The sequence below is a fragment of the Symsagittifera roscoffensis genome, chromosome 5 (genome assembly GCF_963678635.1).
Source record: "Symsagittifera roscoffensis chromosome 5, txSymRosc1.1, whole genome shotgun sequence".
NCBI lineage: Eukaryota > Metazoa > Xenacoelomorpha > Acoela > Convolutidae > Symsagittifera > Symsagittifera roscoffensis.
Window position 1 is genome coordinate 59,224,348 of NC_087066.1, and position 144,179 is coordinate 59,368,526.

Consider the following 144,179-nt stretch of genomic DNA (forward strand, 5'->3'; position numbering starts at 1 on the left):
CGACTATTAATGTTAGACCTTGAATTCAAATCAATTCGAAAAATTTTCCGAGTAACAATCTCATCAATCAAAAACAAAAAAAAATCAAAATCAAATCTAATTTCATTTCATGTATACAATAATTCTCCATATAAACTAACAGTACCTGCAGGTCTTTAAGATTATTGTGAAATAAACGCAACAGTTTCTCCCACAATAGAAAAAGCATATACAGTAAATAATATTTTGAAATTATTAGATATACGTCAATCAACAATTCTTATCGAAGAATTATCAATTAATAATAGAATAACTGATAGAAAATGAAACACAGATAAATTTACAAAAACACCTTATTTTCAACCAACATTTCAGATATCAAAATATACCACTGAACAACAAAAATTCCTTACACTGTTCAATTTTCAACACTCTCAAATTACTCAAAAAGAATTTGAACAACTGGCCGAACTACTACTAAAATACCCAATGGTTTAAGCTACATCTAAATTTGATGTTGAAAAAGTAAGTTCACCACTACACTTACCTCTGAAACCTGACGCAGTTTTCCAACAAACAACGAGCAAGAAAGTTCCAATTCACTAACAAGACAAAACCAATAGATAACTAGACATACACAAACAATTTGAAACTCTTTCCCAGTAAATAAAGAAGAACAATCAAAAGGAAACACATTCATAATTCACGTTATGATTTTAGCTAAAAAAGAATCATTAAAAAATATTTTAGGCCCAAGATTCTTCAATTCCCTCATTGATGAATCTAACTGTAATTGGCCCATAGCTGACATGAACAGCGCATATAACCAAATGCCACTAGATGAGTAATTACGACGTTTAACACAATTCGTTATTGGAAATCAATAATTCGAATTTATTAGACTTTTCTATGGAATCTGCTTAGGACCAGCACCCTTCTCAGCCTTTATGAGTAAAATTTTTTGACCAGACATTCTCAGTAAAAATTTCATAACATTTTAGACGATGTTTTTATGCAATCACAAGCAAAAAGCGAATTTTTTATTGTCTTAGATAAACATCATCAAATACTTTTTAAAGAAAACATGAAAGCAGCCCCAGAAACAAAACATTTTTTCCTCACCCGTGTAAAATTCCCTGGACATATTGTTGAAGGAAATACAATAACTCCATTAAAATCCCAAATAGACGCAATCATAAAACTTAAACCTCTATCAAAGAAAAAGAAAATTCAAGAAATTCGTGGAATGTCAAATTTCTTAAGTAAATACGTCTATAAAATGCAACTAAATTTAAGACCATTTTATAACATTCTCAGAGAGCAAAATAATTTTGAATGGACAACAGAACATCAGAAATGATTTGAAGAAAAAAAAACACTTCTCACTGAACAAATATTAAACACTTTCCCAGATCCAGACCAACCATTTTTTGCTATGTGCTACGTGTCAAGTTTTGGCACCGGCGCAGCAATATTACCTATACACAGGGGAACAAATAAAATGAATCGTATTTCAGCAAACTCAAGACTATTTACACAAGCTAAGCTTAGACTCTCTACACTTATGAAAAAATGGACAGCCATAATATACACACTTACAGAATACGAATTTTTAATACTTGGATCAAAACATCCAACAGTTTTATTTACAGATCATAAACCCATAATTTTCCTTTTTACACAAAAATCAAACCGAAACCATAGAGTTTATAGATTTCAACTAATTTTAATGAAGTTCCCAAATTTATATATAGATTGGACAGCAGGAAAAAGTCTCGCACTAACTAATACTCTTAGTGGAAACACGCCACTTGAATTATTAATAAGAAAAACTACAGTCGAAATACCACAGAATTTTAAGTTTTTCCTTGCACAAGATGAAATTTCACCACGAGTACAATGCAAATATGCAGTAAAAACTCTCACAGAATATGAAATTTTAATACTTGGATCAAATTATCTAACAGTTCTATTTACAGATCGTGATCCTATAATTTTTCTACTTACCCAAAATTCAAACCCGAAGCATAGAGATTATACATTTCGATTATTTAAATGAAACTCTCAAACCTACGTTTAGTTTGGACTGCAAGAAAAAATCTTGCATTGCTAGACACACTCAGGAGAAATACACCATCTGTATTATTAACAAGAAAAACAACAGTAGAAACACCACAAAAAATTAGGTTTTTCCCTGCAAAACACGAAACATCACCACGATTAGATTGCAAATATGCAGTAAAAACTGACGTTGATCATGCACAAATAAATAATTTACAACACTTTCCATTATATTTAGATTGCCAAAATAATCACTACGAAGTAAACCTATTAGGAAACTCTACATTTAAACCGATACCATATTCATCATGGATCAAAACAATACACAAAATAAACCACTCAGACAAAAAATATATAGGACAGACCTATTCCCTTTAATAGAAAAAGAAAATCTAACTGATAATATAAATGTATCAGGACCTCCAGATACCAATTCAAAATACACAATAGATTAAGTTTTTAATCTACATGACCCCCTAGATAACATATCTCTTTCAAAAAAAGAAATTGCAAGTATTTTTTGCCAAATACAGAAAAATTTATTTTTGAAATGCTACAAAAATACCAAAACCTTGACCCAATCAATAGATATTTAAAGTCTTGGCACAATTATAAAACAAAACCCATAAAAGCAGATATCACAATTCTAGGAAATAAAACACTCCTTAGATGATTTAGAAAATTCAATAAAACATCTATAAACGAGAATACAAATATTTTAAAACACCAATTACCTGAAAAAAAAAAACCTATTAACCACAAAGTACGATACTCCTAGCATTTCATATTTCACATTCTTTAAACACTAAGGGACATGCAGGATCAGAAAAACCATACTGAAACTTTACTCAAAAATTTTACTTTCCAAATGCTCCGATTTGGATCAAAGTATTATAAAACAATTGCATAACATGTCAGTTAAATAAACCATACCCACATTAAAACAAATAGCAGGGAAACAAGATTTTAAAGGACAAAAATTATATTTTAATCTCAGAATCCCATTCGATACAAAAGGACTAATATCACCCTGTTCAGAACGAAGCTCATTTACAATGGTCATAGTTGACGCATTCACACACTGTGTAGCACTCAACCCAGTACTTCATTGTAATGCCTATTATGCATATACAACATTTTATGAACACTGGATAGCAAAATTTGGATTACCAGAACTCCTTGTCATCGATAATGGTGCTGAATTTATAAACAATGAAATCATTACGTTATGTCATCTATACAACATTAAACAGAAAAACACGAATATCTCATGCTCCTTGGACTAATGGTTTAGTCAAAGGGATGAACCGTTCATTACAAGAATATCTCAGATGTATCATAAACAGAAACGATGCAAAATATACTGGATGGTCAACAGATGTAAAATTATTCCTATTGGCTTACAATTCACAAATAACAAAAACCTTAGGAATATCACCTTATGAAATGGTTTTTTATCAAAAACTACGCAAACTAATATTGTTCACAGCAAACTCCTCAAAAAACACACGAGGTTATTGCGAACCTACAAAAGAATCAATTTGTTATAATCTATCATTACATACACACAATGAATATCATTTTCATCACCCACAAATTTTAAAATTAATTTCCGGCTCACATACCAAATGGATTTTAAGCAGAGATGAAAAACAATATGAAATTTATCAAAAAATGGCCAAAAAAACTATTACAAAGACAGAATGTTCAGTTCCAAATAAATTCACGATTCACACCAGCTACAAACCTAAAAATCGGAACGTATGTCTTTATCCCAATATTTGTAACACAGAAACGAATATCTAAAAACGTACAACCAATCCGAAAAGGACCATTTCAAATCATTGACAAACCCACTAATGTAACAGATGAGCTTATTGATTCAAAGAAAAAGGAAATTGATCAACATAGAAACAATCTTTTACCCCATCACCAATCCCAAATCCATTAGATCTTTCCAGTAGTACAATTCAAAGTACCTCACCACCATTACAATCTGACTCAAAACAAAATACTCCGAACATACCATGAGATTACTTAGAATCAACCCCCACATCCGAACAAATTCGTGAAAAACATTTTAACCCCCCAACTTCAACACAAAATCTCCCACATTGAATGACACAAGCTTTCACTCAAGTTGAACCAAATTCAGTGTCATTACCGGAAACCCTATCACTCCTTGGTTATACTCAGTTATACTCAACAGGACTCAAAGTTGTCTACTCAAAAAAAAACAACTGATGCGAAGTGTTTACCACATTTGTTAGAACCAAAAAACAAAAACAAAAGACCGACAAAATCCCAAGAAATAACCAATTAACAATTACCTCAGAAACAAAGAAAAAACCAAAAATTAGACGAAAAAATTTTACCACAAGAAGTCAAAGAAAATCATCGCGACAATCAATTTTACCACAAGAAATCAAAGAAAATCATCGCGACAAACAACGAAAATCATCGCGACTCAGAAATCAACCACGAAAAGATTACAAAATTTTCAATCCACAATCTAAAATATCAGAGAAAGTTGAATTTCAAAAAATATTTTATAAATAATTAATCATTTTAAACTTTTAGAAATAGAAAAAAACATCCTTCTTTTTTCTAAAATTCAAGCTGACGCTCTTGAACAACTAGTTCAACTTAGGCCAATCAGAAACTATCTAAACATCTCCCCATCTTAACACCACTTCTTTAGCCGAGCCTTTGCAGATTTCAAACATATGTGAAACTATAACTTGAAGACCTCCAGGCCAAAAATAACCAACAAGCTCATATTTGACAACCGAAATAAACAAAATTTAATATTACAACCCTCCCCTATTAACTAGTATAAAGATCAACAATATTGTCCCAAGTTACACTCCAAATTTCCATTAGGGAAAATATTAAATTAGCCTAAAGTAAAAATGGGACATGATCATTTAACCTAAAGTACGAATAACTCCTGATCACCCCCGATTATCCTATAAATAAAAACAATTTTAGAAAGCTAATTCTTAGACACTCAGACTTCTCCTCACCAAAAATTAACTACATCCAACCCACTTGTCAAAAATCAATAAACAATCCGACCACACTCACATTTAGCCTCGAAAAAGAAAAAATAATTTGGCAAGAACTAATCGTTTCTCGAATGCATCTTTCAAAATCAGTCAAATTGCTCTTTCACTGATCAGTCAAAATCTTTCAAAATCAGTCTCTCCAGCAAGATCTTAATAGGACAAGACATCCTAGTCAAACTCAAAAAACATTCACAATAGATAGACAAATCAAACATCCAAGACGTAATAAAAAATTTACAACTCCCAGAGTTTTTTTTAATATACCCCCATCACCAATCCACAATCTTTTAGATCTTTCCAGTAGTACAATTCGAAGTACCTCACCACCATTACAATCTAACTCAAAACAAAATACTCCGAACATACCATGAGATTACTTAGGTTCAACCCCAACATCCGAACAAATTCGTGAAAAACATTTTAACCCTCTAAGTTCAACACAAAATCTCCCACATTGAATGACAGAAGCTTTCACTCAAGTTGAAACAAATTCATTGTCATTAGCGGAAACCCTATCACTACCTTCAACCCCTTCAATAAGTCAAACCCCAACAACAATATTTCCTCCAAATTTCCCTACAAATTTAGACGATAGATATAAAGAACTTTTAACCAATAATATACCCCCTACAATTAGATTGGAATACATTCGTAGCACCCATTCCATTATTTGGTCAACACCTTGACAGTAACAGACTACATAAGTGGGCACTCAACAGATAACAATATCGACACGATATTCACAAAGATATACAGGAATACAACATACAAATCCTTACACAAGACAATCTGACACTTAAATTCGAAATAACAGTAAAATTGAACAATTTAGTACACCATCCTCTCCCCCTAGCTCCGCCAAATATAACAGCTCAGCTCAATCTTTACCTCCCCATTTATCACAACAGATATTATCTATAAATACGATAGTTACACAAAAAAGACACTTGGATACATCACATTCTATAATCCTTATTCAGGACTATCCTGCACATGTAGTTTTTAATAAACCTTCTCCTTCCAACCTTCTCCCTTTTTAATTTTTCAAAACCAACAAATCATAAAAACCCTTCTCCTCGAACAGGAACTCAAGATTTACTAGTCACACACTATGATTGTGAAGAAAATGAACAAAAAACACTAGATAAATACGCCATAAACCAAGTAAATCAATGCGAATGCGAACCATAAGAAATAGAAACAACGAAAATAGTAGCGACATTTTATTCAGAAGCCCGAGCATTTTATTCCTTAACACAGCAACATTGAATTCACAGCAATGTTCTCAGAGAAAAAAGTACATTGTTCCTAAGTCTCAAATGGAAACAAAAATATAATTGACCACGAATCTTTCTATCAAAGCAATATAGAAAAACTTTTACATTTTAATCCTGCAGATTGTAAAAACAATTTTCAATGATTAAAGTTAACCACAAATACAGGCACAAACCGAAAGTTGGTATATTTTCGAGTTTTTTCAGACTCTGCACATCAAGCGGAAATTGAAAGATACCAATGTCATATAAAATTAGATGATAGATCCCCGTTCCACGGCGCACATGGACAATTAACTTATGGTCTCCATAATAAAAATTGAATAAGACACATTGGAATAAACATACCCTCTAATTGCAAAGCTGACACAAAAAACAAAGGATATCAAGAAATAATGTTTTTTGATTGGAAAATCCAATTAGAAAAAGTACAACTAACACCAGACTTAAGAGACGACACCATCATTTACCAAGGAATACAATTGCTTTGTAAAAATGACCAAGGTTATTGCGATCCAACAACAAGAACACAATCAACTATTGTTTGGTTCGCTAAGGAAACAACTACCACATTTCAAGTTGAAAGATTCCTCGCAAGAATGATAAAATTTCATCAAAATTACTTTTATGAATCCGTTCCTGATGATAAAGTAAACCCTGAAAAAACCCGACAAATTAATAATCGTTCGAATAATATCAATGGAATAGAAAACAAATTGACACCTATTCAAATCTACCCCGAAACAGAATTCGCATGCAAAAATAAGACTCCACTTTTTAAAACACAATTCTCACAACTTCTTGTCGAATACGAAAAAGGTTTCAAAATAAACTCAGGAAAACTAATATTTAACCCAAATCCAACACATTGCATTTCAAATCATGACGAAAACTCAAATCTCCCAGTAACATTTCTGAAAAACACAGGAAAGACTGGTGGAAAACTTCGACCACCAGACAAAAGCAGTACACGTCTACAAGAACTAACACTTATGAACAATACTTATTCTGGTGCAATTCACTATGACATCAACTTAGACATGAAAATGGACTATACAATAAGCAGAACTTTTCAAGAAATGTCACTATCAGAACTAGAAACGCTCTATCACTTATGTGAACTTGAACGAACACAAATTTTACAATCAATTGCACTTGCAGTATTAAAAATACCTTATGCAGGATTTTTATATTCAAAAACAAATCAAATTTTATAAACTACGAAGGAAGTAATTTATGGTATTACACAAGTATGAAAAAAGTATCACCATTATATGTATTTGAAGTTAAAAAATGTTACAAAGAATCCCCAAATTCTACAAAAATAAAGAATATTTTGTTGACACACTTTCTAGCAGAACATATTTTTGAGATACAGCAGTCGCATGTGGTTCTGATAACAACCACAGTGTTGTACAATTAAACCCAGGTGAAGATAAACACTATCTTATCACACCATATCCTACACTTATGCCACCATTAAGGAAGTTTGCACCAGGAAGTACCAGTGCTACTGCTAGAAACCCAAATATAGATTTCCAATCAATAGGTATATACTCTAGATCAGATATAAAACATCACATCCGCACACAGTAATTTCAAAAAATTCTTAAAAAAATGTATACAATACAAAGACAATCCATTGACCAAAATTTAAGAAAACTAGCAGAAACCGCTGGGTTTTCAGACATCTATACACAAGACTACAGTGGATATTTTTAAGATAAAAAAGATTAATTTTATTTAAACGGTGAAAATACCGTTCACAAGTTATTTCACTCATCAACATTTTTATTTTTGTAAAATTGAAGAATGGACTTCTCGCCTTTCTAGAATGGCCCTACTACATTTTAGAAAGATTGACTATATTATATGCAAGGTTTAATTTTTTAGGATTTCTCTTCTCTCTATTGAAAGGAATCTATGAGACATGAGCAATACACACACAAACAAGCAAACAAGCAAGTGTAGCGCGCATACTATTTGCAGGATTTTTTGGAATATTTTCAACCTCAATTAACAAAATCTTTCTAGACGCTCAAATAAATGAATACAACAAAAAACAATCAACCACAACAAATGCATCTGATAATTCACAAGACAACAAAAATAAAAGACCTACTGCGCCACAATTACACAACTTACATAATAACCATCCGTTATCTTTAGTACCACGAAATTATAGGAATACAGCCATAACAGAGCACATCACTACAAGCCATAGTTATCCACAAAGTCCAGTTACTCACATGATAGCCCAGCAACCAAATATAGAAGAAACGTATAAACCAATCATAGAACAGCCACATACCATTTTTTTCCGTTTTTAGAACAACCATCTGTTTAGCACACGATGAGCCACCAGATTGGATCCCTCAACCGTTCAATTTCTTACGCATCCAATCTCGAACGTCACTCTCCAAACATATCAATCTCTGATTTAACTCCCCATCTCGTTCCATCATACACTAATACTTCACCAAGCATGGATTCAGATGACAATTCCACAAACCCAGTTTTTCATACCATCTCAGAATTTAACAATTGAAACACCAGACGAATTCGAAAATTCCGAGCCCAGCCCGTCCACTTTTTCCCAACCCCACTACCGACCACTCCATACCCCAACTCCCGATGAACCTTCCCCAGCCCCTTCCTACTACACTGATGCAATCTCAATTTTCTCCCCAATGACTAGCGACCCACCTGACCCCCTAGCCCCCTTGATGAAGAAATCGAAAATGAACTTGAAAATTTTATAACCCTACAACAACAGCTTCAAAACACTAACACACTAACAATTCATCACCTATCGCAAACCATTACATCCTGCGGATCCTCCAACCCAGCATCCACAACTGAAGAAACCCGAGCGCACCGAGTATTTAAACGAAAACATCCCAATACTCCAATGCTTCCCAACCCCCGATCTCCTCGAATGTTTTTCGTTCACTAACAAAAAAGAATTCCTACAAATAAGTTTACAATTTCTTCCACATTACACTTACTATCAAACTACTAAAAACGATAAACGAACTTACGTTGACGAACATGCCTTGTTTCCCACACTTTCATGGACGTCAAATTACCATTTCACCAACACATTATCATTCTCATTATATAATAACCCAGAAGACAATGAATTGTGCCACACTCCATCACATCACCTAACCACAAATCTCAATATGTATTTGTCAATAACTGCATGAATAAAAACTATGATCATATTATATCCACAGCATTTCGCGACACAAAAGCCTATGATCCTTATTTTAAAAAAATTAACCAATTCTCCTTAAATTTCAAATTCCTAGCACCAAAACAACGCGACTTATACTGCTCACATCAAACAATGTTACGCACAAAACAAAATAACATATACACTTATTATAAAATTATCCAACACCACTACACAACTAATACACCATCACGAAACCCACCTTACTGATTTCAATTTATTAAGTCTAAATTTGCTTATTCCTTCTCCCTAAATTTCACATATTGTATAAAAGACACTAGTATGCAAGGTATCATCCAAAATTACGACCCCATAAGACAAATGTACATATTCGGCCTACTAAACAGAATTTTTAACGTTGATGAATCCCGCCCACTAATTGTCCCCTACGAATATATACAGCCGGTCGAAGTCCCAATCCTAAAACATATTCAAAACACTAATTATAACCATAAGCTTTATAATTTAATCCAAAAAACAACGCACGAACTCTCACCAAGTACTGAAGACCAAAAAATTATCAGAGCACTTGAACTCCTATGGTCTCTCCGACAAACTAAATACATCACCCGCTTGCTTGCTAAACTCATAACTTCATCGGACACTATTCACAATCATTTCACAAACGGATTTTTTGCCAAAAATGACCCTCAGTGAGTAAAATTAGTTGTTTTTAATTAATAAACTTCAAACACAACTAACCATTTTTTTTATAAATGTTTCAGTTTATTTTTTTGATTTCATCACGCAATCATCTCAAACAAATCATAATAAATAAACAACTAGAAACTGTTTTCAAGAACTTTTACAAAATTCATTTTAACAAATTACAGTATATAATCACAAGCAGTAGGGTTTACCTACATATAGCAGTAAATTCATAAGATTAGTCCCCCAAAGGCGTAAAATTTCTTCTACCAAGCAGTAAAGTCTCAAATTAAGTTTCCCAAAGAAGTAAAATTAATATTTCAAAGTAGTAAATTCAAAAAAATTGTAGATACATTAAAGAGTACTAAGTTTTTTACAAGACGCTTCTTTCAAAAATTTGAATCACTTTCTCGCCTATAAACCACACACTCTTTCCACAATCGCACAGCTCGCCCACAAAGAATTGTTTATTTGATGAGTTTTAAGTTTCAACTTTCACTGATAACAACTCTAACTAGTTTTCACACGTTTAAAATTTTCCTTTAACCCAGTTGGAAGGAATTATATAGTAAACTGAAATGACCAACACAGCCTACTAATGACACAAAACCACAAACTAATAGCATGAATAAGAAAGAAAAACCCACGTTTTACAAACCAGATTTCGAGCCCAGCCCGTCCACTTTTTCCCAACCCCCCTTCCGACCACTCCATACCCCAACTCCCGATGAACCTTCCCCAGCCCCTTCTTACTACACTGATGCAACCTCAATTTTCTCCCCAATGACTAGCGACCCACTTGACCCCTAGCCCCATTGATGAAGAAATCGAAAATGAACTTGACAATTTTATAACCCTACAACAACAACTTCAAAACACTAACACACTAACCATTCATCACCTATCGCAAACCATTACATCCTCCGGATCCTCCAAACCAGCATCCACAACAGAAGAAACCCGAGCCCACCGAGTATTTAAACGAAAATCATCCAATACCCCAATGCTTCCCAACCCCCGACCTCCTCGAATGTTTTTCGTTCACTAACACAAGAGAACTCCTACAAATAAGCTTACTATTTCTTCCACAATACACTTACTATCACACTACTAAAAACGATAAACGAACTTACGTTGACGAACATGCCTTATTTCCCACACTTTCATGGACGTCATATTACCATTTCACCAACCCATTATCACTCCCGTTATATAAAAACCAAGAAGACAATGAATTGTGCCACACTCCTAACCATTGTGCCACTACATCACCTAACCACAACACTTCATGAAAAACAATTCACAATCATTGTACTAAATCAAACACTAAATAGGTTTGTTGCACAAAAAGCAAACCGACTTTTCATTAACCACTATGATCACGCTATTGCACGTTCTATGGAAGAAACCCTTTAAGAAGACGATACTAACGCTAACCCCCAATTAACTTAAAAATTTTTCATAAAATCTCAACATGTATTTGTCATTAATTGCATGAATAAAAAATATGATCATATTATATCCACAGCACTTCGCGACACAAAAACCTACAATCCTTATTTTTTATTAAAAATAACCATTTCTCACTAAGTTTCAATTTTCTAACACCAAAACAACGCGACTTATACTGCTCACATCAAATAATGTTACGCACAAAACAAAATAACGCATACACTTATTATAAAATTATCCAACACCACTACACAACTAATACACCATCACGAAACTCACAACAACGATTTCAATTTATTAAATTTAAATTTACTTCACCCTTCTCCTTAAATTTCACATATTGTATAAAAGACGCTAGTATGCAAGGTATCATCCGAATTTACAACCCCATAAGACAAATGTACATATTCTGCCCACTAACCAGAACTTTCAACGTTGATGAATCTCGCCCACTATTTGTCCCCCACAAATATATACAGCCAGTCGAAGTCCCAATCCCAGAATATTTTCACAACACTAATTATAACCTTAAGCTTTACAATTTAAACCAAAATACACCGCACGAATTCTCACCAAGTAGTGAAGACCAAAAGATATTCAAAGCATTTGAACTCCTACGGCCTCTCCTACAAACTAAATACATCACTCGCTTGCTTGCTTAACTCATAACATCATCGGACACTATTCACAATCTTTTCCTAGATAGATTTTTTGCCGAAAATGACCCATAGTGAGTAAAATTATCTATTTTTAACTAATAAATTCCAAACACAACTAACCATTTTTTATAAATGTTTCAGTTTTTTTTTTGATTTCATCACTGAATCATCTCAAACAAATAAACAGAAAAAAAAAACTGAAAATTCTTTTCTAGAATTTTTAAAAATTCATTTTAACAAATTGCTGTATATAATCACAAGCAGTAGGATTTACCTCCAATTAGCAGTAATTCATAAGAATAATCGCCCAAAGCAGTAAAATTTCTTCTACCAAGCAGTAAAAGCATAAATTAAAACTCCCAAAGAAGTAAAATTAATATTTCAAATTAGTAAATTCAAAAAAATTGCAGATGGATTAAAGAGTTCTAAGCTTTTTATTAGACGCTTCTTTTTAAAAATTGAATCATTTACTCGCCCATAAACCACACACTCTTTCCACAATCGCACAGCTCACCCACACAGATGATCATGCTCTATAGTCGGCCTAACCCACCGCGCTACACCACGCTTTGTGACCCACACTCTATTTTTGCCAAGAGTTGCTCTAGTGTGAGCAAATCTTAAAGAATAACCGAACTAAAGTAAGACAACTTTGCGATAAAAATTAATGACAAATCAAAACTAAAAAAAATTAACAAAGCTTAATTAACAAACGTAATTATATATGTAAACCATAAATGCAGTATGTAATGATTTCTTAGAGCCCAAGGAACGAGCAGCAAAGGAGATGACAACCCATCTACATTCCAACTTGAAGAATGGTTCATTTTGGCTTTTCTTAGTTAATCAAAAATTACGCCAAAAATACCCAACACATTTACCCAAGGGTATTTTCTCCAAAACATTGTATAATTTAATTTATTTTTGTTTGATAGACAAAAATGGTCAATTTTACTAAATATAAAGTATCAGTTTTTTGTTTAACAACAAGTTTTAACTATTTGCAATTTTTTTTGGAGAAAATATCCTTCTTAAAATTTGTTGGGCTACGTAAGGGGCTCACTTTATTATAATTATGTCTGTGATCGACTGGGTATTTTTGGCGCAACTTTTATTTAACTAAGAAAAGCCAAAATGACCCATTTTTAGGGTAAAGTTTTGGGCCCGAATTTCGCAAAACAATTTAAAGCATATTTATCTTGCTAAAATTTTCAACAAGTTTTGTCTTCATGAGAGTTCACCTACACTCAACCCAATTTGAGAAAAATGCGTTTTAAACTTCAAGTTTAACGCGTTTGTCCGGTTAATTTAAATCAGCACTGTAGATACAATCCTCCACCCCAGCGTTCAGCTTAAATTAAATTTGCTTAGCGCGCGTGTAAACTGCTCTGTTCTCATTGGCTGAAAATTCAAACTCAGATCAAAACTTGAGCAAAATAACATCCTTCACTTGAGCATATTCGGTGGGATGAGGATGTTAATTTGATTTCAAAATTGGTTTGATTAATTTCACGTTTCTATTTCTCAGAAATGCAAGATTAATTTTGTTTGTTCTTTCTGTCGTGTGTTTCTGAGAAATAAAGTTGTCAAAATTAAGCTAGTCGACACCACATTCTTTAAGATTTTATGCTAGTCGAGTGGTCATCATTTTGCGAAGTTTTTAACTTTTCCGTGCTGTTTTTTTTGTGAAATTGAAAATACAAAATCTGAGATAAAGATGATTTATGATGATATTCTCGCTTTGATTTTTTATTGTTCCAACTTTCGAAGAAAACGGAATATTTATGTTTGGTGTGGTTTTTTTTTAATCAGTCACTTTTCACCGATCGAAATAATAATTTTCACCAACAGTTTTTAAACCCCATTGAAGAAATTGACTTTCTGAGCTCAAATGTAAAAAGATATTTTACCTCCGATAATTTTTTGAAAAATTCTGAGGGTTTCAAAATTGCCAATTTTGCCATATTCTGGAGGAAAATATGCGCGCTTTGAAATTTGTTTTGATAATGCTGAGAGAGTAACGCGAATTTTTTATGCATGGCGAGTTACCCCGCACAACAAACTCGCTCCAAATTGAATTTAGGCTAGCTAATTGGTCGTACTAGTTTCGTACGACTCAAAGTTTTACACATTGATTTTGTCCAAAATGTCTAGATTTTCAAAATTTTTTTTTCGGAAAAACTATTCGATTTAAATAAAGGGATAGTGGGAACATTCAAGGCTGTGCCCTGATATACGAGCAGTCTTGTTTTCTATCATAATAATTTTTTTTTGCAGTATAGGTCAAAAAACTGTTTCCAATCAGATACTAAAGTTTTTACACTGACATAGCGCTAATAGTTTTTTGGAAGAAAACCTTGCAAAAAACATTTGCAAGAGATCTTGGACGGAAAGTTAGGAAAGGTTAGCTTTTTCATGTTGCAAGGTAGCTGTAAAACATGTACTCCGTTCGCAGGAAAAATTCATTTTTTCGCTTTCATAAAAAAATATCTTTATTTTTGCTGTTTTTAATATGCTCAGTGCTTTTTTTCTTCTAGTCTCTTCCCAGCAAAATTTCATACCGGGCAGTATTACCTATTTGCTTCCTATAAAACGATGGAAACTTAAAATTGCCCAAATTAATGAAAATCACTCTTTTTACAGATATATGCATCATCTTTGAAAATAAGTAGATAAGAGTTATAGCTTACAACAATCTTCTGTGCAAGAAATCAAATTTTTTGTCACTAGATAATCTTCGTTATGTATAATTTTGGAGAAAAAAGTGAAATATGTTTTTCCTCGAAATTTATCTGTTATACATTTTCATTACCGCATTTTATGTTAAGTTCATTTTATAGACAGGTTTTTGTTGTCGGGAACAAAACTCAGATTTAAATCCTATTACAGTTGCAATAGTCGCACATACTGCCCCGCTTGACCGGAGATTTTTCTTGATACCCTGAGTAGTTGGTGAATGCAAACATGGCGGAAAATGCGAACATGGCGGAATCGATCACTGATATTGTTTCAAAAAAAATTTTAGATGGTAAGTTTTATTTACAGCTTCTTCAAACATATGTTGTCCAGTTGATGTCAATCGACAATAAAAACACTCATATTATATCACACAAATAAAAAATCAAAGCAAAATGCTCCACACTATGAAAACACACTTCGAATTACAAACTGCATCATTTTGGTCAAAGGATGGCAGTGGTGCTGAAGGCAGAGGGCGAGGGTGTGGGGGCGGGGGGTTTGGTGATGCGCAATGTAAGCATTGCTATGAAGTCCGGAAGAAATAAAAAATGGCTAGCCTAAAATCTTCTGATAACTGGCCCATAAACGACACACTCTTTCCACAATCGGACAGCTCGCTCACAAAGAATTGTTTGTCAACTTTCACTGATAACAACTCTAACTAGTTTTCACACGGTTAAAACTTTCCTTTAACCCAGTTGGAAGGAATTATATAGTAAACTGAAATGAACAACTCAGCTTACTAACGACACAAAACCACAAACTAATAGCATGACTAAGAAAGAAAAACCCACGTTTTACAAACCAGATTAAAACCAGATTAAAACTGGATAAATTATCATTTTGAAAACCTTTTTCAAGTTTTATCACAATCAAGTAAAAGACAAAATAGTGGAAAAACAAACTCAAACCAAAAGATCTTATTTTTGAGAAAAGGACACAACCAAACCAAAAAAGAGAAAAACAAGTTAAAAAAATGAAACAAAAGATTGAGCACAAAAAGAGACTCTGCACAAAGAGACCATAAAAATAAACCCCACTCCTGGCTTCACCAGCCAGATGATCATACTCTATAGTCGGCCTAACCCACCGCGCTACACCACGCTTTGTGACCCACACTCTATTTATGCCAAGAGTTGCTCTAGTGTTTGAGCGACTCTTAAAAAATAACCGAACCAAAGTAAGACAACTTTGCGATAACAATTAATTACAAATCATAACAAAAACTTAATCAACAAAGCTTAATTAACAAACGTAAGTATATATGTAAACCATAAATGCAGTATGTAATGATTTCTTAGAGCCCAAGGAACGAGCAGCAAAGGAGATGACAACCCAGCTACATTCCAACTTCGGAATGGCAAATCTATTCAATTTGCTGCCTAAAGTTACTACCCTCAAAGGATTTAAAGTATGGACTCAACATCGCAGAGTTTCTTTTCAACTAAAGCTGCCAATATTTCTAACATGTTTAGCCAACATATATCGCCCACCCCATGAAAAATAAATCAGCATTTTTGTAGCCTGGCAAGGAAGGTATCTAGCGATTGTAGCCAAAAATGAAAGTCTGGATTGTACACTTTTGCTGAGCCTGGCAACGCATTCAACATATGTGCCATCATATCTGACCGGAAGCCTGAAGTTACTTATGAAGCTGAGCCTGGAAATTAATTCAAAAACAAAGAGTCCGACATGTAGTATAATTATCTGAAATGAGCTAAAAATTGTATGTAAAAATAAAGAATCCGACATGTAGTGTAATTATCTGAATTGAGCTAAAAATTGTATGCTAAAAGGTAAAAATTGTATGTATAAATGTGAACTCAAGATGTCAATATCTTCGCTATGGTTTGAATATTGTTTAAAAAAATATCAATTTAATTTATCAACTAAAAATTTTGCAAGGTGGTGTATCGACTTGCATGAAACTCGACTGGCATAAAATTTTTAAATCTGAAAATTGTATGGACTCGCATAAAAAAAGCGAAACGCAGTATTGAATAAAAATAAAATCACTTATTTTATTTTAAGATTTTGTTAACTTCTTCTCCCCTATCGGGCCTTTTTAACTATCCCCCTGAGCACGTATTTTTATTTTTCAACGTATTTTGTTTAAAATATGGATTCCAATTATCGGTTCGATCGGCAAAATATGGAGGTCACAAAATGGAAGCAAATGGAGGAGACATATAGAAAGGTGTCCGCTCCCTTCTTCATCAAAATCCCTGACTGGGTCGAAGTGTGACTGATCACAGTTTTTCGCGATGCAATTTGGATCAAATTAACATACTATATTGCACCCCTCCCCTCCCCTCCCTCCCTTCCCCCTTCCCACAATATATCAAGTTAAGATCCTCTGGATCTCTATAACTATTCCTCTTTTTGCACAAGAGGAGAGGTTCGTAACTAGCGAAGAACTCTCATAATCTTTACCGTTGAGTGATTTGGTTATGGGGGGACTCGTTACTAGGTACCATGCGAGGGGGAATAGCTAAAGAGATCCAATCCTCCACCCCAGCGTTCAATTTAAACTAGATTTGCTTAGCGCGCGTGTAAGCTGCTCTATTCTGATTGGCTGAAAATTCAAACTCATATCCAAAGTTAAGCAAGTTAACAACCTCCACTTAAGCAGATTCGGGGGGGGGGGGGGGGGTAAGGATGTTAATTTGGTTTCAAAATTGGTTTGCTTAATTTCACATTTCTATTTCTCAGAAATGCATGATTAATTTTGATTGTTCTTGCTGTTGTGTGTATCTGAGAAATAAAAATGTCAAAATTAAAATTTTCATGCTTTTAAACTTTTCTGCTAGTCGAGCGGTCACCTTTTTGCACAGTTGTTAACTTTTCCATGATGTTTCTTTTTTTGTAAAATTGAAAATACCAAATTTGAGATAGTTTTTGTACCGACTTTCGATACGAAAGTACTGGAATATTTGTGCTCGGGGTGGATTTTTTTCTTCAGACAAATTTCGTCTTTTTAACTAGCCATTTTTGACAGAATTTTAAATATAATTGAAAAATTATTGTTGTCCTGAGCTAAAATTTGAAAAGATAATTCACTTGTGATCTTTTTTCGTACAGTTATGGGGGTTTAAAGATTGCCAATTTAGCCAATTTGTGACAATGAACGCGCGATGTATTTCGCGCTATTAACGCGTAAGCGGAGATTTACTCCGTCTCAAAAATCGTTCCAATTTGGTTGAAAGAAGCTTATTTGCCATAATTGTTTTGTTACAAGGAGCGAAATCTATCCTTTTGTACATTATATGACGAGTGGGGGGTTGATTTTCATAAAAATTTCAATTTTTAGAAGAAAAAAAATTTCATTTTTTTACATTCAATTTTATAATGTTATTACTGCTCCATAAAACCTTAAAAGGCAGTCGGAACATTCTGTGTTTCGCCCTGATACGAGCAGTCTTGTTGTTTTTATGATGATGTTCTCACAATGACTGTTTTATTGTTCCGACATCAAAGAAAACGTAATATATATACTTGGTGTAGTTTTTTTTATTCAGTCAGTTTTCACCAATCAAAATAATAATTTTCAACAAAATTTTTTATCCCCATTGAAAATATCGACTTTCTGAGTTCAAATGTAAATAGATATGTTACCTCCGATTTTTTTCTGAAAAAATTTTTGGGGGTTTGAAAATTGCCAAATGTGCCATATTCTGGATTAAATTATGCGCGCTTCGAAGAGTTTATTGATAATGCTGAGAACGTAACGCGAATTTTTTATGCGTGGCGAATTCTCCCGCACAACAAAATCGTTCCAAAATGAATTGCGGCTAGCTAATTGGTCGTACTAGTTTCGTACGACTCAAAGTTTTACACATTGATTTTGTCCAAAACGTCTAGATTTTCAAAACTTTCTTTTCCCAAAAACTATTCGATATAAATAAAGGGACAGTGGGAACATTCAAGGCTTTGCCCTGATATACGAGCAGTCTTGTTTTCTATCATAATAATTTTTTTTTGCAATATAGGTCAAAAAATTGTTTCCAATCAGATACTTAAGTTCTTACACTGACATAGCGCTAATAGTTTTTTGAAAGACAACCTTGCAAAAAAGATTTGCAAGAAATCTTGGACAGAAAGTTAGGAAAGGTTTGCTCTTTCATGTTGCAAGGTAGCTGTAAAATATGTATTCCGTTCGAAGGAAAAATTCATTTTTTCGCATTCAGAAAAAAAATTCATTATTTTTGCTGGTTTTAATATGCTCAGTGCTTTTTTCTTCTAGTCTCTTCCCAGCAAAATTTTGCACCGGGTAGTGTTACCTATTTGCTTCCTATAAATCGATGGAAACTTAAAATTGCCCAAATTAATGAAAATCACTCTTTTTACAGATATAAGCATCATCTTTGAAAATAAGTAGATAGGAGTTATAGCTTACCAAAAATTTGTTTGTGCAAGTAATCAGATTTTTTGCCACTAGATAATCTTCTTTAAATGTAAAAGTTGGAAAAAAAATGAAATGTTTTTCCCTCGAAATTTATCTGTAATACATTTTTATCACCGCATCTTATGTAAGTTCATTTTATAGACAGGTTTTTGTTGTCGGGAACAAAACTCAGATTTAAATCCTATTACAGTTGCAATAGTCGCACATACTGCCCTGGTTGACCGGAAATTTGTCTTGATACCCTGAGTAGTTGGTGAATGCGAACATGGCGGAAAATGCGAACATGGCGGAATCGATCACTGTATAGGTCGATCAGTATAGAAGTAGGTGACGTAATGTTCAAACTGATTGTCAGAGAGCGATGCTGTGATACTGATATTGTTCCAAAATAAATTTTAGATGGTAAGTTTTATTTACAGTTTCTTCAAAGATATGTTGTCCAGTTGATGTCAATCGACAACAGAAACACTCATATTATATCACACAAATAAAAAAAATCAAAGCAAAATGCTCCACACTATATGATCAAACTCAGAATTACAAACTGCATCATTGTGATCAAAGGATGGCAGTGGTGCTGAAGGCAGAGGGGGAGGGTGTGGGGGTGGGGGGTTTGGTGATGCGCAATTTAAGAATTGCTATGAAGTCCGGGAGAAATATAATATGGCTAGCCTAAAATCTTCTGATAATGGATCATACTGACCAATGACCATCTTCATGAGTGCGCAGTGATGATTTAGCAGCGAATACTCTCCTACTGCTAAGGATTGGGAGCTTAAAGTTAAAAATTTCCTAGAAGTTGAAACTTATTTTTAAAAAAAGTCGCCTTTGTACATGGTTTAATAATAATAATAAGTACTTCAAAAACAAAAAACCATAGTTAAAAAGAACTCCTTGTTGAACAATTATATTTTCTGAACATTTTCAAGGAATTAGTGGTGCACTCCCAAAATGGAAAGGAAAACATAATATTTGAAAAAAAGAACTTAAGAGAAGTAAGCTTTTTGGTCACTTAAATAATAATTTCAGTCTAAAATTCTTCTTTTTTTTTGATAGAAATCATCATTCAGTTTATTTACGTTCAAGCAGCCAACAAAGACAACTTAAGAACATCTTTAGACAACTCGTCTGAGAGAGGGCAAATAGTGACACAGAAATGTGGCTCTTTACATTAGAATGCTCCCGAGCAGTGTGCGCTCACCTCTATTTCCGGATCAATTCTTGACCACAATGTGCTATGTTTCGACCCAAATTTGGGTATCTTCACCTCCTAAATAGAAAATTAAAGCTGGCACACCCACCGAAGCTTCACAGTCTCAATTTTTAGATCACAGTTTCACTGAAGCCTGCATATTATCCGGATGGCTGGGACGATGTGAATACATAATGTGCCGTTTTGCCCAACTGAGAGTCGCTGATCGCAACCAGTACCACGACGTAATCGCAAGCTGTGGCGATATTAATGGAAAATGTATCGGGATTAATCAAGATCTGATAGTGGAAGCGAAAGTGTGGCTTGTCTTTGCACCAGAGTGTATAAGCAAAGCCTTCGTCAGCTCCAGCTCGTGGGTAAGCATAGGACAATACGCCTTCAGCACTTGATGCACCAGGGCTCTGAGTCACACTTTGGATTGTAGGCGCCACTGGAAACGTGTTAACCACAGTGGTAAACACGCTCATAGGGACACTAGGAACCTGGTTTCCGTCCTCGCAAGCAAAAGTAACTCTGATTCCACATTCAACGGATCACGCATTAAGTAATATTTTTTTTAAAAGTTACTTTAAATATAATCTATTGAAAATACCAATTGTCAAAGTTTTGAAACGTGTAGAATTCTAAGATTTCTTAACCATCTTTTTCAGTCTAGATTGTTCGGTTAGACTAGCAACCCAAGTTCGCATATTCGAACTTTCTATTAAACTATTCAATAGGTTATATTGAAGAAACCATACAAAAACTACTAACAAAAAACTTGATCTCAAAACCTTTAGAATTTTTCATTGGAATACCTATTGACAGCAATTCGAAATTTTAATGAGCTCATACGAAACACTTCATCCCTTTGGTTTCAAAAAAATTATAATCGAAATTTTAATGAGCTCATACGAAACATTTCATCCCTTTGGTTTCATTTATTCCAGTGTTTCATAGAAAAATCCGTGTATTATTGTTCCGACTTTCGATACGAAAGTAACGGAATATTTGTGCTCGGGGTGGGTTTTTTTTTTCTTCAGACAAATTTCGACTTTTTAACTAGCCATTTTTGACGGAATTTTTTTTATATCATTCGAAAGGTATTGTTGTCCTGAGCTCAAATTTGAAAAGATATTTTACCTGTGATCATTTTTCGTAAAGTTACGGGGGTTTAAATATTGCCATTTTGGCCAATTTGGGACAATTAACGCGCGATATATTTCGCGCTATTAACGCGTAAGCGGAGAGTTAATCCGTCTTAGAAATCGTTCCAAATTGGTTAAAAGAAGCCTATTTGCTATAATCGGTTTGTTACAAGGAGCGAAATATATCCTTTTGTACTTTAAATGGCGTGTGGGGGGATGATTTTTATTTAAAAAATTTCAAATTTTCGAAAAAATTTTTTTTCCATTTTGTTTTATTTCATTGAATTTTTTAATGTTATTACTGCTCCATAAACCTTAAAAGGCAGTCGGAACATTCAGGGCTTCGCCCTGATACGAGCAGTCTTGTTATCATTTAAAATTAAACACCAATTCAAAAAGAAATAAAAATAACCCCTGAAATTTTGTGTTCATTTTCAATAGAAGACTCAGCTCATGGTAACTATTCAAGCAAAGTTTCTGAGAATTTTTAGCTATTCTGTTTTCAAGTTTCTGATTCATTGTTTCTAATTTTTTTTCGATAAATCCAAAAAAAATTGATCAAAACCTAAATCTTATGAACCTAGGCTAATTTCTAGGCTAAGCAAAGACGTGAAGATGACAAACAATGATAAGACACCGAAAACATTTAGAAAATTGCCGTTGTTATTATTTTATAACAAAAACACTTTTTATAAAAAACTAATGATTTATACGGACCCATTGGATGCAAAATTATATCTATGTAATCTATGTGATGATGTGAATCAGATTTCTCGTGTATCTATGAGGCTTTTACTGCTACGGTACTCAGGTTTTTGGTGGTGCCTTTCTCCAAAGTTTGACTCAGAACTTTGTTGCATCTTATGTTGACCGCGTAATGTCCTATGCTTACCCGCATGGTGAAACTAACGAAAGCCTTGTATCTATACTTTGATGCAGAGAAAAGACATACTTTCTGGGCTCACAATTTTATTGATACACTTCGATACTCTTTGCGTTAATCTCCTCGCATTTCCATTTTGAGGCCAAACTGTGTATTTAATGAATTGTAAGCGGATTCCGCAACAAAGACTCTCCCTTTGTTCTTCTTTTGTTCTTGTAATTTTTTGATCGTTCCGACGAAATTAAAACATGTTGGGCCCCGTAATGTCGTGATTGAATCATGGGACTATGGTTTTTTATTATTGAGGAACTTAATATTCAACTATGATTTGAAGAAAAATATTTCAAAAGTTATCTTAATTTCAATTTCTAGGAGTGCTTTATAACAAAGCTATGTTTCTTTTTGTGCCAATAAAATCAGTTTCTAGAAAAATTGAAATTTAGATACCATTTCAATTATTATTATACAGCGAATCTCGGTCACAACTTTACTGTTGCGTGGATTTTATCCAGATGGTTGGGACGTTGTGAACACATATACTGTCGCTTTGCCTAGCAGAGAGTAGCTGTGCGGATTGAGATCTATTACGTAATCGCAAGCTGTGAGGATACCAATGGTAAAGCTGTCGGGGTTAGGATTCTGATTTACATGTATGCTGCTACGAAACCCGGGCTTGTCTTTGCACCAGAGCACACATCCAAAACCTTCTTGAGTTCCACCGCGCGGGTAGGGGTAGGACAAGGTCACTACAATATAATTTGCACCAGGGCTCTGAGTCACACTTAGGACTGTAGGCGCTACTGGAAACGTGTATGCCAAAGTAGTAAACACACTCATAGGCACAATAGGAACTTGGTTTCCATCCTCACAAGCAAAAGCAACTCTGATTCCGCATTCAACGAGTCACGCATTATCTATTACTTTTTGAAATGTGCCATTTAAATTTAAAAAAAAATGCGAATGGCAATTGTCACGGTTTGGACTCTTGGAGAGTTACAAGGTTTTTAATGGTTTCAGAAAATTTTGAATACCACCAATTTTTTTTTTTGAACTGAAATTTAAAAAATAGAATACACGGATTTTTCCAGGAACATTAAACTGAACGAACTATACTATTTTTGGTTGTAATAAAAAATACGACAAAAATTGCAGAAACAGTTCGACAAAGCATGCTGCACTGTGTGCTGATATTTATCGGACCAAGTTAACACTCTCGTCAAAGCGCGGAAAACGTGCAGTGACCATTTGAAGACCGATACATAATTTCTGTTCCTATACACCATCTGCATGCCACGTGTATTTTTGTTTTTTCGGGGGCGTTTATCAGTGCGAAAATCAACTGAACAAAATTAAAACAGTGCTAAAACCTAACAGTGCCAAAAATTAATAGTTTTTGGTACACATTTTATGTTCGGCGCTATTGAGCATTATTTTATTTTACACCAGACGTTGTAAAAGTAATCACCGCAGTCGCGTCAACGTGTTCAAGGCAATTTTTTTTCCAATTTCATGATTTCAGATTAGTTAAAACGAATAAGGAAAGTTAGCTTAGATATAAGTAAATATTTGTCTGATTGACAAAAAAAGGGTTCAGATTTTTCGTTTTGGAATTTTTTTCGACTTGAAAAATTTGGGAACTATTTTGAAAACTATCGAGTTTGATGGATCTCTCTTATTTTGGAATATATCGAGCTTATTGGATTCTTCTTATTCGTGTACTGATCAGATTTTTTTGAATTATTTGGAAATTGTTTTCTCAATATTTAATGCGGGATCCGTGCGAGTATATGTATCCAGGGTCCCAAATGTCGCTGGTTTCAACCAGATCTCGAGCAGAGGAGAGTATAGTGACAGTTTTCATCGAGACTCCTGTTTCGTATTGCACGAAAGTAAGGTCACACTTTGTAATGAAGGTGGGCAGGGCCCATTCTAAATCAATCGAGTTCGCGAAAGGCAGCTGAAAAAAATAAGTGTACAAATCATATGTGAACAGACTATAATCAAACAAGCTTGTTTGAGTTGTCACGATTTATCCACGAGGGAAAGCAACAACAAAAGAGTTGTTCAGTTATTGCAGGAGCGGATGTATGGGGGGGGGTGCGGACGCCTTTTTTCCCTTTCTTCGGGGATTCGACTCTCTGACCAAGCAAAAGATCCCCCTCGAGTGTGCGTACAGTAAATTGATGTATAAGCAAAATACTGTATCAGTAAACCAAATTATGAAACATTTACTTAACGTTCAACAATTATCAATTATGTAAAATCTTGTTTCATTCGTCGCAATTTTGAATTTTCGTTCCTAAACAAAAGTTGCTCTGCCTTGTTAATATGATGTTATCCATCTTTTTGTGTTGTTTGGAAGAGACGAATTTTCAAGATCGTGCAGAAAGATGCCGTGATCCACTGTGTCGAAAGTTGCAGTGAGATTTAAAGCAACTAAGAGTGTCGTGTGTTGAGGACGAGAATGGTTTATTTCGTTTCTTGTGTCACTGGCTATGCAATGTAAGACAGTGTTTTTTGACCCTTGTTTTCGGAATCCGTGCTTGCGATCTGCTAGTGGGATATTGTTGAAGTCATCCAGCAGGATTTTGTTCCGATCAATTCCGCTGCTGGGGATAATAGGGAAATAAGACGGCAGCTTTTTGTTTCATCTTTGCCTTTTCCCGTTTCCAGTAAAGGAAGGTTTCGACCGAGTTTCCAGTTTTGCGGAATGATTGAGGAGTTTAGAGTGATAGATACTGGTTCTGTTGAAACTTTGATAGTTTTATCATCAAGATAGAGAAGATGATTGGAGGCGATGATATCGGGCCCTGAAGCTTTTGTTTTTTTTGCTCAAATCAATTTTGTTTGTGACGACCTTTGGGACAATTGCAGTGATTTCATGACGTTTTTTTTTCAGTCTGCGGAGCCTATTGCCTTTTTCTGTGTTCGGGATGAGCGGTTGATGTGTGCATTGATGATTAAATAAGTTTGCACAATTATTCGAATCGTAAACTGGTTTGGTGTTGAAGTTTATCGGTTGATTTTGTGCGCTGTCAGCTGACTAGCCCGCTAAAGAGCTTACAGTTTTTCATAATTTGTGACTAATTCATTAGTGGGTGAGATTATTAACAATTTTAATACTTTTATTGCGTTTGTGTCTTTTACAAAGGCATCAATTTCTTTGTACAACTAGTAAATATTTGGGTCACCAGGATTGTTTGGTTGAAGTTTGTCCCCAGTCTTGGAAAGCTCTAGAACTTGTTTTGGAAAGTGTGTCCTGAATGTTTTAAAGTGGCAATTTGGAATGCGCCGTTTGGCTCCCTTTCTCAAAATTTTGCTGCTGAATGTAGCTTCACCTTCAAATGTTGTTTTGTTTGATTTGCATTTGCCATTTGCATTTGGTAGATGCGCGAAAACTTTTCCAATATGCTTTCTTAAATTCAATGAAAGGTCTTTTTGGTTCAACGAAGTCGACATCACAAATCGGTGCTAACACGATTACCTGATGATGAGAGCCAAGGCAATTCTCTGTGGTCCAGCTTATTTTTATTGCCAGGTTGGCTTTTGCAAGACTCATGTAGGGTGAACTTTCGCAAGTGGAGGTTATTCTGGTTTGGACAGTCTCATTTAGGACTTCGTGGTTTGAATCATCTGTTTATTTAGAAAATATAGCTCCTCTTGATGCGGTGTAGTCTGAGTCACAGCTTGCAGGTTTATGCGACTTTCTGTGTGGGTCTTGACAGCTTATTAATATCTTAAGTTTTTGATGCTTAGCGCTGTTTTTGATGAGAAAAGCCAAGTCAAGCCTCCATCCTGATTTTTTCCAGGTTACGGTTTTTAGTTATATTTGAGTAACTTGCAGGTGCTTTACATGTGTTTTTAATGTGAAGTTTGGTTTGCTGAATGTCTGCAACAGATATTAGATAGTTTCCATGAATTGAACGATTTTGTCATGTTTTGAGTTGTAAGATTTTGAAGTTTTTGCATTGGTTTTTTTCATTGCTTGGTTTCGGGGAGATCAGTTTTTTGGGTTTTCTTTGATTTTGGGAGGTTTAGTCATTGCCTGGTTTTTCGCTTTTTGTTTGCTTGGTTTGGTGTAGTAGTTTTGATGTTGACAATAAGAGCAATTCCGCAGTGTTATGTAACCCGTTTTTTCAAAAATTTGCCTGCTGCGCTAATATTGTGGGCAAAATAGAGTCTTCATAGTGTTCTGGGAGTGCTCGGAAATCTAATTGATCGACCTAACAAAAAGTCAAAGAAATCTTCTAAATTTTTTGAAAATACGCCACCTCGAGAAAATCCTGGATCCACCCTTGGACCGAACTGGAAAAAAAATTCAATTAAATGTATTACTTTAAATTTGATAATTGGTTGGGATTCCGACCCCTTGATCCCCAAAAGATTTCCGGTCGATCGAACCGTAACTTTTTCTAAACCTGTCATAGGCGCTTTATTTACTAACTTCGAGACAAATTCGCGCGCCGAAAAATTGGATTTTTTTGGTCAAAACATTCTATTGGTCTGTTTTTTCAAAAATTTGCCTGCAGCATAAAAACTTCTGTTACAGATTTTTTAAAAGTTTTTGAGAAAACTTAGAAAATCAATCTAATCAACTGTTCGAAAAAAGTCTGCACCCTCCCCCGTTTAAAGCTTAGATCGGCGCGTGGGAAATTTTGCTTTAAAAAAGTACATGGTAAAATTTTCATACGCTAGTTATATTTTTGAAACAAAATCATGGCTAGTTATATCTTATTATTTCATATGTGCTCGCAAAAAATGTGCTCTTCTGATGCACTCCTCTTTTGTTTCAATTTTGTGTGTTCGGGATTTTTTTTTTTGGATTTTATTATATGATTTCACCTTGTTAGTGTGTGACGATTTGTAGGACCACAACAACTCCTCAGGAGCTCCTGCTACAACCATGTCTGGAAAGTCATCCGAATCGCACACTTTGGGCAGTATAACTGGGTTCAAGATCACGTAGCCGGTCGTGAACTCGTTTGTGTAAGTGTCCTGGTGTTCCATGATTAAAACAAACCAATAGAAAGTGTCTAGCTCGAGCACAGGTTGGATATGAGGGTACGATGCCTCCAACTTGAACACCTAAAATGCCGAGTATGAAAAAAAAAGTGAAATATGACCGTTCGAAAGTTGCATCATTGAGCATACAAACTGCCGATGCATTACGCGTCTGCATTTTGTATATTATAAGCAGATTCTGCATTAGCCTGGAAATAGCTTTGTCGTGAAATCCGCAGCAAAGCTAGTATCTTTGCCTGTTTTGCTGTTGTGGCAGCCAAAAACAAACGGCTATAAAACTGTATCGCTCCAAATCACTCCGAAAGCAGACAACTGGCCAAATTTTGTGGAATTCATACCCGCATCCAAATTTAGGCGTAAGTAATTGATTATAACGGATTATCATGATGATTTTTTGACGATTATTTTTGAATATAATTAGCAAAATTAGGTTTTTAAAGGATTTGTAATTAGAATTATAGTGATATTTTCCAGGAGATTATAATCTATTATAATCAAATATAATTGATTATAATTCATACAAAAAACTCTTTCAATCAATTATAATCGATTATATTGTCTTGTTTTTACAAAAACTATGTCACAACAAAATGTAATTTAATTATAATTCATGAGTTTTTAACTTTTTATGAAAAAAAAAGTCTATAAAAGCGAGATGTCTTCATCTGAACACAAAGTTTTACCACGAAACAAAAGTTTCTTAAAAATCGTTTCACATTAGTTGAAAAATTCCCGCGATAGGTGAAAATAAATTTCTGTATCATTTAAGAAATTAAAGCAATGTGTTAATAATTTAGTGTTAAAAAAATTTAAATGTGCATCATGAAACAACTTCAATGGAGAAATGAAAAAAAGTTAAAAAATTGAACTCATTTGAAAAACTTAGGTACAATTTTCTCATTTCTCACGAAAACCAATGTCTACGAAAAATATAAAACATAAGCAAATCAATTGCAACATCCAAAACAAAATGGGCACCCAAGAAGGTTTATAATCTTTTATGATAGGATATAATCGATTTGTTGCTTACAGAAAATGAATTAGAAATTGGGATACAGTTTTGCAATTTAATTGATTATTATCAATTATAAATGCATCAAAAAATAGATGGATTAGAAATTGATCAAAATTGATTGAAAATGCATTCTAACTGATTACAATATTAATAGATTATTTCAATTGATTATTAATTGATTAAAATCGATTTTTCTCAGTTTAAGTAACACTGCTACTAAAATCGAATTATAAACGATTAAGCAAAATTGAAAATCGGTGCGGGTAAACAAACAAGATCGTTTGTATCAGGGCAAAGCTCAGAGTGTTCCGACTGCCTTTTGATGTCTATGGAGCAGTAATAAATTGAAGAAAAAATAAATTTGATTAATTGAAACAATTTGTGATCAGTGGACTTCGCGGCACTAGTTGCTCTTTTAGGACATGGGTCAGTTTTAATTCAATACTTTATTTTATTCCTTTTTAACTTAGTTTAGTTAGAATAGTGGTGTTTGCATACTTTTATTATGGCGCAGTCATCAACTGATTCGAATCTGCGGGGAATTCCCGCCTTTTGGCCAAACCACAATATAGAACCACCCACCCAATGGACCAACTGCATTGACCAATTCCATCTGGCTATCATCGCTAAAGAGAATTTAGGTATAGGTAATCTAAAGGAACCATTGGATCTGGAGACTACCGTCCCTGTCCTAGAAGGCGCCCAGGAGTCGGAAATTGAACCACAGAGGAAAGTCTGGGAGGCCAGAAATAAAGAGACTTTGGGAATCTTTGAACACGCAGAAGACAAAGGAATTGCCGAAGAAGAGAAACAAAAATTCGGAGGCATGAGGAGATTCGAGACCGATAAAAAGTAAGATCAATCTTATTTTTGGCCCTAGGAGCTGAAGGAAAGAGAGTTTTTACTCAAAAACACCCGAGTGTTAAAATCCTAGGAACCTCCCTCAAAAAATTTTTCGATCTACGGGAAACAGTTTTTATCAAACCAAAAAATATTACGTCCGAACGATACAAATTGCTAAGCAGAAAGCAGAAGGACAGGGAATCCTATGAACAATTTTGGGGAGCGCTATCAGACTTAGAAAGATCATGTGAAATTGGAATCAACGCCGAACTGGAGTGGATAAGAGATGTATTTATTTTCAACATGGAAAACTGTGATTTACAACGAAGATTACTCTAGGAAACTCTTAATCTAGTGGATGCACTCAACCACGCCATCATCGACGAAAAAGGCTACTACAACCATCTTAAACTAACAAACATGACTAGATCATTCAATACGACAGGAAGTAGTGGCCGAGTGTACAAAAATTTTAATAATGCAAAAAAGGAACCAAGTTTGAAAATAGAAAGATTTAATAGTTGTATGAAATGTGGGAACGCGTTTACCAAGGGTCACCTGAATTTGTGTCCGTCGAAGGAAAAAATCTGTAACATTTGTAAATATAAAGGACATTTTGGAAGACTGTGTAAATCGGAAGGAAGATCACCCGCTGTAAACATTGTAGAAGAAATAGTGAATAGTCAGAATTTTCCATAATTTCCAGAAGAACTACAAGCAAGAACTGAAGAAAACATTTGTGGCGTGATTAAGGCTCGGACAGAAGAGGGGATCAGTGATAACGACGATTATTCCGTTCTTAACATCAGAACCATCTACGACACCAATGGTATGGAATTTAAGAAACTGGTTAACATTGGACTGGGAGATGACGCGAAAGTCAACCTGAACATTCCAGTAGATTCGGCGGGCCCAGTAAGCTTCCTTAAGCAAAACGTCCTACACGAACTGAAATTGAGAAACCCACATCTGTAAATCCACTCAGTAGACAAGAAAACTCGTGAATTATACTGCGGTTTTACTAACGATACAATCAACATCATCGGAAAAATTGTAGTTAGAATACAATCTAATGGATGGATTGGGGAAGAAACTCCATTTTTTATCACCTCTGGACACGAGAAGAACATTTTAGGAAACGATAATTTACCACGAATCGGAATTGAAATAGCTCAACGACAACCACTACCCGTCAACAACGTAACCCTTCCAGATTCGTGTAAGTCAAACTATCATTCAGACACAATCCTTAATTTGTACAATAAATGCAAAGGATTGCTCAACAGAGTATGGAAAATACCCTTGGACAGAAAAATCACTAATTTCCGCTCCCCGTTCAAACTTATCCAAACCAAAGGCAGAAGAGTTCCTCATCTTTTACTAGATAGTGTAAAGGTGGAATTTACTAGAATGGAAAAGGAGGGCATATTGTAAAACTTAGCAAATGTGACGAAGACTGCTTTATTAGTCCAATAGTGATAACAAGAAAAAAGCACGGTAGTATCAAGTTGGCTTCAGATTCAAAACTCCTTAATGATCAGGTATTCAAGAACCAATATCAAATGCCAAACATACACGAGCTCATCGACAACATACCCCTCCAACTTTCTAACAAAGATTCAGGGGAAGGCTGGTGTAGCAATTTAGACCTAAAAAAGCGTACAGTCAATTACAATTATGCACAGACACTAGCAAACAATATAATTTTAGTATCGTAGGCGGTGAAACCACCGGGGCTTATCGATTTTTAACGGAGTTTTACGGGCTAGGCGATGTGCCAAACGAATTCCAAAGGGTGATGGATTCACTACTGAAAAATATTCCTCTTACCAACTGTTATATCGACGATATTTTAATAGCCTCAAAAGGATTGTTAAACGAACACAAAGCGAAACTAGCAAAAATCTTAAATATTTTGGGCAACAAGAATATGGTAGTAAAGTGAGAGAAAACCGCATTTTTCCTGGAAAAAATAGAGTGGCTGGGATTCAAGATATCAAACTCGGGGGTGAAACCATTGGTGCGAAAGTCAGATTCTATAAAAAGCATTCCGAACCCGAAAAACATATCTGAATTAAGGTCATTCTTCGGCTCGATCAACCAATATATGAAGTTCGTCCGGAACCTGTCAACCCTAAGATCTCCGTTACGCCCACTCTTACTTAAAAAAATCAGTTTACCAACAGAACGACGATCACACGAAGGCTTTCGAAGAATTAAAGAAACAGAAAACTACTTGTATGGCGCCGAGTTCGAGATTGTAACGGACCACAAGGCATTGTTATCGTCTTTAAACGTTATTCAAAGTAATAAAATTATGCAGAGTAGACTGACCCGTTGGGTAAATCGACTTTTACCATTTAATTTCAAGATCAAACATATACCAGGAAAAGACATTGGATTTATGGATTTATTGTCGAGAATACCTTCAGGAAAAGCCCTCCCAACCTCGCACTATGATAACGAATTTGTAGAGGCAACAGTGAAAAAGATTGTAGATAACCTCTCTGTTAAAATTGATTGTAAAAAGAATAATTGTACAACGAACGAATTGTACAATCCAGTGGATGTAAATACTATTACAGTGGATGTAAATACTAGTGGATTACAATAAACCAATGGGCGGAAAGAAAGAATTAACTTTATAAATTCAACGGTCGATCTTCGCGAAAATTCTTAACTACATCACCGACACAATTAGAAAGTGTAATTCTAATCACTCGCGTTCAGAGTCCTGTACAAGCGATTGCATCCCATTAAACTTTTCAAAATTTAATTTTAATTACTTCCATCTTTCAGATAAAACTTATCTATTTTTTATTTCACATTCATTATTATCCTTTAACCGGTCCCTAAATCTCGAAAGCAAAAATCTAATTTTAGAGTTTCTCGCGTCTGTGAAATTGTTAAAAGTTTCCCTTAAGGCGGAAAATAAAGGAATCATTTTAAATGTTGTCAACGACATAATGTCAGACACTCACAAAAAATTACTCGCTTAATACAAGGGAGACATAAAGTTACCAGAAACTCCATTATCTTTCAGCAAACATTGCTCCATTAGATTAATTAGTCTTATGACAGACGAGGACAAAATACTCAAGGACGCGAAGAAGGCAGTAGAAGAAGGCAGACCATTGGACAGATTCGGAGCTTACCTGAAAAACTTTCAACGGGACATTCACGTGAACGAAGGATTGCTATTCAATGATAACAAACTGATAGTGCCAGCAGCTCTGAGATCGCCATCCTTGTCGCTACTCCATTAAACCAACCCAGGACAGTTCGGAATGAAATCACTGGCAGAAAACATCTGGTAGCCACATTTATATAGAGAGATTTATTACCATTGGAAAATTTTTATCCTGTGTATCAAGGCGGGTAAGAATTTAAAAGTGATTTTGAGCACGAGCAATACTGAAAGGTTGCCAATTTTATCTGAACCAAATGAGGAAGTAGACTTAGACTTTGCGGGCCCATTGGACAAAAATTGGGGCAACTCAAAATATCTACTACTATGTTTTGATCGCTTCTCAAAATTTCCGTCAGCAAAGGTGGTGAATAACACTTCAGCTTCTTTGCTTTGATCTTTTATGTCCAATTACTGCCACTTTCATGTATTTCCGAAGTCTATCGGAGTCGACCATGGGTCATGTTTTTTTTTCGAACGATTTTAAAACATTCTGCGAGAAGAACAACATTAGCTTAATTTTATGTACGGTTGGGGATCACAGATCCAATTGAGTCATAAAACGACTCATCTACACAATTAAAGCAAAACCCAAGGCAATGGTTAACGAACCCAAACCATCTTTAAACGCGGCAATCGATAAAATCATTTGGAATATTCGTTCAACGAAACAATCATCCATTGGATGCTCCCCATTTTCAATACATTTTAATAGATCGCCTAATACTTTTTGGAAATCACTGGTCTCACACGCGATTAATTTAGATAAAAGGAAATCAATAATGTCAACGAATAGAGCTCAAAACTGGGGAGCAAACGACACAATCGAGGAAGGCTATCTAGATAACTCAGTGGCAGACAAAAGGGGTTACGAGAGCGACCCAACAGACAAGCCTGACCTAAGTTTTCATCGAGCTCCACTATCCAATCCATTCAGCCAAGGAGGTAATTGGTTTAGGAAGGCAGTTAACCGAAGGGAAGGCGACCCTTACTTTAAACTCCTTGGTGGAAAACCACTGTCGGACACAACGCTTACGGTTACACTTGACAACGGACATGTGCTCAGAAAATCGGATCTAGCTTTTAAAAAAATCACCTTTTGGCTCCCAGTAATTTCTCAGCAGTTCCGAATTTGATAAGTAATAGTTATGGTTTCGCAGGAAAACGGAAGATAAATTCCCCATTGAAGAGGTTGGACTCGAATGAAACCGGCCCCTCGACAAGCTACAAACCAATGGGAGAAAAGGCGACAAAAAAGAGGAGAATGAAAACCCCGAGTCTTAAAGATTCAAAATTCGCGTATTCGGAATTAGATTCTTCTCTAGACTTAGATCATTGGGACAAAGTTATTGGTGGCTATTTGGGTACCGACTCGGAAATTATATATAATACTCCGACTTATAATATTGATAGTGATTTAGATCAGTCAGGACGAATCTTAGCGAGTGAAATCAACACCCAGACGACTAGCACATCACCAGTGGGCACAATTGATAACCCTATTAGGATAGAAAACTCTCCGGAAAAGAATCCAGAGGCTCCTCCAGTAGAAACCCCGAAGGGCAACGACACACTTCCCAGAAGGAATCCAGGCCCACCTAAATTTTATGGATGCAGGCGTTTCATTTGTCAAGTGGCCTTAAGAGCAGAGACTAGGAGAATTGTAGATTCCGGAGACGAACCACTGATAAGCTTTTCTAGCTCGAAAAGTTTACAGACGACTTTTTCCTCAGACTCCCCTTCGGATTAGTTGACGCCACTCGAGGACATACTTACCCATCCAACACTGGTGGCTGAAACAACGCAAGGTTCCTCGTCAACTCCTTCGTCTTTGACACCGAAGATCGCGGTGCTATCCTCACCACTGCTAGAAGTCAGACCCGTCAATCAGGACGATGAGGAGAGTGATATATCTTCAGTCATAGATATAAAAGTGAGAAAGGAGGCGGACAGCTTTCTTGACACATTTAACGCCACATCTTAAAACTCATAAAACTCCTAAACTCTTTTAGTGAAACTCAATAGAGTTGATTTTGTTTTTGGTTATTACTTTATTTACCAATTCTTAATTTTAGTGATTTTAAACATTTTTTAGTTTAGTTACCTATGTAGTTTAGCCTGTTCAATTTGTTTATATGTCACATAACCCCAATTGTACATAACATTTCGTCATTTGTATAGTCGCTGTATGTTTCTGTTTCATCTTGCAGGTATCCTGTAAATATAACCAAATAGTCATCTCCAGTTATTTTGCATTATCTCTGTAAATTCCGTTGATGCTAAACGCTGATACTTTTTGTTTCAAATTTGGCCCTCGTGGAGTGAGTGGAGAATGGAGTATATGTGTGATATTGGCTACACAGGGAAAGTGCAGATATAAAATTTTTCGTGCAGTGCGGAATGTTGTGATTTAGTATTTTAGTATGTTTTAACCTTGACCTCTAGGTGTTAATTATGTACCAGTTAATGTTTACTCTTCGAAGTCCAGTGGACTTCGCGTCACTAGTTGCTCTTTTAAGAAATCGGTGAGTTTTAATTCAATACTTTAATTTATTCCTTTTTAACTGAATTTAGTTAGAATAGTTACCAGTGGTATTTGCATACTTTTATTATAAAGTACAAAGTGATAAATTTTGCTCCTAATAAATTATAAATTATGAAGAACAAGCTTTCTTCAACCAATTTGGAGCGATTTTCAAGACTGATTGAATCTCCGCATACAATCAAATCTCCGCCAAAATGACAATCTTTAAACCCCCATAACTTTACGAAAACTTTTTTTAAATTTGAGCTCAAAATAACAACACCTTTCAAGTGATACAAAAAAACTCCAACGCCAAAAATGGCTACTTAAAAAGTCAAAATTTGTCTGAGAAAAAAGTAGTTATTAGTTGGTTGCGCTGCATTGGGATTCGCAATTTGCATTGTAGGTAAGAATTAAGTTGTATTTTGCTATCGTAATCCGTAGTTTGTTAGCGAAATCCGCAAAACGTCGGAATCTGTTTTCTTTAGCGAAAGCCGCATATCAATGGGCAAAACCGCGTGTGTTTGCGGAATCCACTCACTATTAACGAAACCCAATTACAAATACTGAATTATCAAAAATTTGATACATTCGCTAGTTGCGGATTCCGCAATACAATGAGCATCCTAATTTTATAATATTATGATTATTTTTTTGTCGATTCCGCATTGTTTTGGTAAGTGAATTACACTTATATTTTGGAACACGCTTAACGGCTTGTCTCAGGATTCCAGGTTCCTACACGCATTTATCAAACGGTGCGTGCATTCAGAACACAGTCTGGCCTCGTAAAAAACTTATGTAATCTTAGTTGAAAATTACACGACTCGTGACAAACGACAACCCGTTTATCTATAGAAAAGTTTTCTAAACTATAGATGTGTTTTGACTGCACTCATATACGGCGGAGTGATCACCCTTCCCTCAATTCTGTTTTCCAAAGGGTCATCCCTTGGCATTGTTATTCAACACCCGTTTCTACGCCAAATTTAAAAAAATGGAGGAGAGAAATACAAAACCAGATACAAAAAAATCCTTTTTTTTCGGGCAACTTCTTTTGGAAAAATTTTTGCGCACGCCACTGCTTGTTGCCAATTTTTTTTTTTGCTTCTGGTCTCTAAAACTTTCATCAGACTGACCTTTTAGCAGACTCAAAGTAATTAACGAGAAAAGGAGGTTGAAAAGTTGCAATGACAATTAGCAACCACTTTATCCGCTTTCTACCACTGCTCATACACTGAGACACAAATATTAATTAGCGTGAATCAGTGTTGGCTTTTAATATAGTTTTTTTTACAAAATCCAGTTTTTCTTTTAACTGAATAAGTTGTGAGCCATTTTCCGAACACACTTAATATGAAAACTTGCTAAATTTCGTCAAACGAAAAGATTGAAGAAAATGGAGAGATTTTAAAATAACGCCCCAAAGAGCGAACAAGATGACGAAAGAGTCGTTAAAGAAAAAAAGACAATTCGTGACGTCACATTTCCGAGAAAGGTAAAAACGACTGTTTTTGATAAGGAGAAAATCAGAACAAGCTTTATTGGACTGACGAGAAGTCGGAAAACCGTAATAAAAAACTAACACAAAACTCTAACACAAACGGAAAATTGTAATACTTAGTTGAGTTGTCACCATGATATGTATTTTTAAACAGTTTTGAGCAGCAATGTCTGAAAAATTGCAAAAATTGGTCGAACGAAAAGATAGAAGAAAATTGAGAGATTTTTTGTATAATGCCACAAAAAAAAAAAAACTGGATGGTGAAAAAGTCGTTAAGGAAAGAAAAAAACAGTTCTTGAAGTCTGATTTCCGAAAAATGTAAAATCGAAGAAGAAAATCAGAACAAATTTTATTGGACTGACGAAAAGTTGTACAACCGTAGTAAAAAATGACACAAAACGCTACCGTTAAAATTTTTGTGTTACTTAGTTGGGTTGTCACCATGATATGTATTTTTAGACAGTGCTGAGCAGCAATGTCTTTTCCGATCAATCCACCCTGGCTGACCAAAAATGCTCATTGCCACTTGTTACGCTGAGTCAAATGAGTGGGGTGCTTGAAAATTTTGGCATTAAAACTCTGTTATCGTGCAGTTGTTTTTTTGTATTTTGTTGTAACATCTGTCTAAAATCATCCATGATGTCGTCTTGTTCATCTTGTATTTCAGTGAAGCAGTTGATGAGATCTTCTGATGTAGCGTGATCAATTATGTGGTCAACAAGTTAGGTAGTGGCGTCTTCCGAATTCCTGAGTATTTTCATCATCTCTGTCTCTGAATCAGCTATGCTATATTTCAAGTTTAAATTAGATGTGGCTTTTCTTACTCGTCTAAAGAGGCGCTCTAGTTGCGCGATGAGGTTTCTCGGAAAAAGAGTTGTTTTGTTGGGCATGGCTAGCTTGGTAGAGATTATTGACTTTGTCCTTGCACTTGTCGTTGTTAGTCGTGTCTAGTCGTCATTTGAACCTACTCTTATTGTCCTTGTCCAAGGTAGCTAGACCTAAGCTTCAAAAGAGCGAAGCAAGAAGAACAATGATGCGATATATAGTTTCAAAAAAAGTATAACGAAATGTAAGAAGCAAATGAAAGTCGCAAATGCTTGTAGCCAAAATTTTCCGATACTCAGACAAGCGGAAAATAAAATAAACCAGCAGTAGATTTAACGTCCCTGTAACAAAAAAAGCTAATTGGGTAGAAATTTTGAACAAGCTTTGTTTTAATCTTAAGCAACTGCAAAATTAAGACAAGACAAAGCAGCTGAAGATTCAATTGGTTGAGCTAGGGCGAGTTTCTGGCTGTTTATCGATGTATCCTTTTGTAGCTTAGACAATGCATTGAGCCCTTTCTTTTTTTAACTTTAAGTTGAATATCACTTAGTTGATTGCACCTGATAGTTTTTTCTGTTTGGCTTTTCCCCAATTTTGTACTTGCTGTGATCTAGTTTTTTGTTTGTTTATCGAAATTTTACTGTGTGCATATGAAAATTTGAAGTCGTCTAAGATCCTTGTCATTTTTCAAAGTGGCTTTTAACAAATATTATACCCAGATTAAGGCCTGCGACATAATTTTAGACTTTCAAAGTCTGAACATTTCCAATTTTGGTCGCGAAGCTCTACTAATACCCAACTTATTTGCGACAGTCTGGAAGTACGAAAAATCTATCGCGATAGTCTAATCAAAATAATCGCAGGCTCGGCTCGGGTGCTGACAGCGCAACGCTCATTGTTAGGCGCAGTGCAGTGCGTGGCGAGGTATCCAGCTTTGAAACTCACTCCAAATTTAATTGCGACAGTCTGGAAGTACGAAAAATCTATCGCGATAGTCTAATCAAAATAATCGCAAGCTCGGCTCGGGTGCTGACAGCGCAACGCTCATTGTTAGGCGCAGTGCAGTGCGTGGCGAGGTATCCAGCTTTGAAACTCACTCCAAATTTAATTGCGACAGTCTGGAAGTACGAAAACTCTATCGCGATAGTCTAATCAAAATAATCGCAAGCTCGGCTCGGGTGCTGACAGCGCAACGCTCATTGTTAGGCGCAGTGCAGTGCGTGGCGAGGTATCCAGCTTTGAAACTCACTCCAAATTTAATTGACGCAAGCTAATTGTTCATAATACTTCTCTATGTTCGCTTGTGGTATATGTGCTGTGTGAAGTGTGTGCCATTAGAACTGGTTTTTCTTTTTTGAAAAAAATAACGAGTGTTGCTCTTTTTATCTACTCTTGTTGCTGAAAGAAACTAGTATTACCTTAATTTTTCATATTATGACTAGAAATGAGTTAAATGTGGAAGTTTTGAGTTCTAACCTAGAAAATTTGAAAAACTATTAATTTTGAGTTTTTTGAAAAGCCATATCTTCTTCCAAAAACATCAAGATTTACAAAGAGATGTTACCTTTAAAAGACATAAAATTTGTGTGGAAAATGTATTGTTTTTTTTTGCTCAAAATGTTTGTTGATGAACCTGTTCTTCTGCCAAATCTGGAATTTTTTGTTCATATAAACTGACCTGGTGACTGTTTTCTTTAGCTGGGGACCAATATATTGCAGAATCGGTCGGAAATATATCATCCGCTGGCCAGGTATGGGTGATGATGGTAGGCTGTATGTTTTCCGGAAACTCCCAAAGCCGTGTGAGCCAGACCAGTGTTCTGGTACTTGCAGGGTAATAGGGTGCTTCGGGTGAGTATATATCGTGAAATGGGGTTAGTTTTATGTAAAAACCGTTCAAAGGGGTCTCTACGCCATAAGAGATTGCTTGCACGTAGTAGTCGTACATATGTCCGGGTTCGAACCAATCTGGTGGATTGTAACTCTAAGAAAACAAAAAATAAATAAACTTGTTAAAAGTACTGCAATAATCCAACAATATAGATACTTATCATTGAACTAGCAGCAATTTGAGCAAGCGCAGAAGGTAACTCAACCTTTTTAAGCTCCGCTGAGAACTTTTTATTAACAATTTAGAGAAAAAAAAATATTAAACTTTTTCAATTCACGTATCTTGCATCTTATTATTATATTCTTTCAGAATTGTATACGAGCAAAAACAGGAGGAAAAAAAACAGATTTCCGAGACTTGAAAATACTTTTTTATATTGTTTGCTTAATTCAATTATTACAATGTATTATTTTTGGGTGTACGCTTTTCTAATTAATGATTTTTTTACAAACTATCTCAATACTTTTTTACCAAAACAATTTGATGAAGTGGTTTCAATCAATATCTCTGATTTACTGCATAAGGTTGTATATAGTCTGTTTAGGCTCATATAAAAATATTTCAATGACATTAATACTGAAATTATTTATTGAATTATATAAAAAACGTATTCGCACAGATATTAAATTTTTGTTATTTTTGTTGTTGTTGTTAGTGATTTTATTCTTCTGGTCGTATCGAGTGATTTGTCTAACTCTTGTTTTGTCATTGAATTGTTCAATTTGTCATTTTCATGCTTTCTTCTGAAAACTTTAGAGAGTAACTTCAGCAGTTTGATACGTGTAATTCGTTGATTGAGCAAATTCCCTGCTCTTTTCTCACTGTTCTTACTTCTTGTATTTTTTTGAGGCGAAACGCAAATCGAATCAAAAAAATTTGTTGTATTTGCAAAATTTCTTAAGCGGTTTTATTGGCAGCTCCGTATACTAATACACCATTTGATTTTTTGGTTGTATAACCTGCCGGTAAATTTTAATGAGAACAGATGAGCTGAGAAACTGTCTTGTTTTAAAAAAATCAAAATGAATCGATTGCAATTTTTTCTTATTTTTTTAATATGTTGGTTGAAAATAACATTTTGGTTCAAAATTTAACCCGGTCATATAACTGCACTTTTTAGTTCTATCGTTTTTTGGTTCCACGTAAAATTTTTTTATTTTTTCTATACCATTGGTAATCATTATTTGTGTTTTACCTTTGTTTGCTGAAAGTTTTTTATTTTCCAACCAATCTGACATTATTTCCAAATCTACTCTAAGTTCTTTAATTTTAAATTGTTCCAAAATATTAGTGTTATCTGGATAATGAAAACATTCACTGTCCTTTGTTATATTGGGAAGATCATTGATTTAAATTTAAAAAAGCAGGGGACCCAAAAGAGAACCTTGAGATACTACACAATGAAGCTGTTGCTAAACAATTGTTTGAATAATGGTTTCTATTGCTGAGGTAGGATTTCCGTTTATTAAGAGGAACGCCTCTCATTCCGTTAAGGTGATTCTTGTGAGTAAGAATATTATGATCAACACTATTGAAAGCTTTAGATAGATCTAAGAGTGTGCAGTGCGCCAAGTTATCAGTAATTTTTGCTTTCAATAAGAACCTGTAAAGTTTCCACAATAGCATCAATTGCATAATCAAAAAGTTTTTACAGGCTTGTCTATGACTTTTATTGCTACGAGTTCTCGCTTGCCTTAATGTGAACTTCAACACATGAGAACATACACACATACACAATTAACCGCACGCACACACAACAACACACACAAAACACACACACACACACACACACTAACATATATGTGTAAAAATGTGTGTGTGTGTGTGTGTGTGTGTGTGTGTGTGTGTGTACGTGCGTGCGTGCGTGCATGTATGCGTGTATGTGTTTTTTATTGTTAATTTATAAAGATATATTAATTTATATGAACATGTATACACTTATATGTAACGTAATTAATTTAATATTTACGTAATTACATGTCTTTAGAGGTACTTACTTGTTCTGAAATTAACTCTACATCAGGGATGTTGCTGATGCCCGTGAGGTCATATGTATTTACGAGACGTTCTGTGCCGTCACCGGGATTCTTTGTTATGATCTTGATCTGCATCCACTTGCCAACTTGCACCAGGTAAAAAAAAACATACTAAAACATCGAAAAAATTAAATACATTAAGATATGTACAAATAAAAAACATCAGGAGCTACAAAAAAGAATATGGAATCGGATCAAAGGCGGATCTAGGATTTTCTCAAGGGGTGGGGGCGGATTTTTAAAAAATTTCCGAAAATGTTGTCGACCTTTTTTTTAGGTCGACCAAATTGGTTTTCCGAGCTCTCCCAAAAAACTAAAAAGACCCTGGTTTGGCCAAAATCTCTGCGGTGCAGGTAAAATTTTAAAAAACAGGCAAAACAGCGTTTTTAGGCACTTTTTGGGAATTTTCGACCAAAAAATTGCGTATTTTTGGCGCACGCTCCTTTCAAAATTAGTATATATTGGCGCCAAAGGCGCCTTAAGAAAATTTTTGGGTCCGTCAGCCAAAAACGGATATCTCAAAGTTGTTCAAAGAAAGGACCTCCAGCCCCCCGCCCCCACTCCCCTAAATCGGCCCCTGAATCGAATGTTTAGAATACCGGGAAGAAATAGGAGAAGGACTAATGTTAGGTTATGTTTAGCGTTTAGTCTTTTTTGATTGATAAACATTTTGTTATTAGATAGTTTTTCACAATTTTTGGAAGCTTTCAGATCGAAATGCAGATGTTAACTTCACGTCGAGTCAAAGTTAGTCCTTTCTTTAATCCTTTTTTGAGGGATATGTTGAATGAGCGCGACTATAAGAGAAGGGAGGTTTAATGAGCGAAATCTAAGAAAGAAAATAATCTGGGAACATTTAATTAGTTTAGTCCTTTATTAAGGCAATATGTATGTATAATTTGAAATTAAGACTTAAGCGATCTATTGAGAATTCGATTTTTGCTGCATTCTGATTAGCCAAAAAATCGACTTACTTAATCTACTTAACAATAACACCCCCTTTTCTTGAAATAGTTACTCATAGTCTCACATCATAGTATCTTAAGTAATACAATGAGAGTTAGACAGAAAAAGCCCATAGGTTTTTTGTTCCGACTTTTTTTAACAAAAGTAACGGAATATTTAGGGTCGGTTTGGTTTTTTCCTTCAGACAAATTACGGGTTGAAAGATTGCCATTTTGGCTAATTTGGGACAATTAAGGCGCGATATATTTAATAAGAAATCGCTTCAAATTAGTTGAAAGAAGCATTTTTGCCATAATTGATTTGTTACTAGAAGCGAAACTTATCACTTTGTACTGAATATGGCGTGTGGGGGGATGAATTTCACAAAATCTCAAATTAAAAAAAATTGTTTTATTTTATAACATTTAATTTTTTTTAAAGTTTTTACTGCTCCATAGACCTTAAAAGCCAGTCCTAACGTTCTTTCACGGCTTCGCCTTGATACCAACAGTCTTGTTAAAATTTGAAGGTCTCTACTCTAAAAAAAATACCGGAGTAAAAAAAAGTCGCAGTTTTGGATTTCCAAATGAAAACTCGGGCGCATGAAAAGCTGCAAGTCTTTTCTAACAGTTTCCCAATGAAATTCTAAAGCAAGGTTTATGAACAGAGACAAGACTGCTCGTATCAAGGCGAAGCCCTGAATGTTCCGACTTCCTTTTTAAGGTCGATGGAGCAAAAACAAATTGAAAAAAAAAATTAAAAATAATAAAATAAAAATTTTTTTTTATTTCTATCATCTGAAAATTATCTCCGCACACGCTAAATAAAGCATGAAATGATAGATTTTGCTTCTAGTAGCAAACCAATTATGGCAAATAAGCTTCTTTCAACCACCAACTTGGAACGATTTCTAAGATGGATTAAACCTCCTCTTACGCGTTAATGGCGCTAAATATATCGCGCGTTAATTGTCCTAAATTGGTCAAATTGGCAATCTCTAAACCCCCATAAATTTATGGAAAATGATCACAGGTGAACTATACAATTTTTTAAAATTTAAGCTCAGGACAACAAAATGTTTTGAATGATGTAAAAATATTAAATCAAAAATGCCTAGTTACAAGGTCGAAATTCGTCTGAAGAAAAAAAGCACCCCGAGCACGAGTATTCCGTTATTTTCATAACAAAAGTCGGAACAAAAAGACTTATAGAATATCAAGGCGAAGCCATGATTGTTCCGACTGCACCCTTAACCAATATCGAATAGTTTTTGGGAAAAGAAAATATTGAAAAATTTTAATTTTTGCACAATATCAAAGATCAAGTGTAAAAAATTGAACCGTACGAAATAAATACGACAGATTAGCAAGCCTCATTTCAATTTGGAACGCTTTTGTTGTGCGGGATAGTTCGCCACGCATAAATAGTTCTCGTTACGCTTTCCGCATTATGAATGAAATCTTCAAAGCGCGCATAAATTAGTCGAGACTTATACAAAAAATGGTCAGAGGTTGATATTTTTACGTTTGATTTCAGGGAGCTGAAATCTTCAATAGGGAATAAGTGTTGATTCTGTCAAAAATGGTTAATTTAATAGTGATTAAAAAAAGTTACTCCGATCACAATTATTCTGTTACTTTCGTTACGAAAGTCGAAACAATAACATCCATTGGTCAAGAAAATATTTAAAATTTTATCAGATTGACTAGCTGCATTGGAGGCAGATTTAACACTAGGTAATATCTATCTCTAAAGCTGTACCAATAGAACGGTTGTTTTTTATTCAAAATTCTCAATATGGTCGATTGGTTGTTGCATGTAGATTTTGAGTTCATGGAAAAATGTTAGATAAATATGAAAATGAGTAAGTCATTCGATTGCTTAGCTTGGATAAAACGCTACCCGCACTGATAAATTTGAATAAATGAAAAGCCCTGAATGTTCCGACTGTTCCTTAATTCATATCGAATAGTTTTTGGGAAACTAAAATACTGAAAACCTATAAATTTTGGACAATATCAAAGTGTGACATGATGAGTCCTACGAAATAAAAACGACATAATTTAGTCCAGAACGTGAACACTTTCCAAAAAATAATCGGAGGTAAAATATTTTTTTTTTCATTTGAACTCAGGAAGTCGATATCTTCAATGGGGTATATAATATTTTTGTCGAAAACTATTTTTTTTCGATCGGCGAAAATTGACTGAATAAAAAAGCACGCCGAGCATAAATATCGCGTTTTCTTTAAAAGTCGAAACAACAACAAAAATAAAACAAGTAATTTTGAGCACAATTAGGCTGAAATTTCGGAAATTGGCTCAAACAGTCAAACACGCCGCAGAATCCAAAAGAGTATTGAAAAAAGTTTGCTGGCTGTCCGCAGTCCAGATTTTACATGTATTTGAGAAGATTACGCGCAAAATGTTGATTCAGAAAATGCGATTCGAGCTATAACTTTTGGCCAATTGTTCTAAAATAAAGCAGAGATTGTTTTTGAAACCTCTCACGTCTAGCATAAGAATTTTGAAGCGACAACTTACGAACTCATCACAGTAGTATTTCACATGCCAGGTGACATTTGGGATGTGGGCGAACCCTGGGTTTGTCTGCACCTCCTCACACTGATCATTCCAATTCTGAGGAACATGCTGGGGGGCGATGGGGGGAATTACCTCTTCAAATTTACTCGAATGGGTCAGTGCTTCAGTGTACCGGTCTGATTTGCTAGTGGAACTGATTGTTATCGTGTAGTTTTCCCCTGGCATCAGATCCTTGAAGCTGGTCGTCCGGCTCAACCTAAACGATAAATTTTTTAAATTTTTAAATGATTTGAAAATGATTGTAACGCCACAGTTTGATTTCCTTAAGTAGCCGGAAAACTTGAAAAAACTTGCTCAAACAAATTGTGTATCATCAGGGGCTGTATATCAAATTGTATATCAGCTCTTTCTTATCATCAGGGGCTGATATCTTTCGACCATTTTATCGGTCGACCAAATTGATTCTTGGAGATCTGTCAAGCAACTATAAAAAGCCTATTTTGACAAATCTTAATGCACCGCAGGCAAATCTTTAAAGCGCCTTTAGAAAACATTAAGATCGGTCAGCCATAAATGGATATCTTAAATTAGTTCCAAAGGACAAACTCATCTGAAAAATTATTGTTCTCCGGAGCTCAAATGTGAAACAAATTGCGTCGGCGATCTTTTTGCGTAAAATTATTGTTCCGACTTTCGTAGCGAAATTAGCGTATTATTTGTTCTCGGGGGGGGGGGGTTTTCTTCAGACAAATTTCGACTTTTCAACTAGCCATTTTTGACAGAATTTTTTTCGAAAGCTAGTTTTGTCTTGAGCTTAAATTTGAAAAGATAATTCACCTGTGATCATTTTTTGTAAAGGTATGGGGGTTTAAAGATTGTCATTTTGGCCAATTTGGGACAATAATTTGCGCTATTAACGCGTTAGCGAGATTTAATCTGTCTTGGAAATCGTTCCAAATTGGAAGCTTATATGCCAAAATTGAGTGTTAATAGCGAAGAAATCTATCACTTTATATGGTGTGTGGGGGGATGATTTAAAAAAAACCTCAACTTATTTTCCATCTCAAGTTATTTTCCTCAACAATAAAAAAAATCCATTTTTATTAAAGTTAGTTTTTCTATGTTGTTACTGCTTCATAGAACTTAAAAGGCAGTCGGAGCATTCAAGGCTTCACATTGATACGAGCAGTTTTGTTGGGGTTTGAAAAGTGGTAGTTTGGCGACTTTGGGATAATTAACACGCGATATGTTGCGTTGTTATAACACTCGTGAGCGGCTGGTTATTGTTCCGATTTCCGAAAAAAAAACTGACTATTTATGCTCGGCGTGGTTTTTTTTCATACAGTCATTTTTCGCCGATCGAAATAATAATTTTCAACATAATTTTTTATACTACATTGAAGATTTTGACTTCATGAGTGTAGATTTAAAAAGATATAAAATATAAAATTAGCACATTGGCCACGTTCTGGACTAATTTATGCGCGTTTTGAAGAATTTGTTCAGATTGCTGAGAGCGTAACGCGAAATTTTGGCGAATTGTCCCGCACAACAAAATTGTTCCAAATTTAATTGTGGCTAGCTTGTCAGATTGGTCGTATTTATTTCGTACGACTCAACATTTCACACCTTGATATTGTCCAAAATTTATAGGTTTTCAATATTTTCTCTAAAAACTATTCAATAGAAATTAAGGGACAGTCCGAACGATCAGAGATTTGCCCTGATAAACGAGCAGACTTGTTCTGGCTCAAAAATTGTACAAAATTCGATTGAGGCATGCAACAGTCACGCGGCAAAAAAGTCGCATTTTTCTTAGTTCAACGAGCAAAATAACGAATGTTTGTTTACGATTTAGTAATTTTTCTAATTAAGTTGGATACAGGGTTGAAATTTTTGCACAGATAAAGCTATTGGAAAGCGCTTCCTTCTTCGAAATTGAGAAATCTTGTTCTATAGGCTTGAACTAGCCATTATATCACGACTTGATCCAAATTAACTGGCTGAAATTGGTTCTTTTGAAGCCGATGAGCTGGATATACTATTTACGCCCGGGTTGACAATAAATGCCTATCATACCATTTCATACTATGAAAAAAATGCTTAATATACTTTTTCATACTATTTCATATATAAAAAGAACACTAATAAAATAGCAAGATAAATATTTGTTTTTCATACTATGGAATATTATAATGAGTATTTTTTGCCACCTATTGGAATTAAATCACAAGCGTTTTGCTATACTGTTTATTACAAAAATTTTATGAAAATAGCAAAAACAATTGTTTCTTCTATTAAATTGTATGATCAATTTTGTTTTGAATTTTTGTTTTTCATGCGAAATACTATTCGAACGGCATTTGGTGACCTCAGCCATCTGAGTTGATTTTAGTTTTTCAAATGGAATTTTATACTAAAAATGTAACTTTTTGCATGTGGCTGGATAATTTTTAGTTGCTTGAGAACAAAAGCCTGTATTTGTTTACAAAATTATCTTTATTCTGGCTTATAAAGCAAAAAATATAAATGATTGTGTTTACCAGTAATAATTGTGTTTACAAAAAAAATACTTTTGTGATTTTTGGATTTTTTTGGGTGAAAAATTTTTTCTGGACGCCGTTATAAACGCGGAAATTTAAATTGTTTTATCGTAAAATTTTTATATTGAGCACAAAAGCAAGTTTGCATTTGCAATCAAAAAAAGGATTAAAATTTTTTTACCTCACATTGGTCTTTTTTAATGAGAAAATGCATATCATACAATTTTCATATATGTAAGCATTTTTTCCGACCGAAAATGTAAATTATCTTTTTGACATTAAGTTGATCTCAATCACTGAAGACCTTTATTAAACTCATTTTAAAATTGTCCAAACAATGTTTCAATTGATTTTTGGATTTTCTAATTTTTTCCAAAAAAAAATGTTTATTGTACAATTTCATATATGAAATATGAAAGTTAATTGATAAACAATTTTCGAACAAAACAAAATCATGTTTTTGATAGTTAAATTGCTCTTTTTCATTGAAAGCTTTCTTAAACCTCATATGTAATTACCGAAACATGTTTTTAGAGAGATTTTTGAACAAAAAAATTCTATATTAAAATGCTTATCATGCAATTTTCATCCATTTAAAAAAAAAATTCATGACCAGAAAGCTTCAATTGAGCCGAGTAGAATAAAAATGTGCACTAAAAATCTTTAGGAAAGTTATTAATTTTGTATGAAATATGTATGATAACATTTTTTCCATAGACACCATAAATGAAATTGTATGATAAAGGTTTTCCTTTTATGGAAGCAATTTGAGACGTGATTTCAAAGTCTTCGAAGATGCGAAGAAGTTTGTGTATTTGCGAAAATGTTTCAAGAGCAAAGACCTCAGAAACTAGTTGTGATACAATTCTTTCTTTGAGTCTTCTCATCTTTCGAATTTTAAAAAAATGCGACTTCTCTGTCCTGTGACTGTAGTTGATGTTCCGTCTTTCGATGATCCAAGATTCATTTGAAATTTCCAAGCTCATTAAAATTATCTTACAAACTCAAAACAGCTTTGAAAAAACCAGGCAAGATTGCATCTAGCGCCTTATCACGTAAACTTACTGGGAGAAATCGAAAGTCCGCTCGGGAAAGTCGGTCACTTCGAATTCATCCCCGACGACAGAGATGTTGAAGTGGAGGCCTGTGCCGGAAGAGGTCACCGTGCTCACATCAATCTGGGTGATGTCTGCTGTGAATTCTGCAGTGAAATTGGCCGTGTACATTGAGAGATTGAGCCAACGGGAGTTTCCTTTTGCGGTCAGTCAGAGATCGTTATCATTTAATTGCAAATATCTTTTTGGGAAAATCTCAATTTCTCACATCAATTTTAGACACAAATTTTCTGACACCAAATTTAGGCACAAATTTTTTGACACCAATGATCAGGGGCGGATCTAGGATTTTCTCGAGGGGGCGGGGGTGCGGATTTTCAAAAAAATTTAGAAAAATTTTAAAAATTTAGGGTTAGTCGGCCAAAAATGGATTTCTTAAAAAGTACCAAAGGGGGGGACCCTTTGGGTCGGCAAGGGGTCGAATCCCTGAAGGAGGGTGCGTCCGCCCCCCCCCCCCCCTAAATCCGCCCTTGCCAATGATATTCATCGTGAAGTTTTTGATCAAAAATTTAATTCAGATCGCACAGCCAATGGGTTGAGTAAGGAAAGCAACTTCGAAAACTTCTCCCGTTTTTTCCTTCAACTTTTCAGTCAAATCAGCATTTGATTTGCGTTTGGGAACCTTAAAAACGATTAGGACGACATGATTAAAAGGTCGCCAACTTTTTAATCGCCTTATCACGTAAACTTACTGGGAGAAATCGAAAGTCCGCTCGGGAAAGTCGGTCACTTCGAAATCTGAATACCACATTTTTTGAAGTTCTCTGAAAAACTGGAAGTCGCCGTTAGTATCAAAGGGGACTAGTAGTATGTAAAAGTGGCTAGGAAATTGAATGCTTTCAACCCCCTCCCAAAATTCGATGTGGTATTATGTTTACATAATTTAACCCCCTTAGTGGTTGAAGCTCCTACATTTTTGGCCACTCATGTTTCATAGTGTTCAAAGAGTTGCATTTTACGACCACTCTCAGAATTTGGGAGTATACAAGCCTCATTTAGCTGCATAAATTCAAATTACAACTTTTGCCGCGATATATTGGTGATTATATCGTAGTCTTGTTTCTATTGAATTGATGGCCTTTAACTTTGCAAGTTTTGTTTGGTTATTTTATACCCGAAGACAAGGTTGTTATAAATGAAGTTTTTGAACAAAACTGAACTCATTTGATTGCTTTATTTCCAAATTTCATTTTACACTATAGCATGTATTTTGCACAATTAATCAGAATCATGCAAAATTATAGCACGCCGCCGTTTGGGTGGGCTGGGTTTTCAGGCTCACTTTCACTTTCATCTGCTTCTCGAGTTTCTGTATCCAGGTGGAAATTTATTTTATTGTTCTCTTTCAGAATCGGATTGCTCGCTCAGCCGGTCCAAGTCTACTTTTCCCCTTTCATGTTCAGTGTCAGATTACTGAACATGTTCAGTGCTGAAAAAATCTCTGATGAGGGATCGTAAATATGTCGACAATTTATCCACCCTACGTCTCTAAAACTATCTGCAACTTCGCCCCATCGTTATCAGTTGTTGACTGCGACCACTCAACGTCTTCGCCCCAGTCCGAATTGTGCCCAGTATGTCAAAAGAACATGTCTCTCCGCAAAAAAGTGTTGTGCCCAAACGCTGTCGTATTCATTTTATCTGTATGTATATAACGCTTGTTGTCAAATGCTTTCAAGCTGATTTTTTTCATTACAGCTGTTTTTAAGCTATTTTCTCTGGATCGTATACGAATATTTATAGATCAAGCAATTGTAGTGCAAGTGAGTACCTCCTTATAAATTTTCTGCCGTAAATCTCTGTTGAGCTAGCTTTGTGACAAGTTTCAGTGATTGTTTCATCGACTCTGAATAAAAAGACTTGTTTCTAACATAAAAAATTTTAGACATTGATTTCTTTTTCCCTTCATAACATGTATCTTTTTGTCAGAAAATGTTTTTAATTGTCATTTTTGTTACAAATGGAAGTTTTATGGTATAAAAAGATCCCTTACTTGTAGAAAAATTACTAAATGATTGCAGAAGCCAACTTACCCGCTGCAACTATGCTGTAAAGTTTAGTTCCAGTACCACAAACTTCTTGAAATTTAGCGTCACGCGCTTGTTTTCGGTGTTGTGGGGTTGAAGATTGAAAAAGTCAAACTTTTTTGACCTTTTCATTGTATAAACCGTTGGTGCGGATTTCATACAGGAATTAATCAGCGTCAGAACATAATAAAGAGCAGCTGAAGTGTTCCTTCATAATATTGTAATGGGAATCGAACATGTGGTGTTTATCCAAATCAAGGATGGCTGCCCCACAATTAAGCATATCCTGCTTAATGTTGACAGAGTAAAAATAATTGATCGGTCTCACTTATTTTAACACTGCTACACCATTTTTTGTTGCCAGAGCCTGCAGTTATTCTGCGGTCAGAACAATATCCACAAGTAGTCGTTTTTTTTTTGAATTCGCAAAATTCTCCGATACATTTTTTCGGGAAGAAGTTTTGAATAAGCTTTGGTGTAGTGCTCACATTATTAGAATTGTTCAATTTTTTTATCTGTCTAATTGAACATCACTGAGCCACAATTTTGACACTAGTTCTTTTATTGATGCTAGTGCGTAATCCTAATCTGCATCGAGATGCTGATCGGGATAAGTCATGTCTATGTCCATTATGAATCTAATGTCAGATTTCTCTCTCGTATTCATAATCTCTTCTTGTGTTTTTTGTCATTAAGCTCGAATGAGTTTAGTGGTAAGGCAAGTTTTACCATGATGCCGCCATATAAATTGTTCGCGTCGATCATGAGGAGGTAGGTGCTGGGCTGATTCGATTCAAAGAGTTGTATAGACTTGTTTTTAGAAGTTGCAAGTCGTTTATCGAAATTACTAGCAACCCCAACCCTATCAAATTTTCCACCATACCTAAGTGTTCCCTGTTAGTGAGCAATTGCAGATCGGCCAATCAATTTCGTAAAAAAGCATCTCTCGAAAGATTGCTCACGGTAAAGTATTGAGTGCAATCCAGTTTATAAGTTTCGAAACAAACTCGTCTAAACTCTGCAAACGCGCATGCAAGTATCTAAATGTCAGTCGTGAAGTACAAGTCACCGTACTTGCCCAAAACAAATCACTGTCTGGGATCGAAAACGATTATAGACTGACGTTGATATTCCTGTTACTTCACACTTATGGTACCTTCTTTCAACGTGTTTTTCCACTTGTCAATTGGTGGTAGACCCACTTTTCCAAGGGCAGACTCCGGGCCAGCTCATCTAGAGAGCTGTTCATGATTTTGCCCCAATCAACAAACCGGATATACAAGTAGACCTGTCTTACATATCCCTGCTCATTAGAGTACAATCTGATCCATACTCTCATGGTCAGGGAGAAGAATTGTTCAGCAGTGAGGGGAATCACTGAAAATGTGTTACTTGTGTTGCTGTTTTGCTCTCCTGTAGGTTTTTGAGCACATGGTGCAAGTCAAAATTTTAGATGTTGTCAGCACACAGAGGGGGGATTTGTTGTATGCCTTAAAGTGTTGCAATTGTTGTGCGCCTCGCCGAGGAAAGTGCCATCGAAATGACTCTGGTCGGTTACTTTAATGTTGCTCTCGCTGAATTCTTCATCGCAAATATATTATCGATTCACTGTCTTCAACGACGGTGGTGTGCCCATTTAGTTTAGAAATCATCGCTTTTTATTGTGAAAATCACGTGCAAAAATTTTAAGCATTTTCACAAATTCAGACATAACGTCAGTATCTCTCGTTGAAAAGAAAAAAGTGAAGACTTCGCGTTTCCCTGTTCAATTACTAAAATACAAAACTGCTCGCCTTATGTTTTTCAATAACTACTCTGCTTGAGTTGTCTGGGTTGTTAAGCACCGTGTCTACTCTCTCTCACAATAAAACTTCAATACAGAGTACACTGCAAAATGGCTGTAGCTTCGTGCAGCAAACTTCTTGAATCGTACGCAGTTCTTGTTGTCGTCAGGCATTGTGCCAACAGCAGCTTCGTGCTCCACGCAAACTAATTGAGGTCGCTCCAGTCGCTCTGCTGAGAGACATCCCTGAAAACAGTTTCTGCAGAGCTGATTTTGCTATCTAAACTTTTGTTTCTGTAGTTTACTCACTAACTTATTAAGATCTTTTATCACCACATAACGGTGCCTTCCCATGTCATTTACAGACGGGAAATAGAAAACGAAATTGGATTGGTACTCTCAAGGAAAATAGATTTTCCTCGTTGTACCTGAAAAAAAAATTGAATTATACTCATCCTTTGTTTCAAGGAAGGTGTAACAGCATAGTTATCTGGAATTTTTGCTTTTTCGCTGGACTAGTAGGAAAAAGTGATTTGGGTATGATCATAATAAACGTTTTTTTCTCCTAACCTGAAGTTTTTCACTTGCACTCCATCGAGAACTTCGTAGCGTGAAATAGCTGGAATGGCCATGGGCATGTAGTCACCATTTGGCTCGTGCTCTCTCGAATTTTTTTTGCTTGTCATAAAATTTAATTTGATCCTCTCTGCTACTTGGTATCAGTTTAAGAGTTTTTTGAGAAAGGTGTTGTTTTGTCGGTGGCATTCGACAAGAAGCAAGAGGCTGAACCTTTTTTGACTTCATTTTATTATTGCTCACAGACAAAGTGCAAATCTGTTGGTAGAGGCAAGAAGGGTACAGCTCTGATTAGCGCTATCTTCACTTTTTTCGAATTTTTTTTGTCGATTCAACGATTTCTTTATCCGCTTTCGTGAGATACATACTGATCTACAGTGGATAGAAATTGATCCAATGAATCATAGAATTGATCATCGGTCCATCCCTGTAAGTCCACACCTATCTTCTTGCAATTAGCAAAGTTCTTATTAACTCTTCGAGGAGTACCGTCCACTTTTTCCTTCTCCAGCGTCACTCCTACAAACAATTAAGCAATTAAGCTTTTTGGGGTTCATACATACTGTTTCGGTTGATCAATTCCTCAATTTCTTCTCGGTTGTTCTCAAAAAGAGCAAGCAAGTCCACTTCATTTTCCAAGAGCACTATGTCGTACACCCTCACTGCCCCATTAAAAGCTGTCTCAATATATTGTTTGGAAGTGAAAATTGCTCAATCTATAACCATGCTGGCATACCATGCTCTTCTTGCATATGATCGGCGTGCAAACGATCATTTTTGAACACATTCAGATCGTAGAGATAAATTCTTTTCTGTGCTGCTCTACTACATGTCCTCATATGACTCGTAGAGATTTGTTCGCCAGTTCACAATCTGGACAGACATAATCGGCGTTAACAGGGTCGATTTCGTGAACAGCCGATAGATGTATTTTGAGGCTTCGCTTGTCGCTCTCCGACTTATGACGGAGATTGCGGTTTTCGAGTTTCGTAGACATAGTGAGACTGTTTTTTCTTGACAATTTTTTGAATATTCAAATCAAGAACTGCTGAACCTGAGACTTCAAAACTGTAAAGAAAAGTTTAAGGCTTGGGGAAGGTTAACATTTAATTTTTAGCTGACCACAAAACAAAGGGAACATTTGTGTAGGGTTACTGATCAACGATTTTAAGTTCATTTTTTGGTTATATAAGTCATTCTTTGCGTGGTACTCAGTTTTCATAGCCATAAATCACCATCACTGAGAGTTAGTTTTACCAAGAAGTACTCTTCTTCAAAGTTAGCAAGTTACGCTACTATCTTACGAATCCGAGCTTTTTAAAAACACCGGGTAAGAACCCTTCCAAGGATTACATCATAGGATCCACATGGCTAAAAGCATTGTCGCGGTTACTATTCATGGCAACTTCGTCAAAGCCCATTTTCCACAAAAAGCTTTCACAATCATCAGGGGATTCTGTAGAACACATTCCCATGTTTCTGGTCTCCACTAACACAGAAATTTGTACCAATAGTCGTCTCTATCCAAAAACCTGCTAGACTACTAATTGCAATTAGTCTGGTGGCTTCCAAGGCCGTATCCAGACCGGGCAAGCGCAATACACAAACATCGAGTGGCCCCCACGATTTACGTTTGCCAAGCAAGGCTCTCCAAGGTGCGTTCTCCAAGGTGCGCACACAATTTGTTTGGATGTTGGTTGTACGTTTGTTTGTATGTTTGTAGATTTAGACTACTGTTTGTTTTATGTAAATGTTTTCTGTATTTTGATTTATAGGCAAATGAAGCCTGTTTATAAAAAGAAAAATTGGGAACAAGCCATAATCTATCTTAACCGTCTTTTCCAATGAATTTTTTCTCCAGTTTCCGTTTTCTCATTTTTCATTGAAAAACTACAAAGCAAATTCTAATTCAAAAAAAGAATCCGAAACAAAATATTAACAAAAATTAGGCCACCAAGATTCAAAAAAAAACACACAAAACTTCAAAGTGATACAATACTCATGGAAACTTTTTTGGAGTTTTTAGAAATGTCTAAAACGCAGTTTGTGTTTCTTCGACGCATAACAAGCAATAATTGGCGGGGTCTCGGGTACTACACTTGTTGAAACTGGGTTTTGATACTGAAAGAAGAAGAAGACTGCTGCTGCTGCTGCTGCTGCTGCTGCTGCTGCTGCTGGGTGATGTATAATTTATCCGGTTTCATTGGGGCTTCGGGCGTCTGCTGAGACCCGTCTTCTTACGATGATTCTGGCGATTCAATCGACTCGAAATCCCAGAGAATGCTTGATCTGCCAAGTCCCCCTAGTACCCTTCTTGATTTTGGTAGTCGGGAGTCGTTTCAGTCGCAGTCAAACAGTATTTTCGGTTCAATAAGGGTCCATAACATCAGTGCGCTTCAGCAAATGATAGCTGTCTGTAGCACGCTAAACCTTTTAGACCCTTTTTTGTTCTGTACGGTGATGCTAATTTGATCTAGCAGAAAATTGGATCTAGCATTATATGATTTTTGGTGACCCACTCGTTGTTTACATGACTTTCTGCTTGTTGACGCATGTTCCGTTCCTGTTGCATCACTGCAACAGACTCCGTGGTGTAGTTTCGGTATGAAATAGTTCTCTCATGAGAATTTATTGAAATTATTTGCAGTGGTGTTGCCATCTTTCGAAAAATTTTGTTAATTTCTGTTCTTGGTGATTATTTTAATTGGGCAATCAATTTTATTTTTCAAGGTGGATTGTCTAAGCTTTGGTCATATACTATAAAACTTGGTGGGTAAAAATTTGATATTTTCTTAGGGCTTATGTAATTTAAAGTAGAGCTATGTAGGTTTTGAATATCCATACTTGAAAAAAACCATATGGCGTCTTTTTATAAAATCCTCAGGACAAAGTAACGCGTAGGTTTAAAATTCAAAGGGGTAACAAGTATACCGCAAGGATAAAGTAGTTAAGGTTTATGATTTAATGATACGTGCCAGACAGTAATTACTGTTTAAGTAAAAACTAACAGCGAAACTTCTTAAATGCTTCCACTGAAGCTTAAGGCATACCATACATATAACTCAGCTTAGTTTATCTATCGGCTAGCTAAATCACTTTTTAGTTAACTCTTACATACAAAAATAAAATAAAATCTCCGCTAGTGAACTATGTACTCGCTTGAAAGTGATACGGACTTCTATGACAATTTTTGTGATTTTTCTTCAGGAGAAAAACTTTAAGTCTGATTGGAACAAAAACATTTGTTAAATTGTGTACCTATGATACACTAAAATTGTATAAAAAGAATATTAATAATGTGTTTAAATTGTATGAAGCAGTTACTTTGACGACGAAAAAGTTTGATTGTTTAGCAGATAATCATTTAAAAATGAAAAAAGTCAAAGTATCAAGCGACAAAAAGAAAAGGACTTCCACAACATGAAACGGGTCTCAAAAACGACGATACAGATCAAAGCTATCGGTTTGCCCCAAAAAACACTGTAAGACGGATTAAAGGCAAAAACGAAGAACAATACTCTGACAAAAATGTCGAGTGACATGAATAGTTTGGGAATAACAGTTTTAAGTAATCATCAAATTGGTTGAAGCAATGTATGAACAATCCCATGAATAATTTAAACAAATAACAATTTTTTTTCTGAACATTGAACAAGATGTTTCAATATGCCCTTCCAGCTATTACCATTTGCAGTCCATCAAATTCAGAACGGTTCGATTTTTTTTCCCAATCTCTTGACAAGGGACAACCAAATTTCCAACACAATAGACGGCACTGAGGCAGTTAACAAGGTGACTTCAAAATCTTATGTTGTGCCTGCTTTCTTGTTTCCTATAGATGTTTGATCAGGGGGTGCAGCAAATAACACCTATCAGGATCACTGGAGGAAAAACGGAAAGTGCTGTTAACTACAACGTCACTAACAACCTTGACATGGTGCAGCTCCTGTGCAAAAAACATCGCCGCAAAATGGCCTTAAATCAAAGGCTCGATCCATTCAAACTCAAACTGACCTAATTACTAATGTAACCATTGAACATTTTATCAAAACATTGAATGGTGATAATGTTGCTGGTGAGTTTTCAAAAATCATTGTTATTTTTTAAAATTGAGTGTGGCCGTTTAGAGATTGATTCAAATACGTTGATTGTTAAGCTTATAATGAAGAAAATTTCAATCTAAGAAATTTTTTTAGAGCCTGACATAACGCCGGCAGTAATTTTGAAAACATCATTTGTTTAGCTGAACGCAAAATGTCGTGGTCCTTAACTGTAGAACTAAATAAAAAATCTAGATGAAACTATAATATGAGCAAGATATTTACAAAAAACACCACACAGGACCGAGTTAGCTGATTGATTGGCTTGTTCATCAGTATTTGGTTTCCTTCATGAATAGAATATCTCAAGTTCTTATATACATGTGGATAAGTTTGTAGTCTCTGTGCAAGAGGACATAAAAAAATCTTGACCGCCTGCTTGAGCAAATAGTCCAGTGAGTTCCTGGCTGGTCTGAGTTGGATGCGTTCACTATCATGAAAGTATTGTCGCGTTTAAATGTTGTGTTAAATGCTCAGTTAGCAGGAAAAATCTCAAAATTGATGATCAAATGCTTTCATCGGTTAATGAGCTCAGTAATCTGCAGATTGTTATTTTTTGTTCAATCTGTGACAGTGTTTATTTGTTTTTCTATCGGAACGCACATAAACTGTTGATGCAAGCTCTTCCATGAAAACTAATTCCATATTTTCCGTAAGCGTTGCATCAAACTCCATTTCTACTGAACTGGTGCAATTGGTCAATTCCAGATGAATAAAACCATGTGAAGCCTCCTGAGTAGATGTGAGAACAAATACCATAATATAAAGATTATGATAATTAGCCAAACTGATTCCAAGAACCTATAAGAAATCTAGATGAAATTATACCATGAGGAAGATATTGACAAAAAATACCACAAAAGACCGAGTTAGCTAATTGATTGGCTTGTTCATCAGTATTTGGTTTCCTTCATGAATAGAAAATGATTTCCTTCATGAATAGAATGTTATTTGTTCAATGTGCCCAAATGATAAGTAACTGCAAGGAGAAACTGCAAGGAGTAACTGCAAGGAGCAGACCACTTTGGTAAGCGATGTTTTCATTCAGCCAAAACTCTATAAACTGAAACGGATTTGTCCGATTTGAACCCAACTGTGCTGTTTTCGTGATCAATCGCCAAATTGGCTATTTGACAAAATAATCCTCTTTTTGCCACCATTGTACACCATTAAAACAATTCATTATAATTGTATTTTGCTGGTGTTTTCAAAAGGTTTTTTTTTCGATATTGCAAAATCTGTTACTGCCACTCTGCGCACATGTATGTAAGCCTCACTGCTCTCACATATAAACAAAAAGTCATTAAGAGATTGTCTCAGATATTTTCTATTGGTGGCGCCACTGAATAGATGCTTGTCACATGGTAATAAATCACATGCAGTTTTACTAAACAAAGGGAATTTGCGAGATACAGCTACACTCCGCTTACTTTCCGCAACATCGTCAGCCCGCCGATTAAATATCTGGTGGATTATCTGCTTAATAATATCTTTGAAATGCAAGCCATGTTTGTTTTGCATCATTACCGTGTGAAAATTCGGTCTCAATGAAATTTTTATGTGCAAAATTGGCAATAGTTGTGGAAACTTTTTCTTTATTCGAGGACATTTTGCATTCGGAAAATAAAGATGAAATGAAGTTTTGATTTAAAATGGCTGGTGTCGTTGTGTTGCCTCTGTAGCATGAGTTCGCAGGGCATAACCATTATTTTGAACTATGTGCGCTACAAACTCAAAACGAGTTTTTTGAAGATTGATAAAGTTGTTTCTATCTCCTAATTCTTCAAACTTGAGCATGCGACAATCCAGTGAACAAAACGGACCAGTTTTTTGAGTGTATGCATTTTCAAGAGTAACTAGTGAAAGAAATTTTTGAAAAAAATCTAATGAACTGTGAGTTACTTGGTTGGTATTAGGTTAGAAATCATTTCGCACTGTGGTTAAAAAACTAGTGGACTTCTTTGTGGAGTTCGTTTCTTTGGAATGAAAACTCTTGTTTTTTTTGTTTTGCCGTCTTCCATTTTCTGATCATACAAGGTTTGCTGCCTGATCGTGTTTTTTACTCTGTTTCTTAAGGCTTGTTTCGGTGTTTTCTTCCGAGTTGCTACATCGATCATTTCGAGTGCTGCTTGAACAAGTAACTCCTTTTCAATGCGTTTTGCTGTTGGTACTACAAATTTTTGAGCCCAATACCTAATACTACGCTGTCTGTACTGTCCTCAGAATTGTGGCATGGTCGCTTCATTATGATAAAACGCATTCATAAACTTAATCAAAAAAGTTTTGATATCTCAAAGTGAAAACAACCTTTCCTTCTCCTCCTGCAAATGGTACGAATCTACCGGCTTCCGTTCGAAGACTTACGGCAATGTTCTTTATGTTATTTAAGAGGAATTTTTATAATTCAGTTGGCTAAAAACTTTTCAAGGATTTGATTGGATGCCGCAAGCCTAACCGTTTTTCACTCTTCGATTAGTATCAATGACTCATAATAATGGTTCTCTGGTGTCGCCCACAATCTGATGATGAGTGAAGTCCAAGAAGATGAACATCCTTTGGGTTCCAACAGAGATATCAACAGGGTGGTCGGAGACCAGACTTCGTGATATGAGAATATTATGTATAGCACTGGATTCTTCATAATTAATATGGTAGCCAATTCTATCTCGTAAACCTTTGAAATCTAAAATACTAGTAATCTTTGGACTCGCAAATGAACTACCATATACTAATAATGCATCCATAATGAAAATCGTTTGGTAATCGGGTCGAACCTGTAACTGAAATTTTCAAAATCAACCTTAAAGATCTTCCGATTGATTTCGTTGAATAGTTTCTCGATTTCAACATATTAACTTTTTTTGTGATTTCACCTGTCTTTCGTTCATATTATATACGTATTTTATGTTTTTTCACGTTAAGGCTTGCTTTAACTTGCCTTTTTTGAAGCACAATCTTTTTGTTTTGTTAAAATTCTTGGGAAACGTTTTTTCTGTCAATGCAACTCTCCATTTACCTTGTTTTATCGATATCTTTGCCTAACAAATTTTACTGTCTGTACTGTCCTCCGAATGGTGGCATGGTCGCTTCATTATGATAGTACGTCTTTATAATTTTCTGTAATTAAAAAAATTCATTGAAAAAAAGTTCCTTGAGGCAAATCTTATGGGACTTATGGAGTCCATGATTTTCATTATAGGCATTATGTTTTTTATATTGGATGAAGTTTTCAAGCAAAACATGCGCTGCATGTGGTTTTTATCTGATGTACATATGCTTCCAAATAGGACAAAATCTACTGCTGCCATTTCTATGCTGTCAAAAACTTTGAATAAAATTGAAGGATATGTCTGATTAGGTAAAACCCATGTTTGCTCAATATATTATCTCGTTTCTTTTCAAGACTTGTTTTTGGATCGATTAAAAAGACTGATTTTTGAGATTTTCGATACCGACAGGCACATTACCGTTGACCATGTTTAGTAAGCATTCACAAACAACTGATAAAAATTGGACTATTTGATGTTTTTTGAATTAGCATAGCCCCGTAGCTGATTTCGTTTCAACTGTACCATGAGCTGCAAATTATATATATATATTCGCGTTTATTCGTGTCTCCTCTGCCTTATTTAATGGTAAATAGATATTGAAGTTTTAGGTGGTATCATGATTGAACAATTTCTGAGGTAGTTTGACGTTTTGGGACCTAAACCTAATACTAGATGTCCAAAACTGTCTTTTTTAGCCAGTTCAAACAAGTTTTGTAAAAATTTAGGTACCTTAACTTGCATTCCGTGATAATCAAGTTTCTAAGAATCCTAAGGTGATTTGAATAAAATGATCATCGGCTTTTGTTGGAAAAAATTATGTTTTTACATAAATAGTATCTAAGCCCTTGTGTCTTCCTATCGTCGCTAGTTTAACGAATTCTTCATCCTTTTATATTTCTTTGCATAAGTCATCAATCATTAGCAGAACGTTTTCAATCTTTCTCAAACGACCAAATCAATCGAAAATTGCAATTTCTATTTTGTTTCGGAGAGCGGTTAACTTTTACCGAATTACAGGTTGAATATCTTTGTGAAAATGTAATACTCAGTCAAATTTGGTATGAAAAATTCTTCGTGTCATTAACTTGAAAACCAAATATGTTTTTCCAGATTCCGAAGGTCGAATGACTGTCATAAGCAGCTTTGACGATGTATCAATAGTTTAATTCATAATTCCGGAATTGGTAGCAAGTACGCAATTAAACCAGACAAAATTGCAAACCAAACTGATGTTTTTTCACAATTCAGTTGCAACCAAGAAAACTTATAGATACAAAAACTTAGTAATATTCATATAAAAGCCATTTGAGACGTAAAAATCACTTCTGATCTGGGGACAAAAAGCTCATTACAAAATTTCCAAGATTTTCATTCGTTGCTACTTTGATCATTAAAAAAATCTGTAAATTTTGTCGCACCAGGGTCATCAATTGCTTTTTAGGCTTTTTCAGATTTTCTATTTGGCTTCTTTCTCACTTGCTCTTTTTTTCTCTCTATCTATCTTCGAATCTTTTTCTATATCAACTATTGCTTGACAAAAAAATACGCTGATGTCATAAAAGATAATTGTTATTTTTCTAAACAATAAAGATCTTGTATCGAGTATAATTTGTGTAATCTTTATTTATTTCATTGATATTGGCATCGATTTCAACTACCTTATTGGCTGGAAGTTTTCTTTTACTAATTTTTGAACTTCTTCAGGAAGGTCACAGCTGCTGAGGTCCATTTGTGTTCTGGGGTGACGTTTGCGCACTAATACTAGCCTGGGAAGATAAACACGTTGCTTTCTGGCTAACACTTGGAATATAATTGTGAATATGAAAGTAGATGAATCAATCAATCACGAGAAATAAATCTTCTTAAAATAGACAGCTCTTCACCTGATAGTGTAATTTGTTTTTTTTTCCGCTGATCCACTCGACTTTGACAATCAATTTGTTCTATTTTCGTTGAGATTATTTCATGTCACTCTCTGGAGTCAATCAAGCACATAACACTAAATTTGGGATTAGGTACGTCTCCAAATTTTTTTCTTGTATCTCGTTGCTGTTCATATTTCAGCCAATCATAGAATTTCATGTTTGATTATCGACAGAGTGGTTCCCGGAGTTTTACTGAAGTAAATGTTTAGTGCAAGCTGAATGGATTTTGAAAAGTAAATTTTCAAGTCTCAGGCAAACTAATTCATCGCGATTCTCAACTTTTCGATCCAGCTACTCTTGAAGCAGTTCGTTTTATCTTTCACTTCGTCGTGAAATACGGCGTTAGGATTTTGCAAAAGAACATTTTGAACAATCTGATTGAGGGTCAAACATAAACAATCACCGCTTTTCCAATGAATTCCGTGATTTGAAAAAACTGTAGGAAGAAACATTAGAGAACGACTGTTGTCAGAATTTATAATGGCTGATTTTCTATCTATAAAAGTATTTTTATGGCAAAATCCTTCCAATTTTAGCACAACTGATTGTTCATTCAACATTCTAAAAAATGATAGAGTTTTGATCTCGTTAGTTTGTTGAAAAAACTGAAATTTATACCACTCAAATGGCCAATTAATCTTCCAGGGCAACAGATAATAGTAGGCACTACCAGTGTTAAAACCTTCCTGAACAAAACCTGCGTTATCATGTAAGATATCATGCAGTCGTAGTATTTTCGAACTCTTGCTTGTATAAGAACTCGTTGTTGAACTCGCTCTTTTTTACAAAACCTGGGTATAAATGACCATAGATCAGTTATATCTGTTCAAATATCTTAAACTGAAGACTTGGAAAAAATCACCCAAATAGGCCGGCTAAATTTTTACTTGGAAATTATGCAGCGAAGCCATGTGAATACCACTCTTTAAACCCCTATGAAACATGAGTGGCCGAAAATTTAGGAGGTTTAACCACTTAGGGGTATAAACGTATGTAATGTAATGCCACACCGAACTCTGCGGGGGGGGGGGGGGGGGGGGGGGGTTTGAAGTGTAATTTTTCAGTCAATTGTTAATACTACTGGGAATATTTGAGCCGCGAGTGGTTCGAACTTTTAGGTGCGCGCTTTTAAGATTTGAAATTCGAACACCCGCCACCGCACAAGCGCATTTAAGCCCACTTCTTTGTTTCAGTATTGGGTGCAATTTAGTTTAACGATTTCTGCCTGGTATGCTGTAAGGACTGTAGGGTTTGAGTTTGATATGGTGCACATCACCTGGGGTAACGTCAGGAATGTGCAACATCTGCTGCTGCATGGTGATTGGAATAATCACTTCAGGAAATTTCCCATCAAGTTCTTGTACTATCACCTCCTTAAACGAACAAAATAGGTAAGAAGGAGCAACAAAAATGTCTTTTGTCTCATATCCCATTATTCACAGAGTCTGAGTTTATTTTTTCTATATATATTGTACATCCAAAATAATTAAGAAGGGCGGATCTAGGATTTGGGGGTGGGGGGGGGGGGGTTGCGAATTTTCAAAAAATTTTCCCGAAGGGGGGGCTTATTTTCAAAAAAATTTGATGACCTTTTGATTTTTTTAGATCTCCCAAAGCATTAAAAAGACACTGTTTTGGACAAATTTTCTGCGCCGAAGGCAAAACTTCGAAAAAACAGGCCAAAAATTAGTACTTTTTGGCACCTAGAGCGCCTTTAGAAAATGTTTAGGGTCCGTCACCAAAAATGGATATCTCAAGATAGCAATGATGGACACCTTTTGGGTCAGCAGGGTGGTTTGAATCCCTGAAAGAAAGGCGTCCGCCACATACCCCCCCCCCCCCCCCCCTAAATTCGCCCTTGATGTCCCGCATGACTGAAAACGTAATCTTTTCGAAATTTTTCATCTCAGTTTTGAAAAAAGTAATTCGAATTTTTGCTTATGAAACCTTGGTTAGTTCGTGCTGTTGTTTTTTTTGTTTTACGTGAGATATCATTTATTGATTTCTAATATCAATTGAATAACTCTAATCGAAAAAAAATCAAATTCGAGTTATCTCTATTCCCCCTCCATCCTCCCTGAAACAGCACAAATTGTTATTTTCTTTCTTAGTTTTCCTTCAGTTGCAACAGAAACTAGCCGGATTGTCGGAGCAGTCTACAATCTTGGCAGCTACGGGCTAAAATCTTAGACAAAAGTCTTTGATAACGGCTAAACAGTAAAATAGCAAAAAGTTGAGCGGATTTTTCAGAAATAAAGACAAGCATTATCAAGATTGCATCAAAATTACTTGAGTGTATCCATCATAGAAAGAACACTCGACGTCTACTGAGAAATCCGGCCGATTGATCACTGCCTCCGACACCATGGGAGGCGCGAGGGGTTTGGTGTAGGCCACGGTGGAGAAATTTCTCATCAGGGGGACTTGTCCCTTACTGTATGGTTGCACATTTATAGTGTACTTGTCGCCTGGCATCAGGTTCGTGAACACCATATCATCAAAAGTTGACCTGAAAATAAACAGCAAATAATTTTTTGGGTCGAAAAAGGGAAAGAATGCGCGGGTTGCACTTCCAGTATTCGCAATTGGATAATTTTTGGTTAAGAAAAGATTGAAAATCATAGTTTGGAATTTGTCAAACTTCAAGAGTGAAAACTCTACTCGCACGAAAATATATCAAAAGATTAACATGCCTCAACTCAGTTTTAAACGATTTTGTAGTGCGGTTTAACTTGGCAAGCATAAATATTTAGCTTCACGCTTTCAGCATCATACATAAAATCTGCACAGTGGGCATAAACCTCCAGAACTTAACAAAATGCAGCAGAAGGAGAAATATAATTCTAGACAAGACTGCTCGCACCAGGGCAAAGCTCTGAATGTTCCGACTGTCCATTATTTAGTTAATTAGTCTCGAATAGTTTTTTTGGAAAGAAAATTTTAGCAAAACTATAAATTTTAGGCTGATAATATCAAAGAGTTAAAATTTGAGTCGTTTAAGGAAATAAAAAGAGAAATTAGCGTGCCTCATTTCAATTTGGAACGATTATGAGGGCGGACTATTTGCCACGCATAAGCAATCAACGTATTAAAACAAAATTCAAAGTATTATTCCAGCAGCCAAGCCGCACTTTAGTCTAGTTCAAGCACACTCGCATATAAATTCAAGGTTTGCAGGATTGCTGCCCATACGCAGTCAATTTTGCTAAAACCGGTCAGAAAAAAACCCCCAAGCATATATATTCCTCACTTTCTTTGAAAGTCGGAACAAAAACAATTCAGAGAGATGATGTTTTCAAAAAAGCAGAAAATAATTTGTTAAAATCTTTGAATTTGCTTGCCGAAATTTGATTGAATGAAAAACAGAACAAGACTGCTCGTATCATGGCGAAGCCCTGAATGTTCCGACTGCCTATTAAGGTTTATGGAGCAGTAATAACAATTAAAAAAATTTAAAAAAAAAACCAAAACGAAATGATTTTTTTTAAAATTTGAATTTTTTAAGGAAAATCATCCCCCCACACGCCATAAAAAGTACAAAAAGATAGGTTTTGCTACTTGTAACAAATCAATTATGGCAAATAAGCTTCGTTAAACCAATTTGGAACGATTTCAAGAACGGATTAAATCTCGGCTTACTCATTAAAAGCGCGAAATTTATCGCGCGTTAATTGTCAAAAAATTGGCCAAAATGGCAACCTTTAAACACCCATAACTTTACAAAAATTATCACCGGTAAAATATCTTTTCAAATTTGAGCTCAAGACAACAATACCTTTCGAATGATATAAAAAAGATTTGTCAAAAATGGCTAGTTAAAATGTCGAAATTTGTCTGAAGAAAAAAAAACCCACCCCGAGCAGAAATATTCCGTTACTTTCGTATTGAAAGTCGGAACAACAAGCATAAGTTTTCCGCTTTTACTTTGAAACAATCAGATGAAAGAGCGCAAAAATGGTGCAACATTGCGGCCAAACACCCAGATATTTATCAAAATATTCTCAGTTGAAACATGTCAATTCCTTTGATTTCTAACACTGATAATTATCACCAATTGCTAAATGAAATGTTGACGTTTCATTTTGTCTTTTTCTTTTTTTATTGCTAAATTTAAAATTATTTAAATTATTTTACGAAAATTTATTTTTTTTTGGAATTTTTTTTAATTGATTTTTTTTTGATGGTGCTCTGGCAAATTCTTAGGCCGGATAAAGAATGACCAAGCAGATTTGACTAAAAGATGAGTCATGAGAGTGAGAACAATAAGAACATCTGTCAAAGCTAGAAATTGAACGAATTGAGATGTATCAGCTTAGATTAATTTATGCGCTCTTTGATCTTTTTGTTTCCAGGTGAAAGCGGAAAATTCAATTGTTGAATGTTGCGATGTTTTTTTTGTGAGTAAAAAAAAATTGGCAATCGAACTTATGCACTTACACCGCACTACAAAATCTTTCCAAATCGAATTCAGTAATGGTAATCGGTTGTAATAATTTAGTAATACGCGAAGTTTCAGACTTGATGTTCAATATTGTCAAAACGCTTATGAGCGAAGACAAGTTTTGTTTATTTGCACGAAAAAAATAAAATAATTACACACTAAATCACTATTACACCACTTAAAATTTTTTAAATTATTTTGTTGGTTTTACCCAATTTTGTTCGTATGGAAAAAAATCATAATTGGTTTAAAGGGTTTGAGATTTCAGAGCTTCGAGCTGATATGATCAATCTCTTTCAAAAATATTCGTTTAATTCAAACAACACAGCTCGTATCTGGGAAAAACCCTGAATCTTCCGATGGCCAATTAATGATTCTCGATTAGTTTTTAGTAAATGAAATCTTGACAAAATACAAAATAATATCAAAATATTTAAATTTGAGTCGTTTGGAATTAATAAAACCAATTAGTCTGCCTCAATTCAATTTCGAACAATAACGAGTGCCAAGCACAACTAATTTGCGCATTGAAGCAAAATATTTAAGTATTATTGCAGCAGTCATAGCCGCACCTTACTCTAGTGCAACACACTCACTTGGCAATCCCAAGATTTCCGGATCGATGCTTATACGAAGTCAACTTTTCTACAATCGGTCTGAAAAACAAACTACCCCTGGCATATATATTTATCGTTTTCATCGAAGGTCGGAACAAAACTACAGCTCTACACTGTTGATATCAGAGAAAGAACGTGAACAAATATGAGTGCAAATTCAACTAACTTTAAATCTTTTAAGCGGAGACCGAGCAAGCGGAACTCAATAGCCCTGGGTATTGGCAGTACCCATCAGCCTGTCTATTTTTTGGTTCACGTTTTAGAATTATGAAAAAAAAACATTTTTGTCGAAATATGACAACATTTTTCCCCCAGTCTCGCAAGATGCCAAAAACAGAATGATGGTAACGCTTTATGGCTAAAACGAGTTCTGATCCGGATTACAACGACGTACACAATATAACACGCTGAAATAGAGTACCCAAAATCAGTATTGCTCAAAATTTATTTGGTGAAACATTAATTAGAACAAGGATAGCCGGTATTTGTGCAAGTAGCTTAGAATATTCCGACCAAAGTAAATTTTTTTTTTTTTTTTCAATTAGTGGTTTAATTTTTTTCTGCGTAGTGTGATAAAAGAATCTGGAAGAGGAACAACAGTTTAGAATTTTTCAAGAGAGGTTGTAGCAAAATGAAAAAAGCAGCAAAAAATTTTTTTTTAAATCCAAAAAAATTTTCAGTTTTTTTCGCAGTTTTTTTGTTACTTTTTGAAGTTTTCAATTCAAAAAAGTTGCTGAAAAATCTAAAAAACAAACTTACTCGACTAAAAAAGTAAGTTTTTGCGGCTTGACTAACTAAGCTTTGAAGCTAATCAAATAGTTCATTGCAAGCCTGCTCTCTCGCTTCACTCGCTCGAAATTAGACGAAAAATCAAAAACTTCAAACCGGTTTTTACCAAAACTGGGATAATTTTGTGAAAATTTTTAATATAGTTCAAATTAGAACTGAAAGCGCTTTCATATGCTTTATCACTCAATCCAGTCCGATGATTGTTTGTGTTACCTGATTTAGTGTGGAACAAAAATTAAAACACATCTGAAAATAAAGTTTCTCCTCATTTTTCACATGGTCGGAACAATAAAAACAATTACTGATTCTGAAATAGTTAGTTAGTAGAAAATAATTGCTTTAGATCATTTTTTTACATAATATTGAATGCTGTGGAAGTTTTTTTTTTGGTCCATCAGCGCTGATTAAATTTTACAACAGAACTGCATTTATAGAACTTACAGCATTAGTTTTTTGTACAATAGTTATGAAAAAAATTTGGCCATGAGAGAAGTTTATAAGAGCATTTTTATTGGATTTCTGAATAATTACCAATTGATTGCAATTAATTCTATTTGTTTAACTGCTCTTATATCAGGGCAAAAGCCTGCGAATTTTGACCTCCCCTTAAAAATGAAGAAGAAAAAATTTGCTACGAGAAATCGATCAAAACTCACAAGAACATAAATAATCGAATTCGGTTGATACAAAACCTCTCCAAAATTGGCAGATTTTATCACTTATTTCCTTGGTGAGAACGAATAAGGAATACAATTTGGCTGACAAAGTTTTGGCGCATTCAGTTCATCGCGCAGGAGTGGTTTTGCTTTAATTATGACAAAATATTTGTGCTCGCGGTGGTTTTTTTTCTCCAGACAAATTTCAACTTTTTAAGTTTCAATTGAGAAATTTGTTTTTATTATTCTTTAAGTGTTGATGCCATGACCTCAAATTAACAAAAGTAATTCATCTGTGATAGTTTTTTGTCAAGTTATGGGGGAGGGGCTTAAAAAGTGCCTATGTTGCTAATTTGGGACAGTTATCGCGCGAATTGTTCCAAATTGGATTCAGGTATCTTTTTGGTCTATTCAACACACTGAGTTTTACATAGCTTTACTTTTGTGCTCGACATTTTGTGCTTTACATAGCGTGTGAGGGGATGATTTTTATATTGGACCGATCTTAATTGTCGCTCGCGGGTGCTATACGAACGCAACATATCACAAGTTGGTTAACCCAAATTAGCCGAAACAATTTCAAACCCTGATAATATCACGAGTGAAGTAAGTTATCACATCATTTGAGCTGGGAGGGATTATCACATCATTTTTCAAATGATTCAGAAAACCTAGTCAAAATTTTTAGTTAAAAAGTCAAATTTCGATTGAATAAAACAACTACCTCAAACATAAATATGCAGGTACTCTTCTTCGAAAGTCGGAATGATTAATTTCACATAGATAAACTTTGCACAAGAAGAAGGCGCTGTAACAGACTACTGCAAGTTTGGCGCGCATTAATTATCTCAAAATTTTCATACTGACAATTTTCAAGGCATTCATTACGAGGCCAAAACTGTGCACTATTTAGGCGCACAATTTGGTGTTTGTGTGTCAATCGAATCCATATTTCAAAAAATAAGCGGATTCAACATTCAAAACTTTTGAAGGTTCCGCGCACAAGTTTTGTCGTGTACTCCGCAACGAAGGATGATAGCTAGTTGTTCCGGATTCCGCAAATGCTAGCGGGTTCCGCTTACAATTTGCAAATTCTACTTCCAACTCGCGGATTCGACTTACTGTAAACATGTATTGTTATTTGTTTGTGAATTCCACAAATTAATCCGTATTCTGCAATTTTTGTGGTGGATTCTGCAAAATTTGTTGCTGAATCCGCAATTTTGCCTGTTTATGTAGCAATTTTAAGCTATACAGTGTTTTAGCTACTTTTTCGTGGAATCCAAAACAGCAAAGAAGTTTAAAAAAAGGTAACAATGTTGTGGATTCCGGGACAAATCTGTTTTCAGCCTGTTGCGGAATCCGCTTACAGTTCTTAAAATATACAGTTTGGCCTCGTAATGGTGGAACCTGATCTAAACTACATTTTGATATTGGATAAATTAGATATTTTATCACTATAAAATATTTAATATTAACCAATCATATTCCACCTAACTAAAAAACCACTTATTTGTAAGTGCTGAAATTACTTGTAATTTCAGCACCAGAGAGATTTGAATTTAACTTAGAAACTAGTTACCTATCCAAGAGAACTTCAGCAGCCGCATTAAGCCAGTATACTCTAGATCTATTGCGCCTAGCAGAGACTAGTTAAACACCCTGAGACTAGTAGATATAAGAGTAAGATTAGGATCGGTATTAGACTAAGAAGTTGCACGAATCTATCCGGCCGAAAATAAGATAGCGTGACGAGCAGACGGTGTACCCTATCCGAAATTAATCTATGAGTTATACCAAACAAGACTTAACTCATCTGGTGCGACCATAAGTCTCGAATAAAGACCTTAAAAAAACAAAATAGCTTAGAATTAACCAAAAATAGATTAGAAAATAGGCAAAACCTTTTCAAAATGTTACACGACAATAACTTAATTGAAATGTCTCTACGACTCAATAGATCAGAGCCGCTATTCCGCACAATACGAGAACTACCCGGTATAGGAAAAAAACCTGGGACAAGAGACGACATACGACTACATAGAAACTTACCATTTAGTTTCATGGTCGTACGGCAAAAGCCAACGCAAACTTTTATGTTTAGAATCTTACTTAATTTAGATTTTCATTTGCAAACATAAGATCCTTGAAGGAAATCTTCAATGATTATTTCAGGCGCTAGATAAAATTACTATTGTACAATAACGATTGATAAAAAGATCTCAAATCGTTCCCTCCAATTCTGCAGTAATATATAAAACATATTTGAAAAAATATTTATTGAAAACAAAAATAAAAATTAGAAGCATGACAATAAATTGTTAGTATATATAAATCATCCTGTTGTTCCAGCTTCATCACCAAAACATAACAGCAATCATAAATCAACTAATATCACCAAAAACTAAAACCTTTTACCAAATAAATTTGAATTATTTTAAATTTAATTTAATTTAATCTTAAACCAGATCATCAAGGCTTTCCTTGGATCTAAATCAATTTTCTATCTGATAAATTTTAAATTCTGATCATCAAGGCTTATCCTTGGATCAAAAAGAACAATTTTGTTCTCCCCCACCCACTTATCAAGTGTCTAACGATCTCAAACGTCGATTCACTACCAACCTTTTCAAAAGACCCAGGACTAATAGAAATTTTTCAATCACATTAATTATTCAAATTAAGCTAAACAGTGAAGAGCTTCGGTTATTTCATCCTTCACTTGAACCCTCCTCTTACCCGACCCAGGATAAATCTTAAACTTAATAAGTTTAAAATAGTATCTAACGAACTACTTGCGTTCTAATTAAACCTGAACCTTGTGGATCGATTTACTATTCTCCAACCCTTGAACACAATCACTACCCCTAAGTAAGATTAAGTAACTTAACACCTTACCTTAGACTAGCCACGAGAAAGTAAAAATCATTCTTCGGAATCGATATACTATTCTCTCCAACCCTGAACAAAAAGACCCAGGTTAGCTTAACCAAAAAATCGTAAGGACGAACAGTCTAGGAAAAATAAAATCACTAATAACTTCTTGCATCCCTCATCCTAAACCTTGTGTCATTAAAAAAATTTAGGAAATAAACAAACAATCGTATTACACAACTGTGAAATAGAGAACCAAAAACACGATCTTGTAATAACCCCACATACACAAACAGTTGGATATATTCGAACAAAACGACAAACAATAAAAAAGAAAAATTATAAGTAAACAAAGACAGATAACACGAAAAAGATTTTCAAAAAATAGAATTGCATTCTTCGAATCAGAAGTCAGTAGTCTAGACGCACTTTACAAAATAAAATAATCAGTAAATAAAAATTGCCCAATCCATGATCAGTTATATTTTTCCGATTCAGAAACAACTTCAAACTCATCAAAAAGAGGAAAAAGAAGAATAAAAAAGATATATAAACACAAACCAGTACATCTATACAATTGGAATCAACCAATTAGACATATTGATAATTATATATTAACATTCATCAAACGAAAAAATGAGCAACACTCAAAGTGACGAAAGTCCAGACGAAGAAGCAGTTTTTCCTTTTGTTATAAATTCACTCAGTGATAGAAGACAAACACGATTTTGCAAAAATTTACTCGTAAATTTGTTTGAACCAGGAATCAGCCCATGCAAATCAGAATTCCCAGATATAAAAATCAAAAGACAAATTATAGAACATTATTTGAAAGACATATGTAACTTAACACAACAATACGAAATCTACACCATAGAACTCAGCACACCAAGAACACTTCATGGTAAATATGTTATCCAAACAGACGATATTGATTTATCGAATATTCACAGAATATATCGTAAGCATACAATATCAAAACTCACAGAGAGCAAACTCAAAATTCACCGACGAAGTTCTTACAATAATATATAGTTATTTATCTATATTAGAAAGAACAGAAGCTCAAAGTACATCACCAGTCCAAACATCAAAACATACAAAAATAAGAAACAAAATCGTCGCATTCTCAACATTTTTAAACGCAATCCGTGAAAATTTTACCAATAATGATGTCTCACAAAACACTAAACTTGATTTACAAGAAATACTAGCATGGTTTACAATTGATTATTTTACACATAATATCGACTTAACTGAACAAGCAAGAAAAACTTTTAGACCCCCAAGTACCAATGACGACACTGTCATTGCAGAAAAATCAGATTACGTTTGGGACCCTGAATGGTCTCATCCAGCATTTAAAATTTTCCAGCAGATATCTCAAGTCAAGCAATAAGTACAATACCTTTTCACAAAGATTATGTAAAAGTAATACCACTAAAAATTGATGCAACACCTTTAAATTATAATACATTTTTACCTGATACACAAAATAACAGCTTAAATTCAACAGTTATACATCATGAAAATCTCAATGGAACTAATAATCATACACAACAAGATATTCAAACACCATCACACTTGATAATTGAGAAGTAGTTCAAACAACAGTAACAACTACACAACAAAGTATCTCACCAATACGTCCAAACCTCACAACACCGAAAAATAAAAATACAACACTACCACAAGTAACCTTACAATCGACCGTTAAAGCTTCGGTTGCTCCAAAATTTTCACATATGGACTATCAGACATATAGACCAATGACAAAACCGTCAAAAACACGAAAAACCTTCACAAGAAACAGTTTTGAAGAACACAGCTATAATTATGTAAATCAGTCAAAAACAAATCAACCCCCCCGAAAAAATATGCAAAATTTAAACCACGTATGTTCTCATTATTGGAATCGAATTTTCCAAATACATCGATCAATTCAGTAAATTTCCAAGATAATCCACACCCTCCACAGGATTATAGTGAAAAATACCCATTTTTTCAACAAAATAGGAATAAATAGCAAACACATTTTTACACAAATTACTTATCATCTGATGATGATGATTATCATCAACCAGACATTTTTGCACCATATACACAAGAATATCGCACACAAAGACCGCGACAATCTCAACCATCCCAAAATGTGAAGATTTACCCACAAAATCCAGCAGATATGCAGAATCAACATCCAATGTATATACAAAACTCAATTAACGCACAATCTTTTCAACCTATACAATCACAAAACCCAATTACTATGCATTCTGACCAACCAATTCAAATTTAAAATGAAATACCGCTACCATATTACCTACAAAAACATGAAAAAACAAAAATTCAACTTACAAATTTTTCGCAAATACCAAACGCCGCAGAGTCACTCCAAACGCCGCATGAATCCATATTTAATGGGAGGATCGTCAATAACATCCAATAAACCATTAATGGTATTCACAGGAACAGACCCTGAATACTCAGTAGAAGATTACCTAAATGCAGTCACAGCAAATTTAATTTTAAATTTAGGACCCGAACCAATTATTACGCCACTCCATCAAAATTGGATACCTAGACGCACAGCGTTAATACAAACAACACTAGATGGCGTAGCCCAAAAATGGTTTTCAGTACTACCTATAGACATAAAATCAGATTGGAAAAGATTCACACAAGAATTTTCGAAAATGTTTGATTCTGAAAGAAACAAACAACATCAAAGAGTTTTATGCAACGACATTCGCAGATTACCAAATGAAACAATCAAACAATTAGCAGTTCGAATCGAAACACTAGTTCGAAAAGCATATTAACTCAATACACATGATTACAAAAAAAACAAAAATGACAGAAATTTTAATGATGACCTTAACACCTCAATTAAGGTAAATAGCTATCAAAAAGAGACCATCACACCCCTCATCATTTCGAGAACAAAATTTAGATTTCAGAAAACTAGTTGATAAATTAGAACAAGCAGAAATCACAATGAAACTTGAAGAAACAGAAAATCTAAAACTACAGTATGTTAATCGAATTGAAACAAATACTACACAAATAAACAACATACACGATTCAGATGTAGACCTAACTGAAAAACTCACCGAAATTTTGAACATTTATGAAAAAAATCCAAATTTCAAAGGAAAACCATCTTTCAAGAAATGGTTTAATTATTGTCGAAGATACGGACACAGTATTGCCGAATGTAGACAAAAACAACAAGAAAATCAAAATAAACCGCAAAAATACAAAGTACCAAACAAATCATTTTACCAATACATGAAAAAAGATCGAAACTTACTAAAAAAAGTAATAACAGCTCTGGTAAACCACTCCCAAATAATTCAAATTACTCAAGAAACCAATCACCCTATAACTCTAATTAGAGGTAGATCACCAGAACAAAGAAATTCACGAAATTTCTCACAAAATAGATATAGTCGATCGAATAGCCAAAATAACCAGTATACAAACAACTATTCCCGATCAAATTCAAACAGAAGAGAAATTTCTGATACCAGTTCCCATTCAAATTCTAGGAATAGACACTATTCAAACGATAGATCACGAAATTCATCATACAACAGAAGTAGAAACTATTCAAACAATAGGAATAGAAGTTATTCAAATAACAGAAACACACGTTACCAAAACAACAGATCAAGAAACAATTCTTACAACAGATCTAACTATCAAGGAAACAGAAACGATTACTATAATAGGTCAAGAAACAACTCACAAAGTAGGAATCCCAACTATAACAATCAAAGAAATTATTCTCAATCCCCTTATCGAAAAAACAATCGTTACCCTGATTCTCAACACAAATATAGAAGTAACACACCGGAACATCAGCGACAAATTAATCAGGTACAAACAACTGAAGAAACAACTTCAGATCCCCCTGGTATTGACAACACAGAAAGTACCGAACTACAATTAAACCACATTAATTGTGAATCAACAGATACTGAAAGTGATACAGATAATACCATCTCAGTAAACATAATAACAGTCGAAAACGACTATGAACCTATCATATATGAACAACCCTTTAGTTCACACATATACGAAAATCCATTGGTACTTCTTCATAATTATTACACTAGACTCATTAATAATAATACCCGAACTACACAAGAAGTAAACGAAATTAACACTGTAATTAAACCTGATAAAAAAAACGAAGTACAATGCTCAAACACAAAACATATTTATCAAAACATACAAAAAGAACAACCGAGAGAAAAAATTTGGACAATCCCATTTCTCTTAGAGAGTCCAAGAAGTAAAGAATTTCAACCACCAGATCTTGAAATTGATTTTTTAATCGACTCAGGAGCAGAATCAAATATCATTAACATTCCCACATGGAATGCAATCAAAACACTACATCCGAATTTAACACCTCGTGGAACATCTAGTAAATTAGCAACAGCACAAGGATCAACATTAGTAAATTATGGAAAAATCCAATTATTACTTGTTCCCACAAAAACAATGGAACAAAATAAGATTTTGAACAAGCCATTCAAACAAACATTTCATATTACAGATATTAAGCACAATATCATTGGCATACCGTTTATAGCAAAATATATACCAACAATAACCATCTTAAATAGTAAAATCCATATCAAGGATAAATATACAAAAACGAAAATCACAGCCTTAACATTCTTTCAAAGATTAAACAAACAACCACCATTTTTCTCAAAATTTTACCCCATTTATAATCAAGAACGGAGACACCTGAAACCACTATCAGGAAACGTATATAATTTTTCAATGAAACAAGTTCATCATTTTGACAAAAAGCAAAACAAACAACAACTTTTCATGTCAGATTTCGAATTTAAACCCATTCACAAAATTTTCAAAATTACAATCTCATCCATAAAATACTTGAAAAACACAAATTCCGATATTATTTCTCTTCACGTGTATAATAATACACCATATCAAATAACACTACCCTTGGGACTCTTAGGATATTGTGAAACAAATGCTACAACTTCACCTATAAATGAAGTAGCATATCGATTAAATAATATATTACAACTATTAGATATTTGTCAATCAACAATTCTTGACGAAGAATTATCCATAATTAATATAATAAGTAATGAAAAAAGAAATACATATTACTTCACAAAAACACCATATTTTAAACCAACATTTATTATAACAAATTATACAAAAGAACAACAAAAATTTTTGACAATGTTTAATTTTCAACATTCACAAATAACTCAAAATGAATTTGACAAATTAGCTAAACAACTAATAAAATATTCAACAGTCTACGCAACATCAAAATTTGACGTTGGAAAAATTAGTTCATCACTACACCTTCCATTAAGACCTGACGCAGTTTTCAAAAAACAAAGAGCAAGTAAAGTATCGATTCACTTACACGACAAGGTAAATAGATTACTTGATGTTTTAGAATAGTACGAAATTATATCACCAGTAAGTAAAGAAGAACAACCAAAAGGTGATACCTTCATCAACCCTATTATCATTCTAGCAAAAGGTGAATCACTAAAAATAGTTTAGACGCTAGATATCTCAATTCACTAATTGACGAATCAAAAGGTAATTGGCCCATTGAACCAATACATTATGGTCATTGTTGATGCATTCACGCACTATGTAGCACTCAAGCCAGTACCACATTGTAATGCTTATTATGCTTACACAACACTTTACGAACACTGGATAGCTAAATTCGGATTACCCGAAATCCTAGTTACAGACAACGGTACAGAATTTATTAATAATGAAATTATCACACTACGCCACTTATACAACATTAAACAAAAACCACGTACATCTCATGCACCTTGGATAAACGGTTTAGTCGAAGGTGTGAACCGTTCATTACAAGAATATCTTAGATGTATGATTAATGGAAATGATACACGATACACAGAATGGTCAGCAGATGTAAAATTACTTCCCTTATCATACAATTCCCAAATAACGACAACCTTAGGAATGTCACCATATAAAATGGTTTTTAATCAAAAACCAAGAAAACCGATTATGTTCACAGCAAATGCTCACAAGAACGCTCAAGGTCATTGCAAACCAAATAAAGATTCAAAATGCTATAATCTACCATTACACACACATGATGAAGATCATTTTCATCACCCACAACTTCTCAAATTTGCCTCCGGCACACATACCGAATGGATTTTAAAAAGAGATAAAAAGCACATTGAAATCTACCAAAAAGTAACAAAGAAAATGTTACAAAGGCAAAACATTAACAGCCAAACTAATTCACGTTTTATGCCAGCCACAGATTTAAAAATTAAAACATTTGTCTTAATACCCAATTTTAATACACAAAAAGGAAAAAATTACAACCTCTTCACAAAGGACCATACCAAATAATTGCCAAACCCATTGAAGTAACATACAAACCCACAGATTCATTTAAAAAAGAAATTGCTCAACATCGTAACAATTTATTACCTCACTACCCGAAAGAATACGCATTACGCGAATTAACTCAATTATATTCTTTTACAGGTTTAAAAGTTATTCAAAACAAAACATATACAGAACAAGAAACAAATGTACATGACGACATTCATCATAAACAAAAGCAAAAACAAAATACAACTCATAAAAATATAAAAACACCAGACCCAAAAATATCTCAAAAAGAAAGAAAAAACAGGAAAATGATAGAAAAAAGCTTACCACAAGAACAAATAGAAAAGTCAGAACAAAGAGAATCATCACGACTTAGAAAATAGCCACGTAAAAATTACAAAACATTCATCCCACAATCTAAAATATTAAAGAAAGTTGAATTCCAAAAACAACTTTAATTTTAAAGTCAATCATTCGTACACCTCTAAATCATTTTGAACGTTCATATTTTCAAGATAACATGCTGAAACATACGCAACAATTCTATTTCAAATTCAGCCAATAGGATTCACTCAAATCCGTCACCTTCAATATCTCTAACACAAACCTACTAGCCGATAGATATTAATCTCCAGGCATATCTATAACTATAAATTTACAACCTCCAGGTCAAAAATGAGCTGAAACTTGACAATTAAAATAAACACCACGATAATATTACAACCCTCCCCTATCAAATAATGCAAAAATCAACAATATTTTCCCAACTTAGACCTCAAAAACCCTCCAACCAAAAATGGCAAATTAGCCTAAAGTAAAAAAGGACTATAATCATTTGGCCTAAAGTACAAATTTTTCAAAAATACCCCAGATTACCCAACAAATAAAAACCAAGCAAAGAAGACCTCCCAAGCACCATAAAATTCGCCTCCAACATTTTTTAACAAAACTCAACCCACTTGTCAAAAAATTAATAAATAATCCGACCACACTTGAATTTCGCCCCAGAAGTTCAAAAAATATTCGACGAACGAATCATTTCTTAAATGCTTCCCTCTTTAACAGTCGATACTTTAAAAAATATAATCATAAATATTTTCATAAAATTTTTCATTCTATTTAAACTTTTGCTAATATTTTTTATTTTCTACTGCCTATTTGAAATATATCTTCAACTTTCCCAAATCATTGACCACGTCCACAGGTACGATATTTCAAAGTCTTTTTAAATGATACGAACAATTTTTAGTAGAACAGATATTTTTTTACTATTCGTAATTTTCATCACATTTTTATCATCTCTAATTATGACAATGTGCAAATGTGTAAAAAAGGCAATAGTCACATTCGCCTTAGCAATAATTATTTTCATCGAAGAATATTACAATAAACATAAATCTTCCCAATAAGTAATAGATTAATCGGACACATTTCCAAAATTGCTAACCAACCACCACTAAAACAGTCTTCACCGACATCTTCCCAAAAAACCCCAGTCATACCTACAACTACCCAAAACCCCCAAACATCTACACGAATTTTTTTTCAAGATAACCCGTACATTTTCGAAGAACGACACGCCCGTTTATCCGAACCACTAGAACCGGTTCAGCGACAAGCATGCCTAAGTGAACCAACATATAATTTGTACCCCACATTACCACAAAATTTGAATCGAATAAGACATATTAGTCAAATCAAAATACAGTTGAAGTAAATAGACAAATTATACATCCGAGAAGAAATAGAAATTTTCAAACCCCCAGAGTTCATTTTGATACACCCCAATCACCAACACCAACTTCTTTAGAAATTTCAAGCAGTACACTACCAGAAACTCCCACACTCCTTTCATAACATAGCACCTCGAATATACCCTCAGACTACCTAGGTTCAACCCCCACATCACAACAAATCCGAGAAAACCCTTTTAATCCCCAGATACCACAGAAAGACCACCATATTGGACAACACACTCATATACACAAGGTGAACCTTAGTAACACACTATGATTGTGAAGAAAACGAACAAAAAACACTACACAAGTACGCAATAAATCAAGTAACACAATGCAAAACAGAGCCACAAGCTATAGAAACTACAAATTTAATAGCAACATAGTATTCAAAAGCCCGAGCAACAACAGTCACAGAATATAAGTTTACAGCAACATTTTCCGAAAAGAAAGTACATTGTTCACAAGTTTCCAACGGAAATAAAACCGACTTGATCACGAATCATTTTACCAGAGTAACATAGAAATACTTTTACATCTAAACCCCGACGATTGTAAAAATGAATTACTCAGACTAAATCTAACAAGGAATAAAAACACAGACAGAAAAATAGTAAATTTTCAAGTCTTTGCCGATTCTGTACATCAAGCAGAACTTGAACGATATCAAGGACAGGTTCAATTAGACGTAAAATACCCATATAATGGCGCACACGGACGATTAACTTATGATATACACGATAAACACTGGATACCACACATTGGAATAAATAATCCCTCAAACTGCAACGCAGACACAAAAAATAAAGGATATCAAGAAATAATGTTTTTTGATTGGAAAATACAGCTTGAAAAAATACAACTCACACGAGATTTAACTGATAACACAAGGTATCTATCAAGGAATTGGATTGCCTTGCAAAAATGATCAAGGGTATTGTGACCCTACAACGAGAACCCAAGCAACAATTGTTTGGTTTCCCGAAGATACATGCACAACATTTCAAGTAGCAAAAAAACACGCTCGAATGATAAAATTTCATGAAAAACATTTTAATGAATCAATTCCATACGAACAAGTGAACCCGTCTCGCAAACAAATTACTAATTCCAAAATTATTCATGATATAGAAAATAAATTGACACGTTTTCAAATCTATCACGAAACAGAATTTGCATGTAAAAATCGAAATCCACTTTATAAAAGACAATACTCTGAAATACTTGTCTAATACGAAAAAGGTTTCGACATGACCACTGGAAAAATAAAATTTGACCCTTACGCAACAAGTCACCCTATTAACGAAGGAACATCATACGTACCAGTGAACCTCTATAAAAGCACAGGTAACCCTGGTGGAAAGCTAACACCATACGATAGTAAAAGCACACGTTTACAAGAATTATCACTAATGAAAAGCACCTACTTTGGTAATATACATTATAATATTCACTTAGATATGAAATTAGACTACACAATTAGTAGAATTTTCCAAGAAATGTCTCTTTCTGAATTAGAAACACTTCATCAACTATGCGAATTAGAAAGAACACAAATCTAACAATCACTCGCATTAGCAGTATTAAAGATACCCTACGCAGGATATTTATTATCAAGAAATAGATCAAACTTTCTTGATTACAAAGGAAATATTTTATGGTTTCATACTTGCACCAAAAAAGTATCACCATTATATGTTTTTGAAGATAAACGTTGTTATAGAAGAATCCCCATATTCTACAAAAATAAAGTACATTTTGTCGATACACTTTCAAGACGAACATATTTCTGGGATACCGCAGTCCCATGTGGATCAAAAAATAGCCACAATGTCGTACAATTAAACCCTGACGAAGATAAATACTACCTACTTACACCGTACCCTACATTAATGCAACCACTAAAAAAGTTTTCACCAGAAAGTATCCGAGCTATCGCTCGTAACCCAAATATCGATTTACAATCAATTGGAATATATTCTAAATCTGATATACAACATCACATTAGAACACAACAATTTCAAAAATTACTAACACAAATGGGCACATTACAACGACAATCAATCGACTAGAACTTAAGAAAACTTGCCGAAACCGCAGGATTTGCAGACATTTATTCAGAAGACTACAGCGGATATTTTAAGAATATTAAAGATTACATATATTTAAACGGTGAAAAATACCGACCAAAAGATATTTCACCCATAAATATTTTCAGTTTTGTAACCTTAAATAACGAAATTCTCGCCTTTCTAGGATGGCCCCTATTACATCTTAGAAAGATTAACTATTTTATACGCTATGTTTAATTTTATAGGATTTCTTTTCTCACTGTTAAAAGGAATCTATAACACATGCGCTATATACACACAAGTGAACCGCCAAGCAAGTGTAGCACGTATTTTATTTGCAGGATTTTTTGGAATTTTCTCATCATCAATCAATAAAATACTTCTAGATGCACAAATAAAAGACTACAATACAAAAATATCCACAAGAACAAATACATATGACGAAGAACATAATAATGTCGATACAACACCTAAAGCACCACAGATACCAACCCTACCACAAAACCATCCATTATCATTAGTTCCCCGAAATTTTCGAAACCTAGCAATCACAATTAATCCAAATTTCAGACCAAATACAACACAAAGTCCCATTCAACACATAATGACACATCATTCACAAAATGATAATACATATGAACAAATTATCGAACAACCTCATAACACCACTTTTCAGTCCCAAAATAATCATTTTTTTAGCCCACCATGAGCCGACAAATTGGATCCCTCCATCGCTCAAATTCCCACCCAGCAAACCTCCAAACTCAAATCCCAATTATCCCACTTTTTGCTTTCGCGCCACCCGATTCTGCAGTTATTAATATACCATCAAGCATGAATTCTGATACTTACTCAGATATTTCAGTTTTTCATACCATCTCACAATTTAACAACTCCGATGTAGAAACTCCCGTCGAATTCGCAAACTCCGAACCGTCTCCCTCTACCCATACCCAGACCAACTCTTCAGCTTTTTCAAAACCCCCTTTCGACCCATCCGAACCAGTCATCCACTCCCACCTCTTTCCACTCCTTCTTACGCTTCCCAAGTATCCTCAACCTATTCTCCATTTAATTCCGACAGATCGCATAATAACTCCCCAGTTAACATTCAAATTCCCAAAGAACTCGACAATTTTATTACACTACAACAGCAATTAACATACCCCCACACTCTTACGATACATCAACTGTCATCAACAGTAACATTATCAAATCCACAAACACCTACACCACTTTCAGATTACACTCCATCATTAGCTCAATCATCCACATCCACCGAAACACCTACCAGCACTAACCGAGCTTACCGCACTTTTAAACGAAAATTTCCAAATCACCCATTTACAACAAAACCCGGAACAGCCAGAGAATATATCAACCACCAAGATCACACAAACACAAAAAATTACCTTCAAGTAACCCTACCCTCATTTCCACAATATACCTTAAATACTTCTACCACTACTAATGAAACACGAAATTTTGTTGATGAGCACGTTTTAATGCCAACACTTCATTGGACAGCTTACTACAACTATACCCCCTTTATCTACCACTCACTAATACTAATGAAAATATCGAGAGAAACAAAAATATACTATATAGACTCACCACAACATTAACACCTCGACAATTTACATACGTTGGATATAAAAAATTATTGAAAACATTCTCCGCAACCCGAGCTAACGATTACTCACTTGAATACTATGATCATAATATCATCCGTCCTAACCAAGATCAATTTTTAGACGAAGGCCGCTTTGCAAACCCGCAACTAACCGAAAATTTTTTTATTAAAACACAATACCTATTTACACTTAATATTTTTGATAAAAAGCACGATCATATAATTTCAGAAGCACTTGTTGACATACAAGCATATGAAAGCTTCTATGATAAATGTCAGTTATTTTCACAAACATTTCACTTTCTTTCACCACAGGAACGTGATTTATACTGTTCCCACGATATAATGTTACGCACTAAATTATCGTTTTATACAAAACCATTTTGATTTACACACATCATCACGACAACCCCACCATCGTTTTCAGTTTATTAACTCGAAATACACGTCACCATTCTTTCTTAATTTTACATATTGCATTAAAAATACTAACCTCCACGACATTCTCCGCAACTACGACCCAGTTACCCAAATGTATATATTCTGTCCCATCACGAAGACTCTCAACGATGAAGAATCAAGACCCTTCATTATCCCGCATGAATTCATACAACCTATCGAAATACTCATACTAGAATTTATTCATAACACTAAATATCATCATAAAACTTACAACCTAATTCAAAACACACCTCATGAATTCGCAGTAGGCACAGAAGAACTAAACACCATCAACGCACTTCAAATGCTTTGGCCACTGCTACAAACTAAAAATGTTATACGCATACTAGCCAAGTTATTAACAACATCAGACTTGATTCACGACATCTTCCCACATGGCTTTTTCCCAGATGAATAAGGTAAATATGAATTAAAATAATTTTAACTAATAAATTCAAAATTATACTAACCATTTTCTATCAATGTTTAATTTATTCTTTTAGTCTTCACACCACAATCATCTACAAAACATAAAAATACAAACTTGTTAATTCATAACAAAACTCCTAATACTTTCGCACTAAATGTAATAAAATTCATACCCAGTGTAGTAATTTCATTTATAAATTATTTCCCCAAGAAGCAGTAAAAAATTAAATACGATGAAAATTTATAAATTTAAACTTCCCCAAAAAGCAGTAAAATTCAACTTTCAAGCAATGAATTCATAAAATGAGAAAGCAGTACTAACTTTTTCAATATTTTTATTCATTCGCACAGGAATTCTATCCAAACTCGCACAGCTCGCCCACAAAGATTTTTTTAAATAATGGATTTCAGTTTCAAATTTTCACACTCAACAACTCTAACACACAATAACAAGTTTCAAACTTTTCTTTAAACCGGTTGGAAAGGAACTTTATACTAAAGCAAACTAACCAACGGAGCTTACTAAACATCACAAATCATAAAATAACAGCATGACTAAGAAAAGAAAACCAATGGTACCCAAACCAGATTAACCCAGCTTAAAACTGGATAATTTATTCTTTTAAAGACTATTATAAAGTCTAAGAAAGAAATAATAAAACACAAAAAAGTCGCAAGACAAACCCAAACCAAAAATAATTTGATTTTTGAAAAAAGGACACAACCAAAGTAACATAAGAAAGACCAGAAAAACCAACATAAAATGTTATCACATAACAGGACCTTTCAAAGAAACAGCATGAAATCATACTCCCACTCGAGGCCTAACCCACCAGAGAAGGACGTCCTGAGCATGCTTATAGCCGGCCTAACCCAACGCGCTACACCCACGCTTTGTGACCACGCTTTGATTTTGAAAAAAGGACACAACCAAAGTAACATAAGAAAGACCAGAAAAAACCAACATAAAATGTAATCACAAAACAGGGCCTTTCAAAGAAACAGCATGAAATCATACTCCCACTCCTGGCCTAACCCACCAGAGAAGGACGTCCTGAGCATGCTTATAGCCGGCCTAACCCAACGCGCTACACCCACGCTTTGTGACCACACTTCAATTTCTAATAAGAGGCACTCAAGGGTGAGTAACTCTTCAAAATAACTGAACTAAAATAAAACGCTTTTGTGAAACCAACTAACTAAGATCATGACTAAAAACCAAATTAACCAAACTAAATTTAAAAATTTATAAAATGTAAATCATAATATGCAGTATATAGGTCATACACAACAACAAAGACGAACATCCAAAGACTAGACGATTACATCACACTCGAACAAAAGAATGGCTAAACACAACCGACATGCCGTCCACAATCACGACTCAAAGGATTTAGAGTACGACTTGACTACGCAGAAAAGGACTTCATTGAACTAGACCAATGACCACCTCGATGTTCAAGTTTACGTACAGATCCGAGATTACAAGGCATCCCTTCCAAACACGATCTTCACGCCATTCCCAGACGAGGCTGTACACAAAACAGTTCTCTACTAATACAGAAAAATCTGACATAGCAAACCATTTTGAAATCGGATTGATTTCATTGGGGATCACAGTCGTTGTCGAATGACAAGATAATAACTTCATATCCATCATTCCAGCGTCCTGGAACGTTCTTCTTTAAGAGGAACCGGATAAGAAAATGATGTTCGCCAAATACCAACGTTCATCATCCATCCTTCAATTACAGAAAGAAATATAAATCTAAAAAACTCTGTGAGCCCCGGATGGGTGGAACCTGATCTAAACTACACTTTTTTATTGGATAAATTAGATATTTTATCACTATAAAATATTTAATATTAACCAATCATATTCCATCTAACTAACAAACCACTTATTTGTAAGTGCTGAAATAGCTTGTAATTTCAGCACCAGAGAGATTTGAATTTAGCTTAGAAATTAGTTACCTCTCCAAGAGAACTTCAGCAGCCGCAATAAGCCAGTATACTCTAGATCTATTGAGCCTAACAGAGACTAGTTAAACACCCTGAGACTAGTAGATATAAGAGTAAGATTAGGATCGGTATTAGACTAAGAAGTTGCACGAATCTATCTGGCCGAAAATAAGATAGCGTGACGAGCAGACGGTGTACCCTATCCGAAATTACTCTATGAGTTATACCACATAAGACTTAACTCAATAATATTTTCGATTTTGAGCTCAGGGTTTCAATGTTTTTTAGATTACATTTAAAAAACAGGAAAAAATCTCACAAAGCATAATTATTCTGTTATTTTCGCCAAAAAGCCGGACAAATAATTCCTTGTTCGACTAGTCATAATAAGAATTTTGAGCTCAAGACTTCAATATCTTTTCTATGACTAAAAGTTGGAAAAAAAACACGGGGCTCAAGTATTCTGTTCTTTTCGTCGAAAAGTTGGAACAAATAAAACTAAACACTGATAGTCAGAAAACAAACGGGGTTGAAACAGTACTAACATGTATTCCCTTTCCTCACTGTAAGTTCCTCCTGAAGTTTCACCAACGTATGAAAACACTACCTTGCTCCCAGTTCCCGGCTCAAATGCAACTGAGAACACAATCTGATCTTTTTGCCGAGCAGTACTGACTTCAAAAGCATCGCCTGTATTGGCAGGATACGTGGGCTGGTTCACCTCGTAAGTATCGCTGGAGAGGCCATTCGATTCGGTTTGGAGGTAGAAAAAGTAGTCTTCGCCGGCTGTTAGGCCATCGAACCAGAATGAGTCTTCTTCGGTCGGCACCACCTCGCATTTGTTTTCAGAACTGCAGCTTGATCCAGCTGGCTCAGACCACAGTCTGAATTTCTAGAAGCACAAAATAGTTAACTAGTTTCAACACAAAGGTCAACCAGGGTCAATACAATGACGGGTCGGGCAGCCTGTATTATTAGCTATTCAAACCCGTGTATTTATTGTTTTCTTCGACATTTTTGACGGCATAATTAATGAAAAAGTCAACTAGCAAATTACATCGGAAAACGTAAACTGAAAGCAATCAACGTTATCAGTAAAACATCATTTAAGTCAATCATTGCATCATTGAGAGAACAACAAGACAGAAGTCGAACCGTTTGGTCGATACATACGTCAGTCGACTGAATGGCAATACTTACAGTGATTTAAGGCAATAAAGGCAATACTTAAAGGCAATACTTCCAGTGATTTTTCCTCGCCAACTTAAATATGCAAGCCTAGCAAAAAAAATAGCCTTAATTATATATATTATGTTGAAGAGTATGTGAAGGGAACTTGCCTGTGCGCATCCCGATAGCTGCCAGAAAAATTCGACGTCATGCAAGTCCGGAATCCTTTCCATTTTTTCACCTGGCATCGCTGGAGTAGTGGACACCAGAACTGAAGTGTTCATCTGGCTCAATTCCCCGTTAAACCATGTGCTGAAGAAATAGAATGAACATTTGGTCATATCAAATTCTGATTCTCAACCTCATAACCAGTTCTTATTGTTCGTTTTCGGCTCAGGCTCATCAAATCAGAAGTTTTCAATTTTTTACACACTCCAATAAAGATCAAGTGTTTTAACTACAAAATAGGTAAGCTTACATAAATAGTGCAGATAGGTTTTTTAAAGGGGCACTGCGCGCCGAAAAAAAAACAATTTTTTGGTCAAAGCCATCATAAAAATGCCGAAAAATGTCTAATTTGGCCTGTTTTTACAATATTTGCCAGCGGCGGAGAATATTTGTAATAATTTTTAATATTAGCCAGCGGCGGATCAAAATAAGGTCTTTTTAGTGATCTAGGAGAGCTTGGAAAATCAACTAATTCGATCCAAAAATAGTCGACAAAAGTTTTACCTCTCCCCTCGAGAAAATCTTAAGTCCGCCCCTACCTGCGCATCAGATTTAATATGTTTTTTGGAGTTTTTATCTACAAACTACATATTTTCATCAGGTAGCAATAGCTACACTAATTTACACAGTATGTAAATTGATCTGCAAAAATTACATACTTACAATGGGTCCCTAGTCGAGGTGCTCGCTTTTTTTCGACCACCTCGACCAAAAATTGGTATGTTTCGACCGTGCTCGACCCAAGCAAGATATGTTTCGACTGTGTTCGACCAAATTCGGATGTGTTTCGAACATTTATCCAAATTTAAATGTTATGATTTATGCTTTTCGGGTAATCTTATGATACTTTTTTTCTCAAAATGAAATGATTACAGTTATTTGGAATTTAAATGCATTGTAGAGAGCACTATTTTTAAGCCTTTTCTTTCCATCTTTTGGATTGCTGGTTTGCAATTTGAGCTAAAAAAAGGTAAAGTTAATGTTGATATGTGAAAAATAAAAAATATTTTGACTCGAATTACCGCGACAATCGATTTTTTTTGACCGTGCTCCATGTTTGTTTCGACCGAGCTCTAGTTATGTTTTGACCGTGCTCGAGCGTGCTAGAGGTTGTTTCTACCGTGTTCTCGAAGTATGTTTCGAATTTGTACTCGACCCAAACCCCTGTCTCGACTATAATTTTTCGTTCAAGCACTGACAATTGCTCGACTTTGAAAGTCGAAACTTAAAGTGAGCACCTCAACCCGGGTAGTTTTTATTACTGAAAGTGTAATTTGTTGCAAAATTGCATGTAAGAAAAATATTTAATTACACACACATTTTATCTACTAAAGTATGGATTGAAAAGAAGCTATACACAAAATGTATATAATTTTGTGTGTAAGCTCACAAACTGTGAATGCAAAGTCTATAGAAAATGTTGGCATTGCAACCAGCTCAAAGTGAAAAAAATAACTACACAAAGAGTACATATAACCGAACAAGCAGGTTTAAAAATTGAAAAAACAATCAGCATATAAAAATTGCATGTGCCTTTTGTATTTTTTGTGTTCGAACACTGTGAAAGCTTGTTGCCAAAAACCAAGTATTTCTTTATACTTATGGTTGAGTCATCTTGACTTGCAAACAAGCGAACCGCCTAGAGAAGGCTCACAACGAAATTCCATGAAAAAATAGTCAATGAGATTTTTTGTTCCAACCAATGAAAATGAGAGGAACTTTGGTTTCGGATGTGTTTCTGTTGTTTTTTCGTTCTTTTTTTTTGTTTACCATGCAAAATCAGCTAACACAAATAATCATCGGAATCAGTTGAGTGATAAATCATATTAAAGCCCTTTCAGTCGTTATTCGAACGTTTCGAAAAAAAAATTTTGAAAATTTTTTCCCAGTAACGCAATCAAATAACGCTCGTTAAATGAAAATTTACTTCCACGTTCTGCACGTTCTGCAATACTCAAAGTGAGAAAGCAACTGCAAAAACAGCACATCAGAACTAATGTGCAAGTTAATTGTAAAAAAAATATATATAAAAAGTCGGGTTAATGTTGAGTAGTTTCTTTTCGGACCCTGAGCAAGCTTACAGCCAATAATCAAGTATCTTCTATAATTATGGTCCAATCATCTTGACTCGCAAATATATGAGATAAAAACAGTGCCGCCTAAAGAAGGATTACAACGAAATCTAATGAAGAAACAATCACTGAGGTTTTCTCTTTTGACCAATGAAATCGTTTCCTTTTTTTTGTCCCTTTTTTCCACGCAAAAGAAGCAACCACCAAAACTCACTGAAGTAAACTGAATGAGAGATAATTTTAAAACCTTTTCAGTTTTGATCCGAAAAAAAAACTCATGCATTTTTTTCAGTGTAGAGAAAAAAATCATTTGAGTAATTTGAATGATACACCATTTTAAAGCCCTTTCAGCCTTGATTTGAACAATGAAAAAAAAACTCATGCATTTTTTTCAGTGCTTCAAAATTTAATTTTTAAGGCTTTCAAAAAAAATTTGATTTTACTGTAACGAACAACAGTTTTATGATGTTCAATTAAGCGCTTGTTTAGCAAAAGCAATATTACAATTTATACGCTTATAATTATTATAATTATGATTATTATGATCATGATTATGATGATTTTGATTTTGGTTATGATTTACTTTTTGATAATTATGTTTTAAATGTTTTTATGATGATTGTAATGATTTTCATTATGATTATTTTGATTAATATGATGATTTTTATGTTGATTATTTCGATTAAGTTTATAATGATTAAAATTATTGTTATTACCATGATTAAGATTATTATGATTATATCTATTATTATTATGATTATGATTGTTATTATGATTATTAGGATTACTATTATGATTACTATTATGTTTTTCATTATGAATTTGATTATGGTTATTAGGGCTAATCTGATTACGATTGTTATGAAAACCATGATCATAATAACTTTTTGTTTTAAGATTTTTTACAATTATGATTATGAATATATAATTGTTATTATGATTTATATGATTATGATCATGGTTTTTATGATTGTTTTTATGATTATCATGACTATTCTTAGGACTATTTTGTTAATTATTGATTTTTATAATTATTAATTCGATTATTATTATGATTATTATGATTGCGATAATGATTCTTCTAATGATTATTATGATTCTTAAGATTATTTTGATTTTTTTTCTTATTGAGCTTCTGATAATGATCATTATTTCGATTAGGGTTATAGCTAATTTGATGATTAATTTTAGTATAAGTTTTATTGATTTTTATGATTGTTACCTTTATAAGAATTTTGATAATGATTATTTTGATTCTGATTTTCATGATTGTCCTTAATATTATTATGATTTTGATCATCATTTTTCTGATTATATTTTGATTATGATTATAATTATTGTAATGATGATATTGTTGATGTTATGGCTATTATGATTAATGTTATGGTTTTTATGATTAGTCTGATTATGATATTATCGTGATTGTTATGATTATTATAATTATGATTATGATTTTTAAGATTGTTTTTTTGATTACTATGATTAATATTATGATTATGATATTAATATGGCTATTATGATGATGCTTAATATGATGATTGGATTCATCTGATTGTTATTTGGTTATTGTTAAGATTAATATTTTGATTATTATAATATTTATGATCATTGTTGTGATTTTTATTATAATTATTTTGATTAGTATTGTATCAATATTCTGATCATTATCAAGACTATTATTATGATTAGTGTCAATATAATCTTTATTCTGATGGCTACTAAGATTATTTATTATTATGATTAATATGATGATTTTTTCTAAAAAATATTATGACTAGTACTTTGATTATTATGCTTATTATGATGATTATTTTGATTATGACTATGGTTATTATGATTATTATAAATATAATTATTATTATTATGATTATCATTATGGTTATTATTGTTATTATGTCTATTATGATTACTATTACGACTCTTCTTCTTCTTTTTCTTCTACTTACGATATGCGGACCTCGTACAGGCGGCCACTGGTCAACCCCACCACCATATGACTTCGCACATCATTGGGCAAATATTGTTCATAGAGCTCGTCGGGCAGATTTGTCTGCAGGCAAACACTCTCCATAGAGGCAACCCTGAAACGAACTTCGACGTCTACGGGTTCCAATGACAGATGCTTTGTGGGGAAAACAATTTTTCAACCAGATAAATTTACCAATTAAAACCTCTTATTTTTGACAAGTTGCTGTTACGTGAAGTATTTCAAAATACATCCCAGTAGCTGTTGTAGTGGTAAATCGTTGGTCCGAGAAAAACAAGATTTCAGCTATTTTTCGTTTAATTCAACTTTACCCAGTTGTCTTTTGTTCCGAGTTGTCGTTGTGCCATACTTTAGTACAACGGCCATGCGGCCATTGCAAAGCCTAAATGAATGATATTACTTTCAACGAAATGCTGTCCACTGAAGTTTGTCAAAAAAAAACGTTTTGACCTGTCTTTGAAGACATTCGATATTGACGATATCCATCTTTTATTGCGGCTCGCTGTGAAAAAAAACTAGTCACTGTGAATGGTAGAAGCGTTCAAACCTGAAGAAGCCTCACCCGTTTTAATCACTTCCACTGTTTTTTTCTTTTTTTTTTGTTTTCCACGCAAAATCAGGTACCTCAAATAATCATCGGAATGGGTCGAGTGGAGGTGAGAAAAAAAATCCTATTAACCTTTTTCAGTCGTAATTCGAATGAAATTAAAAATTTTCAATTTTTTTTTTCTATTTCTGATTTGTAGTCTAATTTCCAGTTAATAGAGCGAGCGAGCAGGTTTATTTCTTCTTAACTAAAACTTTTTAAACGAGCTTGTTTGTTCCTAATTTTAAATTTATTCAAATAAAATTATTTTTGGGGTTTTTGAAAGACTTTTCGGGAATGTTAAAAATTTCGAACTTAAACCACCCTGAACTGTTTTAAAAGAAATTTTCAGTTTTTGAAGTGGTGATGCACGCTCAAACGCGTCAGAGCTTGCTCAAATCTAATAGCGTTCAAATTGGTACTGTTCTCAAACTTTTTATATTGGCAGAAGTAGTCGCTAAATACGGCCAACTTTATTGATTAAAAAATCCCGTGCATTTCACTGTTCTGATTCAAAACAATCAAATGACAAAAATGTGAAGGGGGGGTTAACCGGAGTTGCTGTAGGACAGGATACTCGTGGTTAAAGAGTGTGGGTAGCTGCCACTGAACGGTGAGAGAGTTCTCCGCTTCCGGGGGGATCTTTCGAATCCACAGACACTCGTCGGCCAGGGGTTCCCACACAGAACAGCCTCGGATGTAAGAAGATCCCTCGCCATGCATCCAATCCAGCCCTCGGCTCCAAGTTGCAACTCCTAGAAGAAATTTCTGACCAATTCCAAGCCAGATAGATGGATGCTCAAGCATTACCTTTTATTATAGCACTTCAAGTTTTTTTCAACAACCAAGTGCACAAGCCTTTTAACAAAAATTTTAAAAAGACTTTACTTTGGTAATTTCACTCCATCAAAAAATTTTCTTTGGCACTATTTTTCGACATCTTTGTTCAGTCAATTTTCTGCATTGCAGGCGTATTTTTGGGTCGGTTAGCTAAGAATGGGCCAACTAACCTTAGAGTATATCTGCGATCAGCAGCGGGTTTAGGGGGAAAGCGACGCCTCTTTCCTCTGTTACTTGACCCACTGGCCCGACCCAAAGGGTCCCAGTTTAGTATTATTTTGTATCCCTCAATAATGTATTATTATTTTGTATCCCTCAAAAATGTACCCTCAAATTTAAAAAAAAAACCAAAGCGGCACAAAATTTTAGCAGACAAAGGTTTAGGGTCGTTTAAATTTGTGAAGAATGCTGCTTAAAATCAACTTTGTCTGGAAAAAATCTTCCGCCATTTTGTTCGAAAACTGAATAAGTAACAAGAAAGAAAAGAAAAAAGTGTCAGAACTTTCTTGATTCAGAGAGTTACATTGAAAAAAGTTTCATTACGAGGCCAAACTGTGCACTGGATAGGCGCACACAATTGTGTCTGTATGTTCCTGGATTTCAGAGATAAGTATTTAAACATGTTCCAAGCTCCAAGTAGATTCAACTTACAAAATTTCCGTGGATATAGCTAGTTGTTCTGGATTCGGCAACTGTGAAAAGATTCCGCAAAATGTAAGTTGAATCCTCAAATGTAAGTGAAATCAGCAAAATTTGTAGCGGAATCCGCATATGTAAGCAAACTCCGAAATTTGTAAGTAGATTCCGAGTTTTGTTTTTTACTGAACTTGCATAAGAATAATTTAAAGTTAGAGCTGGAATTTTTATCTATAGCAATTCAGAATTGAAAAGCAAGGGCTTAACCATTGTCAGCAGAATCCACGAAAAATTTTTAAAACATTGATTAGCTAGATCGGTTGATATCACCCTTTAGTATTTGGGATACATATCCCAACCGGCAGTTTTTTGGGGTCATATTTTTGAAAACACAAAACCGAATAAATTCGTTTTTTAAAGTTAACGGATTGAGATTGTTTGGAAGCACAACGCACAGTGGTCCCTCGAATACTAAGATAGACAGGTTCCGCATGCGTGTATAGCATGTAATAATTGTAAAACTGATTTGTGCATAATTTATTTATTTTAATAATCTCGCAAAAATGTTAAGTCAGAAATTTTTCAGATTAAAAATTGTAATAATTATCTTGTTTGTTTCAACTGATTTATGACCACCTTTCTGTTGATCACATAGTAAACAGAAGATAAAATTTAAAAAGCTGTAACTTATAAAACAAAATTCCGATTATACTTGACGTTGCACTAACAGTTGCGAATTCTGCATCAAATCATTTTAACTAAACACTTGTTTTAATAATTGTTTGTGGATTCCACAAGTTGTTCCGGATTCGGCAAACTCTGTTGAGAATTCCGCAAGTTTGCCTATTTTTGGAGCAAGTTTGAGTGGCAGTGTTTTAGGTACTGGTTTGTGGAATCCCAAACAGCAAAGAAGATCATAGAAAAGTAGCAATGTTGTGGATTCCGCGGCCAATCTGATTTTTTGGCCTGTCGCAGAATCCACTTACGAGGCACAAAATGCGCATTGTGAGTGGATCGACATCCTGTGGCTCGACCATCTTCAGCCGTTCGACCGCCTGCCGACCCAAACGGTCCCCCCTATTTGTACTATTTTGAGATATCTATTTTTAGTGAGGTACCAATATAAACTAATTTTTAAGCGGGGAGCGCGCGCCAAAAAAAACGCGATTTTTTGGTCAACATTTTCCATAAAGTGCCTAAAAACGCCTTTTTCGGACTGTTTTTTTTTTCAAAATCTTGCCTGTGGCGCAGACAGTGTTGTCAAAATAGGGTATTTATAGTGACTTGGAGAGCTCAGAAAAACAATTTGATCGACCTAAAAAAAAGGTCGACAAAATTTTTTGAAATCCGCCCCCTTGAGAAAATACTACATCCGCTTCTGCCTGGTATTGTTGAAATTCATTGAACTATGCACCTATGCATCATTTTGAAAGTGTCAAAATGACGCATTGTGTAAAATTTTTTGGCATTTTTTTGAACATTTAAGGCTAGATGACAGATATGCTACCTTCTGGTCTTATCTTCCTGATTATGAAATCATTTCAACCCAGGATTGGGGACTTTGTTTCAAACAGTTTAAAACACAGGGTTAAAAAACTGTTTAAAACAGCGGGAAAAAAACACGTTCAAAACACTACTTTTCTTCCAGATCTGAAAATGCCAAGACCAAAGCACGCTATCTAGGACTCGTTCTCAGAGATCAAGCTGGATGGAAAAGATCGCGCAAAGTGCAAAAGATGAGGGGCTGACTTCTTACCACTTGTCGAGCGCATGAAAACTCACGACATTGCATGCAGACTGAAGAAACGACAAGCTGACGACGAAAGAAAGTAGGTACCTGTTTGCAGAAAGTTACCATGCGGTTTCGCCCACAGCGTGGTGGTCATGCGGTATTCATCTCGGGTTTGACGAAGAGTTAGTCAACCTGGCTAAAGCCCTTGTTTCCGCCATAGGGTCGAGTGGTGGACTAGAGCGTCAGTTTTCAACCCTTGGGATGAGTTACGGATCTTTGAGAAATCAACTTGACGTCGAAAAAGCGGGGGAAATGACTTTCTTGTACAAACAATTCAAACGTTGAATTCAGTGTTCGCGAAATAATTTTTTCTTAAGCCAATCAACAAAAAAACGTAGCCGCGAAAAAAACATAAAAAACATAAAAAACCTGTTTTTTTCGTAAAAAACATGTTTTATGGTATAATTGGATATAAAAAAGGTTTAAAACTCCCACCCTGTTTCAACCTTTTATTCAATCAAGCTGTTCAAGCTTGGCAAACTTTGTCAAAGCTGCCAAATTTTTCAAACTATACAAAACAAAAACACTTTCGTCTTTTCGATGACGTTTAGATAAATGTTGTCGAAAAACTGTTTAAGAGTCTCGTTTTCATTTTTTACAAGCTTGTGAGAAAACTTGCTCTGATTTATTGAACTATAAGAACAAACAAACTGTTCGTGGCAGTGTCTACCCCCTCTTTGCTTTTACTGCATTGTTAGAGTATTTTTGTCAAAACACCTGAGTATTTTTGTTCCTTTTTTCAAAGAGAGTGGCACAATCTTTATACGTGGGTTGGTTCTCTATTCAGTCAAATATCGACTTTAATTTGAACTTTTTGTTACTGATTTATAACATCTGGAAGATATCGTTGCCTTCAGGTCAAATTTAAAAAATTATTAATTTTAAGCAGGGGCGGATCTAGGATTTTCTCGAGGGGGGGGGGGGCGGATTTTCAAAAAAATTTCGAAATATTTGACGACCTTTTTTTTTTATTTTTTAGGTCGACCAAATTGACTTTCCGAACTCTCCTTAAACATTAAAAAGACTACGCTTTGGTCAAATTTTCTGCGCCGCAGGCAGAATTTTGAAAAACAGCTCAAAAAAGCCGTTTTTGGGCAATTTTTTGAAAATTTTGACAATAAAAATCGCGTTTTTTTGGTGCGCGATTATTTTTTGGTGCGCGTTAATGCAATACCAGCTCCCCTTGTAAATTTAAGGTCGGTCGGCCAAAAATAGATTTCTTAAAAAATACCAAAAAGAGGGACCCTTTGGGTCGGCAGGGGGTCGAATCCCTAAAAGAGAGGAGGACCCCCCGCCCCCCTAAATCCGCCCTTGGTCTTAAGATTATTTTTAAAAGTATGATTGTTTGAAAATTGCTATTTTGGCCAACGCGCAAAATGATGCGGTTTTACAACAAGCATGAAATCGTCCCAAGTTGATTTAACACCAATAATTTGGTCTTTTACCCATTGTGGGAGATGTTAACATACAACCTATAGTGTTTTTGATTATTATATCTTGTTTTTTGAGACATTTTTTCAATTTTAAGGGGCAATCGGAAATTTAAGGTTTTGTTAAATTGAGAAAACCGAACTTTGCAAACCTCTCCCTTCTCCCACGCAATATCCAGTGCTAAGTGATACAATACGTTTCTGATTAAGTAAAAATTTATAAGGACAATAAGCTTTCTCCAAAATCTCAATTTAATTTGAAAGGATTTTTGAGCTCTAATAATCTGCCTCTTGTGCGTTAATGCAATACCAGCAAACAGGAGGAGCTTTATGGGATGGGTTCGGGGTGAACCCCATCCTCCTTCCGGCTTCAGAGATTCGACTCACTGACTACTAAAAAAGTCTTTGTTTTGATACTTTTTTAGCTACATCCACGTTTGGCTGCCCGAGTTAAAAATTTTTGCGTGGGCGCCTTGGGTGCCAATATATACTAAAGTTAAGAGGAAAGCGAGCTCCAAAAAAAACTTAGTTTGAAGCCTTTTTCAACTTACTGCCTGCGGCGTTGAATTTTTCAAAACATAAATTTTTAGTTTTCTTGGGAGAACTCCAAAAACCAATTCGGTCGATAAACAAAAAGTCGACAAACTATTCCAAGCATTTTTGAAACACGCCCCCCCCCCCCCCCTCGGCCCCTAAATAATAAAAAGATCCGCCCCTGTTGGTAAAAATCCAATTTGACATTTTTAAACCTTCATAACTAACAAAAAAGGTCACATTGAGACTTTTTTCAAGTTTGAGCTCAGGGCATCATTATCCTTCAGATTGTTTCAAAAATTTTGTCCAAAAAAGTTAATTGTAAAGTCAAACTTTTTCTGCAGAATAAGCCACAGCGAAAACATATGTTCCGTCGTTTTATCCGAAAAATGGACCTTTTTTGTCGACTTTTTTTGGTTGACCATATGAAGATCTTCTTTGGTCTATGTTATTGCAACAAAAACACGCCGAAAACATTTTGGGATTGGTCGGCCGAAAACGGATGTCTTAAATAGTACCAAAGTGGGGACCCTTTGGGTGGTCAGGTAGTCGAATCACTGAGAAGGGGCATCCACATCCTTAAATCAACCCCCCCCCCCCCCCCCCCCGGGTGGTATTATAAGAAAGCTATTGTTTCAGATTTTTAATTAGTTTTTAGCATCAAAACGATGGATTTTTTTTAAAACTAAACATAAATGCAAAAATTTCTAAGGTTTATTTGAAACTTGCCTAGTAGATTCTCCTGGTCAAGGAGTCTTGAATCAGTCACCAGGAACTCACAATCATGACTTCTCAATTGGTAGTTGAAAGACCGACAGAACGATCGTGACAGACACGACAAACCACAGAGCCGACTACTCTTCGCTTTCTCCGTCCCGTTGACGAAACTTTCCAGTATTTTCACACTAGTGTAGGTTACACTGAATCCCAAAGAGGACGTCGAAGACCCAAACGTAGGTCTCACGTCCAAAGTTACAAGAAACATAAATAACAAAATCATGGTTTTAAAGCAGTTTTTTGTCCCAATTTTTTCTCAAATCTAAATTTCAATTTTTTTTTCTAAATATAATAAGAAGCAGCTGATTTGAAACCTCACATCTCTAATTAATAATTCAATTATTGTTGCCTTATCCTTCTGACCTGGCCGGATGCAGACGAATATCTTGTTTCAGATCTTCGAGTTTATTTTATAAACAGTTTTTGATCATTGAATGGATTTAGATGGAAAAAGAGAACTTAGCGAAAATCGGGGAAAAATTTGCCAAAATCAAGTTGAATCTGAAGCTTTAAAAGGGCTGACTTTTTTCGCTTTTCATAAACAATATCAGTTTCAATTTGTCATTATTTAATCGAAACATTATACATTATTTCAAATTCAAAATATTAACAAATTAAAGCGCTTCCGTTATTTTTTGAAGTAAGTCTTAGTGAGCACCTGAAAACTTTGAGTACATGCGTACAAAATTCAATTATAAATTATTCACGACATTTCTGCTTTCAAGCCGAATTACTTGCATTATAAGCTATCCCAGAAAAAAATTTCGCTCTGATGGGCAAGAAATCATTTAAAATCACTAAAAATACCAAAAAAAAACTTTCTGTGGAAAGGATCCATTTATATCCACTTATTTATTTATAAATTAATCTCCAGACAGGATCCTTTTATGTAAAACATGGTCGAAACTTCTAGTGCCAAATAGTTCTAATTGAGAAGTTAAAATTTATGCTTCGTATTTAACTACTTAACAGCTTTCCAAAATGTGTTGATCTATCATTCTATACTCGTTTTCAGAAGAAGTCAAGCCCAATCGATGTAAATGCAAACAATTTTATAGGATACCCCGTCAAAAATATGTCAATAATGTCAAAAATAAATCAATAAAGGCTTAGCAATCTTTAAAGCTGATCATAGCCAGAGTTGACTTTTAATATTGATGTAACCGTGCGTGTGAAAAAAAGTAACCCTTATCTCATGGATGTAAAGCAGCAAAAATGGGAAACAATCAAAAATAATCAGCAACATGGCTCGTTTTTGAATAGTATACTAAACAAAGTAAGAAACGGCAGAAGACAAAGTAATGGCAACTGTGGTTTCTCTGATGTGCCGAGGAACTACGAAAGGTTATACAGCCTGTCTAAGAATAGTCCATCTTATATATTAAATGAATGACACGTTTTCAGCATAAGGCCTAATGTTTAAGGGGCTATCGAGCGCAACGTTTAAAAAGGCTTAGACCGGTACTTTAAGGATCAGAGCAACAATCAGAGCGAGATGAACTCAATTCAACTTTACCCGCACCGAAGTTTCATGGGTAATAATCGATTATAATGGATTCTCGTTGACTGAAATCTTGTCTATATAATCGATTATCATGTCAATTTTAGACCACGTAATCGATTTTTAATCGATTATAATTGATTATTTTGGAAAAATTTAAATCCTTCATAATCCATTTTAATCGATTATAATCCATTTTTGTTTTCAATATAATAATCCTTCATAATCCATTTTAATCGATTATAATCCATTTTTGTTTTCAATATAATGGATTATTTTTTGTACAAAAAATCCATGAAAACTGATAAAATTTTGTAAATAATGACTCTAACTTTTGTAAATAATGACTCTGCAAAACTCGAACGAACACGTTCATCCAGGGGCGGCCAATTTGTAGTAATTTTCCAAAAAGTGCCCAAAAACAGCATTTTTGACCAGCTCCTCACGTCAACCCCACCCCCGCCCCAACATACCCCCCCCCCAACATACCCCCCCCCAACATACCCCCCAACGTATCCCCCCCCCAATTTACCCCAACCAACGACGTACCCCCGTCACGTACTCCCATCCCCCAACGTACCCCCCTCCCCCCAACGTACCCGCAATCCACGGCGTACCCCCGTCACGTACTACAATCCCCCGAACGTACCCCCAACCCACGACGTACCACCCACCTCCCCCAAACAACGTAACCTTATTTTCCCACGTACCCCCCAACCACGACCTACCCCCTCACGTTCCCCCATCCCCCCACGTACCCCCCAACCTCGACGTACCCTCCCCCTCTCTCTAGTTAGGGGACATATAACTGTAGTACGGGCATGGGTGGGGAGTTGGTGTGGGATCTATAGGTAATTTTTAGTAATTTTTCATAACTCGATTGAAAATAGGAAAAAATGAAATTAAGCGAGAGAACAAAATAACTAACTTAAGTTTATCAAAATTATGAAAAAATGAAAACAATACATAAAAAGCTTTGGATAAATAGATTATAATTCATTATAATCGATTAAAATGGATTATTTTTCTTTTGATAAAATTTTTTGAAAATAATCGATTATAATCTATTATAGTAGATTATATTGGGATTTTTTTACTTAAAAAATATTATCATTATAATCTATTTTCAATCGGTTATAATCGATTATTTTTGTTATTTTGTAGAGACTGACAATGAAAATCTAATATAATCTATTATTATCCATGAAATTTCAGTGCGGGTAAGGCTTGACAGTACCTGCCCACTTTTTGTCCAAAATTTTGCGTTTGTTAGATTCATTTCAGTCTGTAACGAGTCCTATAAAACAGCAATCTCTAGGCTAAGAAAGAAACTTTTTGCAAACCGGTTCGGTCTATGAATCAAATGGAAATGTTTCTTGAAATAGCTTGAAAAGCTTGCTTGGAAAAACTGAAAGTTTTCACGAACCAATTCAGTCTATGAATAACTTGAAATATTTAAGTTTCATACCTTGATGAAAAGCTTGCTTAGGGGATCAATTGCGCAATTTTCGCGAACGATTCACTCTATGAAATCAAAGTTTTATAGCTTTAAAAGCTTGCTTAGTAAACTTTATTTTTTTTCATAAACTGATTCGGTTTATGAAACAAATTGAATTACTTCAAAATTTCTTGCCTAAAAAGCTTGCTTAGAAAAACTGAAACTTTTTTCGAACCGATTCGGTCTACAAAATAACTTGAAATAATTCATGCTTCATAGCTTTAAAAACTTGATCAGAAAAACAACTTTTTCGCAAACAATTCAGTCTATGAATGAACTTGAAATAATTCAAAGTTTCATAGCTCTAAAAGCTTGCTTAGAAAAACTTCAATTTTTTGCGAACTGACTCAGTCTATAAAATAATTTGTAATAATACAAATTATCATAGCTTTAAAAGCGTGCTTATAAAAACTTGATTTTTTTGCGAACCGATTCGGTCTACGAAATAGCTTGAAAGAATTTAAGTTTTTTTAGCTTGATTAGCTTGGTTAGAAAATTTTTAAGGTTTATGCGTACTGATTCTGTTTATGAAATGAATTGAAATATTTCAGGGTTGCATAGCTCTATTAGCTTGCCTAGAAGATCTTACTTTTTTCGCAAACCGAGTCAGCCTATATATTTACTCGGAAATTTTTTTAAGTATCGTAGTTTTCGAAGTTTCGAACAGCCTCAAAGTTCCAAATAGCTTGCTTAAACAAATTTTTTGTGAAACGATTTGTTTTATTAAATATCTTGAATTGTGTCAAAGTTTCATAGCTTAAATTGCTTGCTTTGAAAAACTGTAATTTTTGGCAAAAACGATTCGGTCTCAGAAATAGCTTGGATTTTTTCAAAGTTCCTTGCTTCATTAGCTCGCGCAAAAAAAACATAAAGAACTAAGAAAAAACCTGGAAATCACTTGAAAGGCTTCACTAGAAAAACTGTTTGCCATCCGGTTTGAAAAAACAGTTTGAAAAAGTTTGAATTATTCAAAGTTTCATAGCTTAAACAGCTTCCTTATAAAAATTTATTTTTTTACCCTATAAAAAACTGAAAATAACTCTAAGTGCCCTAGCTTAATAGTTTGCTTCGGAAAACTTATAGTTTTTGAGAGCCAAATCAGTGTATGCAATTGCTTAGAAATTTTTAAAAGTTTCATGTTTTCAATAGCTTGCATAGAAAAAAAAAATTGAACTTTTTGTGAACCAGTTCGCTCTGTTTCATTTCATAGCTTGAATAGCTCACTAAAAAAATGTTTAATTTTTTGCCAAGCTGGTTTAAAAAACTTAACTTTTTTTGCTAATTGAGTTAAATTGCGTCATCCGATTTGCTTCATGAAACATTTTGAATTATCTCAAAGTTTCAAAGCTTGCTGAGAAAAACTTCATTTTTTCAGAAACCGATTCGTTCTATGAAACCTGAGGTTTTTCAAACCTATTTACGATATGGCCTTAGTTGAAGTTGTTCTAAGTTTTTTTTTTTGCTTGGATAGCTTGATCAGAACAGCAACTAATTTTTTGCAAGTCAAGTGATTGTTGGAGGCGGGCTTGCTAGTTTACCTTAATTCAGCACACTACAGACTGAGTTAAATTTTTGTGGCTCAATGCCGTTTCTTTGCATCTAGAAACTTTGTGTGGCACCACTTTGGCAGCTGAAATCTCACAGACTGAAGTAGAGCTGAAGCTAGAGGTCAAATACCAGCACGTCCTCACATACTATCATTATCAAGGCAGGGGATCAATTGCGCAATCTGCGGTCTCGAAGTGAAGGCCTTGCCTTAAGGCTAAGTGCCTCTGCACTAAGTAGTATATGTTGAATAAAATCAGTGCGAGGTCATTGAGAGCCCCATGTATTAAGATAGGTTGTAGCTTTTTGTTCTTCAGGTTTTGTTTTATTATACGGAATATATTTCGCATGTATTAAGAAAGCTAATAAGTTTCAGATCGTAACTTTCAGGTAACTTTTTTGGCGACGGATTTTGTCGATACAGCAATGTTCAAAACTCTATACACCCAAGATCCTGTGTATTAAGATGTGGAATGTTTTTCTCAATTTATTACGTTAGGTTTCAGATTTTCGGATGATGAAAAAGTGTCAGTTGATCAACAATTTGCTTGTAAAGGTAAAACTAGCAGAGCAAACGTCTGACTTTAATTTATTATTTGTGCAATTTTTTATTTTGCAGATAAAAAAAACACTAATTCAATAGCGTTTGTAAATTTGTCTTGCAGAAACACACTTTTGATTACTATTAGCTAGAAAATTCAAAGCAAATTAGACTCAAAGTCATTTGTTAGCTTTGATTTCTGTCAAAATGAGTTTTATGTGAGAAACTATTGAGTTTTTTTATAGAATTTTTTGTTTTTTTTCTTAAATTTTTTTACACTGTTATTGAAAATCAAACAAAACCTCTACTTTTTCATTAACATCTCTTTTTTGCTTCTGCAACAATTTATCACACGGTTGTAAGAAAATCTCAGAACTTAGAATGATTCCTGCTTTCTGTTTAAATTAATATATTGCAATTGAACCCATCTTGCATAAAAACTTAATCAGTTTCAAGAAGTCTTAGTAAAAACGGTACCAATTGAACAAGCAGTTTGCGAAGAAAACTGATAATAGTACAGCAAACGTCTGAATATTTTCTTAATAATCTACTAAAGTTTATATTTTACAGATTTTTAATTTGAACATGATTATGTTTCACAAAACTCTCTAATTCAGTAGCTACTGCAATTTTTTTCTGCAAAAATATTTTTTCATGACTATTAGCTAGAAATTTAAATGCCAAATAGTCTCCAAAATTACTTTGTGTTTTGAATTTGTGTCAAAAACATTGTTTAAATTAGAGTTTACGGGAGTTAACTAGTCTTAAAACGAAATATCTAGAGCACACGCCATTTATAAAACATGAGATTAACTGGGCGTAGTTTCTGTAAGTTTTGGTTACCAAAGTAGGAGCAAAGTTTTTGATTTTTATCTGAAACTGTTCTAACTTTTGATACAGCAGGATTTTTTTGGGAATTTTTTTACTGCTATAAAAGAGAAAAGTAGGCAATCAAACATGTTTCTCGACTTCTGCAATATTTGAAATCTACTAAAAGAGCTTTCAAATCTTCTAAATCATCCAAAAACATAAGTCAATTTAGTTGAATTGAACAATTTGTTGTGAATCCTAATCAATGTTTAATCTAATAAATTCTCAAAAAGTGTTCAGTACTGCAGACTTTTCAAATTGAAATAAGATTGAAGCTAGCCAGCGCGAACATACGATTTTGCAGTGTTTTTATTGGAGTCAATTCCTGTTTATGGTCACAATATTGATTGATTTTGAAAAGTAATACATCTGATTCTAAAGAAACTTTCATATTGAAACTAACATTTCTAATACAATTATCTTAGAATTTTTCATTTGAATCTTTTTCGAAAAAAAAAAACAGAACTCAATTTTTTATTCTTCGTGTAGAATTGGTGATTCTAATGTAATACATGCTATAGTAGCCTGAGCGTAAGATTGATTCGTCATTAAGTTAAGTAGTACAGCAAACAAAGGGTAAAAGTTTGAAAAGTTGAATCTTCAAATATATAGTCCCTCTTATGGCAGAAAACTCAGGTCAAGTAAAATCGGCGGATCCCCCCAAATGGGAACTTCAGTGGCTAGGTTCATGAAACTCATAGGACGGATACTAGAGATGATTTGACCCGGACATGCAAAAATCCATAACCCCCGGACCCCCCGGCGCCAAGTGATAACGGTCCCCGGAAGTGTAAATTGCCCTATCAGAACTCGGTAACTAGCGGTTGAAATGGAACCAAAACATAGTATGTTATAGGCCTAGTTAAGGGGAGCTTAAGTTTGGAAAACCAGACCCCTCAGACCCCGGTTTCGTTTTTCGATCCCTCAGACTTCCGGTTGTATGCCCTAAGTAAACAAACCCACCCCTAACTTCCGGAAGTCGTTTCTCGGCCTCCAATGATTACAGGGAGCTGAAACTTTGAGGGATGATAGGTAGTGGCAAGATACATCTTGTATTATAATTTGAACCAAATACCGCGGTTGGACCGGAAGCTATTAGCACTTGCAAAAACACCCCCTTAGACCGGAAAAAGGCAACTTACGCGAAATAATGAGCGAGGGCATATCGATTTTATTGCGGCAATGGACATAAGATACGGACCTCAAAAAAAACCCCCAGTGATTGAAACCCCTCCGGCAACTCCTTCCGGTGTTAATAGCCTTTTCCCGGGAAAAGTGATAATGGACCTTAGAAATGGGATAACTTCGGAAGTATTAACGGGATATGGATGAAACTTGGTAGTTGGGACCTCCATGGGATTTTGAACCCAAATATGGACGTTTGACCGCGGTTGACCCCTGGGTGACCTTAAGTTGACCTTTGGGCATTTTGACCCCAAAATTGCATGGAAAATATTAACACCGGAAAGTGGCGCATTTCCCAGCCCAACCCCTGGAAATGAGAATGGGTCACCTTGCTAAAAATTGGAGGAACACTTATATTTTGGGAACTAGAGCAGTAGTTGATAGAGATAAAGCTTTTACATTGCAACCTTGGAGTGGAGGGTTTAATTCAAAGTGGACTTGGTAAACATTGGGTTCAGTTTAGCGTGGAGAGTGATCTATTAATAGAATATCACCAGGGTAAAAGAAAAGTAGTCCCAGAGGAAATTGGTACTAATAGAAGCATAGTATTTGACTAAATAGTATGAATGGACGGGAAATTTATCTGGCTCTCCGGAGGTGACTTTTTGGTTTAATTTGACCCCTAATAGACGAACTACGTTTCCCTGGTAGCTAGACGGTCGGGATTGGAATAGAGTACAGATAAAAATTTTAGATGCCTGAAATGAAAAAGCTACCCATGAAAAAGGCCTCACCCTACCCTTAGGAGGTCGGAACGTTAACGGGATAAAAGAAATAAAGGCCTTGGGAGGATTACTGAGTAAACAGAGTATGGTTTGGAGGTTGAGTTGAACTCGAGAAATGAAGTTCGCAGAGTTCAGGAATTGGTTGATTAGAATCGTATGACAATTGTTTGCTTGGTCAAATTGTGACAGCTACCGCATTCCGGGTATCTAATAAGCGTGAAAAGATTGATAAAAGAAACTAAAATTGGCACGTGGCAGAAGTGACAGGGGGAGGGATATAGTCTTAAAACATGTGCGGACGGGTAATTTAGGCGGATGTCAGGACTGATAGGGAATGGCGTGACTTAACTAAAACTAAGTGTTAAGAAAGATAAGGAATTGGAGGGTACCGGAGAGCCTGTAAGAGTCAGAAAAACTATTGCGAGCAAAGCGAATAGTTGATTATCCGTGAGTTAGAGAGAGCAATTGTGAGATTTATAGAATTCAGACGGGTCCTGAGAGTGACTCGTGAAATTTTTAAAGTGAGTTCTCGACGCGAGATTTTTAGTGAAGCTTTGTGAATCAAAGTTGAAGTGTTGCTTAGAATTATTTGTAAAGTGAACTGCAAGAGGCAGCTTTCTGGAACTTATCGCAGATTAATTCATTGATACTTAATAAATTGTATTCAGGCCACTTAGTGGCCCTTATACTCAGTTTATATATACGCAATTTATATATTTATTTCTGAATTCAATTACTATCCAGTTTCTTGCGATTCTTTCCGAGGAAGAAAACAGTCGAGAGCAATCGAGCAAAGGGGGCGCAACCCAGTGTAGTACATCGATCGACCACCAAATTCAACCTTTCAACCGAAGGGATTATCATCAAATACTGGATCACAGCTCAGCCCTTGCTGGTTCTGGTATTTAGGGAAGGGACTTAGCGGACTATATAGAAGGGACATATTGGGTCTAAACAGTCAAATTCTCCAAGACGACATTGGCGCTCCTGGGTGGGCATCTCTTTGGACTACAGTTGCGTGAAACGATACGTTTGATCAACTACTTGACGATACGATTGCAATGGCGATGAACGACGGAGATCGTCAACTGATGGCAGAGGCTGCGGTGGCGGCAGCAAACGCCCTCGACCGACAGCAAGGTGTGTTCGGATTCGGGACGATACGTCCGGACCGGTTTTCGTCTAGCAGCTACCAGAACTGGGCGGACTGCAGGAAGCACTTTGCGTGGGTGGCCGAGGCGAACCGGTGGGACGACGAGCAAGACCGGAGGGTCCTGCCAACTTGCCTGACGGGTTGGGCACTTGACGAATTCACCAGCATGCCAGCCCGCTTCCGTGATGAAATGGAGGGATTCGAACCGCCAACTTTGGCAAGGATTCTCGCCGAGCTCGATCACAGGATGATGCCGTTTCAGACGCACGCAGGCGCCCGAGCGGAGTTCAAAAGTCTGATGCAAGGCGAAAAAGAGGGTCTTAGGGAGTTCTCCAGACGAATCCGGTCCCTTGGGGATGTAGCCAATGTGAACATTGGAGCCCAAGCTAGAGATGAAATGAACCGTGAGCAGTTCATCGACGGGCTGTTTGATGTGGATGTCCAAGACCAGCACCTGCGGGAAGACTTGGGGAGCCTCGCTCGGGCCGTTGCTCGGGCCCAAGCCCTGGAGCTAGTCAACAAGACGTCACGGGCCAGAAACAGAAAGAGGCTGCATTTCGCAAGAATGGCCGTGAATGTACCAAACCAGGAGGCAGAGGCGAGCCGTAGTGCTGGTGGACAAAACAGTCGGCTGCCACTTGTAGGGGCCAATTCGGGACGACAGCAGGCAGGCACTGACCCCCCGAATCGACCAATTGGTGAGTGTCCAGAGTGATCTTCTGACACAGATGCAGAATATGGCGTCTATGATGGGTAGGTTTGCCAATTCTATTATTCCTGCCCCCCATCTGGAGAACTTAACCCGCCCTGATCAAACCCAACGACCTCGGCAGCTCTTTGATCCTTACCCCGGCCAGGATTGTCGGAGTAACCAGAACAGTGGAGTCGGACGCTACGGGGTGAAGAGCCAGGTACCTCGTGGCATGTGGCCAGCCAGGACACTTCGCGAAGGAATGCCCCCAGAAGACCGCGGACCATTTAAACTACCAAGGGCCGGGACAATTGAGCGGATACCAAGGAGGTTTCGTCCCGGCCGACTTAAAAAACCAACAGTCGAACGGTAGGAGTCCCACTCTCAGCGGCTTGACCCAACAAACCCCGAATTCCCAGATGCCGCCTCTGATTCTGCAACGCAACGACAGGACAACTGGATCGGAGCAAGTTCAGTCACTCTTTCATCAACCCCAACCCCCCACCGCGGCAGTTTCTAAACAGATGTCTAGTACCCAGTGCCAGACGGAGAGATCATTGGAGTTTGTTGGCGTATGTCAAGTACCCGAAGCGCCTTTCGGATTAATAGCAGACGCTCGTGTCGGAGGTACCCCAGTGAGAGCGTTAGTCGACACTGGAGCTAAAATCAACCTTATCCGGAGCGATGTTTACAGCAGACTGTCAGCTGCACCAGCCCTCCAGACGTACAAGGGGTCCCTGGAGACAGCGGACGGACGCGCGGTCATTGTTGACGGCTGGATTACAACTAACCTGGAGCTCGGGTCGATAGACGATGATATCGAAGCATTAGTGGTTCCTGAGTTAAAGAGCGGAGGTGATCCTTGGTATGCAATTAATCAAGGAGTACGAGTGTTCATTGGACTTCCACTGCGATAACTGGTGGACGGGGCCGAAAGAAGGATCAATAGTCCCCTTGCATTACGAACCATTACGGGCCACGTCCCCGGGGCCCTCAGCAGTCCCAGACTCTCAAAACCCAGCAGCAGATGTCACTGAAACTATACCCCAGCAGCCTACCTATGGCCCTGGAGATCTGGTGGAGGGTTGGACAGACGATGAAGAGGATCATTTTGTCCAGGTGATAAGTAACGGGGATGAGGTCGACCTCCAAGCGCAAGCGGAACGCCACTTGGAAGAAGATGTTCAGAAGATCTTGGAGTTGGCTGCGCCCGGTGTGGCGGGGGCTGAGAGAGATCGACTTTGGGAACTCATCCGATCGCACAGAGACGTGTTCGCTCTCACGAGCTGGGGCAGACGAACTTAGTGACCCATCGGATTGACACTAGGGATATGGATCCCATCAAAATTCCCCCTCATCGAGCTTCTCCGGCGAAGATGCCAATTATCCGAGAGGAGGTGCAGAGCATGTTGGATAAAGGAGTAATTCAGCCGTCTAAAAGTCCCTACAGTGCGCCAATTGTCCTACAGAAGAAGAAAGATGGGAGCTGGCGGTTTTGTGTGGACCATAGGAAGTTGAACGATGTGACGATCAAAGATGCGTTTCCCATCCCCGGATACAACAGACCTTCGACGCTTTGAATGGACAGATTTGGCCAGTGGTTATTGGCAAGTACCCGTAGCCGAGGAAGACCGACACAAGACTGCCTTCGTGACCACAGATGGAGGATTGTACGAGTATGTAATGATGCCCTTCGGGTTGTCCAAACGCCCCTGGAACGTTCCAGCGACTCATGAATAAACTGTTCCGGGAGCACTTGTGGAAGTGGGCTCTGGTGTTCCTGGATGACTTTCTAGTCTACAGCCAGTCGGACGAGAGTCATTTTGCTCACCTCCGGGCAACCTTTCAACTCTTGAGAGCAGCCAACTTGAAACTAAAACCAAAGAAATACAGGCTGGTGCAGAGGGAGGTCACCTATTTGAGCCATATTATTGGAAGTGAGGGGATCAAAGTCGGTCCTAAAAAAGTAGAAGCAGTCACGAACTGGCCAGTTCCATCAACCGTGAAAGGAGTGAGATCTTTCCTAGGCTTCTGCAATCACTACCGCAGGTTTGTGAGAAATTTTGCCGGTATAGCAAGTCCCTTGTCTTCACTGACGAAGAAAAAGGTGCCGTTTGTGTGGACAGACGAATGCCAGGCCGCCTTTGAACTTCTCAGGAGAGAGCTCATCACGGCCCCCGTATTGGAGTTTCCCGACTACAATGGCAGCTTCATAGTAGATACCGACACGAGTAACACCAGTCTTGGGGCAGTACTTTCTAATATCATCCAGGGGGAAGAACGACCCCTAGTCTACGCCAGCCGCGTTCTCTCAAAGACCGAGACCAATTATTCAACGACAAAGCTTGAAGCTTTGGCAGTTGTCCAAGCAGTCAAGTGGTTTAAGTCCTATATTTGGGGTGTAAAATTCGTTCTCCGGACAGATCACTCCAGCTTGCAGTGGCTCTTCAAGCAAAAAGAGCCGGATTTAATGACGTTCAGGATGCAGCAGCAGCTGCAAGAATTTGATTTCGAGGTTGTCCACCGAGCAGGATCCAAGCATGGAAACGCGGATGGTCTCACGAGATTGCTAGAAGAGGAACCAGATTGGCAACCTGGCGAAAAAGAGGAGGCATTTGGTCCCTGTCCACAGGCGATTCCACTCGAAGAGGCCTTGAGAAGGGTTGACCGGCCTCAGACAGATATTGTAGCTATGCTGAGCGACGGCGATGTACCAGACGACAATGAGGCAATTTCCTGGGAACGGACATCCCTTGAGATTTCCTCTCTTCAAAAAGAGGATGAGTCGATAGCTCGAGTGTTCTACTAGGCCGAACTGGATGGAGAGTCTGGCGATATGCCATCACTGGGGACGAATCTTATCCCAAAGGAGCAAGCAATCCAGTACGGACCCGAGGTACTGGCGTATTGGTCGAGATGGAACGAGCTGACCATTAGGGGTGGAATACTTTTCAAGAAATGGTTCCCAAAGGACGATTCCCGACCTGTTCTTCAGACATTAGTCCCCATAGTAGGACGCAAAGAGATACTTAGTCAGTTACATTCGTCTCAGACCAGCGGTGGCCATTTCGCGGTCGAAAAGACTCTAGCGAGGATACGGCAGCGATTCTGGTGGCCATCGATGAGGACAGACGTTGAAAAAAAGGTCCAGTGGTGTCTAACATGTGCAGCACGTAGCACTGGAGGAAGCAAAAGAGTTGCTGGGCTGGTCCCATTTAAATTGGGGATTCGGTTAAACACTGTTGCAGCGGACATTTTGGGACCCGTGACACTTGCAACCCGGACGAGGGCGAAGCATATCTTGGTCATGACGGACCTGTTTACTAAATATGCGGTCGCGGTACCACTAGTGCCCACATACTCGGCAGAGGTAGCCCGAGAGATAGTGGAGAATTGGGTGCTGAAGTTCGGGGCACCCAATGTGCTGCATACGGACCAGGGAAAGAACTTTGGAAGTAATCTCATCCTTGAGATGTGCAGACTTTTGGGGATAGACAAGTCCCGGACCTCCCCCTATCACCCTCAAGGAAATGGCCAAAAGGAGCGTCATAATAGGGTGATTGCCGATGTCATTTCAAAATACTGTGCGGACAATCCCAAGACATGGGACACCGTGTTACCCTATCTCAATTTTGTGTATAACACTACAATACATAGAACGACCGGGGCCACACCCTTCAATCTGGTACACGGGCAGGAGTGCCAGTATCCTATTGATCTCTTCTACCCCAAACCACACGACGAGGACGAGCTACCCACACAGGACGGTTTCATGGAGTAGCTGGACGGGCAATTTAGAGATGCCCATAGCAGTGCCCGGGAGCTCTTGGGACCAATCAGCGACGTCAGAAAGACCAGTATCGGAAAAAGGTCCACGGCGAACCCTACTCTATGGGAGACAAGGTTTGGGTGTGGGCCAAAGAGAAGATCAAGTCAAAAAAGTTGTTATTACCTTGGGAAGGACCTTACGTCGTCCTGGCAAAAGTCTCGGAAGTTAATTACAAGGTGGCGAAGCTAACCACACCAGGCAAGTTACGGTTTCTACACTTCAACATGCTGAAACCCTATGTGGAGGAAGAACCCCGACCTGACGAAGCTAACTCCAGCAAACGCCCGACACCTTTCCGATCAACCGGATTTTTTGACGAGCCCGGATTGCAAGACGAAGACCTAGAGTCGGCGATTGGAGGCCAAAACGAGATACGGCCGATAAGACTACCTGCTCCCCACCCGACTCCGCCGCATCGGATGAGATCCGGTAACCAAGAGGAACTGCTCCCAACGGAGGAAATGACTCAGCTAAGGAATGACACAGTAGAAACCTACGACGCGGTGGAAATTGAAGTTAAGGGAGAAGACGAAACGCTGGCCCCTCCAAATGAGAAAGGCATGGAAATCTCGGGATCGGCGGACACTATCGAAGAAGGAAGGGGACTCGATATTAGAGAAGAAGTCCGACCCAACCGAATACGGGGTCCGCCGCCAGTCCGCTTCGGAATAGAAGTATTCGAGAGGGGATAGCTCCACCTCAACAAAACTAAAATCATTTTATTACTTTTCACCTCACCCCCCATTTTCGCCCCAATAAAGGCTATTCAGACTAAATTAGTTATTTGATGATGTTAGACTTAGAATTGTATAGGGGATAGACCGGATAATACACCAGATTTTTAGTTATCACCGGTAAGGGAAGTATTTAAATCATAAAAAGGGGAACTCCCGGTTTTTGGGAAGGGGGCTGTATTGGTAAGGAAATTTGGATAGAAACGCCTACGGACCCCAGTCTTTCCCCTCAACCACGTGATGTTTAGATGGTTAATTGTAATCTGAGAGGGGGCTCATGGCTGGTCGTTCTGGCCTTTCTCCTCTTGTTCGGGGTCGGTTCTTCCTCAGCGTTGACGATCAACCACACAGCGGGAGCAGCGTTTGTGCAGGAGACCCCCTCATCATTGCAAGTGTGATGGAGACGACAAATTTTCCCGACGTGGGAAGAACACGTCGGGAAAATTTGTGGGGACCTGCGCACTACGGAAGCTTTAATCAACATTACCTACCTGGCATTCAAGGAAATTGAGTATGAAATAGACGAAATTGAGTCAATACTGGCTGAGATGAGGAATCGAGCTACAACTTCTGTGGACAAACATGAGGAGGGGGCTTCACGAGACAAGAGGTGGATCAAGCCGGCGCTCGGAGGCGTCGCCGCAGCAATTACACTCGCTCCTATACTGAAGGGTGGGTTCTGCCATTACTTCTCCTTCTTTGGTTTACGCGGCGACAGTTCGAGAATGGATCGACTGGGAGAGGAGGCCTCTTTTCTGGATGGCGCTGTCCGGACAATCGTGCTTGAGTCGGGCGAGAAGCTGCACTTTCTGGGCCATTCCTTAAATAGTACCCAGACCCAGTGAAATTAATCTCCCATGATTCTAATGGAGGAAGATGGAGGAACCACAGCGACTCAATACAGGTTTTCTGAACCCATGGGATTCTTAACCCAAATATGGACGTTTGACCCCGGTTGACCACTGGGTGACCTTAAGTTGACCTTTGGGCTTTTTGACCCCAAAATTTCATGGAAAACCCCAATACTAACACCGGAAAATGGCGCATTTCCCAGCCCAACCCCTGGAAATGAGAATGGGTCAATGAGAAGCTGATAGAGATAAAGCTTTTACATTGCAACCTTGGAGTGGAGGGTTTAATTCAAAGTGGACTTGGTAAACATTGGGTTCAGTTTAGCGTGGAGAGTGATCTATTAAAAGAATATCAACCAGGGTAAAAGAAAAGTAGTCCCAGAGGAAATTGGTACTAATAGAAGCATAGCATGAGGGTTAAGTTTCCTAAATAGTATGAATGGACAGGAAATTTATCTGGCCCTCCGGAGGTGACTTTTTGGTTTAATTTGACCCCTAATAGACGAACTACGTTTCCCTGGTAGCTAGACGGTCGGGGTTGGAATAGAGTACAGATAGAAATTTTAGATGCCCGAAATGAATAAGCTATCCATGAAAAAGGCCTACCCTACCCTTGGGAGGTCGGAAAGTTAACGGGATAATTGAAAAAAAAGACCTTGGGAGGATTACTGAGTAAACATAGCATGGTTTGGAGGTAAAGTTGAACTCGAGAGTTGAAGTTCACAGAGTTCAGGATTGGTTGATTAGAATCGTATGACATTTGTTTGCTTGGTCAAATGGTGACAGCTACCGCATACCGGGTATCTAATAAGCGTGAAAAGATTGATAAAAGAAACCGAAAATGGCACGTGGCAAAAGTGACAGGGGGAGGGATATAGTCGTAAAACATGTGCGGACGGACGATTTAGGCGGATGTCAGGACTGATAGGGAATGGCGTGACTTAACTAAAACTAAGTGTCAAGAAAGATAAGGAATTGGAGGGTACGGGAGAGCCTGTAAGAGTCAGACGAATTATTGCGAGCAAAATGAATAGTTGATTCTCCGTGAGTTAGCAGAACAGTTGTGAGACTTATAGAATTCAGAGGGGTCCTGAGAGTGACTCGTGAAATTTTTGAAGTGACTTCTCGACGCGAGATTTTTAGTGAAGCTTTGTGGAGCAAAGTTGAAGAGTTGCTTAGAAGAAGGAAGGGGACTCGATATTAGAGAAGAAGTCCGACCCAACCGAATACGGGGTCCGCCAGTCCGCTTCGGAATAGAAGTATTCGAGAGGGGATAGCTCCACCTCAACAAAACTAAAATCATTTTATTACTTTTCACCTCACCCCCCATTTTCGCCCCAATAAAGGCTATTCAGACTAAATTAGTTATTTGATGATGTTAGACTTAGAATTGTATAGGGGATAGACCGGATAATACACCAGATTTTTAGTTATCACCGGTAAGGGAAGTATTTAAATCATAAAAAGGGGAACTCCCGGTTTTTGGGAAGGGGGCTGTATTGGTAAGGAAAATTGGATAGAAACGCCTACGGAACCCAGTCTTTCCCCTCAACCACGTGATGTTTAGATGGTTAATTGTAATCTGAGAGGGGGCTCATGGCTGGTCGTTCTGGCCTTTCTCCTCTTGTTCGGGGTCGGTTCTTCCTCAGCGTTGACGATCAACCACACAGCGGGAGCAGCGTTTGTGCAGGAGACCCCCTCATCATTGCAAGTGTGATGGAGACGACCTGGGTCTCACTTACTTTTCCCGTAGTAACGGCAATCAACAAGACCCTCCTCGACCTAGCTTACAAGAACACCAGTATATGTTGGCCAAGACGTGGGAAGAACACGTCGGGAAAATTTGTGGGGACCTGCGCACTACGGAAGCTTTAATCAACATTACCTACCTGGCATTCAAGGAAATTGAGTATGAAATAGACGAAATTGAGTCAATACTGGCTGAGATGAGGAATCGAGCTACAACTTCTGTGGACAAACATGAGGAGGGGGCTTCACGAGACAAGAGGTGGATCAAGCCGGCGCTCGGAGGCGTCGCCGCAGCAATTACACTCGCTCCTATACTGAAGGGTGGATTCTGCCATTACTTCTCCTTCTTTGGTTTACGCGGCGACAGTTCGAGAATGGATCGACTGGGAGAGGAGGCCTCTTTTCTGGATGGCGCTGTCCGGACAATCGTGCTTGAGTCGGGCGAGAAGCTGCACTTTCTGGGCCATTCCTTAAATAGTACCCATACCCAGTGAAATTAATCTCCCATGATTCTAACACAAATTTTGAGCTATTCCGTGGGGTACTCCTGAACCTGGTCAACGAAACCAATGATCAACCAAATCGGAAGAGCGCGTGTAACCAGTATCAATGGGCTTCCGTTTATAGCCACGCGGTGAAGTTCTCCAATGTCGTTGCGAATCATTCGCAGACCCTGGGCACCATACGGGCGGAGCTGATTGCTTACAAAATGGCGGTGCGCAACTACGGCTACATCCTGGATGACGCGTTGAGCGCACTTGCCCGCGGATTCGTACCGGCAACTTTGGTACCCCCGGATTCTAGACCGACATTCTAGACGGAATCCACCTGAACAAGATGCAGGAGGCCATTCCCAGGACTGAGTTGATGACTTACTACGCATTCGAGCTCGTACAGTCGACAGTAATCACAGAAACGGGGATCAATGTGCTTGTCAACATCCCCGTTCATCACACGATGGGACTACATGAAGTGTATCGAGCGATTTCCCTTCCCCAGCCGGCAGATGGAGGAACCACAGCGACTCAATACAGGTTTTCTGAACCCATGGGATTCTTAACCCAAATATGGACGTTTGACCCCGGTTGACCACTGGGTGACCTTAAGTTGACCTTTGGGCTTTTTGACCCCAAAATTGCATGGAAAACCCCAATACTAACACCGGAAAATGGCGCATTTCGCAGCCCAACCCCTGGAAATGAGAATGGGTCAATGAGAAGCTGATAGAGATAAAGCTTTTACATTGCAACCTTGGAGTGGAGGGTTTAATTCAAAGTGGACTTGGTAAACATTGGGTTCAGTTTAGCGTGGAGAGTGATCTATTAAAAGAATATCAACCAGGGTAAAAGAAAAGTAGTCCCAGAGGAAATTGGTACTAATAGAAGCATAGCATGAGGGTTAAGTTTCCTAAATAGTATGAATGGACAGGAAATTTATCTGGCCCTCCGGAGGTGACTTTTTGGTTTAATTTGACCCCTAATAGACGAACTACGTTTCCCTGGTAGCTAGACGGTCGGGGTTGGAATAGAGTACAGATAGAAATTTTAGATGCCCGAAATGAATAAGCTACCCATGAAAAAGGCCTACCCTACCCTTGGGAGGTCGGAAAGTTAACGGGATAATTGAAAAAAAGACCTTGGGAGGATTACTGAGTAAACATAGCATGGTTTGGAGGTAGAGTTGAACTCGAGAGTTGAAGTTCACAGAGTTCAGGATTGGTTGATTAGAATCGTATGACATTTGTTTGCTTGGTCAAATGGTGACAGCTACCGCATACCGGGTATCTAATAAGCGTGAAAAGATTGATAAAAGAAACCGAAAATGGCACGTGGCAAAAGTGACAGGGGGAGGGATATAGTCGTAAAACATGTGCGGACGGACGATTTAGGCGGATGTCACGACTGATAGGGAATGGCGTGACTTAACTAAAACTAAGTGTCAAGAAAGATAAGGAATTGGAGGGTACGGGAGAGCCTGTAAGAGTCAGACGAATTATTGCGAGCAAAATGAATAGTTGATTCTCCGTGAGTTAGCAGAACAGTTGTGAGACTTATAGAATTCAGACGGGTCCTGAGAGTGACTCGTGAAATTTTTAAAGTGACCTCTCGACGCGAGATTTTTAGTGAAGCTTTGTGGAGCAAAGTTGAAGAGTTGCTTAGAATTGTTTGTAAAGTGAACTGCAAGGGGCAGCTTTCTGGAACTTATCGCAGATTAAATTCATTGATACTTAATAAATTGTATTCAGGCCACTTAGCGGCCCTTATACTCAGCAATTTATATATTTATTTCTGAATTCAATTACTATCCAGTTTCTTGCGATTCTTTCCGAGGAAGAGAACAGTCGAGAGCAATCGAGTAAAGGGGGCGCAACCCAGTGTAGTACATCGATCGACCACCAAATTCAACCTTTCAACGGAAGGGATTGTCATCAAATACCGGATCACAGCTCGCCCCTTGCTGGTTCTGATATCTAGGGAAGGGACTTAGCGGACTAAATAGAAGGGATATATTGGGTCTAAACAGTCAAATTCTCCAAGACGACACTTCGTTGAAAAACTGAATCATTTGAATGTTCGTAAGCTAATTCGAATTCGAAGCAAATAGAGTTATTAACGGAAAACCAAAAATAACTGATTATTTTTGTTTTTGACCTTAATTTTTGTTTTTGAAGCACATTTTCAGACCAGAAACTGGTGAATTTTTCCTTCAAAAAAACCAAGACAGGGCCAAGAATAATAGGAGAGTTTTCAAAATTTTCTTGTTATTTTTTAAAACTGTTTCTGAAATAATTGAAAACAATATAAAGCATAAGACTAAATCTTTGATTTTATACGCGTTACTCCTTGAACATGATCAATTGTAATACAAATATAAGAATAAAACAAAAACTGACAATTGAAAAAATAGTTCTTTCGATTGTTGTTTTTTAAATAAGGTTAATACAATAATTTAATGGATGCGTGCGTGCAAAAAGTTTTAAAAGAGTACGCAACTTTTGGAAATGTTTACAACAGAATCCACATACGTTTGCAAAGTCTGCTACGTTTGCAGTCACTATTGAAATTAGAATCTTTCTTAAAAAATTTTCTTTGGGAGCCACAAACAGAGTGAACTTGATTGTTGCTTGCGTTGGTTTTTCCGCCAGTTATATCTTTTTAACAATTTTTTGAATTTAAACGAAAGTTAAAGTTTATAAAAAATTTGTCGGTTCCATTTTTGTTGTTTCAAAAAGTCCATTTTTCTGGAAAACTACTTGAAATGCTAAATTGCCCAAAAAATTCTACGCAGCTTTTCAGTATTTTCCTCATGATGCGACAATACTCGAGGATGCGGCTCAGCGTGCATTTGATCACCTTCCATTTTGCGAAAATAATTTCGGCAAAAAAATTGAATAGGGTTCGAAGACTTCATTATGACATAAGTTTTCAGTTCCTCGCTGCTCTATGTATAAAATTTCTCATTTGAAAACTTCAAAAACCACACGTTTTGCGATAGTTGATGCTCGATGACATGTGTATTTTCTACGTTAATCACAACCTGCAAACCTCTCGTTTCATTCAGTCACGAACAATGAGAAACAATGAGTGGAAGGCTGTAACTTTTTTTTTAGAAAACTTCCAGTAACTGACTGATCAAAAAAGCAAAAGGTACAAAAGTCTTGACCGATTCTTTTTAATGCAACAAAAGAAAAATAGAATTAACCATTTATGGTGTAGCTAAACAAATAAACTAATCAGAATCAAGCTTTTGTTTATTTAATAGTAATCAATTAATTATGATATCATCCATTCAGAGTGTGTTTTCTTAGATTGCAATTGAAATTAACTAAAAATAAATTTGATTTAAATTTGCGCACAAACAAAAAAAATTAAATTCATCTTTTTTCTCTAGTATTTGTTGTAAGCATTAACTATAATTTCGATGCATGTTTCAATTTTAGCTGTCTTTCTTCGCACTTGTATACTTTGTAATTTTGGCTTGGTTTTAAAAAAAAATTTTCAAAATCTTTCCTGGCGAGATAGCTTTTGTTAAGTTCCTGGCCGCGGTCAAACTCGAAATTGAAAAAATAATTTTAATTCAAAACAGAGAAAAAAGTTGCGTTCCTTGACAGATTCAGTTTAACTCAACTCAAGTAGTTGCCTTATGTTGAACGAGAACATCAATGCTGGACTTCAAGACCGTCGTTGCCAATGAAACAGAAGCACAAGAAACTCCGATACTTAAAATAAAGATGAATTCAATTCTTAAAACAAATCTTAGAATTTGTAATTTCCTACAAACACTAAATTTTGTTCAAAAATTGTCTTTGCGAAGTTTCATGCTTTTGTATTATCATTTTTTTTCAAATGTGGTTGACTACATTTGTTTCTGTCGATAAGTTTGGACAAAATGGGGAATAACGATTAGTGATTGTTATATTTTTGATTTCTAAAATTGCCGCAGTATGAATTAATTTATGTTTACGAGTTAGTTTTTTGTCGTTAGAATTTCTTTTTGCAGACATTATATTTGGCGTCATCAATTTTAAAAAATCTTTTTTGGACTAAGCGTTTATAAAGATCGGGGATCAAACTTTAAATCGAAAAACTAATTTCCGTTCAAATCGGAGATAAAAGCAGCGTTCGTTGACAGATTCAGTTTAAATTCAAGTCAAGTAGTTGCCTTATATTAACAAGATTATCAATGCAAGACTTCACAACCCTCGTTGCCTATGAAACAGAACCACAAGAAACTGCGTTTATAAAGATCGGGGATCTATTGACATTGCATATAAACAATGTCAGCTATTTGGTTTTTCTGTTCATTCAAAACTTCGACTATCTTTTTTGAGGTAAGGGGTTATTACTATTTGATCGATGCTTACTTAAGAAATTATTCATTACATCGTTGCATGTTATCACCTTTTCCGTTCTAGTTTTTTGGGGAAATGTGTCGAAGTTTTTGAACAATCTTTAGTCGAAGCACATAATTGAAGCTTAAGGTTAAATAAAAACACAGTTTTGATCTTACAAGATTTTTGGTCGAAAAAATCACCAGCTTGTAGACTATACATTCACAGCGAATCCACAAAAAAAACAGTGTTTCGGCTTTTGGAATCGTCGGCCTTCTGGGCTGTCGGCCTTCTTGATTGTCGGCCTTCTGGACTGTCGGCCTTCTTGATTGTCGACCTTCTGGGTTGTCGGCCTTCTTAGTTTTCAATTCCCGATTACAACATATTGCAAAAAAAGGCAAATGAAGCCTTTTGGCTGACGAGCTGGTATCTTGATGCTTTTTTCGTTAAGCTGTATAGGACTAATGATGATGCAATTATTCAAAAAAACCAAACTCGTGGGCTTTTGACGGTTTTTCTTGTCAACCACATCAAATTCATTTCATCGACTGAAGCTGGGTCTCTTGTTTCTTCAAACGAAGCTTAGCTTCTGTCTGGTGTTCAACTTCCTCGCATCTAATTTCGACAGAAGCTGCTTCTCTTCGAAGCTCACTCGAAGACTTTGATACAACCTTAGAACGCAGTGAAAGGGATTTCCTGGTACTATAGGATTCTGTTGGCGTCGGGGTTCGCGCAGTTGCTACCCGGTCATCTTGAGGTTCGTTTGCGAAGTACTTTTTGCCACATCTAACACAACGTCATTTTCTGCAGCAATAAATTTTAGGTAAAATTAATTTTGAATTCAATTTTCATTAGCAATTTTCATTCAATTTCTCTAGTATTTTTTGTAAGCATTAACTATAATTTCGATGCATGTTTCAATTTTAGCTGTCTTTCTTCGCACTTGTATACTTTGTAATTTTGGCTTGGTTTTAAAAAAAAAATTTCAAAATCTTTCCTGGCGAGATAGCTTTTGTTAAGTTCCTGGCCGCGGTCAAACTCGAAATTGAAAAAATATTTTAAATTCAAAACAGAGAAAAAAGTTGCGTTCCTTGACAGATTCAGTTTAACTCAACTCAAGTAGTTGCCTTATGTTGAACGAGAACATCAATGCTGGGCTTCAAGACCGTCGTTGCCAATGAAACAGAAGCACAAGAAACTCCGATACTTAAAATAAAGATGAATTCAATTCTTAAAACAAATCTTAGAATTTGTAATTTCCTACAAACACTAAATTTTGTTCAAAAATTGTCTTTGCGAAGTTTCATGGTTTTGTTTTATCATTTTTTTCAAATGTGGTTGACTACATTTGTTTCTGTCGATAAGTTTGGACAAAATGGGGAATAACGATTAGTGATTGTTATATTTTTGATTTCTAAAATTGCCGCAGTATGAATTAATTTATGTTTACGAGTTAGTTTTTTGTTGTTAGAATTTCTTTTTGCAGACATTATATTTGGCGTCATCAATTTTAAAAAATCTTTTTTGGACTAAGCGTTTATAAAGATCGGGGATCAAACTTTAAATCGAAAAACTAATTTCCGTTCAAATCGGAGATAAAAGCAGCGTTCGTTGACAGATTCAGTTTAAATTCAAGTCAAGTAGTTGCCTTATATTAACAAGATTATCAATGCAAGACTTCACAACCCTCGTTGCCTATGAAACAGAACCACAAGAAACTGCGTTTATAAATATCGGGGATCTATTGACATTGTATATAAACAATGTCAGCTATTTGGTTTTTCTGTTCATTCAAAACTTCGACTATCTTTTTTGAGGTAAGGGGTTATTACTATTTGATCGATGCTTACTTAAGAAAATATTCATTACATCGTTGCATGTTATCACCTTTTCCGTTCTAGTTTTTTGGGGAAATGTGTCGAAGTTTTTGAACAATCTTTAGTCGGTTATTTGCTTTCAAATCATCACTTAGGCCTTGAACTGCTTTAAAAGTGTTATCGAGGCACTTTTGTTTTCTTAATTGTAAAGTTTATAGGGAAGGATGGAAAAAACAAGCCTTAATAAAGAACACCATTAATAGTATTGGACATTACGGTTGTTTCATTGGTGATCAACTAAGGTTAAATAGTTGATAATGATTTATGAGTAAAGAGAAAGAAAAAAAAACGTTTTTCTTCTTTTGGCTATTAATAATTTTTTTACGGTGAGTGTATAAGGTCCCGGTAACATTCAAGTTAACGTGTAACGTTAATTGGTTACACTTTACGGATTTACGGCGAAACGGTACTTTAAACAGTGGCAACAGAATGCGGCCGAAGAAGAGGCGACTCGAGCAATTTTCTTAAGATTATTCAACCACTGGAGAAAACCGAGGAAGGGAGCCACTCAAAAAACTTACTCAAGACGGTTGACGGTATCAACAGTTGAGCGGGCTGAACCAAAACCATGTTTTTTGAATTGAAACTTAAATTCGACCAAAAGAAGATTGTGGTGGAAAAATTAGGAGAAGGTGGTTTAAACGAAATTATTTTCTTCCAATTGTTTTATTTTGAAAATTTTTAGAAACAATTTTTTGAACGTTTTTGGGAATACAAAACTTCTTGGGTTCGAGACTCTACTGGGGTACTAGGGTAATTGGTAAAAACTAGTTTGTTGGGTATCTAGTACGGTTTTTCTTTAGGTATCTAGTACGGTTTTATCGGTTTACAATATTTATCTCGTAAGTAATTTTGAAACCTTTTTCATCTAAAATAGCACGTTTTGGATATAACGAAGCACATAATTGAAGCTTAAGGTTAAATAAAAACACAGTTTTGATCTTACAAGATTTTTGGTCGAAAAAATCACCAGCTTGTAGACTATACATTCACAGCGAATCCACAAAAAAAAACAGTGTTTCGGCTTTTGGAATCGTCGGTCTTCTGGGCTGTCGGCCTTCTTGATTGTCGGCCTTCTGGACTGTCGGCCTTCTTGATTGTCGGCCTTCTGGGTTGTCGACCTTCTTAGTTTTCAATTCCCGATTACAACATATTGCAAAAAAAGGCAAATGAAGCCTTTTGGCTGACGAGCTGGTATCTTGATGCTTTTTTCGTTAAGCAGTATAGGACTAATGATGATGCAATTATTCAAAAAAACCAAACTCGTGGGCTTTTGACGGTTTTTCTTGTCAACCACATCAAATTCATTTCATCGACTGAAGCTGGGTCTCTTGTTTCTTCAAACGAAGCTTAGCTTCTGTCTGGTGTTGAACTTCCTCGCATCTAATTTCGACAGAAGCTGCTTCTCTTCGAAGCTCACTCGAAGACTTTGATACAACCTTAGAACGCAGTGAAAGGGATTTCCGGGTACTATAGGATTCTGTTGGCGTCGGGGTTCGCGCAGTTGCTACCCGGTCATCTTGAGGTTCGTTTGCGAAGTACTTTTTGCCAGATCTAACACAACGTCATTTTCTGCAGCGATAAATTTTAGGTAAAATTAATTTTGAATTCAATTTTCATTAGCGCTTTTGCTGCGCATAGACAAAAAATAAAATCATCTTTTTTCTCTAGAATTTAGTATTTGTTGTAAGCATTTACTATATTTTCCGATGCATGTTTCAATTTTAGCTGGTCTTTATTTCGCACTTGTATACTCTGTAATTTTGGCTTGGTTTTGAAAAATACTTTTTTTCAAATCACTCCTGACAAGATAGTTTTTTAAAATCTCCTGGCCGCGGTCAAACTTTAAATTGAAAAAATAATTTCCGTTCAAATCGGAGATAAAAGCAGCGTTCGTTGACAGATTCAGTTTAAATTCAAGTCAAGTAGTTGCCTTATATTCACAAGATTATCAATGCAAGACTTTACGACCCTCGTTTCCTATGAAACAGAGGCACAGAAACTGCGTTTATAAAGAACAAGGATCTTTTGACATTGTTTTAAAACAATGTCAGCTATTTGGTTTTTCTATTCATTCAAAACTTCGACCATCTTTTTTGAGGTAAGGGGTTATTACTATTTGATCGATGCTTACTTAAGAAAGTATTAATTACATCGTTGCATGTTATCACCTTTTCTGTTCTAGTTTTTTGGGGAAATGTGTCGAAGTTTTTGAAAAATCTTTAGTCGGTTATTTGCTTTCAAATCATCACTTAGGCCTAGAACTGCTTTAAAAGTGTTATCGAGGCGCTTTTGTATTCCTAATGGTAAAGTTTCAATGGAAAGATGAAGAGAGCTAGCGGCAATAATGATCACAATTAGCAAAGTTGGAAAAAACAGTTGTTTCATTGGTTATCAACTAAGGGTGAAATGTTGATAATGACTTATGAGTAAAAAGAAAGAAAAAAAAAGGTTTTTCTTTTTTTGGCTATTTTTAAATTTTTTAAGGTGAGTGTCTAAGGTCCCGGTAACATGAAGGTGCATTTATATACAAGTTAACGGTAACGTAAACTGGTTAAACTTTACGGAATTACGGCGAAACTGTTTTTTCAATAGTCGCAACAGTATGCGGCCAAAAACAAGGCGAATCGAGCAATTTTTTAAAAGAATTTTCAACCACTGGAGAAAACCGATGTAGCGAGCCACTCAAAAGACTTACTCAACACGGTTGACGGTATCAACGTGTGAGCGAACGGAACGAAAACCGTGTTTTTCGGATTGAAACTTAGTTTTGACCAAACGAAAATTGTCGTGGAAAATTTGGGAGAACTTGGTAAAATTATTTTTTTCGAATTATTTTATTTGGAAAACTTTTCGAAACATTTTTCTGAACATTTTTGGGAATACAAACGTTTTGGGTTCGAGACTCTACTGGGGTACTAGGGTACTGGGTAACAACTAGTTTGTTAGGTATCTAGTACGGTTTTTCGTTAGGTATCTAGTACGGTTTTATTGGTTTACAATAGTTATCTCGTATGTGATTTTATATTCTTTTTCATCAAAAATAGCAAGTTTTTGGATATAAAGAAGCACATAATTGGAGCTTAAAGCTAATTAAAAGCACAGTTTTGGTCCTTCAAGTTTTTTGGTCGAAAAAATCACCAGCTTGAAGACTATAAATTCACAACGAATCCACAAAAAAACCAGTGTTTCGGCTTTCGGTGTCATCAGCCTTCTTGATTGTCGCCTTCTGGGTTGCCGGTTTTCTTAGTTTCCAATTTCCGATTACAACATAGCCTTTTTGCTGACGAGCTGGTATCTTGATGCTTTTTGGTTAATCTGAATAGGAATAATGATGCAATTATTCAAAAAAAAACAAACTCGTGTGCTTTTGACGGTTTTCCTTGTCAATCAGATCGAATTCAAATTGACCTTTCAACTACTGAAGCTTGGTCTCTTGTTTCTTCAAACGAAGCTTAGCCTTTGTCTGGTGTTCAACTTCCTCGCATATAAAATGAAAGAAGCTGCTTCTCTTCGAAGCTCACTCGAAGACATTGATACAACCTTAGAACGCAGTGAAAGGGGTTTCCTGGTACTAACGGATTCTGTTGGCGTCGGGGTTCGCGCAGTTGCTACCCGGTCATCTTGAGGTTCGTTTTTGAAGTACTTTTGCCAGATCTAACACAACGTCATTTTCTGCAGCGATAAATCCTAGGTAAAACTAAAATTGAAGTTTATTCTCATCAGCGTCATTGCTGCGCATAGACAAAAAAATTAATTCATCTTTTTTCTCTAGTATTTCTTTTTGCAGACATTATATTTAGCGTCATCAATTTTTAAAAATCTTTTTTGGACTAAGCGTTTATAAAGATCGGGGATCAAACTTTAAATCGAAAAAATAATTTCCGTTCAAATCGGAGATAAAAGCTGCATTCGTTGACAGATTCAGTTTAAACTCAAGTCAAGTAGTTGCCTTATAGTGACCGAGATTATCAATGCAAGACTTCACAACCCTCGTTGCCTGTGAAACAGAAGCACAAGAAACTGCGATACTTAACTTGAAGATGAATTCTTTTTTTTTAACAAAGCTTTGTGTGTTGTTTCTTACAAACGCTAAATTTTGTTCAAAATTTGTCATTTGCAAAATCTTATGCTTTTTTTACTTTCAATTTTTTCAATTGTGGTTGACTAATTTTGTGTCTGTCGATACGTTTGGAAAAATTGGGAATAACGATTAGTAATTGTTAAATTGTTGATTTCTTAAAATGCCGCAGTATGAATTAATTTACGTTTACGATTAATTTTTTGTCGTGAGATTTTTTTCAGACCATATATTTGGTCACATCCATTGTTAAAAATCTTATTTGGACTAAGTATTTATAAAGATCGGGGATCAAACTTTAAATTGAAAAAATAATTTCCGTTCAAATTGGAGATAAAAGCAGCGTTCGTTGACAGATTCAGTTTAAATTCAAGTCAAGTAGTTGCCTTATATTCACAAGATTATCAATGCAAGACTTCACGACCCTCGTTTCCTATGAAACAGAGGCACAAGAAACTGCGTTTATAAAGATCAAGGATCTATTGACATTGTTTTAAAACAATGTCAGCTATTTGGTTTTTCTATTCATTCAAAACTTCGACCATCTTTTTTGAGGTAAGGGGTTATTACTATTTGATCGATGCTTACTTAAGAAAGTATTAATTACATCGTTGCATGTTATCACCTTTTCTGTTCTAGTTTTTTGGGGAAATGTGTCGAAGTTTTTGAAAAATCTTTAGTCGGTTATTTGCTTTCAAATCATCACTTAGGCCTAGAACTGCTTTAAAAGTGTTATCGAGGCGCTTTTGTATTCCTAATGGTAAAGTTTCAATGGAAAGATGAAGAGAGCTAGCGGCAATAATGATCACAATTAGCAAAGTTGGAAAAAACAGTTGTTTCATTGGTTATCAACTAAGGGTGAAATGTTGATAATGACTTATGAGTAAAAAGAAAGAAAAAAAAAGGTTTTTTTTTTTGGCTATTTTTAAATTTTTTAAGGTGAGTGTCTAAGGTCCCGGTAACATGAAGGTGCATTTATATACAAGTTAACGGTAACGTAAACTGGTTAAACTTTACGGAATTACGGCGAAACGGTTTTTTCAATAGTCGCAACAGTATGCGGCCAAAAACAAGGCGAATCGAGCAATTTTTTTTTGAGAATATTTAACCACTGAAGAAAACTGAGGTAGGGAGCCACTCAAAAAACTTACTCAACACGGTTGACAGTATCAACAGTTGAGCGGGTGGAACGAAATCCGTGTTTTTTGGATTGAAACTTAAATTCGACCAAAAGAAAAGCGTCGTGGAAAATTAGGGAGAAAGTGGTATAAATAAAATTGTTTTCTTCGAATTATTTTGTTTGGAAAATTTTTCAGAACAAATTTTAGGGATTACAAAGCTTTTTGGGTTCGAGACTCTACTGGGGTACTAGGGTACTGTGTAAATACTAGTTTGTTAGTTATCTAGTACGGTTTTTCTTTAGGTATCTAGTACGGTTTTATCGGTTTACAATAAGTATCTCGTATGTAATTTTATAGCCTTTTTCATCAAAATTAGAACTTTTTTGGATATAAGGAAGCAGATAATTGAAGCTTAAAATTAATTTAAAACACAGTTTTGGTGTTACCAAAAAAGCTTACCCAGCACTACTGAAGAAACATTCAAGTGGGTAGTATGATCTTATACTGCAATTAGGCACTGGGACTATCTGTTTTTACTTTCTCCGCTTTTTCAAAGACTGACATGAAAAATTGGACAAATTTGAATTTCCCTCTTCTGATGTTACCAGGGTTGCCTGCTCGCTTTTTAATAAAAAAACAAACTCGTGTGCTTTTGACGGTTTTCCTTGTCAATCAGATCGAATTCAAATTGACCTTTCAACTACTGAAGCTTGGTCTCTTGTTTCTTCAAACGAAGCTTAGCCTTTGTCTGGTGTTCAACTTCCTCGCATATAAAATGAAAGAAGCTGCTTCTCTTCGAAGCTCACTCGAAGACATTGATACAACCTTAGAACGCAGTGAAAGGGGTTTCCTGGTACTAACGGATTCTGTTGGCGTCGGGGTTCGCGCAGTTGCTACCCGGTCATCTTGAGGTTCGTTTTTGAAGTACTTTTGCCAGATCTAACACAACGTCATTTTCTGCAGCGATAAATCCTAGGTAAAACTAAAATTGAAGTTTATTCTCATCAGCGTCATTGCTGCGCATAGACAAAAAAATTAATTCATCTTTTTTCTCTAGTATTTCTTTTTGCAGACATTATATTTAGCGTCATCAATTTTTAAAAATCTTTTTTGGACTAAGCGTTTATAAAGATCGGGGATCAAACTTTAAATCGAAAAAATAATTTCCGTTCAAATCGGAGATAAAAGCTGCATTCGTTGACAGATTCAGTTTAAACTCAAGTCAAGTAGTTGCCTTATAGTGACCGAGATTATCAATGCAAGACTTCACAACCCTCGTTGCCTGTGAAACAGAAGCACAAGAAACTGCGATACTTAACTTGAAGATGAATTCTTTTTTTTTAACAAAACTTTGTGTGTTGTTTCTTACAAACGCTAAATTTTGTTCAAAATTTGTCATTTGCAAAATCTTATGCTTTTTTTACTTTCAATTTTTTCAATTGTGGTTGACTAATTTTGTGTCTGTCGATAAGTTTGGAAAAATTGGGAATAACGATTAGTAATTGTTAAATTGTTGATTTCTTAAAATGCCGCAGTATGAATTAATTTACGTTTACGATTAATTTTTTGTCGTGAGATTTTTTTCAGACCATATATTTGGTCACATCCATTGTTAAAAATCTTATTTGGACTAAGTATTTATAAAGATCGGGGATCAAACTTTAAATTGAAAAAATAATTTCCGTTCAAATTGGAGATAAAAGCAGCGTTCGTTGACAGATTCAGTTTAAATTCAAGTCAAGTAGTTGCCTTATATTCACAAGATTATCAATGCAAGACTTCACGACCCTCGTTTCCTATGAAACAGAGGCACAAGAAACTGCGTTTATAAAGATCAAGGATCTATTGACATTGTTTTAAAACAATGTCAGCTATTTGGTTTTTCTATTCATTCAAAACTTCGACCATCTTTTTTGAGGTAAGGGGTTATTACTATTTGATCGATGCTTACTTAAGAAAGTATTAATTACATCGTTGCATGTTATCACCTTTTCTGTTCTAGTTTTTTGGGGAAATGTGTCGAAGTTTTTGAAAAATCTTTAGTCGGTTATTTGCTTTCAAATCATCACTTAGGCCTAGAACTGCTTTAAAAGTGTTATCGAGGCGCTTTTGTATTCCTAATGGTAAAGTTTCAATGGAAAGATGAAGAGAGCTAGCGGCAATAATGATCACAATTAGCAAAGTTGGAAAAAACAGTTGTTTCATTGGTTATCAACTAAGGGTGAAATGTTGATAATGACTTATGAGTAAAAAGAAAGAAAAAAAAAGGTTTTTTTTTTTTGGCTATTTTGAAATTTTTTAAGGTGAGTGTCTAAGGTCCCGGTAACATGAAGGTGCATTTATATACAAGTTAACGGTAACGTAAACTGGTTAAACTTTACGGAATTACGGCGAAACGGTTTTTTCAATAGTCGCAACAGTATGCGGCCAAAAACAAGGCGAATCGAGCAATTTTTTTTTGAGAATATTTAACCACTGAAGAAAACTGAGGTAGGGGGCCACTCAAAAAACTTACTCAACACGGTTGACAGTATCAACAGTTGAGCGGGTGGAACGAAATCCGTGTTTTTTGGATTGAAACTTAAATTCGACCAAAAGAAAAGCGTCGTGGAAAATTAGGGAGAAAGTGGTATAAATAAAATTGTTTTCTTCGAATTATTTTGTTTGGAAAATTTTTCAGAACAATTTTTTGGGATTACAAAGCTTTTTGGGTTTGAGACTCTACTGGGGTACTAGGGTACTGGGTAAAAACTTGTTTGTTAGGTATCTAGTACGGTTTTTCGTTAGGTATCTAGTACAGTTTTATCGGTTTACAATAAGTATCTCGTATGTAATTTTATAGCATTTTCCATCAAAATTAGCACTTTTTTGGATATAAAGAAGCACATAATTGAAGCTTAAAATTAATTTAAAACACAGTTTTGGTGTTACAAATTTTTGGTCGAAAAAATCACCACCTTGTAGACTGCGTTCACAACGAATCCTCAAACAAAACAGTGTTTCGGCTTTCGGAGTCGTCGGTTTTCAATTCCCGATTACAAAATAATGCAAATAAAAGCAAATTTAGCCTTTTTGCTGACGATCAGGTATCAAATTCCAGTGCTTGATTCAATTTGCAGCGTGGTTAATTTTCCAGGTCAGGTAAAGGCCCTGTTTAGTGTCTAAGGTCCCGGTAACATGTAGGTGCATTTATATACAAGTTAACGGTAACGTTATTTGGTTAAACGTAACGGAATTACGGCGAAAAGATACTTTCAACAGTCGCAACAGTATGCGCCCGAAAACGAGGCGAGAGGAGCAGTTTTTTAAAGAACATTGAACCACTGGAGAAAACCGAGGTAGAGGGCCACTCAAAAAACTTACACAACACGGTTGACGGTGTCAACGGTTGAGCGGCGGAACGAAAACCGTGTTTTTTGGATTGAAACTTAAATTCGACCAAAAGAAAAGCGTCGTGGAAAATTAGGGAGAAAGTGGTATAAATAAAATTGTTTTCTTCGAATTATTTTGTTTGGAAAATTTTTCAGAACAAATTTTAGGGATTACAAAGCTTTTTGGGTTCGAGACTCTACTGGGGTACTAGGGTACTGTGTAAATACTAGTTTGTTAGTTATCTAGTACGGTTTTTCTTTAGGTATCTAGTACGGTTTTATCGGTTTACAATAAGTATCTCGTATGTAATTTTATAGCCTTTTTCATCAAAATTAGAACTTTTTTGGATATAAGGAAGCAGATAATTGAAGCTTAAAATTAATTTAAAACACAGTTTTGGTGTTACCAAAAAAGCTTACCCAGCACTACTGAAGAAACATTCAAGTGGGTAGTATGATCTTATACTGCAATTAGGCACTGGGACTATCTGTTTTTACTTTCTCCGCTTTTTCAAAGACTGACATGAAAAATTGGACAAATTTGAATTTCCCTCTTCTGATGTTACCAGGGTTGCCTGCTCGCTTTTTAATAAAATTATCACACTTGCCGCCTCATCAGGTAGCAGCAACCGCTCCTCAGAAAGAAGTACTTTTTTCCACGGCAGCTTCAAGCATGGGGCGGTGTACAATATGGGATGTCGGACATAAGTATTTGTTAAAATCTGGCTCGCTATTCGATGTGATTATTTCGTCGAAAAGAATATTTGCATCGTGTAAATCCAAACAGTCATCTTAGAGGGCCAAAGTTAGTGACCCTAATTTAGCCAACTTTTCGTTCAAGGGTTTAAGCTCAGTAATCTGCCGAGCAGACGGAATGTTGTCGACGATTTTTGAGTAGCTGGCTAACTTTTCCAAGTGCGGCGATACCTCCAAAAATGTTGGAATCATGTTCAAAGAACTCACCCAACGAGTTTCATTGTAGAGTATTGGCTGAAGTTTGGTGAACTCACGTAGCTCGCCTCACCAGTTTTTAGTTTCACCGTAACTGAATGAATACCATCCAAAGTCTGAGAATGACGATCTAGACATCCTTTGACCGCCAAATTGAATCTATGAGAGGCGCACCCAATAACTGGCACACCACAGAAATTGGCTGTCGCGCGGTTAACTTCTGCCTTTTCTTCGGTGATGTACACAATGTTTGCTAAGTTTTTTTTTTAAGTTGAAAGCAGAAACTTCATATAATCAAATAAAAACTTTTTTTGGGCAGTAGAGTTTTTTTCAATCAAAAGGGGTGAAAACCAAAGTAATGAACTTTGATATTGTTTGTCAGCGCAAGAGTAAGAGGTGAAAAAAGCTTAGAGGTGGGTTGACCCCTTGGACCATCCGTCAAAACCAACGTAATTCAAGAGATTTTTTCTTTTCAATTCCTTTCTCCTGGCCTCTAGGTAAGATGAAAACGTGTTCTTGAAAATTGGCGAAAGGTAAGAATATTTTCGTGACAAAGGGTCTTCAACAAAAGAGACTGTGAGTAATTTAGAAAGTTTTCAGTCCAACCATCGATGTATATTTTTGTAGAAGCTGCCCCAAGCACAAAAAATTGGTCACTGATGTTTTGGCACATTCTTTGTTATAATCTGGGTGTAGGCCACGAAAATGGTTAATTAGATTAATGCTACCCGTTCCCTTTTTCTGGGTTAATTGTTGCCCGTGTTAACGAGTCCACAAGTTCTCGTCTGTCTGGTTTCGGGGAAAGAATAGTGCAACAACGGCTTCGTTCTTGCCAGGCATTGTAGAAATAATGTCACAGAAAGATAATGTACGAATAGAATATATTTCTCAAAAAAATGTGGCGCAGTTTGATACTTGGAAGTTCGGCACAAAGTATTTCTTGGATATATCTGAAACGAAAAAATTTCCATGTCTCCTTGTTTACAGAAAATTAATTAATTGAATGCGCCTTGCCCAATTGTTCAATTAACTGAACTATCTTAAATTGAATTTTAATTCAATTACTTGCAATTAAATTTATTTCAATTACGTTTTGAAAACCCCTGTTCTCACGTAATCTCCCACCCACACGCCTCCCTTCTCCCCAAACCTACTTGACACGCCCCTTAATTTTTTTTGGGGGGCCTAAAAATCTGTTGGATCGGCGGGTTGTTAAAGGTGTTTGCGCATTTTAGGGGGTAGGGGGCACGCGTACGGTAATTTTCAGGTATTTATACGGTAAATGTAAATAAGTAATAAGTGGGGGAGGGGAGGTGGTGATAACTGAAGGAAGTAAGAATGGTGGGAGTAAGTGTGAAGGGGGAGGGGAGACAAAACGAAAAAGTATAAAACGATACAAACTTTTGCTTTAGCAAAATGTGAAACACAATTTAGCAATTGCAACGTTGAAGTTTTGAATATTTGATTTCAAAGTTTTGGAAAATCCAAGCTCTTCTTCATAAAAATCTATTATAATTCATTATAAATTAAAATTGAGGACAAAAGATAGATATTTATGTAACCAATTAGCTAAAATAATAAAAATCAAATTTTCAATTAAAATTGAAGTCTTTGAAACTAAAATTGAAATCATAGAAGCAATTTTTCTGCGCGCTTGTGTGAAATGATGAAATCAAATTAAATATTCAAAATCAAATTTTCAATTAAAATTGAAGTCTTTGAAATTAAAATTGAAGTCACAGAAGCAATTAAAATTGAAGTCAAAGAAGCAATTTTTCTGCGCAGTGTGTGTGAAATGATTTTTTATTTATAATTGATAGCCTAATTGTTGTGATAAACTTATTAAATAGTTTCAGAGACGAAACATGGAAAAAGTTAATGGCGATGAGATGTCAGTTGAACCAAATGCTGAGCCCAGTCCAGTGCCGAATCAAGACGAAACCAATATCCCGGAACTTCGTTACCGCGACCAAACCCCGATTTCCAGACCAGATTCGAAGCGTCCTCGGGCCACGCTCTCCCCAATGGCCGAAGAAGAAAACAATGATGATTTTTCCACAAAAGTTGAAAATGCGGTCAAATTATCCATGGCGACCATCGTTCCTGGCATCATTGACCAACTAAAGAACCAGCTCGCAGATCTTATTAAGGATGCTATTCAAGAATCTATGCAGAACCTAAAGCAGGAAATCATGTCAGAAAAATATTGGCGCCTCTCATCCCAAAAAATGAAATGTGATTTAAAAGCGTTGTCCGAAGCTGAATTAGTAGAGTCGTACACCAGAAGAGAGAATGTAAAAATTCTAGGAGTTTAAGACTCCTCAAATCGCGAAACAAATGAAGAGACAATGGAAAAGGTTTTGAAAGTTGCGAATGAGACAAATGCCCAAATAGAATTGAAAGACATATCCATAGCTCATCGGTTGCCATCAAGAGCGTCATAAAACAAACCCATCATTGTGCGGTTTGCACGAAGAATTGCGAAACTACAAAATCTACCGCATACAAGGGTTGTATGAAGGAGCTAAATTTCTGGATTATTCTCATAATGATTTGAATGAGTATTTAGTAGTGTTTTCGGTAACTCGTCCAACCCCAGTGGTTCCTAAAAGTTCATCAAAATGTGCAGTTATTACTAAAAAAAATTCTCTGTAATGTTATCAAATGTTCGTTCTATTAGGAAACACTTATAGGTAGTCTCGAGTCTCCGCCCAGTATATTATGTATTACAGAGACTTGGTTACCCGATGATGATAATCCAGACTGTTATGCAGTCAAAGGCTATAAACAATATGCTGCTACAAACAGATCAACCCGAGGTGGGGGTACGATGATACAACTTCATAACAATGTAAATATACTTAAACAGCTGAGTGCAAATCTACCTGAATCCTCAGCAGTTTTAATTGACTTTTTTGGGAACCGTATTGTAGTAGTGGTTATATATGTTCCTCCTCGATATGATAAAATGAGTTTTGTCGAAGATTTAGACAAGAAATTGGAAACACTTTCAGCATACACATGCCCAATTGTTATCTGTGGAGATTTTAACATTGACGTCCTATTTAAAAATAAATTGAGCCATCTGTATCAGAATGCAATAATATCAAATGGTTTTGAACTCATCAGTACTCCACCAACATGGTTGACTAAAACTAGTACGTCGTGTGTAGATCATTTCTTTACAAGAAACATTTGCGATGTATCAACAAATGTGCTCGACGTTCAGTCTTTTTCTGATCACTATCCCTTACTACTAAATTTCGATGTTGGTCTCTTAAGAAAAAGTAATCCACATCATTTTCGAGATTTCTCATTCCTAAATAAAGAACGTACTCTTAGCCAATTTTGAATTTCTCTTGAAGATAAGCTTTTATCATCTGAAATCATGGGCGTGAACGATGTGAACCTTGCTTACAATAACTTTCAAAGCAGCTTATTTGAAGTTTTATGCAATTTTTCACCTCTAAAAAAATCAGGCGTAGGAAGAAAATCAAATGCCGAATGGTTTAGTAAAACTTTAAAAAATGCTGTCATAAAAAGAAAAAGGTTGTACAAAATATGGAAAAATGACTTCTCAAACATCCAGAAAAAAGAATTATTTTTAATTGAAAGACACAAAGTAGAAAAAAGTAAAAGAAAAGCAAAAAAAGATTAATATTCAAACAAGTTTCTTAAATGTATTGGAGACTCGAGACAAATTTTTAAGTTATTAAATGAAATAGCAGGTAAAAATTCATCGTCAAAAAATATCCCCATGATAAATGTCGAAGGTAAGGAAATAACAAAGCCTTCGGAAATTGCAGAGCATTTCAATGACTTTTTCGCAGCTATTGGGCCGAAACTATCATCACTTACTGAAGACACCCAACACAATATGCGGAAAACCTCTGAAAGTCAATCAATGTATTTATTTCCATGTACTTATTTTGAAGTTGTGCAAGTGATTAATAGTATACAGCCAAAACATACGTCAGGCATTGATGAAATCAGCAATTAGTTTCTTAAAAAAGCAGCTTATATTATAGCACTTTACCTTACATACCTAATCAACCTTTCTTTTAATAACGCAAGTTTTCCGAGCTGTCTGAAATTTGTTAAGGTCCTATCGTTACATAAAAACGAAAGCAAGCTAGATGTTAACAATTACCGCCCTAATTCGCTGCTAAATAGCTGTAGTAAAATATATGAAAAAATAATGCAAAATCGTGTATCGAACAATCTAGAGAACTTTAATTTGCTTTACAGTCGTCAATTTGGTTTCCGGTCAACTTATTCTACTGTTGACGCATTAGTGGAATTGACTGAAAGGATTCGCTTTGAAAATAATAGTCAAATAAACTGTAGTTTTTTCATTGATTTGAAAAAAGCATTCCATACTCTTGATCACAGGCTGCTTCTAAAAAAATTAGAGTTATATGGAATAAGAGGTATTGCTCTTAACTGGTTTGAAAGTTATTTGGCTGAACGCTTCCAATGTGTAGTGATTGATGATACTTTTTCTAAATGGTTGCCGGTGACGTGTGGTGTGCCTCAAGGTTCAGTTCTAGGACCATTACCTTTCCTGATTTACATTAATGATATGCCCTTTGTTACTGAAGTAGCTGATGTTTTTCTTTTTGCTGACGATACAAATGTCGTGTCAGGGCAAAGTGATCTACTCACTTATCAAAATGATATATCAAATATAAGTTCGTGGCTTAAATCAAATAAATTAACGTTAAACACCGATAACACCACAATGATAACATTTAATAAAAATACAAGTGATTCTAGTCTCATGTTAACCATTGATAATCATACATATGTGCCAAATCATTCATCGAAGTATCTAGGTGTCCACATCGATAGTAAACTCTCTTTTCAGGATCACATTTTGAAAATCAGGTCTAAGTTGGGACGAAATTGTGGGGTGCTGTCAAAAATGCGAAATTTTACCCCCAGAAGTGTGTTACTCAAATACTATAACTATAATATCCTACCAATTATTCAATACGGATTGCTTTTTTATGGTTGCACCAGTATAAATGCCTTAAATCCCATTCATATGTTACAGAAAAAGATTATGCGTCTTATATTTTACATAAAAATATGATAGTATTACCGACCATTTCTACTCAAGTGGAATATTAACCGTTCACGAATTATATGTTCACAAACTTCTGAAATTTTGTCTACAATCGGTAAATGAAATGCATTCAACTGTTTTTCTAAATTCCTTTTTCACCAAAACTGAATACATGCGCAAAACGAGAAAATCTGAATTTCTTCTTTTTTCAGAACCTTTTTGCAAAACAAATACCAGATCAAATTCACTGAAAAGAAGAAGCTCGAGACTTTGGAATTTCTTAAGTGAAAATAACATTCTACCAGAAAATCTTTGTTCCTTCAAAAAGAATGAAATTAAAAAATTTCTGAAAAATTTCAAAACTAATTTTCTGATAGGCAACATAGACCTCGTTAAGCACATTTATAGTTGTAAATAAAAGTATGACTTTGTTGTGATGCAATCTGAAGCGGAGCCAGCATATTCTTTCAGAAGAAAGGGCGTTGTCCTAGACAACATAGTTTAATACTATTCAAGTCCTAGTATGGGAATTGTGCTGGTGAAGTGAATTTTTGCATCGCCTAGAACATAGTCATATTTTTGAAAAAGTTAGAAAATGTAGCCCCCAAAAGGTTCTACTATGCCCAATTTACTAGCGAATTTTAAGGAGGAAAAAAATTGCCTGGTATAAGTTTTCGGTGAAAAACTTTGAAATTTGTAAACAAATCAGTTATATATTTTTTCATCCCTTATCTTCTGAATAATACCTGTACCATCCTTGCTGTTAAATTTAAATTATTTGTGCAATGCGGTTGTTCTATGTTCTATGTCCATTCAAGAGACTATGTTTCTGATTTTGATAAAGTTTATTTTGATTATTTTAATTTTCAATGTTGTTTGCTCTGCTGGAAAAGTAATTTCTCTAACATTTGTTTTGAAAAAAAAAAAATTATATATACTCGTTTGAATGGTTTAGAGTTCTGGCGACCTCGGGCTCACTCTCAGTGGGTAAAGGAACTTTGAACCAGCTTATACGACTTCTATCAGATTAATGCAATAATTGTTCTATTTTTCTTGCAGACAATTAGTTATATAAAAATATTTGTACTATTTGCAGTTTGAAATGATGCTTGAATAGGGTAGGCGCTCAGTGGGAATTTATTATTCCCTTTGCCTGTCCTCTCCTTATAATGTGAAAGCCATTGTTTAATTATTTGTTTAAATTATTTATTTGTTTAAATTGTAAAAGAAATAGCTATTAAACGATGGTCTGCTATATTATTATTTGGAGAAATAAATTTTTCTTCTTCTTTTGCGTAATTGGTTGATACGATATTTTTAAGTTATTTGAGCTTATTACTGGGGGTTCAACCTAATAAACGGGTGCACATTCTTTGAAGAACCTTACCTATCTTTGGTAAGTTATAGAGAATTATCAAGATCTTTCCAAGACTTCCAAGATGACTGGACCTGATGGTTTTCATCGCAATCTGAAGATACGAATATTGTTGAAAACTTTCTGAGCTCCAAAAAATATCTTCGGAGGCCTTAGCAATCTCAACACTTGTCCCAGAAAATTTCGTAACTTATTACTTACAGCATTTACAAGTTAAGAAATGCAACTTTTCAAAAATTGTGGCAAAAAAAGGCCAAAAAGTGTTATTTTTTAGATCGGACTTGTTAGAAAAAATTAGGCTTCAGAATGGTGAGTTTGTTCTTCAACCGTACAATCCCCCCCCCCCCCCCCCAACCAAATATCATTTCACTTAGAGGAAAGACGAAGGGGTTGGTTGTACTTGTACGTACTTCAAATGAGAGATCAACCGTACGTACAAATCCCAGCTCCCACCCTCCTATGTGGCCCACCAGAGGGATTTTGCGGTTGATACTGAATGAGAGGGAGATTGAATATTATCAAAAATGATGTTATACATTTTTTGATGCTAGAGAAATAAGACGACAAGACATATGAGCGAGGGGCAAATTTAGGGAGGAGATGAGAAGCGGCGTCCTTCCACACCCTCCTCCCCCCTCAAGGAATTGACCTCCTCGCCAACAAAAAGGTCCCACCTTTGATATTAGTTTACGACATCTATATGCGCAAAAAGTTTGACAAAAACATGCTCTTTTTACTGATTTGGGAGACTTCGGAAAATCAATTTGGTCGACCCAAAGAAACGGTCGACAAAATTTTTGAAAGTTTTTTTTTGAAAATCTGCCCTTGCAGTGTGGCAAGTTTACCTTGCAATGTGGCAGATACCTTGCAATGTGGCAGGTTTAGTTTCCACTTATAGTCTGTACAAACAAAAATATAGTCCCGATAACGCTACTGCAAAAACAGGAATGAGTAAAACTATGAGTCTAAAAAATTTCTTGAGTCACGCACGCCAATTGATGCATTAGCAATACCAGTCAATTTGAAAAGAAAAAAAATTTACCAACTAACACGCCTCAAGTTATAGAGCAGTCTATGGAGCAGTAAAAGCATGAAAAAATTAAATGTAATTAAAATAAGACGAATTTTTTTTTGTTTTAAGATTTTTTGTGAAATCATCCCCCCACACGTCATCAGGCCATATTAAGTAGAAAGTTATACATTTCGCTCCTAGTAACAAATCAATTATAGCAATAAGCTTTCTTCAACCAATTTGGAACGATTTCTGTATCGCGCGTTAATTGTCCTAAATTGGTCAAATTGGCAATCTCTAAACCCCATAATTTTATGAAAAATGATCACAGGTGAAATATATATTTTTTAAATTTAAGCTCAGACAACAATATTTTTGAATGATATAAAAAAAATTAAATCAAAAATGGCTAGTTACAAGGTCGAAATTCGTCTGAAGAAAAAAAAATCGGGTCTTATGCACTAAACGGCCCACAATTAATATTTCTATAAATTGAGCTGAAAATTATGCGGTCGAATTTGATGGGCCCAATTATACTCAAGCAACACGGTCAGGCGTTTCAGTCTACGTTTTTAGCAGATAAAAATTTTAACCGAAGTTTAAAAAAATTTAGAAATTACTCAAATAATAAAATTAATTTCACGTCAATTGTGAAACTTTGACGAAAACCAGAAAAGTTTTGCGAAATGGTTTCAACAGAACAAAAGTTCTTAGGTTTGGGTAGTTTCGGCTAACAATTTTATCTGCTTGGAGTTTTAATTGAAGTACCGTACGCTTTGTTGAATTAGCCAATCAGATTCAATCACATAAATTTTAGTTCTATCATGTAAAATACTACTTTTGGGCCGTTTTGTGCATAAAACCCAAAAAATCACCCCGAGCACGAGTTTTCCGTTACTTTCTTAACGAAAGTCGGAACAAAAGGACTGATCGAATATCAGGGCAAAACCATAAATGTTCCGATTGCACCCTTAATCAATATCGAATAGTTTTTGGGAAAAGAAAATATTGAAAAACTTTAAATTTTGGACAATATCAAAGATCAAGTGTGAAAAACTGAACCGTGCGAAATTAATACGACAGACTAGCAAGCCTCATTTCAATTTGGAACGCTTTTGTTGAGCGGGATAATTCCCCACGCATAAATAATTCTCGTTACGCTTTCCGCATTATGAATGAAATCTTCAAAGCGCGCATAAATTAGTCCAGAGGATGACCAAATTGTCAATTTTCAATTTTCGAACTCCCCAGACTTTTGCAAAAAATTATCAGAGGTTGATATTTTTATTTTTGATTTCAGGGAGTCGATATCTTCAATAGGGTATAAATGTTTTGTTGAAAACCACCAGCGGATTTAGGGGGGGGGTTGGCGAGGCGGACTAGCAAGCCAAGGTAGACGGATTCGACCCCCTGCCGACCCAAAGGGTCTTCCCTTTGTACTATTGGGTCTTATGCACTAAAGGGCTCAAAATCAATTTTTCTACATTGATTGTAAGCTGGAAATTATGCGATCAAATTTGATTGGGTAACTTTAGCCAATCAAATTCAAGTTACACGGTCAGGCATTCCGATCAACTTTTCTAGCAGATAAAAATATTAGCCGAAATTGCCGAAAATGTGGAACTTTGAGTCAAATTATCAAATTAATTTTGAGTCACTTGTGAAACCTTGCCCAGACAAGCAAAATTTAGTAAAATGGCTTGACAAAACAAAATTAATTTTTCTTTATCATTTCCGCTAATAATTTTATCTGCTTGAAATTTCAATTGCAATGGCAGAACATGTCGAAGAAACTAGATTGGCTAATTAGCCAATCAAATTCATCCACAATAAGTTCAATTCAATAGATGTAGAAATAATGAAATTGGGCCGTTTAGTGCATAAGACCCGTACTACTTTAGGATATCCATTTTTGGCTGGGGGACCCCAAGTTTTTTCTAAAGGCGCCTTCGGTTCCTATATATACTAAATTTTAGGGGGAGCGCCATTTTTCCGTAGTGATTCGACCCCATGCCGACCCAAAGAATCCCCCTTTGTGCTATTTTGAGATATAAATTTTTGGCTGACGTACCCTAAATATTTTCCCTTTGGTGCCAATATATACTAATTTTGAGGGGAGAGCGCGCGCCCAAAAAACGCGATTTTTTATAAACTTGCCAGCGGGCGGCTCAGAAAATTTTGTCAAAATGGGGTTTTTATAGTGATTTAGGAGAGCTCAGAAAATCAATTTGGTCGACCTAAAAAAAAGGTCGGTTTTTTGAAAGGTTTTTTGAAAATCTGCCGTGCCTCCCTCCTCCCCCCCCCCCCTCGATAAAATCCTAGATCCGCCCCTGCCTAAGACAACTGAGAAAATGGAAAAATGGAAAATTTGAAATGTGGAGGGGAAAATGGAAAAGATCCGCCCTGTCGTCTTATTCATCGGACACGGAATTTTATACTAGTACTTTTTGCTTGATGTAGCGCTCGCCGCTTGCTTGTTAAGCCGATAGGATCTCTTTACTACAACCTTTCCAACATGAAGAGGGAGATTTTACAATTGATTTATGAACACTTCTAGTAAGTAATGTATCTAGTCGAATCGTCACTTTAGCCGAAAATCAAAACAGGCAGAAAGTTGTTCGACACAGCGTAGCAATTAAATACTTTTAAATCTGGTCATCGGAATACGCAACGCTGTTGAAATCTACAATTTTTTCGGCTAAATTTATGTCTGCCAAGGTAGGCGGTCTTACAATTCTAAGTTTTTTATACTGAATAGCTGCTGAGTGTTCACAATCAGAGCTCCTAGAGCAGAGAGCACAATTTCGAGTTCTACCTTTTCTCCGAGTCATTTCGAAACGTCTCTTAAAGCAGTTTGTGAAAAGAAAAAGAATATTCAAATTTGATCCAAGAATATACTGTCAGCAAGCTGTAGAAAAATTCTGCACTAATGGTGCTCGGCCAAACAGTCATTCGTTTGAAGCTTAAGAGTAGCTTGCGATTCAAATAGAATATAGCCGCCCTCGTGCGGCAAATATTTGCTTCGATCACATATCGTGGTGAATAAACGTCACTTCGAGAGCGATAATCTCCGAAGACAGAAGAGAAGAGAATATTGAAATGCTGAAATCATTCAATACAATACCGAAATATCTGACCCATAGTTTGAAAGACGGGCTAACATTCTCTAATGCCAAATATTCTTTTTTTAATTGATACCAGTGGTTCCATGAATCAGAGGACTTATTATGGGACTACTTTTCTGGATATTGCCAAAGTTGCAATCGAAAATTTTTTGAAGGTAACTTTTTGAGCATGTCGTGCATGTCAAATACAGCCGTAAGTCTTAGTAAGTTGAAAAAAAAAATCGTTAACTCCGTGATACTCTGCTTTAGATTCGTCAAAAGTGCAATGGAATCACTTCGGATCGCTTTATGCTGCTCACGACTGAAGAGTTCCCGAAGAACATAAAGGTACTAATCAAAACCATCAATATCAGCTAATACGAAACTATTTTGAAATATGTATATATGCATTTCTTTTACGATCAACGATCATATTTAGCCCTCCCCATTTTGTTTCTATTTAATTGATTGAATGTTGCGTTTCTAATGAGTAAGTTATATCAGAGCATTTACAAAATAATGCTAACAAGTTTGAAATCAACGTAGATCCTTTAGCTTATTTTACTAGTTGAACTATAGCATTTCAATCAGTATAATTCAATTTCCCTCAAACTTTCTGCTACAATGGGAATCCAAGTTTTCATTTAAGTAGGTTCTTAATGCTTGACATGAATTATAAAAAAGGCCGAAGCCTATTAATCAGAAGCAAACCTACCTTCAGCGAGCAAGTTAAACAAAAAACCGTAGGTTTAATTGTGGTTTTTGGTGCAGAAGTCTTCTTAGTTAGAACTAGCAGGCAATCTGTATGTTTTTTTTTAAAGAAGAGTTGAAGTTCTGATAGTAAATTTAGTCTATTGTGAGCAAATTATAACTATAAAACATTTTTTTTTCGAATAGAAAACCAATTGCTCGTGCTCATCAATGTTACATTAATTTAGATTTTTTCAAATTGCTTAGGTAAATTGGAAAGACGCTCAGTATCTACTTAACGAGTTAAAATGTCTCGGAGCGAAAGGAGTGACACTTCTCGGCGATGGCTTCAAAACTGCTTTCGATATGCTGAATATAAACCGGATGATATCAAGAATCGACAACTATGGAATGGTTTGTCATCGTTTGAGGTGTAAACATATTTGCGCTCGATACCGTTTAGTCCTTATCTTATCTTTAGGGTCGTAATCCATGGTATCTAGAACCCACACTTGTGCTCTGCCTCACGGATGGACATGCTTTTTCGTCCAACAAAGGTCCCGATATTGAGGTGTGTACAGTGGCCACCTGCATTGTTGAAACATTTTACATGCTCATCCACATCAAGTTGAAATCTAGGCGGCATTAAACCTATGGATGAGTGCAGTAAAAATTGTATGAAAAAATTATTTGATATATAATAGGAGTGCGAGCGTTTGTTGCCCTTTTCAGTTAACACTTCCACTGTCAAGTGTCCGTGGTTCTGAACTAACTTCAGAGCCATACCGATGGGATCAGCGGGTCTTTTCCCTCGTTTTGCAGATACCCGCATTGGACGAAGTTCTAGACAGTTCGAATCAACCTGGAGTGCCCGCGAGTGACAATCGTGCTCTGAACGACCTCTGCGAAGTTACCGGAGGTGAATGAAATATGTTTTTTTTAATTTGCTGAATCTTTCAAGTTCTCCTGCTTATCAATCCATCTGTTTTAAAGTTGAAGACTTCAAAAGCAAAAAAAAAGATCTTTTATTCGTTAGGTTTTGCCCGGATCTATTTGTTCAGTGTTTATTCCTATAGGTCGATCGTACAAAATCACCTCAATGAAAGTACTGAATCAATGCTTGGAGTCCATTTCACAGAAGATTTTGCATGGAGTAGTGCTGAAATTTTTGAGCAACTCTTCGAAAGCAGTACTCGGTGGATTTTCAAAACCAGGTATGGTCTTTTTCTGTATGCCAATTCTAATTTCATCCGAAACGCTTGTTGCTGTATACTGATTATTGACTCGGTTCTTCCACAAATTACCTTCGGCATTTTTGCTTTCTTGATGAAAAAGTGGCCGAAGAATTTGAGGAGGGAATTGGTTTAAATACACGCCATGACGCTGAGTGGACTTGTCTTCAGGTAAAAGAGAAAATGACATGAATGGAGTGCCTAATGGCGTGGAAGGCGAGAAACAGATGTTCACAAACTGTCAGAAAATGATCATAGTGAAGGCACCAGTGAAAGGTCAGCCCAACGGTCAG

The 144,179-nt window shown here is 35.9% G+C and overlaps 3 protein-coding genes across 3 annotated transcripts in view; 2 read left to right on the plus strand and 1 right to left on the minus strand.

Annotated features, from left to right (window-relative positions):
* Positions 1-24,502: 24,502 nt before the first annotated feature.
* On the minus strand, positions 24,503-98,610 carry LOC134846814 (uncharacterized). The gene is made up of 13 exons (XM_063864208.1): positions 98,254-98,610; positions 92,846-93,047; positions 91,666-91,800; positions 87,590-87,731; positions 86,795-87,141; positions 64,490-64,709; positions 63,426-63,573; positions 48,690-48,876; positions 45,082-45,337; positions 41,555-41,704; positions 39,345-39,650; positions 27,589-27,831; positions 24,503-24,703 (listed from the first exon to the last, which is right to left on the minus strand). Exons 1-13 carry the CDS (start codon positions 98,522-98,524, stop codon positions 24,503-24,505), a joined length of 2,808 nt encoding a protein of 935 aa, XP_063720278.1. The 5' UTR covers positions 98,525-98,610.
* A 34,615-nt stretch (positions 98,611-133,225) lies between these two features.
* LOC134845494 (guanine nucleotide-binding protein subunit beta-1-like) overlaps positions 133,226-144,179 on the plus strand; it is a 492,858-nt gene continuing 481,904 nt past the window's right edge. Inside the window, exon 1 of the mRNA XM_063862391.1 lies at positions 133,226-133,253. The gene's annotated coding sequence lies outside the window, so the exon portion shown is untranslated. The remainder of the gene's footprint in view (positions 133,254-144,179) is intronic.
* The window catches only part of LOC134846344 (integrator complex subunit 6-A-like), a 34,864-nt gene continuing 32,612 nt past the window's right edge, over positions 141,928-144,179 (plus strand). The window contains exons 1-7 of the mRNA XM_063863655.1: positions 141,928-142,140; positions 142,235-142,312; positions 142,922-143,068; positions 143,136-143,225; positions 143,387-143,573; positions 143,731-143,868; positions 144,058-144,179. The exon at positions 144,058-144,179 is cut by the window's right edge and continues 48 nt beyond it. Of these exons, the coding sequence (XP_063719725.1) occupies positions 142,030-142,140; positions 142,235-142,312; positions 142,922-143,068; positions 143,136-143,225; positions 143,387-143,573; positions 143,731-143,868; positions 144,058-144,179 (873 nt within the window). The 5' untranslated portion in view covers positions 141,928-142,029. The remainder of the gene's footprint in view (positions 142,141-142,234; positions 142,313-142,921; positions 143,069-143,135; positions 143,226-143,386; positions 143,574-143,730; positions 143,869-144,057) is intronic.

Excerpts from the sequence above, each read along its gene's own strand:
- LOC134846814 (XM_063864208.1), bottom strand. The coding sequence starts at position 98,524 with ATGATTTTGTTATTTATGTTTCTTGTAACTTTGGACGTGAGACCTACG. Across the intron at positions 91,801-92,845 it reads CCTGTCCTACAGCAACTCCG|GGTTGCCTCTATGGAGAGTG; the intron begins GTTAACCCCCCC and ends AGTTCGTTTCAG. Across the intron at positions 87,142-87,589 it reads AGCTATCGGGATGCGCACAG|AAATTCAGACTGTGGTCTGA; the intron begins GCAAGTTCCCTT and ends TTGTGCTTCTAG.